This window comes from Eublepharis macularius, chromosome 3 (assembly GCF_028583425.1).
Source record: "Eublepharis macularius isolate TG4126 chromosome 3, MPM_Emac_v1.0, whole genome shotgun sequence".
Classification (NCBI taxonomy): Eukaryota; Metazoa; Chordata; class Lepidosauria; order Squamata; family Eublepharidae; genus Eublepharis; species Eublepharis macularius.
In genome coordinates this window covers 85,146,229-85,290,407 of record NC_072792.1, presented here as the reverse complement: position 1 = coordinate 85,290,407, position 144,179 = coordinate 85,146,229, and the positions used below count along the sequence as shown (strand labels likewise).

The 144,179-nt window shown below is 44.7% G+C and overlaps 1 protein-coding gene across 5 annotated transcripts; it reads left to right on the top strand.

Annotated features, from left to right (window-relative positions):
* The first annotated feature begins 67,783 nt into the window (after window positions 1-67,783).
* On the top strand, window positions 67,784-143,673 carry BCOR (BCL6 corepressor). 5 transcript variants are annotated; one of them, XM_054973562.1, is made up of 15 exons: window positions 67,784-68,217; window positions 100,431-100,551; window positions 102,480-102,558; window positions 103,734-106,538; window positions 107,158-107,211; window positions 107,599-107,782; window positions 120,763-121,041; window positions 121,419-121,670; window positions 124,058-124,386; window positions 124,864-125,001; window positions 132,282-132,448; window positions 139,501-139,646; window positions 141,429-141,506; window positions 141,632-141,782; window positions 142,560-143,673. In XM_054973562.1, the coding sequence occupies exons 2-15, from the start codon at window positions 100,466-100,468 to the stop codon at window positions 142,846-142,848; spliced, it is 5,037 nt and encodes a 1,678-aa protein (XP_054829537.1). In that variant the 5' UTR covers window positions 67,784-68,217; window positions 100,431-100,465; the 3' UTR covers window positions 142,849-143,673. The 5 variants fall into 5 exon arrangements, with proteins under 5 accessions (XP_054829537.1, XP_054829533.1, XP_054829535.1 ...); XM_054973558.1 differs by having other exon boundaries at window positions 121,317-121,670; XM_054973559.1 differs by lacking the exon at window positions 67,784-68,217 and adding an exon at window positions 68,867-68,929 and having other exon boundaries at window positions 121,317-121,670.
* Window positions 143,674-144,179: the final 506 nt, after the last annotated feature.

Here is a 144,179-nt window from a genome sequence, read left to right as displayed (position 1 = left end):
ATTATTTCAACGATCTCTGCGTGTGTCTTTGGCATAAGGTGTCTCTAGCGCCATGTGGTTAGCCTGTTTTTTACCCCGGTTAAGTTTGCTGGAGAGCCTGGAATTCACAGCAGCGCCGCAGTTCCAGTGTGTATGCGGCAGGTTTGTGGGTTATTCTGGGGTGCTCCGCACATATCCGAGGGCTTTTTTGATCTGGGTAAGAACTAAGGCCTACAGATTTGTGGTAGCTAGCTATATACTGAAAGCAGAGGGACTTGCTTGCAAGCAGAAGCTTCGGAAGAAGGATAAGTCCCATGGACCCCAAAGTGGCCCAGTCCACCAATCACGTAATCAGCCTCTATTCACTCCCAAGGGGGGTTGCGAGGCAGTCTTTTTCCAAATGAACGGAGGTGGCAGGAGCCCTGCCTGGAGGATTAGGCCCGGAGCAAGGCTGGGGGACGGGAAGGAAGGGCGTGAATCTGCCCAAAGCAGCCGGAAACCAAAGGGGAAGGGAAAGTTAACCCATAGGCTGCTGGGCACCGGCATCCGGTTCAGTCGCGGCCTTTCTCAGGCTGCCTGGGCCAGACCAGGCTGGGATTTTGGGCTGGGAGCTGCTGCCAAAGGAAGGGCCTGCTGTTCCCTGGCCAGGATCTTTCCTGGCCCCAGAGAGGGGCGGCTGGGCAGGCAGCCCCCGCCCCCAACTTTCTGGGGTTAACTCCACCCTGCAAGTTCAATTCGCGGATTGTTTGGAAATCGGAGAAGCGGGGAGGCTATTGACAGGGAAGCCGGCGCTCGCTTTCCCTCTGGAGAGCTCAACAGCTGCTCTCGGGCGGGCAGCGTCTTGAAATCTATTTAAAGAGAGAGAAAGGGGAGGAGAACAAAGAGGGGAGGGAGGGGAAGGAGGACAAGCCGGAGCCTCGGAGGGAGGGAGCAAAAAGGACGGGGCAGCAGCGCTGCAGAGCGCATCGAGCTCTCACATCTGTACACGCTCCGATCGATCGATAGCAGGGAGGGATAATATTTGTCAGCAGCAGTCCCCCTCCTTCTTTCTCCCGCCCTCTCATTCCAAGCAAAGGAGGGAGAGAGGAAAGGTTTCTGGCCAAGAGGCATTTCCTGCCGATGCCATAAAAACGTCTGGGAAAAAGAGAGATCCGATCCGAAACAGCCCCATCAACAGTCCGTTTAAAGAGGAATATTGCATCTTCCTTCTGACCCACGATTCAGTTAAAACAATAGTCTTTGGAGCTATCCTACGTAGGTCTGCTCAGAAGTAAGTCCCATTTTATTCAGTGGGGCCTACTCCTGAAAAAGTGTTCTTAGCATTGCAAAGTAAAACAGAAGTCCATTGGCACCTTAAAGACCAACCACGTTTATTCCAGCATCGGCTTTCCTGAAGCACTGAGCTCTGTATCACAAAAGCTCATGCTGGGAAAAATGTCCTTATTCTTTAAGGAGCCTCCGGGCTTCTTTTCTATTTTGCTACAATAGACTAGCGTAGCAACCACCCTGGATGTAAGAGCGCCGCCTGAGGTCCCTTCTCTCTCGGGCCCCTCAATGACCCTTAGCGCGATTTGGGTTTCCGCTGACCGCCATTTTACATTGTTTAATTTGGATCTAAGTGGGACTTACTTCTGACGAAGGATGCTTAGGATAGCAACCTAGCCTCCCAACACTAAACAAGCCGCTTGTGCTTAAAATCTGTGGGATCTGTCCAAGAAGTACCTCTACGCTGGACGGCAAATCAGAATAAATACGGTATTTGGAATTAAGAGTTTGTGGATCACTGTTAATGTTGTACAAAATCTGTAGACTTTGCCTTTTCGTCTAATGGCCAAGGCAATCTCTTGCACTTGCTAAAAAGGAGAAAGAAGGATGAAAGGGCAGGGAGGGTTTGGGAGAGGCACTTCTGACTGATGTTGCCAAGCAAGATATGCAGCCCAATCCTATGTAAGATTACAACCTTATTCTTGAAGCCCATGATAGTCTTCCGGGAGGGCAAATCCATTTCTTCTCCCAGCCAGCATGTTTGACATCCATCTCGCGATTTCTCCGAAAACGATTCACCCCGAGGGCCGTTTTGGTGGCCGAGTCCTCGGCACACAAACCCACTCGGTCCTGCACCACTCCCTTATACAGACGTCCTTGGTCCGAAGCCAAAGGGGCCGCCTGGTATCCGCGCCCTGCGGACAGGCCTAGAAGGGAACAGTTCTGATTTTGACGGCAATCGGTAGTGCTGCCTTCCACAACCGGCGGGGCATTCGGCCCACTGTGCTCCGAGGCAGGGGGGGGGCGCGGATCGGGACTCGGCCCCCTTCCCTCCGCCCTTGGCCTCCCAGCGAGGCTTCCCCACACATGGTCCGCATTTAGCACAGAGGTAACGGCGCGTTTCCTTTTCGCTGAGCCGCGATCTGCAGGAGCGAAAGAGGAAGGGAGGAGACAGCCGAACCTCCCAGGCATCGCACGTCCAACCCCCTCGCTTTCCAGCGCTGCTCGGCTCGCTTGTGCGGGCAGCGCAGCAGGCGGGTGCCTCGGCGTCTTCGCAGGGCCTTGACGTGGCCAAGGGCTCAGCCGAGCCAGCGGCCTTTGTGCGCAGGCCCCTCTGGCTGGGAGAGGGAAGGAGAGGCGCAAGGCCCCCCTCCGCGGCTGCTCTTCGGGAGGGGGAGGCCGGCTCCTGGAGTACAATGGGGAGCCGATAGCCCGCGTTTGTTTGCCAAAATACGGGATTTCATGGGCCGGAGGAGATAAAGAGCCCGCCCGCATCGAGAGCAGCGCGGGACTGGAAAGCTTCTTGGTCTGAAAGGGAGAACCCGCACGAAATGTTTGCTAAGGACCGGCCAAGCACACTTGTTTCCATGGGCTTTGCTTTCACCCATCGGTATTTGAGGAGCCCCAGTAGTAGGCCCACGTACTAATCAGTAAGGCCCAGCGAATTCCGTAGACAGCCGTCAAGCCGAGAACTGCAGTTTCAGGACAGAACAGGCCTCCGGCTCAAAAGCCACAAAGCAAAATGGAGCTGCTTCAGGGCCCAAACACGGTTCCTTCTGTTTATTTCAGTGCATGGTTTGGAAACAGATAAAAGAAAGCGAGTTGTCTCATTTACCTGAAAGTAAGAAGCGAAGGGAATCAAGGAGACTTTGATGCCTAGAAGAAACAAAGGCAGCAGGGGGGTGCCGTTTAATTGTCCCGGCACTTTGTGCGCGGTGCTCAGAACGACCTAAAGTATTAAGACTCACCCGCCCCCTCCCTCATTGCGACCCTATGAAGTAAGTCAGGCCAAGGGAGAGCGGCCTGTATTCTGCCTCTCGACTAAGCAAAGTTTGGCGTTAGACTGGAGCCACTCCTGAGACTGGACTGGAGGGCTCCTTAGGCTGGACGCTGGATGCCTCAAGGTTACCCAGCAGACTTTTGGAAATAGTGGATATTGGAACACAGGCGGGTCTTCTCCATCTTACTCTAACACTTTAACCACTGTTCCACACTGCTTTTCGCTGGAGTAGCACTACTGAATGCGTCCTCACTTTAAAAATCCTGTTCACGAAGGAGAAAGACCTCCCTCCTTGGTTCGCGGATATATCATTTAGTTCCCAAGATATGCTACTTAACATATTTTTAAGGAACTGGGTTTCCTTTGGTTGAGGAAGCATTCAGCCAGGAGATTTCTCTCCTGAAATGACACAACCCAGGAGGAGTTTTACCATGTCCCCAGCTCTCTGTGTGAACTCAGCCTTACCGCCAACTACAAAGGACAGGTATTGCTCCATTTTAAGCCCCGCTTCTAGTCAAAGCACTCTATCAAACAGGTCGAGCTGCTTGAAGCTGCAGCCATTAGCGCCTGAAATCTTCAAGCTATCTTCCACGTGACTAGGGTGAAGCACCCAGTGGGCGGACTGCTCTGGACTGGGAGTGTGTCGGGCTTTCCACAGAGTAGTAAATTCCAAAGAACTGAGTCGGACTTTGCCTGTGGGTGAGTGTGCGGTCTGCCCCTTGCGGAACATGGCAAGCAGACCGGTCAAGCCTGTGACTCATGAATTGTTTTTATCACCTGCAAGAATTCGAGAGGCCCTGCTCTCCTCTGCCTTGCCAGATCTTTTAAGTGCGCTGCCAAAAACTGCACGTGGAGCCAGATCCGTAAGCAAAGCATACGAGTAGGAGAGGCTTATCATGAAAAGCATTCCCCTAGCGCATCTCAAGCGTTCAAACCCTTGCGCTTCCTCCCTCCTCCACGCGATCTTGAATAGGGCCCTGGAATGCAGTAGGGCGGTGTATGGCCTTGGGATGCTGCTCGGACTCCTCAGCCTGAGGTCTGCGCTGCATTTACTTCTGGAGTGCGGCCGAGGGCCGCCTGGGTTACTCTTCCGCTAAATCCTTCGTGGTCTCCGGGCGCCTCTCTCCTCCCCACTGCCCTTTTCCTGCGAGCAAGAAGCCTATTATTGTCTAACTGCCGATTAGGGAAGGAGCTCGGCGCGCTCTCGGCGAAGAAGCCCCTTTGCAACAGTCAGCGCCCCCCCCCCGCGCCGCCCTCCGCGCGATTTAAAAGAGAAGGGCGGTTGTATTCTCCCACACAGAGCGCGAGGTTGCTGGCGGCGAACAATGATTACATTCAGAGCAGGGACTGTCCAACTCCCTTCTGCGGCACCCTGGCAAGAGGAGCGCCATTCTTCTTACTGACAGAGGAAAAGTGCAGCCCAAGGAGGGGAAGGTTTGTGGACTGAGCTTCTGTAGAACCGGAGGCTGAGATCCTTAAGCCGCTGCCGATGGGATCTCCTAGAAGTTTCTTGAAATCACTTAAAACCGGCGCTTCTAATTGCCTGAAATGTGAGCCGCTGAGAATACTTCCCACTTGCTCACTCCTTTACTAATAAGCTCTTTAGTTTCGGGTGGTGGGCCATATTATGCATGGGTTAGTGTGTAAAGGGGTGCACTGGTTTTAAGATTGCTTACTGCCTGCAGCTGTGTAGTGAAGAGACAGTGGGGTGTAGTGATTAGAGTGTCGGGCTAGATTCAGGAGGCCCAGGTTGGAGTCCCCACTCTGCCATGAAGGCTTGATGGGTGACCTTGGGCCTGTCACACACACAGCTCAACCTACCTTTAAAAGTTCATTATGAGGATAAAATAGAGGAGAGGAGAATTAGATAAGCCGCCTTGGGTCCCCACTGGAGAGAAAGGTAAGGTTTAAATGAAGTAAGCGAATAATTGCAAGACCGATTCGAAGTCGCCCAACTTAGCTTGTGAGTTCTAACACCGATCAATTTAAATGCTGGGGGGCGGGGCGGGGCGCTGACCTCTTCAGTTGCCTGGGGCTTCCAGCGGAGGTACAAGGAGAGAAGATTCAGTTTGAAGGCAAAATATTTTTTCTCTAGGAAAGCGGTCACACCCAGTCCAGTTAAGATGGGGCGCTTGGATTTGTCCAAGGAGGACTGACTCAGTCAAGAGCCCCTCCGGGACTCAGATCCTGCTGTTCATTCAAGAGCTCCCACTTAACTGGGCCGGGATCTGGAGCCTGGCCAAGGACGGTTTTCCTGGTATACCCCCAGTACATACCTCTGCAGACTCATCATTTTGAGTCTGAGGATACTTTCTTTTTTCTGGGTGAATTGTAGCAATACAGCCGCCATTTCCAATTTGGATAGGCACCAGGAGGAATTAACTGTTCATCAGAAGAAACACATCTCTGGCAGTAGAACATAGCCTGAAACTTGCTTTAGAAACTAAGGGCCAAGCTACAAGTGACGAATGACACTTGAACGGCAAGTGTATTTCTCCCTGTTCACTTGCCCTCCACTCAATCCACTTGCCGTTCAAGTGTCATTCGTCACTTGTAGCTTGGCCCTAAGAAGGCTTCATAAGTCATCAGAAACGTCTCACTGCAGCAGCATTTTCAACTTTTCAAGAAGCGTTTCCTGTCCACTTTTGAACAGACCAGCTGGCTTCGGAGTTTAGCGCTTCTTGAGATAGGTGGAAATCAGATCATCCGTATTTGTTTGCTCTCCACATATCTGAAGAAGTGAGTTGTAACTCAGGAAAGCTCACAGTAAAATAAAGATTGTTAGTCTTTAAGGTGACACTGGACTTTTGTTTTATTTGGCTACAACAGACAAATTACCCTTTTGACATTAGCATCGTGGTTTAGGCCTGTCTCCACGGAGGAAGTACGGAGGAGGTGGATGGTGCTTAGCCACCTCTGGGAGGCCACCTCGAGGCACCTACCGAGGCGAGGGCCTGGGAGCCACTCTGTTACGCCAAACTCTCAGGCTGAGGGAGCTGCTAGGCCTGTGGGCCAAAGGTGCTGGCTTTGGATTCATTCTATTCATGTGGGAGGACTTAAGGTGCGTGTGGCTGGCTTTCAGCAAGACAAATGAACCCAGCACTCCCTAAGAAACCCACTAGAAATGTCTGCAGCCCGGCCTACAAGGCAGTTTCTCCCTTCTCCCATGCTTTAAAAAACAAAACAAAAACAGACCAGGGCAACTTCACAGCTTGATTTTGTGTTACTACCAACAATAAGACTATAGTCCCCGTGAAAACAATCAACCCCTGCCTAACTCATTCAAAGTTTATCTTAAAGTGCAAGGTGCATATGAAAATGAGTAATAATTACAGTTCAATCAGCTTTCACTCTTCTACAAATATACCTTCCAGCACCCACTTGGTAATACAAAATCACAACGGATCAAAAATGTCTTAATGGATCATAAATACACCAATTTATGCAGACGCCATACAATAAATATTCAATAAATAAATAATTAATACACCTTGAATAAATAGTATAACCAGTATAAATAGGAAGTACTTCATGTCCTCAAGAGCCTGTATCTAAGGTGCAACCTCGGTCCATTCATTCCCGGAGTGTAAATAGACGATGATAAGTATACACCTTTCCTGCAAGGTGGGCAAGACAGTCAATGGCTCACTGACTATCCTGTGTGTTCTTTTGCTTCCAGGTTGAAGTTTCGTTTCCAAACCTTGCTACAGTCGTCTGCCCCTCGGGGATGGCAGGGGGTGCAGCTACTCCCAAGAAGTCCCGAGGGGCTGCTAGCTCTGATCCTGTTTCGTATATTCTTTTTTAAGGAAATAATTTTTCTGGTCCAATTAATCGGTCTGCTGCATTCTCTAGTCAACCAATCCTTCAATCTGCAAGTGTTCAATCTCCTGCTTTTCACTGCAGAGATGAACGGAGATTCTAATGTCCATTCAGTTATTATGACTGTGAAATTTTTGTGTATGTTAATTATTGCTAAGGCGGATGACAAAGGTGTTATCCCGAAAGCAGGCCTATTAGAGATTTTTAAGCGTGAAATGAAGGGTGTGTGTGTGTGTCACAACGCACTGTTTCGCGACTCTGAGCATATAAAACAAGGTAGTTTAAGGAGCAACTAATCCACATGAAGTGGCTTTGAGCATGCACCCCTTCTCCGAGTGGAGCAGGCTGAAGGTTCCCAACTAAACAGCAGCCGATGGATTTGTTTGGCGATGCTCTGTTTTGCCCCTAAACTGAATCATCCCCCGTTGACGAAGCAAAGCGCTTAGCCAGAATCCTCCCTAGCTAAGCATTCCTTCTCCTTCTTGGCAGGCTGGATTTGACCTTGGCGCCCTTGGTTGGAGCTGTTCTGCTGAGGCTGCTGCTCAGAGAATATTTCACAGGGTGATACTCCCCCCCCTCTTCTCTCTGGCTTGTGCCCTCAACTGATTTGCTCTTTTTACACTGCCCTTATTTTTAAGGGAAGTAAACAACCACTTACCCCGATATCTCCTGAGCCTGCGCTAGCCTCACCTTTCCCCTTCCTGCCTGAAGCTCCAGAAACATCAGCAACCTCGATCTGCTTCAGCGGAAGTGCACTGTTTGGCGTCGTTTATGCAACTTACTTATAATGCAACTTGCTTTTATGTTACTACGGTGAGGATCAGGGCCTAAGCTGGTTTAAAATTCTAGAAGTTGCGCCGAGTTGGGCCGTCGATCCGGTTGGAAGAAGGAAAGATCCATGGCAGAAAATCATTTGATAGGCCAAGGCTGGGAGAAACAACAATAGCTGCAAGCTAGAGGAAGGAAGGGGGGAAAGCCACGTTATAAATCCAGAGGCCTCTGTAAGAGAGACCTTTATGAAACAATAGACGAGGGGGGAAAGGTTTATGTCCATGACGTTAGCCTTCTCTGCAATAACAACAGATCGATTCCTGCTTTTTCACAAATGCACCCACGGACAACATGTTCAATAGTTTTTATATACACAGGCATACGTGAAACCGGGAATGTAAATAGATGCCTACACTTTGAAATGTTAATGTAAAGGGAGAGCGCCGCGTGTTTGGCAGCCTTTGGCAAGGGGGGTGGGGCGCGCAGATCTCGAGCAGTGAGCTGTTTTGGAATAAAACTTAATTCCCCCCTACCCTTCCTAATTTAAGTCCAGGCTCCAAGCACACGGCTGGGAGGGGGCGGCGGCTCCGAAATGCTGCTGTGGCGAGCGATTATATTGAAAGGATCACGATAAATGGGTGAATTTACTGCAGTTCACTGATCTAAAGAAAATGACTGTGCAGGAAGGGAAACAAACTCCCAAGGCTTCCGTCCAATCCACTCGGGTGGGAGATACTGAGCTGCCGAAGAATTCCCCTCTCGTTTCTGTCTCCCTGCCTGGGACGCGTTGCGCTTGCGCACTGCGCCTCTCCAGGAAGGCCTGCTCGCTAAGCGTGCCCGAAGCTTTCCCTGCAGCCCGAGCAGTCTCTCCGGCATCTCGCTCCAGCAAGGCATAATGCCACATTAATATGAAACGGCTTGCTACACAAAAAGGCGTCTCTAATTAGGAAATTGATGGGAAGGGGGGCAGGGCGCTACGCTTTGTGTTAGCTGCGAGTTGGGAGAGCAGAACAGACGAGCCCCTTCTCCTGATACTCCCCAGCACTACAAACTTTAGTCTTTTGTTAGACTAGCTGGGCATGCAGAAGCGAGACCCACAGCACTGCTAAGAGACACGCTCTGGAGCCCCCATTCAGATCAGCTGGATTACTTTGGGTTAAGCCCAACACCATTTAGCTTCAAAAGACCCAACCTACCTAAGCTCTGGTTCTCCCTGAGGTTTGTGGTTGGCCTTGTGTTTGGACTCTGACACATGAGACTGCAGGCAGGGCTCATATAGTTAAGGTTTTTTTTTTTTAAAAAAATAGCATGTTAGAAAGAAGACTTGGTTCCAGTCCCTGTCCCTGATGTGGTCCTCTTTTCTTCCTGCAGAAACTGAGAGGGGCTGAGTGGGTGGGAAAGCACCGAGTAATGCCTCAGACCTTTCTTTCCCTGAGCCTCTCTCTTCGCTTATAGGAAATGTGGGCACTGGGGTTGCTCTAGAGTTTTATTGCCGTTCTGTGGACTACATCAATCTGTCCACCCTTCCGTTGGGGCCCTGTAACTAACCCACTCCATTGTTGTCTTGCCCTTTATACTGTGAGTCCTTTAGTATTTGCTGATATATGTGGGGTTAATAAACAGAACTTCAAAACAAGTGAGGATATGAAACCCAAAAGGTTCAGATAATATCTTGGGAGAAGGGAAGGAAATGTGTTAGCAGCAAAGTCCTGAAACACCCCAGAACAGTATTTCAGGCAGAGATATGGCCCTTCATGGATGCTTCCACTGCCTTCTGAATGAAATGACAATTCTGTCACAAGCAAGAGACTTATTCAAGAGGGCTTTTCCACAGATAATAGGGCATTTCTGTAAGAAATGGATCAGAGCCATGATTTGGCAAAGGGACTGGGACTGCAGACTATATATTAGGTACTGTCTGTTGATGCCGGTATGCTCCTACTGGATAGTTTTGCTGTTGTTAATATGTCATGTCAAATTACTTGTGTTTTATTTCAGCAATGTTTCATATCTGTATTTGGAATTATGCTTGTTTTTAAATTTCTGCAACCTGTAGCCTATTGTATCATTTATTTGAATGTCCCAGCCATTGATTGACTTGTGTAATCCACCTTGAGTCTCAATAAGAAAAGTGGACTATAAATAGCATAAATAAATAAAAAGCAAGTATCCAAGAAACTCTGTTGTATATATTGGCAGCTACCATCTTGATTTTGGCTAAAGCTAGGGGTGGGGGGAAAGAAAGGAGCCAGGAAAAAAATGATTGGCTTGTTAAAAGTTTGCAAAATTTTGAGTCAGCTGATGGCCTATGAAAAACCTTCAGTACCATATCAAAATGTATCAGATAGTTATATGTTAGTGGTTCACTGTGTAAAACATAGTCTACATACATTTTCAATGAGAAATTAGGTGGCTTCTTATGTTTAAAAAGTTATGTTTTTATTCAAGTACACAAAATCAATTAAAAATGCTGGAAAGGAATGTGATCTTGCATACACAATAGCCTGAAAAATGATTTCTCGCTTGCTGTTTATCTTCATTAGTATTTCAATCTGTAAATTATGTTTTTACTGGTGCTGAACAATTACTCTTATTGAAAAACAGCAGCAGCAGCAACTACCATACAAGAGTAATACTTTGCATCCCAACACATTGGCTCTGAGTCTAGGAAGGAAGATATACAGGCAGTCAAAGGGAATGCATGTGACATCTGCTGGTGCAGATCTGGCCCCACTGAACTTGATAGATGCTCTGTGTTGACAGAGATATGAATTAGCATTTGCATGTGCAGGAGCTAATCATACACAACATGCCCAAAGAACCCACCATAAAACATTTCTACAGAAACTAACAAATGCTTAGAATGTGATTAACTTCGCTCTTGATTTCAGTGAGATTTAAATAAGCTGAACCTCCCTGGACAGAAAGGATGAGATATCATGCTGGCAAAAAACCATTTACTCCTACCATAGACTACTACTGATCTCTGATTATAGAGTACAGCCATAGTCATGCCCCTCCCCCATTTATTCCTTTTAGTTGCATCTCAGTGTTCAATATCAAATACAAATGCCCATGAGTTGCACAAAGATAGGGATGCAGACAGGGTTTGAATAAATGGGTAGCAAGAGATTACAGCTTGTATATCAAAATGGGAGTTTATAGGAAACTGGGAAAGGCCATGTAGAAATGAGCACTGAGGAGAACCAGGAAGAGGGAACATTGACAGGGCACTGATTTTACCCTTCCACTCTTAGTCCTCTCCCATTAATCTAAGTCCTTGTGACCTGGAAAGAACATGCCTTCCTTAATTGGGAAGGGACTCCAGCTGGAATGCTACTTCCTTCATCTTAAATAGTACTCTGCCCTGTAATAATGGTAGGGACAAGTAATGTTTGCTGGATTTCCTGTCCTTACAGAGTATAGATTTAGCATTGATGCAGAAGTGTCAAATGAGCCAAATTGGGGGAGCCAAATTTCTCACCAGACTGATGATTGGGGCCCTCACTTACAATGTTACACATAAATGCCAATTTCTTCTGAATTGGCATTAAACCACCAATTTTGCATCACTTAGTGCTGAAAGACACAACCAGAGGAATCATATGACGCAGCTCTTCCTAGATTTAACTCTTCAAGGCACATCTTTGAATATTCTCATATTTAAAATATGCTTTGCCAACTTCTGATATATCCAGTAACTGATGTCCTTTTATCAGTGAGCAGTCCCGATAATGTCCTTTTCTGAGACCTTGAGAAGCCACTGCTATTTAACTCATGTTTCCAGATGTGAAAAATAGTCAACAGCCTCCCAAGGCCAAAGCCCATCTCTATACCTCTTGACCAGTTCTATTATTCTCCACCTTACCATCTCCCACCATGCTACTCATGTGAGGCTCAGTTTCAGAAGCCATTTTCAGCATTGAACTTAATTCTGAATCAGTCATGAGATGGTGATACAAAGGAAGCAATCTTAATGTGTATTTTCTTTGCAATTTATGTTCTCACAGATTTGGCTTTCATGTTAGAGGATGTCACTTCCAGACAGAGTTGAAAGCTGGTACCTTGCTTTCAGAGGTGGACAGGTCGTTTACATTACAGGGACATTTCCTAGTGGGCCATTGCACCTAAGGGTCCACTGGTGGCCAGGACTTTGCAAAGTCAAGCTGCAGGGCCACTTAGCACAGACTCTTCAGCAGCAATGATAATCAGTGTCAGCTCAGTAATGGTCTCCTCCTACATCACTGTCAGTTTGCAAGAGGCAACCATGGATGAGCAAATGCCCATTGCTGGTGTCCCTTAGTTGAGAAGGCCTGCAACACTGGCCTGTTGGACTGCAGGAGCCATTCAGCTTGGTTTGCACTAGAGGCGTTTTAATTTTTGTATACACCAGTTTGCTTTGTTCACCTATGGTCTAACATCTGGCCATGTGGCTATCTAGCCCTTCTTCCAATGTTCCACTTCCAATATCTTGCATACCCATTCCCTTCACTTCTCACTAGCTATCCTTTGCATTTTCCATCTGCCCACCATATAAGCCACCTTTCCATGTGCTTTTTCATCTGCCAATAAACCTTTCAGTAGCTTTTCCTCCTCATTTTGACTGATTATCCTTGCCATCCAAGTAATCTTTTCTGTTATTCCAATGCAGACATCACAGCTATCTCTTTGCTATAAATCATAGCAAACTGTAGACTCCACAATGCCACACTGGCCTTCATTGTCTCCACAATCCTTAACAATAGGGTATTCAGAGGGGCCTAGGGTAGGGAAGGGGAAAGCAGATGCTGTAAGATGAAATAACAACCAATGGTAAGCCAACTACTGATCCCCCAGATCCAAAGATGGTTTGGCAGTGCTTGAGAAGAGTAGTAGCAATGTTGCAGGACTACACTGCAGCATGTACTAGTAATCTTTGTGCATTAGGCTTGTGTGCACGTACACACACACACACATTTCGAGTCCTATTTTATTGTATAAAATTAACTTCAAATTAATTATGTTTTGAAGAAATTCTGCAGGAGCTACTGATATGTGTGCACACCCCTCCGAACAACTACAGCTTAAGGACGACAGTGCTGAGGACAGAGAAGCAGTAATCAGCTTGGTACAGCTGCCCCATGGTTCTGGACCCCATTTTATATTCCTGGGCTGAAAAAGTTATTTGGAAGAAAGGCCGTCTAAAATCAGTGGTAATAGAAAAGAGCAAGAGACAGGTAGCACCTAAAAAAAATTGTGGCAGGGTGTGAGCTTTCCTGAGCCGCAACTCACTTCTTCAGATATCGTGAATCACAGTTTTCATACGCTGTTACTCAGGAAAGCTCACACCCTGCCACAAATTTTGTTAGTCTTGTAGGGAGCTACTGGACTCTTGCTCTTTTCTACTGTTACAGACTGACTAACAGGGCTAACCATCTTGACAGCTGTGTTTTAGGGAGCTTAACAATGGGATGTAAGAAGAACCTAGGGTACTAAAGGTCTTGGTCACAAATACATCTAAATGAAGTTTACAAGCATTCCAGTCACAATAAAGTTACTTATTTTGCAGGTACATGCTAGGGTTTGGGAAGAGCCGTCCCATCCTATGCCCGTGTACTCAGAAGGAAGGCCCACCTAACAGAGTGCTTATTACCAGGTAAGTATTTTCCCCTCGAAGCAAGAGTGCCTACCACGACAGTTACAAGGATATAGGGATGTGCCTGCATATGAAACTATAAACATTTAAAGTTGTATTTGACTAGAGCCTACTCTTTTTTTTTTAAAGGAATCGTAGATAGTTCATCTGAAAGGAACCATCGTACTGATTTCTACTCTATATCCTATTTCAGTGGTCCTGTGACTTGGCATCTAAAAACTGCTGGCTCTTTCTTCCGAAGCCACATGGACGTGTTCAAAAGCTCGAATTTCTACTAATATTTATTTTGATCTCCCCCTCCACCGAGTCCGCAGCCCCTGGGTGAGGATGGGACGAAGACCTTATGCATCAGTTAGGCGAACCCTTGCTCGTTTCTGTGCAAAGCATGCCCCGTTCCGGGGATTGCGTTCCCTGCCCCTCCATGTTGGCTGTCGGCCCCTCTCCCTGCTGTTCCTTTGCGGTTTTCTTCGTCTCCATCGGTGACTCCGACTTCCCTGTCTACTGTGCCTCTTGTGACGCTCGAGTTGCCCTCTCTGCTCCGACCGATCGTTCTCCCAGAGTGAAAATGACTCGAGAAGAGGGAGGGGGCGGGCGGGCGGAGGGCGCTCCCGCGAGAGAGCGGCCAGGCTTCCTATGCTAGTCAGTTTCACTCGGCGGCCACCAGTACCGGCTGTGCGGCAGGGAAACACAAAGCGGCGAGGGGAGGGGAAGGGAGGAGAAAGAGAAGAGGCAGGCAGGCAGGGAGGGAGGGAGAGGGCGGCAGGGAGGGATGAAACAACAGCCGGAGGGAGAGGGGCGGGGGGACCTGGCAATGCAGAGCAAGGGGGAAGGGCTGGCTGCGAGCCTGGAGGTTTATCACCTCGCCCTTGGCTGCGCTGCACCGAGGCTGAGAAAAGTTGAGGCTTCCTCGCCGCCGCCGCCGCCCCCCCCCCCTCATCAGCCTAAAGACACATCCTTCAGCCGCATGTCGGCAACTCCCCGGCACGAAACGACTGGCTGATCCTCCTCTGCTGAGAATAGCGTTTAGCCGTTCATGCATCATGTGTGTCAAATAAATGCCTGATTGAGGCCCTCAGCGGAGGAATTAGCCTGCCTTGCGCTGCGAATGCTCGAGAGGAAGGAAAGTGCTGAGACATTCTTGTTTCGCCGTTTAGCCACATCCACGCCAGCAGGGCCGGGCTTTTAAAAAAAATGCTCCGGTGCTGCCGTCGATTTCCTTCTGTGGTTCCCACAGACGAACTCCTTCCCCCACCCCCACCCCCCAATCTGGTGCGGGAGGAGGACAGACAGCTGGGTCACGGGAGCGGCAAATGAGGCTACGAGACAAGCTCCGGCGGAGCGCTCAGTTTAATTAAACCAAACCGCATTCCCGAGCGAGGCTCTCGGAGTCGGAACGTTCAGCCTTCCCCGCCCCCAGCCTTCTCCCCAATCCTAAACGCCGGTAGGTGAATCAAGGCCGCGATTGCCACGAACGGGACTGGCTTCCTACTACATCTGCTAGGGGTTGCGAGGCAAGGTTTGGCCAAACGCCTCTGGAGCCTATGATTTTACTCCCGCAAGGCAGGTGAGCCAATACGTCCCTTCACCGGTTTTCGGGGTCATCCAGGTTAACTGGATCCAAATCAGCTTTAATTCTGGATCGGGCTTTGGATCTTGGGCCACATACCGAGACAAAAGGAGAAGGAGATGGAATTAAAGATGGGACCTAATCCGTTTAGAACCTACGTCTCCTAAAGGGTTAGGTGCCTCTATAAAAGCTGGAGACACTTTCCCCTGAGAAACCGAGAACGGCTCAGCCCCCTCTCCTTCCGCTCTCCCGGGCATGTACTACTCGCTACAACACGCCTTTGGCCCCATCGCTGATGCCGCCATAAAGGTCAAACAGAATAGAACCGCTGCTTTGAACAGGCGCCTGAGTGCAGGCCGGCCTTCTTTCCAAAATGCCTCCTCTTGCCTCCCCTCTCTTTAAATAAATGAATGGCCAATTCACAGACTATTGAGATCCATAGTGCAGATTTTAATGGATCCGGATGGCGCCCAGAGCAAGTCATCCAGCTGTGGCAATTAAGCAAGAAGACTACAGGCCAAGACAGAGAGATTTTCTTCTTTTGTCTCTTGTCGGATCCTACCTATATCACGTAGATTTTAATTTAAACCGGCATACTTCGAAGGGGAACATTGAGAACAGCTTTTTAAAAAAGAGGGGGGACTGTTAAGATCAATGCATATTCATTCCATTCTTTATTTACCCCAGTCCTACTCATGAGCGGGAAACACAGTGGATATGCGCCAATGCTCAGGAGTAGTGTGCATTTTAATCTTTTTTCATCATTGAAAGTTATCAGGAGGTAGCAAGTTTCTGGCTTAATTAATAAGAATGTTCCCTTCCGCCTGACGCGTTAGAATCACAGGGTGTTTATCATTAGCTTTTCTCAAACTCTCTTCTGCCGGTACTTTGACGGAAACCGAAGGAGTGTTTTAAAATATTTCCTCTTCTTTCGCGATTGACAGCCAACGTTGAGATGCAGCCCAGGTTTGTTAGAATACACCTTGAACCTAGCTCCGGGAGGTGAAGGACGTCTCAGAGCATGTGCAGAATGCTTTCCAATCCGCACTGTATCAATCTTGTTTCTGAGGAGGGTTGCGAGCGCGGATTTTTCACTTCTCCGACTTAGGAGCAGTTCTCCTCAGCCCCCAGCTGCGCTTCTCTAATAGGCGAGAGCCACCACCGACTGTTCAGGGTGTGCGAAGCGTCCTCTGGGCACACCACTCCAGAAGCTTGGGAAAGCCAGCCACCTCCCTCCTAGAGAATATCAAACAACAAAAGGCACGTTTTCGTGGACCTACTATTAAAAAAAATCCCACAAACCTATAAAATAGAATTATGCTAACTATTTCGAAGTGTTCTTAGAAGATAAGATGCGGGGGGGGAGGGGGAGAAGCAGAAATGGGAGACTAAGGGAGGAGGAGGAGGCAGGAAATTGCTTTGGGCTGCTATCTGTGTGTCAAGTTTCAGCCCGCGCTGACATTTCTGTCTCAGCGCCACAGTCCTGCAAATGGAAAATCAGGTGGTGCCGGAGGGAGGGGGTCCATCGGCAAATGGGCCAGACCCCCCCCCCGGTCTCTTGGGCAGCGCGGCCGCGGCGAGCGTCACTGTGCAACAGAGGGGATGAATCAGGCAGGCATCTGAGCGGAGCGCGGGCACCTTCCGCAATCCATTCAGGCACTGAAGCGCGTGAAAGGCTGCTGATCGCTGCCATTGTTACACGCGGCCGAGGTGGGAACCGGAGCTGCGGCTCTGGCAAGAGATAAATAGCCTCTGACAGCGCCTCCTCGCCAGGGGATCGCCTCCAATTGCACGCGGCGGACGCTCCCAGGTCGGTGTTGCTCTCTTTCCTGAGATCAGTAGTCGCTCGTTCCCTTGGCCCCGTCCCTCCCCCTCAGATTTCTCGGTCTCCCTCCCTCCCTCCCTCCGTCCCAGCGCTTGGAGTCCGAACCGCCCTGCTGCATTCGCTTAACTACAGCGAGGATTCCGGAGCCGCGATTGATCTTGGCCACCTCTGTGTTCAAAGCTTAACTCGGCACTAAGCCCCAGAGAGACCAAGCAAACCCACAACCCCATAAGCCGAAACCTGCTCGCAAGCTAAAACTAAGAGCCCCGTCCGCAAATCAGTTAAGCGAGTCCTTTTTACAAGCCCTTTGAGGGGAAGTGCCTGGCTTTACTAACAACCTTGAGCCAACCTCTGTCCCCAAGCGAATGATTAAATGCCCCTCCTTGTTTCTCCTTAATGGTGTTGGGGATCAGAATAGTTCATTTCCGTCCTCAAAGTGGCTTGCCAATCATCTGTAAACCTTGAGGTGTGGTAGGGAAACACCCAAACTGTTGCAGGAGCCCAGGGGCTATCTGAGTGGTGCCCTTTAGCAACGACCCCCGACAGCCGAAGTTATAACGATTAGGGATGGCAACGACCCTTTGCTCGCTCTCTGTTGGAATTACAGCTGCCTGAGATAGCAGATCTTTATGGATTACAAGCCGCCCCCGACCATCGTTAGGTTGAATTGGAGGGAGCAATGGAGAGGGGTTGCCCTAAGCCCCCCTGTAGGCAAACCGACTTCTTGCCTTGATTGCGCTCCGATCTTCACCCTTAGTTTAGCAGAAGACGTTGGATTTAAGCTAAACTGGCTCTTCTCACTCATATAGGGACCGGCACAGCGGACTTATAGACACTCTCACTTCCAAGCAAGCTTTTCTGGTGCTACTTGGCCTAGGAAACCGGAATATGTAGTCGTATTCTTCCAGAGGTAGGTTTCCTTTATCAAAACATTCCCTCTGCTCTCATTAGAAGCAAGCAGGCCAACTCAGTTCCGGTGTATGCAGTTCTGTCCCAATGCCCTAGAGTTTCTCCGAAATGGGAGCTGTCCCAAGAGCTGTCCTTTTGTAAGCGGTTGGCCCACCAGGAAGTGGAGCCTTGGCCTACACATAACAGCCATTGGGCCTAGAGAGGCAAATAACCACTATCTCAAAGCTGGGAAACCTAGTAATTTATTTGGAAGTTCCACTGGAACTGACTTTGTCAAAAAAGTGCTTTACGATGGACAACCTCCTTGAGTCGGAATGTTTTCCCTTAAATCCAGCAGGCTTCAAGCCTGTGAGCGCTTTCTTTGGAGTCAGCCCTTCTGACTACACCAGTGTTTCCTTCTAAGTAAACATAAATAAGATCGTGCCCCTTGGAAGGAGGCTCAGTGGGTCCCATACTTCAAATAAAATGTCCAGCGCCATTCAGGCTTAGGAGAGGCAGCCGTCTTAGCCAGCTGTCCGGACGAACCGGTTTGGGGTTCGCAATCCGGCCGGCGCCTTTTTGCCTTCGCTCCCTTCCTAGCTACGGCGCGGTCGCTGGCAGCCCTTTGAGTCTGGCCACAGACTAGCCGAGCGGGAGCCTCCCAGAGAAAATCCTTGCCTCGGGCTTTTCCTGTGGAGGGAACTCGGAGGAGCGCAGCGGAGCCAAGGCTTCCAGCAGACCTGAAAAGGAGCGGCGGGAGAGTCTCGGGAAGCCTCCCAGCGCATGGCCGGCTGGGCTCTTTCCGAGGGGGAAGGGCAGCGAGGCAGCTTCTCCGATGCACGGGGGGAAGCTGCTATATTTCTGCGGCCAGAAGTGAGTGAGGGGGCGGAAACCTTTCTGTCCCCAAAGCCATTTCATAACACCTCCAGCCCCCTCCAAAGATTTGAGCAACGAGCGCTAGAATTTCCAGGGGATTGACTCCCAAGCGAAGAGAAAGCCCTGCCGCGCTCTCTGCGGGGAATTAGGAAACGGCTTCCCGTGTATGCAGGCGGTTCAGTGCCGCCCGATGCGTCTGTTCCCACTGAAAGCAGCAGCTCTCCGGTCTCTGCCCTTGTAAGAAAGGGGTCTGAGTAACACCCTCTGTACGCGTTCAGAGGCCCTCTGGTACTGCACACGTGGGAGGGCGAGCTCGGGGCTCTGCAAATCGCTAGGAGAGGGCTGGCCTTGCGAGAACCCGCTGCTTTTCAGGCTAGAGGACGAGGGCGGCTCTCAGCAAGGCCTCCCCTTGCCTGCGGCCTGGCCTCTGCCCATCCACCTCAACCCTGCGGCGTGTATGTGTGTGTGTGTGTGTGGTTTTGTTTGTGCGGCATTCGCGTGAGGTAGGAACTGCTGGACGTTATTTCAAAGCAGGCTAGTAAAAACGTTTATCTTGTTTGCCGTGTAACCAAATGCCGCCTCGTGCTCTCTTAATACGACTGTTTCCCGTGCAGCGTCTCAGTGTCGTATATTCATTCTTGAAACGCAGCCGGGTCCGGTGTCTGTGGTGGGGGTGGGGCTCGGCCGAAGCACGGCCCGGAGAAAGAGACTCGGCAAGGGAGGGGAAGGGAGAATAGCCGCGTCTCGCTCCTTCCGAGTGAGTCATCCTTCACCGCGGAGCTTGCAGGTGCCGCCAAGCTGGGCTTTGCTGCTCAAAGGAAGCGAGAGGCTTGGGCGAGGAGCCTGCCTGCGGGGCCGGGCCGGGGACAGTCGCCACTCGACTCGCGGCTGAATGATGCGCCCCCCTCCCGGCTCCCCGCGGGTGAGAAAGGCAAGTTTGGCAACGCCCCGGCCCCGGCCCCGCTGGCTCCTGGCGGCCTGTGCCCAGGGGGACGCGGGCCAGGGGCTGCCAGCGCTGTTTTCCAGGCACGTTTCCTGAGCTTTTAGGGGATTGTTTCCCCACCCCCAACCTTCCTTCGCTGGTGTGTCTCAGGCTAGTCTCGTAAACTGCTAATGATTTATTACCTAGGCTAAGTGCTTAATTTGTGAATATGAAACAGATTAAAAGGAGATCGGCATATTTTAGCAGGCAGACCACGGCAAGGCCAGCAGCTGTTTCGAATTTGGAGGTATTTCTAGCCTCCCGGAGAACGCTAGCCAAACCCGGCTGTGCTCGTTGGGGAGGAGGGAGAATATGGGGGATATCCTTCCTGGGATATGGAACACCTTATTTTCCATACTTGGTTGGCTGAAACGCGACTCTATACGTGTCTACTCGGAAGTAAATACCACTGATTTCATTGAGAGTTACTCCCCCAAAGGGTGCACCCGACTGCTGCATTACATGGACATCAGTTGTATAGATAGCTAGCCCATCCCCCGTGGGATTGTCTTCTGATTAAGCAGTACAACCTTAACTAGGTTTATTCCCAAGTAAGCGTTACAGATTAGGAGACATACAGCCTAAAGGCCCCGTGTTAAGAACTCTCTGAAATCTAAATCCCTTAAAGCTTCCCTACCAATGCTTGTTCGTCCCCGGTAAAAGATAGCAGAAAGGCAAATACTTCTCATTGCGTGGTTATAAATGATACTCTAATTCCAGGTAGTAATCATGTATATGGAAGCAGTTAATCCGAATTAAATCAGCATCTAGTACAAGGATATATTACTTGAGTCCCAATATTCTGACTTGTGAGGTGCGGCTCGAAACCTAAATAAGGAAGTGCAGGAATGATTGAAAGCCCATGTCACTTGTTTCGGAGTAGTTCCAATGAGGTGAATAAAGCAAAGAGAGTAAGAAACACTAACTATTAGGGCTGATTTTGGTCATAAAGTCTGCATTTGAAGTGATCAGCTAGGAAGAAGAGGTTTTATGGTACAATTAACCGAGCTGGTACCGAAACAGTTAACGAAATCAGTGCGACTCTCCCCCCCCCCCCCGCCTTCCAGGATTAACTCCAAATCCAGCCAGTGCAACTGCGGACTGGTGGTCCCAGCAAAAGGCACGTGATGCTGAGAGCAACGTAAACATCCAGTAGAGAACAAAGACGAATAATCGCAGTCAGTTCTGCGGGCAAAACTTAAGCAGCGAGGAGCGAAGGAAGTTCTTGCCAAAAATAGCCAGGAGATAATCAAAATAAACACCTTTGATGTCTCCGCGGTCGGCTCGCCGCCACTTTGCGCGGAGTTCCCTCCTCTCCCTCCCCAGACCGGGAGCCGCGTGATCCAGCGCCTTTCTTTGGAAGGAGGCCGGGCCGGGCCGGGAAGAGAGCGTGGCTGTGTCGCTTCTCGGCGGCGTCGCCTGAAATCCGCGCCGCCTGGGCCTTGGAGGGGCCTCCGGCTGGCCGGGCTAGTGAAGCAGAGCCCGCGGGCGAACGGCCTCTTCTTCCCCGCCTGGAGACTTTGGTTAGGTGAGAAGCCTGCCTGCAAGGAAGGCCCCGGAGGCCTAGGTGGGGGTCGGCCGAAGGGGAGTGGAATTGGACGACAAAGCGTTCACACGAGCCATGCTCTTCAGCAGGGGAGCGCGAGGCGTGGAGGAGGCTCCCGGTTCTAGCCGTAGCCTTACTTGTCAGGACTCCCGGTTGAATGCAGTAGGACTTAATTCAGGGTAAACCTTCCAAGGGCTGAAGCTGTAAAACGCCTCTGGCTCTAAAAGGGGATTAGACAGATCCGTGGAGGATCCCTCAGTGGCTCTACTGGCCACGCTGACCAAACGAAACCTCACTATCCAGAGGCAGGACCCCTCTGGAAACCAGCGCTAGGAGGCAACAGCAGGGGGAGGCCTTGGAGGCAAAAACCGGGGGAAGGGACCGTGTCTGTGCCCACTTTGTGGGCTCTTCCTGCAGGGGCTGACTCAGATCTAGCAAGGCTGGGGAAGAACTCTGACCTGCGTCCGTTTTCGATAGCACATCTCGGTCCAGTATCATAAATCCAGCTTGATATCAAACATTCTCCTTACTAGATTGACGACTTTAGTAGACCGTGGAGGCAAGGAGGCAGGCAGACACTGGTCCAGGATTCCCTTGCTAGTTTCTCTGCAGGAACAGGATTCGAACTAGGTTCTTCCAGATCCTAGTCTGGCCCTCTGACTGCAATACAACTCTAACCACTAAATTGAAATAAAGCTGTATTGACAGAAATGGATTTACCAGCTGGCTAGTGCAAACCTAAGAACACTTTCCCAGAATAAGCAAGCCCTCTTGAGTACAGATGAGTAGGAGATCTGAGTTCCTGCCTAGGGTCGCGCTGTGAGGCCGCACTTGAAGCGCGCTTCTCTGGAATGTCCCATTGGAATGTCCAATGGGAGCTACTCCAAAAGAGCTGTGGCTGTGTCCCTACTCACAGGAGCAGCAAGGCCAGACTCTTCCAATTGTTTACTTCTGAGTAGAGCAACGGGATTACAGTCTTAAATCCGCAGCTACTTGAGTCCAATTTAAGGAAATGAGAAGGGGGGGGGAATCCGTCGACAATCAATGAAGCCTGGATTATTTATTTATTTAGTCTGCCTCTTTGCTGCGATGGATAAAGGGAGCAGGATTCCGTTTTAATATCCTTCTGGTATTCCTCTGGCCTGTTTCCAAGTGACACGTCCAATTAATCCTACCGCCTCCCTTCCTGATCTCATTTTATCTGATAACTGCTTTGATCGTCCCGTTCTCTTTCCTTCAGAATCTGGAAGCTGAAACGGAGAAAGGTGCAGCTCCTGCTAACTGTATGCAGTCCTCAAAAAGGGCTTCTCTTCAACTACTTCGCTCCTTTAGCTGGTTTACCGAGGCCTCCCCCCATCTTTTCAAATGCTTGGGATCCTGGCCTAATACCCAATGATTTTCTGAAAGTCCAGCTGGGCGGGGGGCTTGTATTGTTAAAAATACCCTCAGTGGGGACCTCCTTGCGAGCCTATGTGGGTAGAGATTGGATTTTCTAGACTGCGTGCAGCCTCATGAAGTCCCCAGGACTTCCTTCCCAGTAAAGATGCAGAAGAGCGGGTCAAAAGCAGCTCATTTCAGTAGGACTTCTGCCTGTGTACACAGGCCTAGGATTGACTTGTGGAGCGAAGCCCTTACGGGCGAGTTTCCTGGAAAGGGAGGACACGTCCCGCTCCCTGTTCAGTGTGTTTCGTCAGCGGGCAAGCTGCAGCTAAGAGCCGTGTTAGTGAATTCATGGCACCTCCCTGCTCACCAGGTCAGCCTTAGAAGCAGGCTGAGGGGATCGCAGCCTGACAGTCGCCCCCGGGCGGGCTTGTTCTGAATTCTCCTCCTAGGAAATGTGCGGGGGTGGGGGTGAAGAGCCTCAACCTTATGTAGGTGGGGAAGGCGGCCCGGGGGTTTCGCTCAGACGTGGCCCAGGTTCTACGCTTCAAGCCGGCCGGGCCCCTGGAAAAGGGCTGTGCTGCTTCGCTCTGCAGCCCCCGACGGATTTTCCAGCCCAAGCGCCAGAGGCGATCATTAGCTGTGAATGGACAGCGCGCTTTCTACATGCTGGCGCCCCATCAGTCAGTCAGCTGCTGCGAGCAAAAGGAGGGTTCTGGCCAGCCCGTGAGACCTTGGCGGAAAGGCGAGAGCTCTGCTCTCTTCCCACAAGGCGAGCCGGGGGAGAGAGCCGGCGAGAAAGAAAAGCATCCGCTGGAGAGAGCCAGTGGGGATTTATGGGGCGGCAGCAGCCGCCCGCCGCCTTCGCAAAGGAGGCAAGACCGGGAGGGGGAGGGGAGAGGACGGCTCCTGAAGCTGCCCGGCCTCTTCGGGCATTGCTGCCGAACAAGAGCCCCGTGTCATCCTCAGCGGAGCAGAACAGACGGCGCTGGCGAAGAGAAAAATGACTGGCGCTGCCCTTGTTGCGCCCAAAGTTATTGCTCTTGTGAGCAGCGGACGCGTCTGGTGCCGGAGCAGTATAAATAGCCGGAGAGGGAGCCGGAGAGGATGCGAAGACCAGGTGTGCAATGTCAGTGAACAGATTGCAAGCAACGGTTGATCCCTTGTCAGATGTTGCTGCCAATTACCAGGAGAGAGACGACAAAGAGCCGGGCCGCCTTTGGGAAAGGGAGCCAAAAGGGGGAGATAGGAGCGGGGCGACTGGGCTGGGGAGATGGAGAGGCACCAGAGGCGAAGAGCAGCCGGAGCGCACTTGATGACAAATGCGTGGAGAACGATGCAGGCGAGAAAGGACAGCGAGACACCGCCTAGGGGCTAGCAAAGCCTTGGGTTTAAAGGAAGCCGAAAACGTTTTATTGGAAATAAGTTCACAAGTCAATGGCGTTTATCTCCTTATAGGCAATTTGTTGCTGAGTGCAAGAAAGACCAAAAAATGAGTTAGGTTGGCCCAAAGGCTGGGGCTCCTGGGTCAGAGTTGAAGTTGGCTGCTGTCAGCCGGTTCACTGAGGCAGGAAATGCTTGGGAAGCATGTTTTGGAAAGCCATTATCTCCCACCCTAAAATGCCTCACGCTGTTGTGGTGAGGTGAATTTGTTGGAGGAAGAGTTAGATACAACTGTAACAAGAAATGAAAGCTATGTATGCTTACTTGGGAGCAACTTCAGTTGTACTGAATGGAGTTTACTTCTGAGTAAACATGCAGTGTTCCTATGCAGAAGTACTAGAGAGTAAATTAAATGCAGTGACTTTAGCATTGTGTTGCTTTAAACATTACAATAACTAGTAGCCAAGCTAGTATTTTACAGCCATAGCACAGTGAATGAGGTGAAATAGTGAGAAACATGTTTTAAGAATTGATCAAGCAATCGAATAGGACAGTGAACGGGCTCTCTTCCCTCGGAATGGTTCAAAGAGGAATCTTAAACAAACTGGACAGTCTGCTTAAGTTCTATCCTTTCCCCCCAGAGGCCCAGAGATGAACAGGGAACTACATACACTCAGGCTGAAGTTGTATGGGTGTACCTTTACCATACCAGAGTCCTGTTTCTTGTACCAGTGCTGTTTACACAACTCAGGCACATGCTCTCAGCCATTTCTTTACACAACAAGGACAAGAAGCCTAATACCACAGATTCTAATATGACAAGCAGGGGACTGGTGAGGCTACTCATTTCCCCTTGCATCACCCCACCATTTTCTCTTTGCCTTTTCTTGCAGCCCTCACAGCCTCCCCTTTGCTTTCTTCTCTTCTTCCCACCCACCAGCCAGTCTACTTTTATCTGTTTCCCATTTTCAACTTTCTGTCTTTCGCTTCCTTGGCAGCCTTTCCCCTGGAAAAGTTGGGGTAAGCTATGCAGTGGCTGGGCCAGGCTCTGGTGCAGGCCAGGCCAAGTGGTGTGGGTGATGAGTCTCTGATGGTGGCCACTGGGCCTGTCCCCAACAAATCTTTCTCCATCAGGACATGATAGTAGAGGGGAGGGGCTCCTTCTAGGGATGCTTTGGCCTCCAAGCGTTCCCTCCACCCCAGCTTTGCTCGCTTTCCTGAAACCAAGGCTTGGAAGGCTCAGCAACACTCTTGTGGGTATTTTCCAACCTCCAAACTCAGTGGGCATTTTTTTCTTAAAGCTTAAGGCACTTGAGAAGTTTTAATCCCTTGATATATATATATATATATATATAGACCCCTCCCCTCTGTCCCTACCTCTGTTTTATGAGTATATTGATCCACAGTGTATGACCTAGTTCAGAATTAAAAACATGATGAACATCCACTAGTCTCTTGGAGGGCTGAATCATACATGTATGTAAGTCATACAACATCACCTCATTCATTTAGAATGCTCTGATGGGTGACAGAAAACTGTGCTGGTTTTCTTGTGTTGGTTGAATGGCTCTACCTGTTTCATAGATGCACATTATCACTTGATAATGCTATCAAGTAATGAATGTACCTGTAACTTTTTCTTCAATTAGAGAATAAGAGAACAAAAGATAATAGAGCATAGCCTGATTTTGGGATCAGTACCTCTCCATGCACTGAAAGAACTACCCCCAAAGCTATCTCAGTGCCTGAAAATTGCGATCATATTGCTTAAATTAACACCAATCTTGCAGTCTCATATTCCACTTGTCCTTCAGAATTTGTTTGTGCAAAAATGAGATAATTTCAGATATATTGCCAGTGTCCATTGCAAGATGTGGCATTTTTAACTGATAGAAGGAATTGAGAAGTCTTTTGTAGGAAATGAAACAAGCAACTCTATGTACCACACAAGTCTTATGTACAATGTGCTTATCATCCAGGTATGGATTAGAAAGCCTTGATCAATCTGACTAAAAATGAAAGCACTCTTCCTTATACTCTACCCTCTTCTACATCAATATTGAGATTGTTCAACAAATATTGTAAGGAAAGTAACATTTTTCCAACATGCAACGCTATAAAATTGCTTTATCATCTACAGGGTATCTTTAACAGAGTGAGTTTCTATTGATGCAAGCTTTTCAGTTCTGCAGAGGTCTTGGTCAGGCTGAATTTGGAACAATACGAAATTCTAAGATGTATACAGAGCAAGGATACTTACTAATAAAATATTTAGGGAAGTATTCTAACTGAGATGCTGATTTGGAAAAACAATTGAAACAAATGCACCTAACTTTTAAACAAACCTATTTCAGATTCATATATTTCACAGTAAATACAATGCACTAGATTAATTAGCAAGAATTTGCAGACCATTATAATGATTCTAGAAGCTGAGGTTTTACTCAAGCATACATAGTTTTTCATGAACAGAAAACAGTCAGATAAATTATCATTTTACCTGATTTATACTTCCTATTCTCTGGAAACAGCAACAGGCCACATTAATCTGCAATATAGTCAGCAACAACATTTATACAAGAAAATATGAAAATTATAACCATCTGTACTACTTTAGTGCTCATTATGCCAAAAAAAGAGTTAAGTTATATGAGTCTGACTACACTTCCTCTGTCACAAGCACAAGCAAAATTTAACCCACATGTTCTCTAATCCATGCATATATAATTACTGACCATATTAAGCCCCCCCTATAATGAACAGAATGGGCTACTATGCACAAGTGATGCTCAAACATGAACAGATCACAGCTAAACTAATCAGTCTATCTAGAACATTTTTATCCTACCCTGCTCTTCCTCCAAGCTTGTCAGGTAGGTGAGGCTGAGTGTGTGATTGGTCCAAAGTCACAAAGCAAATTTTATGGCAGAAGGAGAATTTGAACCCATGTCTTTGGAATCCTAGTCTGACACACTAACTACCATGTCACACTGGTCCTATACAAATTATTATGATTTTTAACGTCAGGGTCACATGACGCACAGCAACACTGTTTTGAAACTAAATGACGTTTCAAAAGCCATCTCTGATACGGTAGGGAGCATGACTGGAAGTTAGGAAAAAACAAGTCTGGAATGGTACTGACTCTGCCCTTAATGGTGAAAATGACCAGAAACTTTGTTTCTTACCCCAGCATGCCATACGAAAGAGCCCATCCCATCCTCAAAAATGGGAGAGGGGAGAAATAAGAAACAAAATGGAGGCAGTCTGGCAACAGTGGAATGGCTTAATTCTCTGAGCTGCTTGTCTGTGTATGTTGCATAGTCACTGCCCAATTTTTTTTTTAAATCAACAGATTTTTAGTCCAAGAAACTGTTTTTAGTTTAATGTATCACTAGCAAAGAAGAGTCCAAACGTATTTGTTTTAGACGCTAGTATGACTTCTCCTTTTCAGTGTGAGGGGAACTCTCACCATGGTTGTCAAAAGAGACCATGTAGCCACAATTGAAAGCTGTGGTACTCAGTAATTTGACTATTTGCAAATGATAGGTAAATTGGAATGTGCTGGAATTACCAGTCACACACTGTTGCCCAAAGCAGAAAGATTTTCTGTGTGGACTACAAAGATATATGATTCACTATTGCAAATTGGTGTGTTACATTGTCCATTAAAGAGATGCATAATCCATTGTGCTATTGCAGCCATGGTTTATTCATATTCAGTTTCTATAGATGCAGCTTAGAAAAAAAAACATATTGGCCCTTTAAGCAATTCAGCTAGACAGAAGAGAAGTAACACCATTTTCCCATCTGTAGGTGAATGAACTATAGGTGGTCAATAAGCTGCTGCTATAATCTTGAACGTCCTTGGGCGCGTTCTTCTTTCAAAAGAGACTTAGCGACTACAATCTAAATAGTGCATAGTCATGTCTGTGGATGCACAAAAGTGAATGGTTGGTTACAAAGTGATTCTGGAAAATGACATCTTTTAGATGGTGTGAAGGCTGTTTCCATACTGTAACCACTGTGGCTAATTTTGTAAAGAGCTAGGTTAGTTTTATGTGTGTAATAGTGACTTAAAAGTGACATTTGCTTGGTTCAAACATCAGTGCTACGTATGAGCTGTCACCGTATATGTGTTAATGTGGAAACCTTGTTTTCAGCTGTTATAGTTCTAGTGTCTGAAGGTGTCCAAAGAACTGAGTTTGAAGGGAAAGGTGTCTGAAAAACTGAGTCAAACTGGGACGATGAGGGATGAAGTTCCACTAGGCAAACTGAAAACTCGTCCAGATGGCCACACCTAAGGGTTGTTAAGGACTCAAATGTAAAAATGTTGCTCTAATAACCGATACATGTAACTTGTTGGTAAAATCAGCTGGACAACTGTAAATACCCATCTGATATTTAACAAGAGGTTCAGAGTGGAATCAGAGAACTACAGGCTCATAAGCCTAACATCTGTTCCAGGTAAATTAGTAGAAACTGTTATTAAAGAGACACTTATTAACCAAATTGGAAAACAATGCCTGCTGAGGGAAAATCAACATGGCTTCTCCAAAGGGAAGTCCTGCCTCACTAAACTTTTGGAGTTCTTTGGGCAAGTTTAATAAGCATGTGAATAAGGGCAATCCAGTGTACTTTATATGTTTGGACTTCCAAAGACTTTCAATAAAGATACCTATCAAAAGGCTCCTGAGTAAGGTTAGTGGGCATGGGATAAGAAGATGAGTTTTAATTTTATGGACTGAAAGTTGTTAAATGACAGTAAACAGAGACTAGGAATAAGTGGGCAGTTCTTGCAAAGGAGGGGATTGAGCAGTGGAGTCCACAAGGATCAGTATTGGGACTGGTGCTGTTTAATTTGTTTATACATTATTTAGAATGGGGGGACTGAGCGGTGTAGTCACAAAGTTTGCAGATGAGAAAAAATTATTCAAAAGATTGAAAATTGCACTGTGGAGAGCTTCAAGAGATCTCTCTAAATTGATAGAGTTGGCAACAATGTAGCATATTAAGTTCAGTGTTGGTAAGTGCAAAGTGATGCACATTGGAACAACATTTCTCATCTTTAAATACAAGCTGATGGTGTCTGAACCAAGATTGAAAGAAGCCTTGAGGTTATAGTAGAAAGTTCAATGAAAATATCAAATGAGTATGCAGCTGCAGCATAAAAGGCAAATTCCGAGCTGGGGATTGTTAGGAAAGGGATTTAAAATTAAATTGCCAATATAATGCCATGATGCAGCCTCATTTTGAAAACTGTGTACAGTTCCGGTCACTCTATCTCAAAAAGGATTTTGCAAAACTGGGAAAAGGTACAAAAGAGGGCAACCAAGATAACTGAGAAATTGGAGCACCTTTCCTGTAAGAAAAGCTTAAGAGTCTAAGGGGGGTAGACTAAATGGATAGAGAGAGCTTTTTCTTACTTTCTGATAATACTAGAAGTCAGCAGCACCCAATGAAGTTGATGGACAATAGTTTTGGAGAGACAAAAGGATATACTTCATTACTCAGTATATAATTAAACTGTGAAATTCATTGCCGGTTGCTATAGTGATCACCACAAGCTTTAAAAGGGGGTTAGACAGATTCATCAGTGGCTACTAACCATACTGGCTAAAGGGAACTTCCATATAGAGAAGAAGCAAATCTCTGAATAACAACGCATCAGCAGCATCAGCAGCAGCATCAGGGGAAGGCCTTGGTCTCAATGCCTTGTTAGTTAGTGTTCCAGTGGAATTGGTTGGTCCTTATGTCAAGTTATATGCTGGACTAGATGGACTCAAGAGTTTTTCTTAAGTTCTTATGTATGGTCAACAATTCCTTCGCATGAAGGAAAAGTCTACCATACATTGCATTGTGACAGCTGAAAGCATGGGTCTGTTATCATAGAGAGTATATGCGTGTGCATGTGCTGTCAAGTCACAAGGGGCTGTCAAGGCAAGTGAGAAGCTGAGGTGGTTTGCCAGTGCCTTCCTCCACAGAGTTTTCCTTGGTGGTCACCCATCTAAGTATTGACCCCACTTAGCTCCTGGGTTCCTAAAAGACTGGGCAATACTATACTGCCTTCCTTCCCATAGAGTACATATATGACTATGTTATCTACAAGTCACTCCATCTACTGGATGGCATTGGCAGGTTTCAGTGTATGGGTCTATAAGAGACAATGACATGTAACCAAACTTGAGCTGGAGGAACTTCCTCCAGCTGAAGGGGTTTTCTCCAATTTTAGTTGCTGTTTCTGAATGGAAGAGCTTGTTAAGTTGGAGGAAGTCTCCTCAGGCAGGAGAAAGGCCTCAAACTTTGCTCAGTGGAGTAGTAGGATACATGCCAGTGTACAACCTACTGCCAGTCTGTTCTCTGAACTGGGCATTGTAGTTAATCAACAACTTTGTATCCCATTCTTGCTGATTATTTTGTCACATCTTATATATGGGAAGGAAGAAGCAGGATGTAATTCCTAAAAAATATAGTGTTTTTTCCCTGCATCTTATCTGTTTTTCCAAGAATAACAAATGTGTAGTGCATGATAAGGAGGGAAGATACGGAGTATTGTAAGATTAAGGGCTATTTTTTGTTAGCCAATCAGTGTACAAAAATCAAAAGACTATTGGTGGTGCAATGTGATCTGATCAAATAAGGTCATTATTGGGAGGGGAGTTGAGCTATGTCTTTTGCAAGTGGAAACAAGATAGGATATGGTCAAGCTGACTGTGCAAGGGTCAGCTTGACCATATCCTATATGATGACTTTCCACTCAGGCAAAAGTGGAAATATTCCATGGGTTGGGAGACATATATGGAACATGAGAAAGGAAGAGATGGCTCTTCCGGTTTGGGATCCATGAAGGTCTAATGCAGCTCTAAGAGCTGAGCTGTCCGTGCTGCTGTTTTGAAGGCTGGAGGGGCGCAAACTGCCCGCAGCCACCTGTTCTCAGGCGGAGAACAGGCGAGAACGCTCGAGAACCTGAGGGCGCATTGATCTCGGGTGGGGGGGGTTCTACACAATGAACTCCCACCCACCCTTGAGGTCCCGCCTGAAGAAAGGTTGCCAAGATCTCTGCAGTGCCTCTGAGTCAAATTTTGGCATAAGACCTACATGCCCTACATGCCCAAGCTTCAGTAAAACAGCAAAGGGGCTGGATTCGATCAGATAACAGAAGCAGCTATTACAACCCAAGAAAAATGCTAAAGGAGGTAAAGATCGCTATCTCTCAGTATGGGACAGATTTTAAAAAGAAATAAGTGGCAAAAGTGGATTTAAGAACTGTAACAGACTAGTCATATAAGGGGGAAGATTCCGGCAAGAAAAAATTTGAAAAAGTAAATTTGTAAGGAGAAGCTAGCGTGGAAATTGGATTATTGTTTACATACCTGTGGCGGGGAAGAGATAGTAGACTGTGAGAAACAAAAATCGCGAGAACTGCTGTGCAACGTAGAGGAACAGGAAGTGCGTCAGAACCATAAAGAGACGGAAGAGAAGGGCCCTTTTCTTAAACCCCGGAAGTAGGGCGATGCCATTTTGAAAGAGGGCAACTGGCGACTTCAATGAAAACGGAAGTAGGCCATCTTTAAAGAAGGTAAGGGCGAGCGCTTCAGTACAAAACCATAGAGAAAAAACGCCCAACATTTTGGACAGTTTAAAACAGCATTTGAGAAAAATAAACTGCAATTGGACTTTTAAAAATAAAAGAAAGTAAAAAAGTAGCGTCACGGATTTAAGGAAAAGGGCAGACTCGTGGGAGCGAAGCAGAGCTAGCCCCACAATGTCGAAGAAAGAGTGGCAAACTACGATGGAAAATTTGGATAAAAAAGTTTCAGAGGGAAATAAAGAGCTTAAGGATATGATGTTAGAGATGGCGAAAGAATTAAAAGACTTTAAAGAGACGCTCAAACTGGAGATGGCAGAACTGACAAAAGGTATGGATAAAATACAAAATGACCTACAAGCTACACAGCAGAGAGTCAACGCAGTAGAGGAAATGATGGAAACTTTAACAGATGTGCAAAAGACTGAAATGAGAGGGATGAGAGACAGAATGGCCGTTGCAGAAAGTAAACAGATGGAAAAACAACTCAGATTTCGTTCGGTCCCAGAAGTAGAGGGAAAATCAGCCCAAGAACAGATTACAGAAATTTTGGCAGAATACCTGGGGAAAGAAGAGGAAGAGATTGCAGCTTTCTTGGACGTGGTGTATAGAATCAATTCCAGATTTGCAGCTCAGAGGAAGTTACCAAAGGATATGATTGTTCAATTTACGACTAGAAGCACAAGAGAATTAATTGTGAGCAAACAATTTCAAGATCCATTAGAAGTCGATGGAAAAGTGGTGAGAATCATGAAAGAGCTGCCCAGATCGTTGCTGTTCGAGCGGAAGAAGTATAGAGAACTGGTTCAGATGTTAAAGGAGCTGAAAATCAGATATAGATGGGAAATACCAGAAGGACTGACATTTGAGTTTGGTGGCGTTAGAAAGAGCATCAGATCTCGCCATGAGATGGAGACTTTTATTAGGGAAAATGAAAAGGACTTACCAAAAACTACAAGAAAGTGATCATGGAATGTAAAGTTATATCTTGGAATGTTAATGGACTAAATTCACCTTGTAAATGCAAAGCTACTTTCCACTGGCTATCAAAACAAAAATGCAATATAGTTTGTCTGCAAGAGACACATATTAGAAAGCAGGACGAAAAATATTTGAAATTTGTTAAATTGGGAAAAGAATTTGTTGCCGCCTCTAAAAAGAAAAAGAGGGGAGTTGTATTGTACATAAAAGAAGATTTGCAGCCCAGACTAGTTTTAAAAGATGCAGAAGCCAGATATTTAGCAGTGGAAATTATTCGGAATTCTAAGAAAATATTGATGATCGGGATTTATGCACCTAACGGTGCAAAAGAAATTTTTTTAAAGGACTTAGAGAAACAATTAGATGAACTGACCTATGATCACATAATCTTGGCGGGTGACTTCAATGGAGTTACAAACCTGGAAGAGGACAAGCAGTCTAAAGCTGCTCACAAAAAAAGAGGACTATTACCAAAGGCATTCTTTTTGCTTAAGGAACAAGAGAGTTTAGAAGATGTGTGGAGGAGACAATACCCTAAGAATAGACAATATACATTTTACTCTGCAAGACATTTCACACTATCAAGAATAGATATGATCTGGGCCTCTAAAGAACTGACACTATGGACTAGAGAGGTGGAGATAATGCCAAAGGTAGGCTCAGATCATAATCCAATTATGTGGAGATTTGGGAAAAATAATAAAAGAAAAGGATGGAGAATAAATGAGGACTTGTTACAAATAGAAGAAAATATTGCGTTGCTGTGAAGGGAGACCAAATTTTTCATACAATATAACCTGAACAAAGAAGTGCCGACCAATAAAGTATGGGACACATATAAAGCGGTGATAAGAGGCATACTAATAGACCTGAATGCAAGAACTAGGAGGTAAAAGGAGGAAAAGAGATCTGAAATTTTGGATAAAATAAAAGCCAAAGAGATACAACTTAAGAAAAGACCGGGGGGGGGGGAAGACATATCAGAATATTGCAGGAACAATTGACAGCAATGGACAATAAAGAATTAGAGTGGAATTTAAAGAGGATGAATCAGAGGTCGTTTGAAGGTGTAAATAAACCTGGGAAATATTTGGCATGGCAACTAAAAAAAAGGAAGGAGAAGAAAATCAGAAGTAAAATTCTAGAAGATGATAAGGTGCTTATGGACCAAGCGGCTATTAGTAGAGCCTTTTTTAAGTTTTATGAAAAATTGTACCAAAAAAAAGAAGCGAGTAAAGATTTAATAGCGGAATACCTAGAGAAGATGAAAATTCCGACAATTCCTGAAAAATGGAAAGAGAAACTAAATAAGGAAGTGACGGAAGAAGAAATAAAGGAACTATACAATCAACGAAGATAGGAAAGGCGCCAGGACCAGATGGACTAACGGCAAAGTTTTATAAAGTGATGGCTAATGAACTGGCGCCATTCCTGAAAGAGGCAATGAATGGAGCGATGCAAGATCAAAGGATTCCTGACTCATGGAACGAAGCCAATATATCGCTGATACCGAAGGAGGGTCAGGACTTGACCAATGTTAAAAATTACAGACCAATTTCGTTGTTGAATAATGACTATAAAATATTTGCAAAGGTGTTGGCAGAGAGGTTGGATGGATGTCGGAATTCATTGCTGAAGAACAGGCGGGATTTTTACCTAACAGACAAATTAAAGATAATTTGAGGACAGTAATAAACGCTATTGAATACTATGACAAGCACTGTGACAGAGAGGTTGGTTTTTTCTTCGTAGACGCGGAAAAAGCATTTGAAAATTTGAACTGGGATTTTATGTTTGCTACCATGGAAAAGCTGCAAATGGGAGAAAAGTTCATACAAGCGGTCAAGGAAATTTATAGAGACCAGAGTGCAGCAATCATAGTGAATGAGGACTTGACAAAAAAATTGAAAATAAGCAAAGGAACCAGACAGGGATGCCCGTTGTCTCCATTGTTGTTCATTTTGATTTTGGAAATATTGATGATTCAAATGCGTGAAGATGACACAATCCGAGGTATGAAAATAAAAGAGTTCTCTTACAAGGTCAGAGCTTTTGCGGATGATATAATGTTAATAGTAGAAGATCCAATTGAAAATATGCCAAAGGTAATAGAGAAGATAAAAGAGTTTGGAGATTTGGCTGGATTTTACGTGAACAAAAAGAAGTCAAAGATTTTATGTAAGAATATGACTAAACAGAAGCAGCAAGAGCTAATGGAGATAACAGACTGTGAGGTGACTAATAAAGTAAAATATCTTGGCATTGAACTGACTGTGAAAAGCATAGATTTGTTTAAAAACAATTACGAGAAACTGTGGATACAAATAGAGAGAGATTTAATAAAATGGAACAAACTGAATTTATCATGGCTGGGAAGAATTGCAGCAGTAAAAATGAACGTCTTACCATGTATGATGTTCTTGTTGCAAACCATACCAATTATCCGAGACTCCAAACAATTTGATAAATAGCAAAGGAAAATTTCAGATTTTGTGTGGGCAGGCAAGAAACCACGAGTGAAAACGAAGGTTTTACAAGATGCGAAGGAAAGAGGTGGCTTGCAACTGCCCAACATAAGACTGTACCATGAGGCAGTATGTCTTCTATGGTTAAAAGACTGGATAACTTTAAAAAACCGTAAGTTGCTGGCCCTGGAGGGACATAAAAAATATTTGGATGGCACGCATACATGTGGTATGACAAAGTAAAAGCGGACTCTTTGTTTTTGCATCACTATATTCGGAGAAGCCTCTTCACGGTCTGGAAGAAATACAAATTGTATATGGAAGATGGAATTCCTTCATGGGTGGTTCCATATGAAGTAATATATCCGAGAACTGTCGATAATGAACAGCAATGTTTAACTTACAAGGAGATTACACAAATGCAATATTCAAAGCTGAGAATAAAGACAGAAGAAGAATTGTCTCCTTGTTATGGATGGTTCCAGTACAGACAGATCAGAGACCTTTATAATGCGGACTGCCAGAGAGGAGGAATAAGATTGGAAAATTCGGAGTTAGAGGAAGTGATACTACAAGAAGGCAAGAAAGAAATATCCAAGATTTACAAATTACTTTTAAAATGGTTTACGGCGGACGAAACAGTAAAAGTCCAGATGGTGAAGTGGGCAATAAATTTTCATAAAGAAATAACAATGGAAGCATGGGAGTACCTATGGAAAAATACAGTGAAGATTTCAACTTGTACGAACATTAAAGAGAATGTGTACAAAATGATTTACACATGGTATTTAACACCAAAGAAAATTGCGCTAGGAAATACTAACATGTCAGACAAGTGCTGGAAATGTAAAAAGCATGAAGGATCATTATATCATATGTGGTGGACATGTGAAGTAGCTAAACAGTACTGGGGAGAAATAATTGAAGTAATAAATGAGATTTTACAAATACAAATAAATAAGAACCCAGAACTGTTGCTACTGAACTTGGGAATGGAGGCAGTTCCAATGCAGCACAGAACATTGTTATTTTACATGACAGCAGCGGCAAGACTTTTGTATGCGCAGAAATGGAAGACACAAGAAATATCAACTGTAGAAGACTGGATTTACAAATTGCGGTACATGGCAGAAATGGACAAAATGACAAGGAAACTCAAAGATCTTGACCTAGGACAATATATTGTTGATTGGGGGAAACTGAAACAATTTTTGGAAAAAAAGTGGGATGTAAAAGGAGAACTGTGGCAGTTTGAAAATTTTTAAAGAATAATATTGCAATGAGAAGAGAGAAGGGATCTTACCATTTAGGGGGAATGTAATTATAATCTAAGCTAATATAATATTTAAGGGGATTTTACATTGAGTATATGGGATAACGAGAAGGGGTAAACAGATATCTCAATGAGGTATACTATATATGATATATAACATAAAATAACGGGTTAGTGGATCAGATTCTACATTATAACATAATATGTGGTTGTGCTATGTGGTGTTGTGTGCTGTGCTACATTGGTGGCATAGCATACAACATATATATAATATATTATTGTGATATATACTATATTGATAGTGTATTTGATGGAGTATATGCTTAAAAGAAAAGAAATAGAATAAGTTTAAAGTAAGAGATAGGGCAATCCCTGTTATATATTATATTATATTGGTATGTTATATTGATATGAGATATACTATATTGATAGTAGGTTTGATAGAGGTTATGTAAAAATAAGAATGTGCTTAGAATAAGAGATATTATGATTTAAAGTTGGTAGGAAAATATAAATGAAATAGATTTAAGTAATAAGAAGGGTTAAGGGTTGGAAAGCTGTTGGAAGTCAATAGGGAGGGGGGAGGGAAAGGGTGGGGGACAGAGCAAGGGGAAAAAATGAGATTATTTGTGTTAAATTTGGAAAATTTTCTTTTGTTTTTCCACTCACTAATAAAATTTTATTTTAAAAAGAGAAAGGAAGAGATGATAGAGATGTATATACAGGCAATCAGGGCTTTTTTTCAGGGGGAACGCGGGGGAATGGAGTCCCAGAACCTCTTGAAAATGGTCACATGGCTGGTGGCCCCGCCCCCTGATCTCCAGATAGAGGGGAGTTTAGAGTGCCCTCCGCGCCACTCAGTGGCGCGGAGGGCAATCTCAACTCCACTCTGTCTGGAGATCAGCGGGTGGGGCCACCAGCCATGTGACCATTTTCAAGTGGGCAACCCACTGAGTTCCACCACCTCTTTTCCCAGAAAAAAAGCCCTGCAGGCAATTAACCCCCTCCCCCAGATCAGTCTCTTAACCTGGTGGCCCAAAAACCCATCCCTTTACCTAAATCACTAGTAATGGAACTCTTGTGAAGATACTGTTTCAGAGGCTGGATATGTTAACACTTATTCAACAGCTATTTCTCATGTGTACCACTAATGAAATAAGACCAGTGATAAGAATTAGTGCCATCAATAATAAAGTCTAAGTGGGAAAAGATGACTTTCTGCTTCAGAATGGAACAGCACTGCTTTTTCAGAATGAAAAAGCAGTATTTAGATAGAATTCTCTGTATTGTCATTGGTTTTGGTCAACCTCATCTTAGTTGCAGTTGATGATGCATATAATGTTGAAACAATGTTCACTTTTATGGGAAAAATTAATCCCTGGGGAAGAAAACAGTGTGAACACACTCATGGATTTGTTTCTTGCAAAGGAGAAACAAAATCATAATGAACCAACGAGCTTGTGAAGTATCCCTACCTGGAACTAATGTTCAGATTATTTAAACTGCATGATCAGGGCTAAGGCTATTGCAAAAGCCCCGATCCAGTTCCATTTCCTCTTCCTGTACTCACGCATAGGTATTTCCCCCAACAAGCTACAGTGCACACTGCAGAGTGTACTGAAAAGAAATGTTTAGCAGTTTCCAAAACCAAAGGTTATGAAAATGATAACTGTGAAATAGTTTAGTGGGTGACCATTGCTCAGAGTATTGTTCAGGCAAGGCAAGTTGCTGCAACATGAGTAAATTTTAAGTTAATTATTTATTTTTCTCAGCTGAAGAATTGCTGATCTGTCATGCTAATGGATTGCACTGCTACTAGCACCCATCTTCCTCGTTTAAATATCATGGCTATTGGGAAAATGCTGCGATTAACTTTTGTGTACAGTGAACTTCTTTTAAAACAAGCCTTGATTTATTTGGTATATCCTGAAGGAGCAAATGTTTTGGACTCAGGTTGTCTCTTTTGCCCAGTGTTAGTGATTTTATTATAGTTATTATGTTATAATAATATATTCCTTGAATTGACTGGTTTTCATACTGTTATAAGAACTTGCCCTGACCTGAATGGTAGAGGTAGCCCAGTCTTATTAGATCTTGGAAGCTAAGCAGGGTTGGCTCTGGTCTGAATTTGGACAGGAGACCATCCAGAAAGTCCAAGGTTACTATGCCGAGGCAAGTAATGGTAAACCACCTCTGAACATTTCTTATCTTGAAAGCCCAGAAAGGGGGGGGGGTTGCTGTGACTGGATGATGCACATGCGCGCATGCACACACTAGGAACTTAAAAACAGCACTTCTGGATCAGAGCAGTGGTTTATCTAGTCCAGCATTCTGCCTCTCACAGTGGCTGACTGGTTACTACAGAGGTCAAAAGAGCATAAAGTCTGAAGCCTTCCCCAGTGCTGCCTCCTTAGTATTCAGAGGTTTACTGCCTCCAAATGTTGAGGTTCCCATGGGCTAGTAGACACTGTCTAAGTCTCTTTTAAAGCCATCTGGGTCTGTGGCCATCACTACATCCTCTGGCAGCAAATTACACATTTTAATCACAACTTGAGTTAAGAAGTATTTTCTTTTGCCCATCCTGAATCTACTGTGAATCAGCTTAAAGGGATGCCTCTGAGTTCTACTATTTGGGGAGTGGGAGAAAAAGTTCTTTCTGTTCACTCTACCTTGTGAGCAATTTTAAAAACCTCTATTATGCCCCCTCCCATGTCATCTCTTTTCTAAACTAAAAAGTCCCACACTCAAGGGAACTCAAGGAACTGATATTGCACCGGAGCTGAATGCTATCTGCCCTCCCCTGTTAAAATCCAAATCTTCTTCCACTGTCAAAAGGAAAGCATCTTTTACAAAATGAATTCTTCACTACTGCAGAATCTATCACACATTATTACAAACCTGCTAGGCTAGATAAACCTGCTTAGCCACAGCTAGTGATAGAAGTTGCAGCCCCATCAAACCAGACAATCCATGCAAAGTGTTGGGATTGTTCCATGATTTTTGCCTTACTATATATACACATTTACGATGAATCATTTTGAATGTGTAACATACATTGTGATTCTAAGCAAAGTTACATTATTCTAAGTCTGTAGATCAACTTAGAAGGGTGTAACTTTCCTTAGGATAGCACTATTAGAAGCATATAATAATACATAGGCCTATGAGAACCAGTGGTGCATTTCTAATATTCTCATATTTCTGCAATGATTTTCCTAGCGGGGAGAACCACTGAAAAGATCTCAGTAGAATTCCTAGTTGACTTTCTTAGGATTGCTGTCTAAATGGGAAACACAGGTGCCTTAAGAAACTATCATAGGTCCCCCACTTTCTAAAAACATCCAGTCCCATGAAAAGTTCTGGAGACCGCAGATGCCTTAGCACTGTATTGTAAGAATTCCATAGGGATAGCCCTGTTAGTCTACTGCCAGATCCCCTTGGCATCTTAACATGTTTTTATATTTATACTATCCTTTATATTTCTATCCCTTTTAGCATAGTCTGAAGCTTCTTGCAACCCAAGTAGCTTTCCTCCAACTCAAATGGTTCTTCTCCAGTAGCATATCTACTTAAGTTGGAGGAAAGGTCCATAGGCTGAAGGAAGGTGCCAAACTTTGCTGAGTGGCATGGTAGGATGCAGACCACTGTACTGAGTTATGTTAGTTGGTCTTAATAAAAGGAAGCAGCAGAAATAGACCAGCTTAACCTGAACTTGAAAGAGCTTGGGAGCTAAGCAGGGTTGGCCATGGTCAGTGCTTGGATGAGAGACCATGAAGGAAGACTGGGGCTGCTATGCAAACCACCTCTGCTTGTCTCTTGCTTGGAATGCCTTGTGAATGGCATTGCCATGAGTTGGTTACAAATTGATGCCATGTTCTTCTTCTAGTAAAAGATATGTTCTGGCTTTGGGTTTTGGAATTTGCTAGGGAACAATGTGACTACCTACTTTTTTGGTATAATGATAGTGGATCCAATTTTATTTCCTTAGCAGCTGAATTGTTATTGTATGCCTGTGTCTTGCTGCAACTGGCACAGAAGCTTCATACTGTAGTGAAACTTCATAATCTTTCCTTTCACAAAACAAGATTAATTGTTCGACATCCACTGAAATGAAAAGATGTAGAAGCAGGCTTCTGCATGCATAGCCAGTGCAGATGTATATGTGAATGTGTATTTGCATATGTAGGCAAAGATCTACACGCTGATATGCTATGAGAAAAAGGGGTGGTACTGGAACACAATAGCAGATGTATGAATTTTACTGTTACTGTTCTCTGTTGTTCGTTTCTGTTTTTGCATCAGTTAAAAAAGGTGTTTAGGCTCTGAAGAAATGATGAAATGTGTTACACATAGCTCACCTGGCCCTTACCAAAGTGGCCAGCAGTATTTTTAAAAATGTGGATTAAGGATATACTTCTGAGGCTTCTAGTTATCTGTTGTAACTAGCTGTGCATGACTAAAGCTGGATCAGGGCTAGGATAATCATATTTCCACCAAAGTCATAATCAGAGACCAGAGAAGGCCCTATTCAGGGCTTTTCTATCATTTATGGTAATTGTTTATAAGCAACAGTTACTTATTTTGTATTTATTCAATTTGTATATTTTACTATCTAATTGATTCTGGAATACACATAACTTTTGACTTGTGGAGTTCTTCAGAAAAGAAAGGAATGATGGGTAGGTGGGGGGAGTTCTTGCTTTTCCAATAATGCCCTGCAGAAATATAAGCAAGTAGGAAAAGTGGTTGTAGGCTAGCTTCTTACACCTTGAATGAGAGGACATGCTTAGTATGGAGAGGCATGATGCTGCTAGAATACAGGAAAGAGGACTAGGAATATTCATTTTCCAGAGGCCCAACATTTCTATCAAGGGGCCTGGGTCCAGAGACCCTGCAGATACCAAAGGAGCACTGCTAGCAATGAGACTGTGGCCATTGTCTGTACATTTTCAAGCATGCAAATGCAGTCAGGGGAGCTAGCATTTTTTAAAAATAGAAGATACCCATTTCACATTGTATACAGCTACTAGATATGTTAAAAAATTTCCCATGTATTATGTAGAAATTCATTTGCAGAAAATTTTGTGCTTTCACTAAAAACAGAAGAAACAATTGGAATCAGGAGAGATTTCCTAGGCTCCAAGACATTAGAAACTCAGTCTCAGGTCTGATTTGAGGACCTGTGGTAGTTTCCAATGGTTATCTATCAATCAAAGTGAATTGATTAGGTCAATAGATAACTACACTTGAGCATGATCAATAGACACAAAGTGTCATGCAGTTGGAAAGTAACTAACCATAATATTTTGACACCTGTAACATTCACAACTTTCACAATAGGTTTAATAGCATCCTTAATAACATGAACATGTTTGGAGAAGGAATCTGCAGCAGATTTTAGATAAGTGGATTTATGTGCTTATTTGCTTTTTCATTATGTGCAAAGAAAACCTAAACATTATTTGCCCGTCAAAACAAAGTAGTATTTTCTTCTTTACATTTCTTTTTAATAATAAGACTCTCAACTCTCATCACTCTGGGTTTTGCTACCTGTCTCATCAGATGTATATGTTATAAACTTTCATATATTAATGTTTTAAATCTGGGGGAAAATAACTCTCTCAACCAAGGTTCTCATTAGGCATGGAAGCTCAACAGCTTACAAGGGCATACAACGAAGGCCACGCTCCCGTCCTCTAGCACAGTACCTTATTAGCAGGAAAAATATGGTGTGGGACAACCCAATGATAATACTACTCCAAAGACAGGCTACAGCTGAAGCAATGTGACCAGTGATTACTTTGGTCTGTCATTTGGATTCTGCAAGTTGTTTTGCATCAAGAGGCAGCCAGTAGGCAACCTTGGGGATTCATGCTGGTGCAGACATTCCCCCCCAAAGTACTTTCCCTGGTTCAGAAAACTGGCACCAGATCAATCCAATACTGAGTTTTCCCAAGGCCAATTTTGGATTGTGTAAATTCAGAAGACAAGGTGCCAGATGGCAATTGACTGGTGGCTAATAGCTTGATTCACAAAGGAGTGAACATTTGGATGCAGGCCATTTTAATCTTCCATCTTAAGTGGGTTGTGAATCCTATCCCCAGTTCACCTCAGATTTTTAAGAGGCAATTTAGTTGCCCATCTACTATTAGATCGCCGCTGAATTCACAGATCATGAAACAAGTCTCTGGAATCACACTGTTGGGACATTCTGTAGCCAGTTTCAAGAAAACAGTTAACTCCTCTTTCCACTGCTCTGTGCTGATTCTTGAGACAACATGAAAATGTCAGTTCTCTAGATATGCAGTAGTCTTTCAGGGTAAATGAAATCTGAACTTTAAAAGTGAAAAAAAATCATATATCTTCTTTGCTCTCTAGATTCCTTTGTTCCAAAATGACTACATGCATCATAGAGAATCAAAAACACACAAGCCAACTTATAAGGTGTGAAGTGTCACATTCTGTGCCGGTCATCTTAAAGATGAGAATGTATCTTACAAGAGTTCGAGGAGTTTGCATCTCTGGGGAGTGAATGAAGGTTAAGGTATTTCTACTCAGATATTCATAACATTTCTTAAACTGCCCACCACACAACTTGTGACTAATGCACCCTACATCTCTTTTGAGTAAGTGAGAGGACCATGTTTTCAATGCACTACAGCCGTTTCTAACCACTTTAGTAGGAAAAAACAGCTTGCTAGGATAGAATCTTATACATTATTCCCACCATCTCTGTGTAATACATCTTGAGTCCCAGTGAGAAAGGCGGACTACATATGAGACTAAGGAAACATACGAAAGTAGGAAATATGCAAAAAACCTGAGGGCCAGGGTGCATTGTCCTTTGGTGACATAAACAATAAGTACATTTCCACACACAAGTCTTAAATAAACTTTGTTTGAAATCAGCTCTTAATGTGACTATAAAGGCTTGCATTTCCCTTTCAACTCCCCCACACAATGAATTAACAGCACTCATAGATGGCACACAGATCACCAGATGGGATCAAATGCACTTTTTGGTGTCATGTATAAACAAGCCCAAAAGGGAAGCAGGTTGGAATATTACAAGAAAAACAGCAAAGCCTTACAGTATTTTTAAAATCAGTAGATTATCAGTACAGACTTAAACAGAGTTACTCCCATCTAAGGTAGAAGTCACCCTGACCTGGTTAGCCCAGGCTACTGTGATCTCATCAGATCTTGGAAGCTAAATAGGTCTGGCCCTGGCTAGTAAGGATGTGTGATTTGGTATACCCAAGCTGAAAATACCCCCCCCCCAAAAAACCTTATCAGTATTTTTAAGGTACATTCAGGAATTTAAAATAAATCCAGGATTCCCAGATATGCTGATAAAACCATTTCTGAATACATTTGGAATTATTTGGGAATATTCCAGCTCTCCCCCCCCCCCATTGCAGATTTCTTTGGCAACAGGAGGAAGGGGGGAGTGAGGCACCTCTCACTGGCAAGTGGGATCTAGCATTAGGGGGAGCTCTAGCTGTCTGGCAAGTTATCGTGATTCTTTCAGTACTGGCTTGTCTGGCTGGGTGCTGGGGTCCTCTGGTTTGATGTTGGTTTTGTTTGTCTTGTTTGGTCCTGGGTACTGCCTGGCTTCTGAGACTGACACTGGTTGTATTGGACTTGCAACAATATCAATGGGTTTAAAAGAGTGTAACTCTGCTTAGGATTGCTCCCCCCCCTTATTTCTGGAAATGGTGCCATCAGGGAAAGGAGTTTGGTCCTGTCTCCCTGACAATAAATGCTGTATTGTCCTTCTTGTCTTCCTTCATTAGTAACAGTAAGCATCCATTTTCATTGCATTCTCTAGATTAAATATTTCCTTGTGGAAAAACGTGTATCTCAATAAACAACATGTATCCATTAAATACACTAATAATGTAATAAATGAAATAAAACTTTTATGGCCACAAAAGTTGGCATACAAATCTAAAATGAACAGAAGAATAAAAAGTGTATCATGACATCATAAACACTAACAAATTTGTTTGTGGAGTAAGCCTTTGTGATCAAGGACCCACTCTTTTAGTTGCCTGTGTAGCCATGTATCAGATTAAGTGGATTCATTAGCACTCATGCCACAATAAATGTGTTTGTCTTTAAGGAGAAACATGATTATTTCTTCTGCTACAGCAGACTAACATGCCCCCCCACCCTAGAATTTGAAGTCAGAGAGAATCACAGAGCTGCAAGAGTAAGCGTGGAAATTTAAGAACTACTGACCCTTTGGAAGGAAATGTTATTTTGTTAAATTAAAATTTGATTCTCATATCACATTTTTAAGCAAAAGAATAGCTGTGTTGAGTCACTGTAACAAAGACAAATTGCCTGTAGCATCTTAAAAACCCACAAATGTATTCACGGAATAAACTTCCATATTCCTATTTTTTATCAGACTATTCCCCGGTCTATATTTCTTCTTTTTTTCCACCCTGAAGACCCATATACTCTTGGCCTCTTTCCTTTCCTCTTCTCCCTTTCCTGGAGCCACTACTTCCATTTGTGCCATTGCCTGCAACAGTCACAGTTCCATCCATCTACTTTACTGGATCCAGAGCAAGAGGAATAAGTACACTATGAATACGAGTCAACTTCTGGATATGCTTCACAGCCATTTCTAGTTTGGCTTGTGGGGGCATTTGGCAGTGTGCCTTCTGGTTGTCTACCAACTGAAACACTTCTTTCCTGGACCTCGTAAAATGATCCCAGCAGGCCTGAGATTGGCTGCAGCAGGCAGCACAACAACTAGCAGTGGCTACAGCAGGGGCATCGAATAACTGGCTCAGCACTCTTTGCAAGTCCAGAGAATGAACAAATGATAAGGTAGTGGGCTGTTTATCTATGCTGGAAATGGACAAGGTTCCTGATTATTTTAATTTTATTTTATGTACATTCTACTTCCTTCCATATTAAACTCAGTTTCAGAAAAACAAGAACAACTCATTCTGCAATGTGTTTAAATTAATGTAACCTATGCTGAGCAAACTATTTAATATGATGTGTAGAACGTAAGCTAGTCACACAGCCACTCGACATAAAAACTAATGCAGGCAGCCCAATCCACTACTTGAGCTTCATTCAACTTGCACTCAGAACTCTAACCTCAGTTGCTAGATAGCTCATTCACTTGTATTAAGCCTGGCCTTGACTCTCAGTGGTGGCTTGTCCTAAATGGAACATTTTGGGCTCCTTTATAAACATTTGAATAGGAAAGTCACTGCTGTATAAAATGGGGTGATTTATTTTGTAAGGAAGCAACACTTGACCTATTAAGAACATTGACTTGAAAATAAGTTCTAAAGATTTCAACAGGAATATTTCTTCCTAATAAATGAATTTTAAAAATTGTACTTGAAATATTTCTGCTGATGTGTCTTCACAGATACCAGAAAACTGATGTTTCTACAGATGAATATGATACTAACATAAAGATGTTGTTGTTATTGGAGTAGTTAATATGTATCATGTATTAGGGCACCAGATTATAGCATCAGTCTTGAAACCTGGTGTGCTATAGAAATATGAAATAAAGGCAGCTGTAAACTTATTCAAGTGTCGAGATTTACCAGTAAAAAGGAGTATATTAAGTGCAAATGTTAATAGGTGAGGTATCATATAATATATATTCCTCAAACAACATATTCATGACTTAGGTCCTACCTAGAATTTCAGTTTCTCCCTCCTGTAGTCGATTTCTGACCACTTAAGATATTCTTGGGCAGGACTCATTTCGAGGGGGAACACACAGGAACACAGTTCCGGCAGTTCCCCAAAGAGGTCACATGTCAGGTGGCCCCGCCCACCTGGCTCTTGGCTATTTTGGGCCCATTTTGGCCTGGATTGGGGCTGAAACGGCCTGGATCAGGCCTCTGACAGGTGGTGGATCACTCTCCCACTCAGTAGTGGCCTGATCCTGACCATTTTGTGCCCCCTTTCAGCCCCTTTTTGCCATTTTGGGCCCAATTTCTGCCCTGAATGGCCAGGATGGGTCCAAAACAGCCCAAATAGGTGATGTCAGGGGGGGGGTGGCATATGCAAATCAGCTATATTAATGACACACTTTCGGTGATGGCAAAAGGCGTGGCATATGCTAATAAGTTATGCTAATGAGTTCCTCCAGCTCTTTTTCTACGAAATGACCCCTGTTCTTGGGAATCCATTGTTCCTGGAAAACAGTTAGGGAGATATTTTGGATTTCCACAGGACGGAAGAGGGGAAAACAACACCCCCCCCTTTTGCTGGCAGGAATTCTAGGCAGAGTCAAAATCTGTGTCTTTTTAAGGCTATAACCACTGGCGCATGGGGTGCAGGAACCTGCAGAGGACTGCTGTCCCTTTTCCTTTTAACTGTTAATTCCTACCTGAAAAATGTTTCTAGTAATCTCACGTGCAAGAAATAAAAAAACAATGTAGGCACTATTCTGTCTAGCTACTCCGAATTAAACTTACTTTCAGTATTCTGATCAATACATGCAATGGCACCAAGGTGATTTTCAAACTCCTGGCTGTCTTTGCTGAAGTTTATTACAATGTTGTTTATTAACATGTATTTTTCAAAAATTCTGCTCAGGATTTTGCTATTTTGTTTGACTTACAATGGCCCTTTTTGGCCCTCTCCCCAACTGTAATATGTCTGGATATGAAGATTTATATTAATAACTAGAGACCCAAGACCACTGTTGCAGCTGTTGCACAATACCCCGACTTCTTCCTCTGTCTTTCTCCTTTCCCTTACCTCCATCCTGGGGATTATTCTGTCTTCCACTCCCCTTTCCCTAGTTTCCTTCTATTATCTATTCAATGGCTTTACCACATCATTAGTGCCTTCTTTCCTAGGACTCCCTATTTCTTTTTTTCTTTCTTTTTTCTCCAGCCCCTCTGCTCCCAATCTTTATGTTCTGACGTCCTTCAGGATCATCTCTTCCCATTCCCCTCCTCTTTCTTCTAGAATCCTGGGTGTTGTGCCATCACAGCCGCTCATCTAATGACAACATAAAGGCCAAGAGGGCTCTGCTTCCCCACCTCTAAGTTATATCATAGCAGGCAAGCAAAAGAGTGCTGGAGATTACACCACTTTATATTAAAAAGATATTAAACACTACTATTTCTGGTCAGTTGCATATAGTTTTGCAATGTTACTATGAAACTTCTTTTAGCAGATATGGTGATTCCACTTATCCTTACTTACGCATGGTAAGCATTATGGTTAAAAACAGTAAGCACATGTGCCTAAGTGCACACATAAAACTTTTCTTGTTCAACATGTTTAATAAAAATTATTCATGATTCAAGAGTACAATTAATTAACAAAATTTCAGAATAAGATGTATCTGTAACACAGACAGCTAAAAAACAATGGAGTTACAGAGATTACCTGAGTTTAAGATTAAAGAGGGCCCATGCCTCTCCCAACAACATCTCCCTAACCATGGAGTTGATTCTGCACCTTTGGCATATTTGCAGAGAAATCCTGAGCAGAGCTGAACCCCTCTAAACCTACTGACTCTCTTTGGGATTGCACTGTTGGTTGCTATAAGATGAAAGGGACATCATTTGTGAAAGTCCCTTTCTAACTTTCAGCATCAGAGAAATGCATGGCATGAGAAAATTGAGTCCCACTGGTTTACAAAAGAGGAGTACCTCATTTTACATGTCTAAAAGTCCTTTTAAAAATGCTCTGTAGTGAGAAAAGATAATGTTCAGAAACTTCAGCTCAAAGGGGAGAGCACCACCAGTATTTGTATAATTGTTGGATTTCAGATCTTAGTACGCCAAGCTTCAGAAGCTGAGCATAACGTTAGGCCTTCAGCTCATCTTAACATCTGGGGTAAAGGTGCATATTTACAGACTTACTCCCAGGCTTCCTTGGAGGCCAGAGGAGGGGATTTGGAGATGCAGTAACTACGAAAATAACCCAGGCCTCTTATGACAAAAAGAATTAAAAATAGACTTGCTTAGCTAGCTGTTTCCAACTCTAGAGCAGTAGTCAGGGTCTGACGGTAAGAATTCTTGTCATTAGGCAGGGAACAGCCTTGCCTGTAATTGCAAGAAGGGTACCTTTAGGGCTATTGCCTTTCATTTAAAAAAAAACCCCTCTTTTGTTATTAATAAACTGGAGGGTTAAAATATAAAGGGGCTCTTTAAAAGGTAAAAGAAAAGACTAAAGGACAAATACATAGATCTTTCTGGTGCCAAAAGATGCAATATGGGAAAATTAGCAAGCAGCTGATTTGGGGGGTGGGGGCAGGTCTTTCCATTTCAACAGGAATAATCCAAACAAGTAAGGCTTGAGGATCAAGGAAGTAATGGGCACTGTCTGATTTCAGGTCAACAAATAAAAATGGCAAGTCATTGCCCCCAGTACTTCCTGACCCTACCAAGCAAATCACAACAGACAATTAAAGCACTGCAAATTCTGCTGACAGCTGAGGTGGCAGTTCACCTACTCTGCAAAAGCCACCAATTTTGGGAGTGCAATACTTCATAGTAAATTGTTTGAGGGAAAAAATGTGCATCATCTGTCTAAGCAGAGAGCTAACAAACAAATGCCTGGGAATTCAGAAGGTTTTATTCCCTAGTAATTGTATTTAGGATCATGACCTTTAAAAATGTGAAAAATAAAGACCTTGTATGCCCAGTAGGGAGGTGGAAAGTGCTGTCAAGTCTCAGATGACTTAGGGTGACCCCCCCCAGGGTTTTCAAAGCAAGAAATGTTGAGAGGTGGTTTGCCATTGCCTGTCCCCACTGCCTGTGACCTTGCTTAGCTTCTAAGATTTGATCATGCTAGCCTGGACCATCCAGGTCAGGAGATGCCCAGTATATGTTAGGCAAAACTGTGACTATACTGGAATAATAAGTTGCCAGTGAATTTAATACAGCTAAGGCTTAACCCATCTTTAACCTTTTCAATAGTAGAAAAGTCATCACTATCACATATTTCCTGGCATCTTGAGTTAAAAAGTGACTTTTCTTTGGAAAAGCCCATTAGTCTAACATTTTTCAACCATATGTTGTAAATCTCAGAATAAATGGATTTGCTGAGAAGAGACAAATTGATGGTTGTTGTGGGTTTTCCGGGCTGTATTGCCATGGTCTTGGACCACGGCAATACAGCCCGGAAAACCCACAACAACCATCGTTCTCTGGCCGTGAAAGCCTTCGACAATACGAGACAAATTAATAACAGAGCTCATATAATAGTAACTGCACACATATACTGCTTTTCTAGACAGATTAGGGCCCCACTCAGAGCAATGTTATTATTATCCCTACAATATAGCTGTGGGGTTGGGGCTGAGATGAGTGGGTTACCCAAGGCTACTTGCTGGGTTCATGGCAGTATTGGGAGTCAAACTAGCAGTGTGTTGATTCACAGCCCAACCACTTAACCACTATGTGACAACAGCTCTCTGTTGGATTCTGGGAGAGCACTGTTCTATGCTCTAAATAAGTTACACAGATCAATCAATTTATGCAATATTTACATATGCCCTATAGGCATGTTGTATGATAATCTTGCTATTTGACATTTTAGATATATTATTTTGCCAAAAGCAGTATAGTTTAGAAAAAGACAGCAGGAAATGAAGTTAGGCTGCCTGAAACTCCACTTCTTTCTTTTCAAATAATTGTTGCTCAGAGTGATGAGAGAAATGACCTATAATAGCAATTTGTCATTCCAGTAATCAAGGCATAGTTGTATTTATTTATTTATGTTATTTATAGTCCGTCTTTATCACTGAGACTCAAGGCAGATTACACAGTATAAGTCAATACAAACATTGGCTTGGACATTGAATAAACAATAAAATAGGGGAAGGTCAGTAGAAAGAAGCAGAAATTCAATGCCTTCTAGCATGTATTAGGTTTAACCCTTCCATGAGGACTAGAAATAGCATTTTGAAAAATAAAAGCAAGGTTCTCTGAACTTCAAATAGCTGATTCGAAGCAATAAACATACAGGGAGAAGAGAAAAAGCACTGTGTCCATCAAATTCGGCTGAGATTTAGGGCTTTGTTACGACTTTACTGTTTGTGTTTTTAAACGGGGTCCTAAATCTATACAATTAGGCCCTGCAACTCTAAAGCCTCTGTCCTACATATAGGAACGGAAAATATCTCCCATTTATTTCTGTCTGACTTTCGGAGAAGCAGTGTTCAGAATCAGGGCCTTAACCTTCATCTTTTGTGAAGGGCTTAGAAAGGGGCTAATTAGGGAGTCTGCTGGACCCTTAGAAGAAGAAGGGGGGAAAGGTACAACGCGGCAGTTTTCATTCTCCGTTTTCTCTTCCAAAGACTCCTGTGCTATGTAGGGCACGTTGCTAGCCAGAGTGGAGATCCCGGAAAGCCTTTCTTGAAAGCGCAGGTTTTCAGGCCTGGCTGCTGCTCCCGGCCTTCTGTCAGAAACCCGTTCGCCTCCTCGGCCCCTAATCCCATAAAGGAGAGGGAGAGATTCTTTCCTCCCTTCGCTCCCTTGGCATGCTCGTAGGGCAGCCTGATCACGTGCCTTCACTGTGTTTGTCTGGCCTTGGAGACTCCAGGCTGCGCGTGGAGCCGGAGCTCGCTCGCCTATTTACATTCCGCCTGCCCTGGGCCTAAGCGAGAGGCCAAGCGGAGCTCGCTGGCTTCTGTGGCATTTGCTCCCTTGTTCCTCTCCCCTCCCTCCCCCTTCCTTGCGAGACGTGGGAAGGAGCTAGTGGGGAAGATAAAAGGGAGCTGCGTGCGGAACAAATGTGCTGGAGGGCGGCTTTCGGTGGCGGAGCAGAACCTTGTAAATGAGAGATTTCCGTTCACAAGACTCTGCTCGCGCGGTTCCTGCCTTGCCCTTGAACCGCCAGGCGAAATCTCTGCATCGCAACCAGAAAGTCAATCAAATCGAGCCCGCCCGCCCGCCTAGCTCGGAGAAAGTGCGGGCGAGCAACGCTTGGCTCGGTTGCTAAGTGCTGAGAAGTGGAAGGTTTCTGCTTCCAGCCCCAGCCAAGCCGGTGGTCTGTTTGCCAGGCAGTGTTTACTCGGCGCGCCTGCACAAATTCGCTCCCTGTTTACTAGGCAGAGCCGGCCCGGAGGCTTTCGTTTTCGCAAGGCTATCAGAAGAAACGGAGGCTGCAGTGGACCGGGGGTCCTCCGGGTTGACAACGTCCTCGCCCCTTTGTCCCAAATCAATTAATTCCGAATCTTTTCTGTTCTCCAGTTTCTGGCCTGGAGTCATTCACGCCTCATGAACAGATACTGGACGATAAAGGGGTCGGAAGAGCCACCCATCTCAGAATATTTTACTATCCTGGTTGTGACTGCAGAAGGGTGGTAACAGGAAGTTGGGGGGTAACTGCCTAAACCAATATTCCTGATTTGTGCCTGTGGTGACACGTTCTACCCTTTCGTATTTGGAGCGAGTGGGTAGGGAGGACTTGTTGTAATTACTGCAAAATAAAAGGAAGGCTGTCCCACTACAGTCATCGACTTTGCTGTGTTTTGAAGAACTACGAACACTTTCAAACTTGTTTGAACACATGGAGGTCTGGAACACTGGGGGAAAGTGTAGACTACAAACAAGGGTGACTTTAGGGTAAGGGGGAGGGGGATAAATCACTGTCATCTTTCTCCAACTCATACAGGCCAGTTCTGAATCCTGACACTGGAAACACATTTCGGTGTCTTCAAGTATTGCCTCCAACTCAGCGCTGAAGGGATCTCAGTGATTTTATCAATTAACGTTGGGAAGAGGCTTCCAAACAGTAGGCTCTGGGCCTACCTGATAATGTCTTGCCTTGTTACAACCCATTTAAAGTACATTGATAGGTCCTCGCTGGTGTTCCTGCTGATCCTAAATGGCTTTATTTATAAGTGAATTTTATCCATTTTGGTATGCACCATTAGGCACTCATTCCTAAATTCCACTGAAATGTATGGAAATTCCTTCAAAATAAGGTACCATCCAGGTTTTCTGAAGATTTTCATTGCAGTACTTCCATCTACTATAGGCTCGGATAGGATTAATCCATGCCCGACATTTGCTGGGAATTTCATAATGCCATCCACATCTCACCTAACCATAACCCATTCAACTTTAATAGAACATGGAACACGAGTCTAGGCATGTTCACCAACTTCAGTGGGACTTACTTCCTAATAAGAGTGTGCAAGACTGTAGCCTTAATTTCCAAATGAGCATGCTTCGGAAATGTGTTTTGATTATAAGGTGCCAGAAAGTATAATTAATATATGGTGGCAGCCCTTTTAACCCAGCGGGTTAGGAAGTCAAAGCAACCACAATCGAAGAAAGAAACAGCCTCAGATAAACCAAACCCTTATACTCCACCATTTAGGTGCTGTGGCCCTCCGGGGAACCCTCTGCCCCCTTTTTAAATCATCAAAATATGCTCTAGCACAACTCCCCCATCAGCTCCACTGTAATCCGATTAACCCCACCGCATTTAAAGAGGAGAGTTCCTGGTGCTTAGTTGCCTTTAGAAATGCAGACAAAGGTCTAAAAGGCAAGGCCTCGGGGCCAACCTCAGGAGGCTGATATGCGTTAACATTCAATCCGGAGCTAGATAAATTGATAACAAGTACAAAAAGAGACGCTTCCAGGTACTCTCCCTCTATCAAAACCACCAGTTTACACCTCATACTCGTGACCACAAAAAGGGGGGGGGATTATGCAAAGGGGAATCTGTAGGTCAAAAAGGCCTCCCTGGAAGCCAGACACAACTGCACCTCCATTCCAGAGTAAACGCACCGCAGCCGTGTTGAACAATTTCGAACCATGTCAGCTTGTGATCTCTCTGCCTTTTCCCTTACAAAACAACACGTTTGACGATTGCAGCCTGTGAGGCTTTTTGAGTTAATTTCTCTGTAGAAATCAGCCTAAAATTTCATTTGGACATTTCAGTTGGTGATTTTATTTGACTAACATGGTTCCCATTCTGTGTTTCTAGAGGGTACTTCGAAGGGTAAATTGGCAGCAGAAATCAATGGTTCTGCACATGAACCAGGACCGAGCTTCTGAAAGCCCCTCCCCCAATAATTTCTTAGACACCAATAGAAGACATGTTAACATTTAGCAATGGTGCATGAATGACGTCCATCAGACGCCCCCAGTGCACTGGATCAGAATCTTCCTGACGCCTCAGTCACAACCAAACAGCACTCTTCACTCGGGTTAGCATAAAGGTCAGGCCGGAGGAGACCCCGGTTAACCGACAAGGTGATCATTTGCCTTTAGAGAGAGTATTCTCTGTCATCTCTATACAAAATCCTGCCACACATTTACCCTGCTTGGATTGAAAGATGTTACTTGGAAGTAAACGCACAGCTCCAGAGAGAATAACACCATGTATCAAATTTGATCAATTCTGATATGGATCTGGGTGAAAGCCTCCTCCTAAAATCCCTGCACTAACTTTGCATTTTCCATCCCTAAAGGGAAATATCTGCTCCTCTTTAAAGTAGATTGCTACAAAGCCTGGCAGGCAAGGCAAAGCTCTGGCAATGTTGTAATTTTTACATACACCCGCTGCACTCTAGCAGATTTACAATCTCATGTTAACTTGCCAAGGTTGGGGCGGGGGGAGCTAGACCTCATTCGCGGCTTCTCTGCTTTTCTTTTTGCCCAGGTATAGGGAACACAGAAGCCCTGGATTCTCTGCCTGTGCAATGCCGCGAAGTGCAATTAACAGTCACTAAAACAGGCGATCACGTATTGAATTTAATTTGCAGACTCAACAACAACAACAAATTCTCAGGGCAAATGTACATCGGAGCGAGTGATTTCGGGCGACACAGGCGGGAAGGTAATTTGGAATTGATTCAAAGGACTTCTGGTTCTCCTTTTTGTGACCAGTCAGTTTAACTTCTCCGACGGCTGCGACATCAGCAACGTGCCATTGGCTCGGCAACTCTTTCGTTTCCTTGCAGTCTAACCCGCCCCCCCCCCATGTAAAGGTGCTGGGTGGGGAGGACGTGACAAACAACATCAAACAACCAGAAAGCAAGGAGAGGGGGAAGAACCACAGGGGTGACGGGGGTGGGGAGAGATTAGTAAGAGCTCACTGCCAGTGAACTCACACAAGCCCCGATTCACCACCCTGCTGACAGACGACCTGGATTCTAGCCGGCACCCGCTCAGTGGTACAAAAAGGGCTTCGATCTCAGCCAGAACTTTGGCTGAAACATTATGCTAGAAAATCTGCGAGGTTAAAAGAATGTGACTTGGAGCGGGCTTCGCTATGCCCGCCCGAAGGGTCACTGCATTTAGGGGAGCCCATTCCAAATAAACGGCCCATTGGCACTGCGTTAATGCGGAGCACTCCGATTGGGCTGCGTTGGGGATTGATCTCTGTTTGAAGCTCGGCCAAGCCCTCTGGCCCAGGCTCTTTCCTGTCCCCCCCATTGGCCTTCCCGCCCTGGTGGCTCTGGCGGTGGAGGGAGGAAATTGAGCAGGGGTGGGTGGGGGAGAAGCCGCCGCGCAACTTTTTCTGTCGCCCTTCAGGCTCGGCCGCCCCTCCCCCTCCCCCTGCGAGCCGCTTTACTTGGAAAAGAAAAGTTAACAAGCCAGCGAGACAAAAAGGCATCGGGGCGGGGGAGGCAGAGACCCACCGAGCTAATCAGGTTGTCCGGCTGCACCAGGGGAGCCTTTAAACGGCCCGGCGAAGCTGCTGGGGAGGAAGTGGAAGCCGAGAGGAGGCGAGGCAGCGCCATCTTTTCATGTGACACACTCAGCCCGAGCTTGCCTCGCCCGGCTGCTGCTCGCTCCGCCGCCAGTGGCAAGCGCGCCGTTAGGCACGCCGACTGAGCGCCAAGCTGCCCTAGCCGTCCTCGAGGCAGGCAGGAAAGAGGGCTGCTGCTTCGCCAGGCTCCCCGCGAGCGTCCTGTTTTCGGCCTAGACCCGGCGCTGCTGCCCCCCTCCCGGTCTAAAGTTGACTCGGGGTCGCCGCACAGTCCGGAGAGGAGGGCAGCAGCAGGCCCGGGGATTCCTCCCGTCCTTCCCAGATCTTACCCACAGGCAGTGGAGGCCGCGGGCCAGGCCTGTAATGACTAGGCGCCCAGGGCTAGCCAAGTGGCAGCTTCCCGCTCTTCGCGCCCTTTCCAAAGGCTCTCCTGGCGGCCCGGAAAGCACCGCTGAGACGCTGGCCCGGCTGCGCCACTTGGAATGGTTTCTTCCTCCCCCCACCCCTTCGCCGGGCCTACAGCAGGCGGCCACGGCGGCTTTGTTTCCAGCGCCTCTTCTCGCCCTCAGGGCAGGGTTCGCCGCACCACGAGCTCCGGGGCCTGAGCCAAGGAGGGCTCTCTTAGCGCCGGTTCCTCCGGGGGAGCAGCTGGTCTGGTCTCCCGCGCTAATGGCTCGCTGCCCCCGGCCCCCGCAGCTTTCCCTGGGCCGCGCTGAGGCGGAAGTGTACGCGAGGAGGGACTCTTTCCATTGTGCTTGACAGAATCACCTGCCCGCCTGCCTGCGCAGGGCGGCTGAACGGCTCTCCTCGCAGCAACGAGTGCGCTGGGCGCCTGCCCTCCTTGGCAGGGAAGCTGCTCTGGGCCCGGCGCGCTCGAGAGGCGAAGAGTTAGGCACCGAGCCCATTGGCAGCCGTAGCGCCCGGGGAAACCTAACCCAGCTCTCGCTGGCTGAATCGGGCGGCTCTGGCTCACACGAGCCAGCGCGCTGCCGCCTCTCCGACCGGGCGGGGCGGGGCGCAGTGGGGGAGGGGAGGGAGCTGGAGCTGCGCCTGGTGAGGGGGGATTTGATGGGTGGTTGACTGCGCTTGGGGAGGGGAGGGGAAGGGAGGGAAGCTGGCTGCGCCTGGTAATGAGGGATTTAGGGGAGAGGGGGGCGAGCTGGTTGCGCCTGCGAAGGGGAGGGCCGTCTGCCATTAGGGATGGGAAAGCTGAGGCGGGGGTGGCTGTGCCTGAGGATTTTTTTCTGGCTGGGGAGGGGGACTCTTCATCCCGGAGAGGCAGGAGGCGTGCCTTCTGTTTCTAATAAAGGAAGCGACTTTTCTTGAAGGAAGAAGGAAGGTGCTGCGTCTGTGTGTGGAGAGGGGGTGTAAAATGAGGGAGGTGTTGGATGCTCTTGCTAGGGAGCCGTGTGTGTATGAGAGAGCGAGAGAGAAGGGTCTTAGAAATGAAAAGGTTGGCTACACCTATGGAGAGAGAGGGGGGAGGGGAAGAGGATTTGAATGCGGTTTTAAAGGGGAGGTTTAAAGCGGTTGCCCCAGGGAAGGTGGGATTTGCTGCTGATTGTTGGCTGCCCCTGGTGGGAAAGGGATTAATAGTTTGCAGATTCGCGTTGGCTGCTCCTTGGAAGAGGGGATTTCAAGGAAGATCTTGGCTGCCCCAGCAATAATGCCTGCGCGGTGCGTTTTAACTACCTGCCCCAGAGAAGGAATTGTCTCTCGCTCGCTCGCTCGCTCCCCCCCCCCCCCCGGGTACAAGGGCAGCCACCGATTTAGAGAATGTTTGGCACAGGCTGGCCAGAGGGGACTGGGGGTGCGCTATGTGGGGGGATGCGTCGGCTGCGCCTCGCCAGTTGGGATTTGAGAGGGCGGTAGGAGATGCATGTCCTGTTTCTAATAAAGGAGCCGGCTTCTATTGAAGGATAAACGCAAGCAACCAAAGTCTTGTGGGCTGCAGCCGCCGAAGTTTCGTTCGCTGATTTGCTGACTTGTCTAGATGAAAACGGTTCGCGATCTTTCGAAGCTGGGCAGGAGCCCGACGCCGGCGGTACCAGCACAGTCCCCTCCACATATACACAAGCCAGACCCCAGCTTGTTGTCCACAACATCTGAATGGGGTTGGCTGGAGATGGGAAAGCGGGCCTGCGGCCTCCCTCCGAACGGTTCCAGCTTTGGGGAATTGCCAAATTCCCTTTGACTTAAGGGGAACTCTGGGGGTGACTAATCGCGCCACAGGCTGGGGTTTACAAGGACTTCCTTTTCTCGTCACCAGCAGTTGCTGACTCCGCTTTCTCCCAGAAAGGGACTGGGACGGGAGTCTTCTGAGAAGGCGGAGAAGGATCTCGAGTGTAGGTCACGGGAAATTCCCCTGTAATCACCCAAGAAAGCACAAGGCCAGGGTGTAGAAGGGGGAGGGGAGAGTTTGATATTTCTTCCGAGGAAGAACTCTAAAGACTAGTTTAGCAATCTTACACACGCTTACTCGGAAGTAAGCCTTTTCAAAGTCTACCGGTCTGACTAACTAGTAAACAGTACAGCTTGCTCCTTCAAGTATCTTGCTGTATATAGTACATTCGAAAGTAAGTTCCAGTGATGTCGTAGGAATCTGCTTTCAGAGCAGTCTATTTAAGCCTCTTAGACGGAAGTTCTCGAATTGCCTCCTCCGTGCAAACTCCATTCATTGTAACGGGTCTTAAATCCAAGTAAGCATGTTTACTACCAGAGGGTAACACCCCAGCCATCCAATCCCATTTTAATCAACAGAACTGATATCCAAAGGATATTTTTTTAGGACCTGGATGACCATGTCGCTGACATATCACAATCTTCAGTGCCTTGGAAGTTTGTAAGGTCTGCGCTATAGCAGCTGCTGCAGCGGCCTCTGTGTTGAACTTGACAGATCGTTTTTCGGCACCAAAGACATGTTGCAGAAACCTGGTTGTTTCTATGAATTGCAGGAAAGCTGCGGCATTCTGCTATAAGAGACCCTTTAAGCCCCGACATCTATAATACCTTTCAGTGCATGGCGAGTTATGCCGCTCTTCACACCATTATTACAATCTGAGAAAGTTTTCTGTGGTTGTATAATCCGCCTCCAGTCTCAGCGAGCAAGGTGGACTATAAATGGCCCTGAGTTGCTGGCTACACCAAGTAATGGCTGTTACTGCTCTGAAGGACCATTCACGCTGGTGTCACAGCTGAAACGGCTTCTGTGGGACAGGAAAGCGCTGCTGCGTGCCAGGGGTGTCCCAGACAGGGTAGTCATCCATTGAAGCTGCTGTTATTCAGAGATCAGCTTGCGTGCCAGAATTCAGCTCGCAGCACCGTATCTTCTCCGTCAGTCTAGCAGCCTCAAAAGCCAACTGCCTTTTTGTAAAAGAAGGGAGAACCCCAGAAAGAACTGCTCTTAAAGATTAGCGGTTTAGAGCCCTTGGTCTGGTCCACCTGGGGATCAGAGGAGCATGGACTCTTGGAGCCAAAGGGTTCTGTGGAACATCTTTCGGTTCGCTGCGCTGTTAGTTGAACAGGAAGGTAATCTGTGCGTTTTGTTGTTACTCTTACAGTGCTCTGCCCTATCTCAGCTCTCTGTCCTTCTGTGAATGTCAATGGAGGCCGCAGTCTCACTCAAGTGTGATGCTCTGTTCTGATCTTTAACGGTGCTGTTCGTAAGTGGTGGTGTTTAGGAAGGAAGGCATTCCTGACTCGTCTCAAAAACCCCAGTTCAGGTCAGAAGGAGACCTGAGGAAGGTCCCTAGGTTTGCGATGTGGCGTTTCCTTTCTAAAATAGTGTGGGGGGGGGAGGGGTATGTTTTTTTGTTGACGTTCCTGTGTGATCCTGAGGAAATTACTGGAGTAATTTCCACGAAGTGACCTCCCCCACCCCAAATTTCTTCACAGCTGCTCTAGAAACTTGGATACCTCCTTGTGCTCCCGAGGCCTGGAGCCTACATTAACAAATTATTGTAAGTTTATTACCTGGGCAATTAGGCCTGCAATAGACTGGGCAAAAAGGAAATTGGTACCATTTGGCTTGGCTAGGATTAATCAGGGTAGGAGAAGTTTTAGGTTGACCTTTCTTCATACAAGGTTTTTTCAAGTCCCCAAAATGAGAGCCTAACCCACTCTCGGTTTACTGTCTCGAGCCCGATTATACTGGGAGAAAAATCCATTGCTGCTCGTCCTTACCAGTCGAATTTCAATGGAGTTCCGCCGAAACTTTTTTCTATATCGGGATCTCTGTGTGTAGACTAGGAAGGTGCAAAGCTAGTTTTCCTAGAGCGAATGCTCTTTTGCTTTTGTTCAAGATCTAAACACAGTTTTACCAATGTGAATCTGGTTTTCTTTGTTAGCTCTTCAGAGATTTATGAAGTTGTCATGTTAATGTTTCATTTCCATTACTTGTAAGTTTTTGAGGAGAATGTACACTATATTTAAAAACATCTCTCCATCCCTTCTGCATTGTATCCCTCAATAAAGGCATTTACAAGTGATACAGTTCCAGGCTTTTCCAAAGGTGTTGGCAGCTTTTGTGAATTGCAGTGGTGTAGCTGAAAAAGCAAAAAGGTCGGTCTTTGAAACGTTAAACCTGATGGTCAGAGGTTTTCTTTTCTTCATTTCGATCCCCCCAACTCTCACTTTCCAGCCGTCTTCTAACAGCCCGCGTTGTCATTTCCTTCGGGCTGCGGCAGGCCAGAAAGACTTGCTGTTGCCCTGTGCGCTTCTCAGCCTGAACGGAAAATACAGTTGTTAATACAGTTTGGCCACAAGTTCTCCTCAGTCCGGGGATCTCTGGAACTGCTGTTCCAGCCCGATCATTTCGGCTGTCTGTACTGTTCAAAGGGAAGCCTGCAGAGGCCTCAAAACTGCCACTGCACTTGCTCTGAAGGACTAACTGCAGATTGGGGCAGGCCAAGGGAAATGTTTCCTCACTCCCCTTCCTAGCAGAAGGTGGGGAGAAATTATTCATGGCCTGCATCCAGTAATTAAAGCAAAAGCCGTGTCGGCGGAAAGAAACACTTGGGGACCAAATGGCCTCCCCCTTACAGGTTGCTGAAGCTCAACTCCGTGGGTATCTGAGTGCAAAACCTGTAATTCTGGCAAGGGGAACAATGGCTGAGAGCAGGGACTAGTTCCCACTAAAGTGGTAGACCTGTGCCTGTCTTGCACCACTTCAGAGTTCAGGTAGGCACTCACATGATTGTATGGCCCTCCATACCGAAATAAAAGAAAATCCTGCGCCTAGTAACTGATGCATAGGGACAAATATTCTAGCCTAGCCTTCTCCATGACATGCTACTTTTCTAGTTGTAGGGTCTGGTCAACTACCTGTAACTATGGGTCTGGTGGAGGGTGTCCTCCATAACTGCAGCCTGCTTTCATATTGGAGGTGGTTGCCAGATTAACCTCTTTTCTGTTTTTAAAGGAATTTGTAACGGGCGCCTGTCCTCAAGCTGCTTGGAAGTAACATTCTCTGACTAGGAAGCCCTGTCCTAATCCAGGGAATGGCAAGGACTGGTTGTAATTACTCATCTGTGATGAAGAAAAGAGGCTCTGCTAGAATTACCTGGCAGGCTATTACTTGCTTGTTGCTTATAACACCGAAAACAGGTTTCAAGATCTTACGCTGTTGGATTCTGGTTCAGGCCAAACCCTGTTTACTGCTGTACAGGGAAGCTCTCCTTGAACTCAATGGCTTGAGAGACCCCTGACCTTTAGAGAAAAGATGGGAGTGCGGAGCTTGGATCCTGAATTTGCGTGGCTCGGTGCTTCAAATGTAAGGACCCGGTTTCACAAGAATCGCCCTGCGAGACACTAGCAAAGCTAAACGGGTAGGAAAAAAGCTGATGGATCGCGCGCTGCCTTGTTGGCCGGGAAAGCAAATCTCGGATGCAATCGTGAGCAGTCCTTGTAGAAAGTCAGTCTCATTGGACTAGGTGTGATTTATTTCCCAGTTTAAACGCAGTAAGGATCACTCTGATTTCAATGGTACTCTTATGAAGCCGAGATACTGCTCGATTTCAGTTAGACTGCCTGAGTCAGCAACATGAAGGTTTAATAGCTCTTCTACGAGGCCCCGTGATCGGCTTGGTTTTTAAAAGAGGTGTTGAATTTTGTAATTGCGGCTGTTGGTTGCTGCTGTCTGCAGTCAGGGAGTCTTGAGCTCAGGGGTGGAAGCAAAGCCGAGGTGTGAGAATGTGGCACTGTTGGATTTTCTCTTTTTATCCTTTCTAAGTTAGTTCTTACCCGCCCTTGTCAGCTCAGCTCTCCTCCCCTGCAGGGCCCTGCGTCGCAGCTGCATCTTCATGCCAGCATAAGTGGACAGGCTTGTAGACAGTAGCCCTTTCAAAGCTTGTCCTGGCTTTCGGTGATTGGTTGTCAGAGCAGCCCAGGCTAATATGCCCCCCCCCGGCTTCTCTTCCCCTGCTGCACCCCAGAAAGGACATGAAAGAGTCCAACGAGAGTCCCTTTTTCTCCTGGAAAGAGCTGCTCTTGTCCCCTTGAATACACTCCCCTTGAATACACTCCCCAGATTTCCAAGCCCTGCTTCCAAAACAATCAAAATGGCCAAGTTAGTAAACAGCTGTAGTTCATTCTACAATCAACTTCTTTTTTTTAAAAAAGAAAGAAATTGAATAAAACTTTGTTCCTTGAGGAAAGCTGGCTAGTCCTTCCGCATAAAAGTGTTACCTGGTTGGATGTGAAGAACAGGAAATATAAGATTAACAGACATAGTTGTGGGACTAACTAGGTAAATAGAACCATAAGGCTGGAGTCTAGTTACACTTTAGAGACCAACTAGATTTTCAAGGAATGAACTTTCCAGAGTCAAAGCTCTCATCAAGTAGGTCTGGTCTCCAGCCTTGCTCTTCTACTGCAGACCAGTATGGCTACCCACCTTAATGTAAAAAACGTCTCTCTCAGGCAAATTTACCAAGAAAAAGTTCTATAAAGGTTATAAAACAAGAACGTTGCATTCTTCAAAAGCATCCCATCAGACACATCAGTATCCAGTTTTGCATGCAAGGATCATAAATACTATTATCCGATCATTCATCGAATTAAATGGAACTTTCCCCTGAATAATATAGTTCCAGGGGCTTTGTTAATTAGTATTGTTAACACTCACAGCATAATTCTATACAGCCAGTGTTCACAGGATTGTTGGTCTGATTACCCATTCCAGTCCATGTTAAGTAGTATTCCCTGATGTTTCAACACAGTTTAAGATGATGTTCACAAGAACCAACACTCAAGCGTTAATACATTTTAAATTCCACAAAGAGCAGGAGGTGATAAAACCTGTGTCTGGATTGGAGGACTTCAAGAGGCAAGGTCCAGTGACTCAATGCTCCTCCCACAAAAATATTCCCTTCATCTAGAACACCCAGCATGTTCTCTGACATGCTATTCTTCTATGCTGAGAATCTTTTGTAGGGGCTGAGTGCCTTACATCATGTGAGCTCTTTTCTGCTGTCAAAAATTGGGACAATTTAACATCTAGGCCTAGGAAATGTGGGAAGTGGGCCTACTTCATATCTGTTTGTTCATTAGCACCTTTTCCACACTTTGAGAGTTGCTTCCATCTTCTAGAGGGAAAAAAGACCACTTCCTTTCTAGGAAACAGCAGAAAGGGACTCTGGAATAACCTAACACAACTTAACTGAACAGGGACAGGAAGAAAGCAGGAAATATATTTGTGAATCTGTACATGCAGATGAATAGCTGGTAGTCCCTCAGCATCCTCTATAGAATAACAAGGCCCTTCGCTTTCCTGCTAAAAAGATAGCCTACCTCTGAGACAGGGATTCCAGTCTCAGCAATTGACAGTACAGAACTAGGCAATGGTGGTTTATATGAATGAATCTATGTTTGGGACCATCATAAAAAACAGTAAATTCTACAAATTACATGTTTATACTATAGGAACAAATGACTGTTTTATATATTATAAAAGGCAAGCAGTAGGGAAGAAACAATTTCGATTTTTTTTCTTTTACCCCCCCTAAAAGTAGCAAGACATGCCTGTGGGCTTTCCTTCAGTTATGGCCATATTGTGTCACATGTTTGACAAAGTCTGAAACTTGTTCTGTCCTGTCTGATAACTGCACCAGGGTAGGCATATGTGCCAGAGCAGAAATCTGATGTTTGCAGCTAATGCCTGGCAACTAGTAATAGTTTAAAGAGGTCCACCCAATCCTAACCTATTTATGCAGAAGTAAGTCCCATTGATTTCAGTTGGACTTACATCCCAGTTAGTTTGTTTAGGCTTACAGCCCAAATGCCGCTTTCCAGAATGGAATGCGATCCTTGTTAAAACTTGGCAACTGCAGCTGGGTGAACTGTTTTCAGGCGCTGGTGTTGCAGTGCCATAAAGGAGGTTTCTGGAAGCCGGGATTCTGATCTCGGTGTAGCAAAAGCCCTGTCATTCCACCACCCAACAGAAAGCTTTATACATTGGTCCAAAAGAAGTACTGAATTCTAGCACCGATTTCCCTGGGCTACTGCACCAGGTATATTAAAACAAATTCTTCATTTCACTGTCTTTTGTTTTCCCTGTGGCGAACTCAGGCGTGGAAGAGCGTCCAGACCCTCTGTAGAAGGCCAAGCCAAGGTGGCCTTGTTTTGTTATTCAGATTTCTACACTCCCATTAAACCAAGCTCCCAGGAAGCAACGGCAACGACTTGATTTAAGGCACACTCAAGCCATTCAGAGCTCAGGATAGCGTTGGGTTATTTATAGGCTTTCTCCTTGGCGCTGTGTGCCGTCGTATCCGAGCAGAGCGCTAATGAATTTAATCCTGGCGACACTCTTAGGAAGGAGAAAAGGACTGAGTCACCGACGGAGGTTGATCAGGCCCAGGGCCTCCATCGTGGCCAGGCTTTCTTGATTGATTACGTGCCTTACTACGAGCCCAGCCTGCTGCTTTGGGAGGCAGGAGGCTCTGCTGCCTGGAAAAGGGGCCGGCGGCTAACCACGTGCAGTTCAAAAATTAAGGACCGCTGCCGTGTGAATCCATCGTCTTGCCAGCTAGGAGGAAGGAGGAGGCAAAAGGCAGGCCGCAGCTCCCCCCCCCCCCCGCCTGCTGGCCGGTCATTAAGAGCGGCGGTGTCTTCAGGAGGTTGTTAAACGCTCAGCGTCTCCGCAGCGGTTTGTTGGCGTGAATCTCCCCCTTCGTCCCTTTTGATAAACACCGTCCGGAGCGCCTGCCTACGGCTCGCTGCCTCAGCTCGCTCTCAAGCCCTCTCTTCTCCGAGTGCAGCGCACAACGGCCTGACCTCCGGGTCAGCTCCCCGAGGAGACAGGGGCGGGGGAGGAGAGGCGAGGCCTGGTAACTGCGAGCTGGATCCGCCAGTTCCTCCGCCGGAGTCTCCCTCGGTGATTCTGCTTAGGAAAACACAGCCCGAGGGTCACAGAGCCACAGGAGGCCGCGGTTGTGCGTTCCGTGGGAACCCTGATGAGGAGAAAAAAGTACCAGACAAGCACATGGAGCAAAAAATCTTGAGTTTTTTATGCTGTTGTCTCCGCTAGGAACTTGCACTTTCCAATGAAATACTTGGGAGTCTGAATTTTAAAACGTGTCAGTCATACACACGCAACTCGATTCATAAACAAGCTGAGCAATGGCTTGTATGAAACCAAACAGCTTTGCACTTGAGTCCTATGGCCCAAGAACGCCGGCTGTCAGGCTCAAAATCTTGACTGAGTTTTGATTTTCGAAGGGTCTGCAGTTTCCCATTAGTTCGTGTTTCCAATGACTGTCTTTTTAGACTGGGGTCTCACTCACCTATAGGCACTAAGGTGACCAACTTCAGAATTTTTGCAGCAGAATTAATCTATTCAGCCACCAAGTCTAAGTTTTCTGACTCCAAGAAGGAAGCCAAAGCAAAACCAGGACGTTTTAACTAGAGGGGGCGGGTACTAGGGGGGGGGGGTGAAAGAAATATCTACCAGAGGCCTTTTTTCCAGCTGCGTGTCTGTACCTCACGTGTGCTCAGTCTAATAACTTTTAATGTCTAGCCCTAAAATGTCTTTATAAAAAAAATAGCTTTACAACGTAATAGGCCAGGTGTCCTTGTGCTCGTTACCGGAGATTGAAACAACGTGTGTGATAGTTTTCAGATGCATACCTCATAAACTGGGAATAACATACAGCCGCCTTCCCAATATCGGATTTTGAACCTCTGAGGTAAATCTCTCTAAAACATTTGTAATGCACACGCCTCGTTTGATCCCCCCTGCTCCCCCCTCCCACTATTTGCTGCTCAGGACATAGATGATTTTTTTGTCACTGATATCAGCTGGTTTTTAGAAGCTGAAAAGCTTGTGTACCCAGAGTTTTGGGTTACAAATGGCAGATATCTTTCACTTCTGCTTTGAAGAAGAGTAGTTCTACTCCCACCCTCCAATAGGTACAGACGAAAGTAATATTCAACAACATAGGTCTGTGGCCACAAATATGTTTTAAAACAATTTGAAAGACAATCCATTTATAACAACTAGAATTCTCTTTTCCAGTTTCCGAGCGAAAAATCTTAAGAGTTCTTACTTCGCATCTTTAAATGCAAGGCATTCACGTATGTAAAGTAGGAAACTAAGGGGTTCTCATGTGTCGAGTAAGCAAGTAAACAAATAAAATGTTGCTAAGCATTTAAATATTTTCCCTTTTCTCCCACAGATTCCTGGACTTCACGATGAAAAACAGATTGACAATAGGTTTGCTGAAATCCCGCCACTTTGAGATAGGTAGTTACGGGGCATCAGTATCTCAGTGCAATGGGCTAGGCCTGAAGAGCTTGCGAGTGGTTCGGGACTGGAATGAGTATCAGAAGCAGGGCTAAGGAGTGAATTTCCGCTGTAGGCGGGGATAATGATATTCCCTTAATTTTCACCAGGCCGGTGTTATGTTCCCCTCCCCCACGTACTTCTTTTATAGCCCAAATGTACAAGCGTTTCATTAGGTCCCGCTGACTTGATCAAGGCTTCCTGGGAAGCATGGTTAGGACATGGTTAAATAAGCCGTGATAGTTACTCACTTGAGTAAGTAGCAGGGATTGGAGACTTAGCCAGGGATCTTGTTCAATGGCGAATCTTATGATTACAACGGCGCTAAAGAGTGCTACTCTAGTGATAAAGGATTCCTGAAGGAGTGTGGAAACACACGCTTCCTAAAGTATAGTGTTAATCCCGTATCCTGTCTTTGCGGTCAACGCCAGCGCTTGCTGAGGAAGCAATAAGAATTATGCTCTGCGAAAGGAAGAACTGAATGAACAGTCAAGATGGGCGTTGTGAACGCGCCATTTACTAGCTGGCTTGCCGAGTCAAAAGTGGCGCGACCAAAGTAGAAGCGCCTAGATAAGGGCAATCCCCGAGATGCCGAAGTCCGCAGAGATGGCCCGTCAGCCCGATTTTATTGCAGCTCGTTTCACAAGCGACACAAAACCAAACCAAAACACCCGCGTGTCGGTAAACACAGTCTTTAGAAATCAAGGGCAAGGAAATTCTTGCTACTCCGGAAAGTCGCTCTTGAGAAAAGAATGTTTCTACAACAGCCTCTAAAGGCTTGGGGCGAGGAGAAAAAATGCAAGGACGCTCGAAATGAAGGCTGTGACTGGAGAGCTGTAGCTGCTGAGGTGATTGGGGGTGGGGTACGGTCTGAGGAAAAGGACGATTTGAGTGTTCCTAGAAGGCAAACAGCTGGTTTGGAAGGAGGCAAAATTCAGGTTGAGGTGAAAGCTGGACACCCCACACCTGCACTCAGGAAGGGCGGGGGGGCTGGGAAGCCTTTCCCTCCGGGAAAGTGGGAGAGCGCAAAGGAAGGCTGAGAGAAGAAGCTCTACTTCGGGCAATCGGTGCTTCACAATGCAACGCGTTTGTGTGTGGGAGAGAGAGGAGGGGGAGGGGAACAAAGAAGCAGATGGGGGTTGAGGGAGATTCAAATAAAGGAAGATGAAGGTGGGGGAGGGGGATGAACACTTGTGAATTCCCTCACCTGAGGGGGGGAGTATAAGGGCCTGGGCTTCCTTCCCCACCATCACTTCATAAAAGGACTGCGTTCTCAGGGGGGAGACGGGACCCCCCCCCCAATCCCCTTTGAGGTCTGAGTTGGTGAACAGGGCTACGCGTACCACGGAAGGTGCTCTCAAGAGAATAAAAAAGCGGCGGCGGCGGCGGCGGCGGCGGCGGGGGGGGAAGAAGACGAATCTTGAGGTGAGGAATGAGGAACTGGCGCTGGGCTTTGGGGTGGGGTGGGGCGGGGGGAGCACGAGCCACTCCGCGGTGGGCAAGAAGAGAAGGGAGACGGGGAGAGGGGGCGACCGAGGCGGTCTCGCGCCAGTGTCTGGCTGCGCCTGCTGCCGGGGCTTTGACAGCTTGGCGAAGCGGAGGGAGAGGAGCTTTATGGTAATTGCGGTTCTCCACTGGCCTTCTGGGTAGCGAGCGAGCAGGGAGTCTGGCAGGGGGCGGGAGGCTTTCCTTTTCTACCTCGCCTGGTCAAAGGGAGAGCGGAGTCTACCCAGGACGCCCTCGGGCAGGGCGAGGCGAGGCGAGGCGAGGGGGGTGCTTGGACGAGCTGGGTCAGCTTGAGAACAAGCAAGCCCGGGAGGGGAGGGCAGAATCAATTAAGGAGAGTCAGCGTCTGGGAAGGGGGAAAGACCAGCAAAGCAGGCAGCCGAGCGAGGGAGCGAAGCCAAAGCGAAGGCTGGCTCGGAGAGTGCGCAGCGGCCAAGGCTTTGCCGCTGCCTCTCTGCCTGCGCTGGCTGAGGCTCCCTGAGTGCCGAGCCCGCCGGGGGGAGGGGAAGCGAGGAGGGCGGGGAGGAGGGGGGGCGGGAGCGGCGTGCAGCAGACGGAGCCTGGGCTCCCAGCGGCAAGGTGAGGAAGCGCGGCTTTCCCGGAGGATTAAATCCCCAGAGCCAGCTCAGCCACACACACGCACGGAAGCGCCGCCAGGGCACGGGACTCTCCTCCGAAAGGAGCATGTAGGGGCCGCCGCCGGGAGTCCAAGCAGCCACCGCGGCAACATGGCGCTGCCAAAGCGGAGCCGGCGGCCGGCCGGAGGGAGCCTGGCGGGGTGTTGAATCCCGCAGAGGGGAGCGGCAGCAGGCGGTCGGCCGCTCTCCGCCTCCCTTTCTGCCCCACCGGCCCTTCCTGGTTCCGACGCCGGGGTATTCCTGAGCGGAGGCGGCCGCCGCCCTTGGGCTCCGAGATCAGCAAACTTTTCTCGCCCACCACTGGCGGCCTGAAAAGGGACTTTCTACGGCAGCGCCAGACTGAGCGGAGCGTCTGCAGCGGCTTCGCTGGAGCGGAAAGTCAGGTCAGTCTTCTCCCCTTGGAACTTCTCTCCGAGCGGAAACGTCGCGTTGGGCGCTGGCGAGAGGCGCGCTTGTGAGTGTTCGGCGGAAGGTCCGTAGACTTTTTTTGTGGGGACGGGCGAGGCGACATTTTCTCCGCTGAAGCTCTGGGGTGGAGGGAGCAGTGGCGTCGGCAAGGGGTTTGCGCTCAGCGCTGCCAACTGGATCGCCTCGTCCCAGCCGGCGGCCTCTCCTTGTTCGGGAGCCTTGCCAGAATGTCTTTCAACCTGAAGCGAACCGGGTGGAATAGAGGCGAGGGAGAGGTTGGCGAACACAGCGGCCGTCGCCTGGGGGGGCGGGGGTGCTGCTGAGGCTGGCTGGAAGTTTGGAGGCGCTTGGGTCGTGAAACTGGATTGGGGGGGGCGGAGAGAGGAGGCCGGGGGTACTGCCGGTCGCGCTCTGTCTGCTCTAGCAGGAAGGGGGGGGAGCGTTCCGGGCGTCTCTCTCTCGCTCTCTTTTATCTTTCCGATTTGGAAAGGGCTATAAAAGCCCCACCTCTGGCAGCAGCCACTTCTCGGCTCCCAAGGGGAAAGGGGAGAGTGGGCGGAGGGGAGAAGCTCACGGCTGGTCGAAGCAGGAGGGAGTGTTGCTGGAGAGCTGCTTGGCTCGCCCCTTGGGCCCACCGGGTAGCGGGGTTGCAATGCAAACCGGGCAGAGACCGACAACGGGATCGAGGTAAAAGGCTCGGTTGTGCGTGCGGGTCTGTTTCGAAAGGCATCCTTTGAAAGGGACTGCGGAGGCGGTGGGAGGTTTTCTCCCCGGTTGTTTTGAGGCAGCTGGAGGACTCGAGTGGGGGGTTGGAAGAGAGGAAATGGAAAGGGGGAGGGAGAGGCGACGTTCGGGGGCTGGTGGTTCCAGTTCAAAGACTTTGCCTTGCCGTGTGGGGTCTGGCGAGGCAGCCAGGAATTTCACGCGTCCTTTGCACCTTCCTTCTGGCTCCGTGGAGGTTAGGAACTTGCTTCTTAAGACCGGATGGCGGAGGGACCCGCGAGGAAGCTGGTTGGAAAGCCCTCGCCAACTCCGGGGTTGCTGTAGCGCAGCATCTGTGGCACGTAGCTCGTTTGCTCCTGGCGAAGCTAGTCTGGGGGCGAGCTTTTATTTGCCAGGCTTCACTTTCCCTTGCAGGCGACCTCTTGGGTTGACAAAAGCGTGGGGGTGGAGGGTGGGGAGCGGGGAGGCGAGACGAAACCCCCACAATCCTAGTAAAACTGTGACAAAATATGTGCTTGTGTTTTAATGGCCATCGCCTCGGAGCTTATTTCCGCATTAATTTCTCCGAACGAATCCTTCCTCGGCTTTCCGTCTGCTTCGAGGCAGCCCGCAGCTTCGCATTTGTTTTATATGCAAAGGACACCCGGCAGAAGGGCGGTCTGCGCTCGGTCTGGACGCCCATACTGGATCTATCAGGCTTTTCTAAACTTTTCCATGATCATGACTCCCTATGAAACAGGCCTAGGCTGAAGGGCTCCCTAGACCCGGCCCCACCAAGACAATCTGCCAACAAAGATAAGGAACCCGACTTCTCCCCTCCCCCATTAGGTGGGGTGAAGGGCAGCGCCCTTGCGGCGTCTCCCTGGGCCTTCGCAGGCGGAGGCTGCACGCCCGCACCAGTAGTCTCCAGGGGTTTGCATTCAGCTTTGGCAAGGAGGCCACTTTTTGCTCCTGGCTCAACCTTTGCATTCTGTTAACTCTGGAGTCCCGCGTCTGGCTGCTCCTTCGACTTGTCGGTCCCGCATCCTCGCGTAGCTGCAGCTCGGAAAGATTCACTACGAGGCACGGGGGTTACTGAATCGCTTACCCTGTAGTAACTCAAATGAGGCAAGTAGACCAGGAGGGCTGCACTCAATTAGCTGCCCTCCCCCCCAACCCTTGTGGGATATGCTTGAGTTTAGGTGGAGGCCAGAAAGGTTTTGCCGGTTTGTGATATGGCAACCCCCCAATTGCCTTTTGGAGGATTATAAAGCAGATCAGATAGCCCCACCACCACCCAAGCCTGGGCTTTCCGTTTAGTTCGATCAGAGCTCTTTGAATTGTTGTGGCAAACAGGTGACTGGTAGTTAATTAGAAAGTATCCTCGGGATCAATGAGTCGCACAACCGATTAGTCCTTTGGTAGAACTGGCCCTTTCAACTACTTTGCTGTCAGGTAGGGCCAGTTGATGCCAGAGAGCTTTTGGCAGGGGGTGGAATGAATCTATGGGGCGCACGCCTCTTAGGCCGTGATTAAGTTCTCCAGCCTCTGGAAGGCTTAGGGGCTCCTCTCTCCCCTCTCCTGGCCAACCTTCCCCCGAGGGAGCGCAGGCCTTCTTCCAGTGCAGCTGTGAAACGTGAAACGTGTGGTGCGTCTTTGGCGTGCGCCAAAAGGACAGACAAACCCCCATTTGTCGGGCATGAAGGTGGGCTGTTTCGGGGAGCTCTGTATACCCGCTAGCGGCTGGTGCGAGGGACAGTGTTTTCTTTATCTTCCTGGTGATTTCGAAGGTGAGGTGCTGCGGCCAAGAGAAAGGGGAAGGGAGCTTTTTTTCTTGTATTGTTCGCCGACCTATGATAGATCGGTCTAGACAGCCGTTCAGGCTCCCTGCGAGCGAAAGAACCGGAGCCTGAAAAGCAGAGTGGGGGAGACGCAGAGGAAAAGGTCACCGAGAGATTCGGTGCTCCTGAATGTGTGTTGTTAACCCTTCACGGGGCAGAAACCTTGATAGTGCTTAAAAGAATCGGCCAGCACGCCGGACGACTTCGAGGCGGGCGATCAGTCGGCCGCAGCACTCTGGACCTGGAAGAGAGCAGCGGAGGGCACTTTCCCACAATCAGGAACCTCTTTTCCGTGGCAAGTGCCAGATTCTTCCGTTCCCAGAAGTTTCTTCCTCTTTGGGAACTCCGCTGAGCGCGCTTAACCCCGTGTCCTGTTGGTGCAGTGCCAGTCAAGCACAGAGAAGCAGAAGGCGAGCAGGGGGTGGGGGCGGGGGTCTAGCTGGAGAACCACAGAGCGCTATCCTCCCCGAGGGAGGGAGGGAGGGAAGGAGGGACAGCAACAAGGACAAAGCCGAGCGGAGAATTCGGATCCATTCCCACCAAAGACCTCTGGGCAAGCCTCCCCCAGGGCCGAATCAAACTTTGGCTTTCTTAAAGGAGGGAGGAATGGAACTGACTTTAAGTGATTCCGCACACGTTGGATAATGCACTTCCAATCCTCTTTATAGATCATTTGGAATGGATTTTTTTGTGTGCGGAACAAAAAATCCTCCTCAAACGATTGATAAAGTGCATTGAAAGTGCATTATCCAACGTGTGCGGAATCAGCCTTTGTTTCATACGGTCGGGGTCGGCGAGCCTCACCTAGATGTGTTTCATGTACTCCAGGAAAGACGAGCAAACTTACCTAGGGGTGCCTTGAGGCACATTAGACTTGAAAGAAGCATCGGAGACCAAGCGGTGGTTCCGGCTGTGCGACTGCGCGGGCATTTAGGGTTTCCTTTCGGTGCAGGAGAGGCGCAATCGGTGCCTCTGCTGGCCCAGGTTAGGGGTTTCTGACCACCCCTTCCCGTAGGAAAGCTGATTTGCGTCAAATTTGTACGCAGCGCAGATCAGCTCTTTCCTCTTTGTCTGGAGCTCGGGCTCCGGGCGCTCCAGCCATCGCTGGAAAGGTTCCCTGTGAGGAGTCCACGCAGTGCTAGGCAGGCAGCTCGGCAGTTCTTTGCACGTCACATCTAAATACATCGGTAATTAGATGGAAGCACCGCCGGAAATGATAGATTGGCTGCATAGCTAATAGGGACGAGGACAAATAAAGCCTACAGCGTCTCCTCTCCCCTCCCTCCCCCTCCTTCCCTCCCTCCCTCGGATAAGTGGGCCCCTGGAAATCAAGCCCAAGATCTGGAGCGAGAACTGAAATTACATGTCGTCCGTTTTAGGGCTGTAATCAACCACGCAGATGAGAGTCTTGGTCGCTCCCCTGCTGCAAGCAGTTCTTGAACGTGTTTGCTGCATGATTGTGGGAGGAGGGAACTCGGAGTCTTTTAAAAACCCTCTAGGTGTCTGCTGGCTAAATATATACACCTAAGAGAGAGGAAGAGAAGGGGGGAGGGGAGAATCCGATCATCTAATCAAGCCTCAGTACCTGCGGTTGCATGTTGCAAACTTGTACTTAAACCAGTTAAGCGCCCTTGCCGATTTTAAATGGCCTCGCCTCAGGAATGCGATTTAAGTGGCTCGTGGATCGCAGACCTTTTAAGTTCTTGTATTATAAACTCTAGCGCAGATCTCCCCCGGGCCTAGCACCTGGTGCTAAAAGGATAGCTTAAGTCCCACTGAGTTCTGTAGCGAAGGTTTTTATGGAAGTTTTCTTCCAACGAACTGAGGAATTAGGCCCATTTGGCTGTTGCAGGTGGCCCAGTGCCGGAATTTAAATGCACAATGTGGGGGCATCTGTCTTCCTTCATGTAATCTTTGCCATTCTAACCGATCTCGTGTTTTTTTTGTGCGCTGTATTGTGCTTGGCATACGGTTGTCTGTACGAAGGCAAAGGCAGTACGCTGATGAGGCTCATTGGCTTTATTGTAGGTATTATTGGACAAGGACTGCAGTTGGGATTCCTACTTCAATATCTTTTGTAATTCTAATAAACAGCCCGTATTACAGTTGTTGTCACAGGATCTCGACTTCCCTTTATGAACCGGAAGCTAGAGGTGATGAAAGGCTTCTCAAGGGATTTGGGGGAAATGTTTACCTAGGAAATTGTACGGCAGCTAACCACCTTGTTTTCTGCTTAGTGACTTAAATGACCCCAGCTGCAAATACAAGGGAAAGAAGGAAGGCTGGGCTAATTCAGGTATAGGATGGTATGGGAGCTGAATTGCTGAGTGATGACGTAGTAAATTCAGGTTCAAATCCCACAGCAGTCCTGATTTTTCCAGGTTGTCCAAGGCAAGTCAGTGGGTCCTCCGCTCGGCAGCCCCACGAAGTCAGGATAAAATGAGACAATGCTCAACCCTGACCTTGTGAAAGAAGGATGAGATGGAGAAGTTGAAAATAAATGATTTGGCAAGGTAAACTCTTTCAAAATGAAAGATGATGTATCTTGGTGGCGAAGCGTCTGAAGAACTGGTATTCTCATATCTGCCGCCACCTCAACCATTTTCTCTGGGGCTTGGCCCCCTCACAATATGGGGATAATGATCATTGTCTGCCTTACAGTTGAGGTAAGGATTAGAACACAGGGAATTATGAGACGCTAAACATTAGAAGGCCTTATACCAATGCTCCTTGTTTGAATGCTTCAGATACTTATTATTCTGTCCTGAATGCACAGACTAGCTTGAGCTCACCAGAAACCTTCATGGTTAGTACTTGGATGTGAGACCGCCAAGGCAGACCTGGATTGCTATGCAAAAGAAGGTAATGGCAAAACACTTCTGCTGGTCTCTTGCCTTGAAAATTCGTAAGTGGGTGGTGATTTGAGGGCACTTTATTATACACAAACAGAACTGAGTCAGGGACACCTTTACCTAGAATAAGTTCATTGGGCCTTGCCCATATGGAAGGGCACATACTACTCCAGCGTTAATGAGATCTAGCATTTATACAGCACTTTTGAGTGTTCAAAGAGTCAATGTTCCTAGCAGTATCATTCTCTGGGTAGTGTAGAAGGTGTCTGGGCAGGAAGAGTTGTTTGTTTGCCCATGGCCATTTCAGGAGTTCCTACTTGAGCTTAGATTTGAAAGGGGATTTTCCCCTGTCTAGTGTTTTTGCCCAACAGAAGCAACTAGGTGGGTTGGAAGTTTGTCCTACATAAACGATTTTTTGTAGCTGGGGCTCCAAATTAGTTTCAGTTTAAGAACCTTTTCAGCTGAGCAGTAGTTTAAGCCGAAGAGGGCATCCTTTTTTTAAAAAAAAAAAAACAAGCCATAGTTATTTGGCAAATGGGCCTGGCTTTGCTTTGAGGGTGCTAACTGGTCGGGCCCTTCGTGTTCTGCGCCTGCTGCCTAGTAGCTGGTGGCTTCCTTTGTACGGAGGATCACACTCCCGGTCACGTTTAGCCTTCCATTTCCAGGCAGGCCTCCCAAAGAGCAATGCTCAAGATCATCAGCAGAGCCTCTGGGCTTTGGCAGGCTGCGCTAGATTGTTAAAAATAAGCGCCGGCGGAAGAAGGAAAGGAGGAGTGGGCTCTTCTCTCCCTCTCCCCCAGCAATCTAGCCACTTAAATAGATCAAGCAGATTCTTTCCAGAGAGCCAGACTAACCTCGTTTTACTACGGGAGGGGGCGCGCGGATGAGCCCTGCCTCTGAGCGTGAAGCGGAGGCCTCCTTTGCAGATAGGGGAAGTTCCCATACCCGCCAGCCGGCCTGGCTGCGTTTAATCCTTGTGTCCTTTCCCCCAGCAAGGCTGATAAGAGAGAATTACGCTGGATCGACCTCTCTTCCTCGGCTCTGTTCAGCTGTCGGGCCCTGAACCTTTAGCAAGCTGCTCGGGCGATCTTTCCAGGCAGAAGTTAATGAATGTTTCACAAGGGTTGCTCTGGCATGTGCGGTGCCTCTCTTAATGGATGAGCTGACTTACCAGCAGAAAGCAAGGAGGCCACCAACTCGCAGGAGCTGCTCCCCCCCACCCCAGAAAATTACTTTATTTGGTGGAAAGAGCTTCGTTTTTCTTATTTGCGGGATACTTCAGCATGAGCCCCCTTCCTTCGTCTTCTTTTTAAATCTACTAACAAAACTCACCAAGGAGAAAGTTATGCATCTAGTTCTTGCTTTCATGTATTGGTAAGCCAGGCTAAAATAATGACAGTGGTAGTAACTCTTTTTTGGAAGGGGGAGGGTATACTCACACATATAACACGCACACTTTGTCCCTTAGACCAAGATTCGGGTTCAATAGCACCTTAGAGACCAACTTGATTTCCAGGGTGTGGGCTTTGGAGAGTCAGAGCTTCCCTAGTCTGAAATCTAGTTGGTCTCTAAGGTGCTACTGGACCTGAATCTTGTTGTTCTGCTATAGACCAAGACGGCTACCCACCTGAAACTATCTTGTCCGTAATATCTGATGCTGTGCAGTGTGGAGAGAGATATAAGAAGGCCGCTTAGAAGACGATTCTTTGACAGCATGAAATATAATTTTATGATTCGCAAGACAGTTTCCAGTATAATCTCATTATGCACCACAGGCTCCCGGTGTTTTTGTAGAAGGCGGACAATGATCAATTTACATTGACCTGGGGCTGGGCTAGCTTTTAGATGGTAATTGCCATATTGATTTGTATGCAAAAAAAGGAGACCTGCTAAAATTAAACACCGGAAGCTAAATTAAACTAAATTTAATGTCTAGGTGCAAATGGAAAAGACCTGCTAAACTTTTGGTTTTGTTAGACTTTTATTTGTAGAACTGTGAAACTTGGAGGGAAAGAGAGATGGATTTTATCGCTTTGAGCATTCGACTACAAGCTCCAAAAAGCGGGAGTTGAAATTTTCAAGGATTCCACTGTGAACGTCCAGTTCTTGAAAGAGTTTGCTGTTCTGTAGGGAACTGCAGTCACATCTTCTCCTTTTTTATGGTCAAAGAAAGTGTTGAACTGAAAGCTTTCTCTTTTCCTGAAGACAAGGACAAGGTTTTGATTTGATATGGCAATTAAAGCAGAAAATACAGAACTCAACTGCAACAGCCGCTTCCCTGGAAACTGGCTGAACCGAGAGTTGAGTGTAGTCAGCGGACCGTTAGGAAAGGGGGTGGGTTGCCGTTCCGCTCTGCGGCACATCTCCTTAGAGGAAGGCATTCGGTGCACTTTGTACTGCCTTAATTTAGTAGCAGTAGGGGAGTTGGGGAAAGAGAGATCCACTTCCTGGTTCTTAGCAAATTTCTAGAACTCTCCTGCAAAAGGTGCCCCTGGCCATAATCTGGGACCATTCTTTCCCGCAATGCTTTCTGTGCAGTGCATTCCAACCCAATGCATGTCTATTCAGTGGCGTTTCCTTCAAAATAAGTGTGGGTAGGACTGCAGCCTTCTTGGCTTTTTGTCCCCCATGTGGATTTAAGGATTACAGTCCTGCACAGTCGTGTGATGGAAACTCTATGGAAGACATTGGGACTGGATTCAGAACAAACGTTGGGGTGAAGGTATTTTCCTGGCTACAAAGGCCACACATCTCATCATAAGCACACTGTATGAAAACAGAGTTTATTTCCAAGTAGTCTGTGTGAACTGCAGTATTAAACCTCAGTAAGTTGATTTTTACTCCTTTCAGCTTAAAATGTCCTGCTACAGCAGTACAGTAAGGCTTACTAAGAAGCAAGGTCCTCTATTCAAGTAGACCTACTCCCAAATAAGTGTGCCTAGTAGTTCAGTCTTTTAGTATGATCACATGCTCATTTAGAAATAAGTAGTTAGAATTTAGCAAAAGAGTACTCAAAGCATTTTAATTTCAGAAGGAATGGATTTTTCTTTTCAGTGTTCTACCCAAGATCACAGTGCCAGTGTTCAGAAGTAAAATCTGAATGTCTGCCAGCCTAAATATAATTGCCATTGCAATCAGCAGTTCACTCAAGACTGACGGCTCTTAGGACTGGAACCTCTTGAAAGTTACAGAAAGTAGATTCGTAGCTTTCAGTCTGGCTTTACTTTGTGCCTATTTTGGAAGGGAGTTGGAAACAAGCAGATGTTTATTTTTATACTTCCAGGTTGTGCTTTCCATCAAAGAGTGAATTGCATCCTAAGATTATCTTTTTTAGGCTTTGAAGAAGATATCACTGGTTAAATAAAATGGGGAAAGAACTGAATGCTTTGGAAATAAACTTTTTTGTAGATAGAATCATATTCACAATCCTAAGAACATTCCTTAAAATAAGTCCCATTAAAACCCCAGGGGCTTCCTACTAGGGACATTTATTTGGGATGGAGTTAGATGATAGCCGAGATACAGGCGTTTTAGTACCCTGAAGGTGCCACTGGAGATCTTTAATCAGTAACAGGATGATAGTGTACAACTCATCATGCATAGATATAGAGCCACATTTTTTAAAGTGTCACTGGCAAGTTTAGACAGAAAAGTCCTGGAGTTTGTTTGATATGATTATAATTTGGGCTACCAAACACGGTGTGCATGATTTCTAATGATATATTACAAAAGGCTTGCTGGATCATACAATGAATCCAATATCACCAACACGGGCCTGCCTGATACCTTAGGAGGTATACAGGCATAGCAGGATGGCAACAGCCTCCTGAATCGGAAGTCCCCAGGATCTACTGTTCAGAAGTAAACTGCCTTTAAACACTGAGGTTCTAGCTGTCATCATGACTAACAACTGGGGCTGAACCACTGATACTGACTGCCAGTAGGTTCAGAACTATTTCACATCACTCACCCCACAGAAAAGCTTAGAAGGCTTTTTAAAGGGGGGGGGGTTAAAGAAATGTATGCAGGGATACATACATTTCTCTAATGTAATTTGCATACTTTCCTTAAGTCTAAAAGGCACCTCAACTTTTCTAAGGTTGTGAATATTGTGAAATAATTAGTATTGTGTTTTAACCTTGGAGAAAGGGAGAAAAGAGAGAGCTTAGGTGCGTCAAAGAACAATTACTATTTGGGGAGCATTGGAAAAAACTTACCTAGAAAAATATTTCATATTAGGGCCTATTGTTGAGGCATTATGATACTAGTAGTTTTATTATTAACTATTTCCTGCTATTAATCTGTCTGCAACAACCCTAAATTCCACTGTCACAGCCAATTCAGACTCCCATCTGCATCATCTGCTTTATATTTCACCATCCTGAATAAGGTAGGTATCAAATGCGAAGTTGGCTACAAAAGCGTTTAACTGCTGATTCCTGAACATTTATAAAATCAAATAGAAGTGGATCCCAGTGCAGTTCCTTGGGGCACCCCATTGTGTATCTCTCTAGTCCCTGCTTCCTGCTTTTTCCTCCACCACTTTCTTGTCCATAAAACGATCCATCCTCTTAATCTCATTCCAAGTGTGTTTAGGAGTTTTTGGTGAGAGGAAAACTTTTTGGATGACCAGATATGTCTACAAGACCACTCCTGTTAATTTGCTTGACAGACTAACAGCACATTCCTAAACCCAGTTATACTCTTCTAAATCCACTGGGTTTAGAAGAGTATAACTCCTTAGGATTGCATTGTTAATTTTCAAACGTTGTTGATGCAGGAATGTCCCTTGAAAGAAGCCATACTAATTTGTTATTAGCAAGGTTTATACTTCCATGGACTTTCAACCAGTTAAGGGAGATAGATGTTAGGCTTACAAATCTAGAATGTCCCAGATCATTTTTTTATTCCTTTTGTTTTGGTTTAAAGTCCAGCATAAGTACCACTGTAGTGGTTAGCATGTTGGACTAGGACCTAAGAGACCTGGATTCAAATTCCCGTTAGTCATGCATCTTAATGTGTGACCTTGGGCCACTCTCTTTCAGCCAAACCTACCCCAGAGGTTTGTTGTGAAGATAAACTTGGAGGATTTGGAACCATGTACACTGACGTAAGCTCAGTGCAATATTTAGCAATATATAGCATTTTCACATTTGAGTTCTTTAAATAACTGTTGGAAGAAAGCTTGCAGTGAGCTGATATTGTTCAACAGAAATAATGGTTCAGATTTGGGTATCTCCCCAACATCTAAGACTAGTATGAGTCCACTTAGTCTGCATTCCTATGTCATTTACTTTGAAGTAAGATCAATTGAATTCAGCAGGATTTACTTTTGACCAAAAAAGCATAACAGTAGTGCTTCAGTGCAATTTCTCTGTCCTGCTTCCATACCTTTGCAATCTAGAGCTGTAATCATATGTGTACTTACTTATTGGGGGCAAAGTCTCTTTGAACTTGGTGGGACTTAATTCTGACCTTTTTTCTTTTTTAAAGATCTATTGCCTCTTGAACTGACTTGGTGCTGTAGATGCTTTAAACTAATTTCTTGTTTGTTTGTATGCCTTTTGTAACTCCCCCCCCTCAAATTTCTTCCTTGATACCCTTATCTATATATTTATTTTGACAGGCCTTGTTTTTGTTTTCCACATTTTGGTAGCACTCCTATCATCTTCCCAAATGAAGTTTCCCTCCAGCCTTTATGACGTTGTTTAACCATGCTGGCATTTAACCTTTTCTTTCCATTTCTAACCTATGGTGAGCACGGACAAGACTTGGCATGTAGATTGTAGTTGTATTATATTTGTGTGCACTAGAGTAACAAGGCTCACCACACCCATGTATGCACGCACCATATACTGTTAACTAAATTTGGTTCTGGACTGTTTCCTACCACAGGGAGAGCAGAGTCCTGTGTATATTTACTTCTGAGTAAACATGATAGGTTCTGGTGCCCACTCTCCTAGGGTCACACAGTTCTGATTAAACATTCATGTGACTAGCTGCCAACTTGCAGTTGTACTTTGCTTGGGCCATCTTGTCAGATCCATGTGGCCACTGGCTTTCATCTATATGGAAATCAACTCTGAAATAAGCTGCTGCGGTTACAATCTGTATGCTACTTTTGCAGGAGAAATTCCATAGCCCACTAGAGAACCTGTTCCATAGCAGAATACTTGAGTGCCTCTAGCATTCCCAAACGTGAAATCAGAGAGAAACAGAAGCCAATGGAAAACAAATAAACCAATTCTGTGTTTGCTAAATAAAGACAAAACTGGAGCGGGAAGGAGGGAAGGGCGCTGCTACCATATATGGTCCAGCGCTGCATACTACCTTTAAAACTTACCACTGTTAGCAGCGAGAGTTATTGGGGGGGGGGCTAGAGGGGCATTTCCAGCATACTACAGGAGACAGTTCTTTTTGTCACCCTCATGACAGGAAGCCATATGTCACTTAGACCAGGATCCTGGGCGCACTTACTTGGAAGTAAGTCTCATTGAAGTCGGCTTTCAGAATTGTACCAACATTGGTCTGAGGCAATATAAACAGCCAGAAAAAAATGTGCAGTACATGAGACTTTTAGCGTGGCTTGAGTTTTGCTAGGTGCCAGACGAACTTTTTCCCCTGGCGCATTGAAATCAATGGCACTTCCCTGGAAAAGATGCTCCAGACCGAGGTGCTACTTGGCCCTTAGACACACACAAGCCCCCTCCCCGCGAGGAAACAACCATTTCCCGTTAACAAACCTAGAGCGCAGGAAGCCTTGGTTCCTATTTAATTTTCCTCCGGTTGCTTCTGGCCCGGCGGGTCATTTGTGTCGGTCTAACACAAGAGTCTGCAGTCCGGGCCAGTCCCCTCACCCCAGCGCTCCTTCTTGATTTTCTATGGAGGGGGACACAGAAGGGAGGGTTGGGGGGGCGTCTTTGCTATATATTGCGCTGCTTCCAACTCGAGAGGAAACGGAAGGTAACACAGCACTGATCTTGAATCAGCTTGAAGCGCTTGGTTTTACATCTATCCAGTCACACTGTTTTCCGCAAGACTAAACTGGATTGAAATCAAGTAGTTTCTGCTAATCCGTTGAGGTCAAAATGAAACTCAGTGTAAATATTGCGCGGGGATTCAAACCCCAGCCTATGCAGAGATGGAGGCGCCTAGGGCTGCTGCAACTGTATGCAGACCCCTGCGGACAGCACTAACACCGCGGGAGTTACTTTCGAGTAAGCGTGTACGGTATCGAGCTGTAAAGCTATCGAACTTTGCATTTGGTCCTCGGGCTGGGATGCTGCAATGTTAAACAATTACGTGGCGTATTAGTCCTCCGGAGTGAATTCCGTGGGATGTAAGGCATCCTTTGTGTCGGAGGAGGCTGCGGACATTAAAGTCAGATCCCAGGCCTCTGGGTCGGAAGTAGATTCCGTGGTGTCCAATGGGGCTTGTTTCCGACGGAATGTAAAAGGTAGTGGTGCGTGGTTTTTTAAAAATGAAATCAGGGGAGAAATACGGGAGAAGTGTGAGCGATTTAACAACTGCTGTGCCCCTGTGAGTAGGATGTAGGCGTTTGGATGAAACCAGAGGCGAGAGAAGCAGCTTGCTTCAAAGGTGTTGTTGTTATGTTAGTTCTGACTTGAAGGAAGGGGTCCTTGACCTGATCCTGCTACATCACTTTTTCAGTCGGGTATGCTGGATCTCGCCCCTGTACAAATTGCTGGTATGAAAGGAAAGAAACCCACAGCCCGTGTAGATGGAGGCAGGCATAAACTTGTGAGATCAGGTTTCCTGCTGAGCTCCCGAAGGAGAAGTCAGCATTTGATTGAAGCTACACTTGGTTCTTGGTTCCCAGGGGGACAACAGCCCTGAAATACGAGAGCGCTCTCGCTCTTTCCCTCCTTCCCTCCCCCTCCCTCTCGTCTTCCTCTAAAAGCCTTTGTGCTGAAAGAGCCTCAGTAGGCACGAATCGCTGCTCTCTCGCAAGAATGTGTTGCAGCCTTTGCTGACATTATTTTGTTAGGAATCCCCTCCCCACCCCCAAGACAGGCAAGCAGATTGCCGGCTCCTTAAAGGCAATGACTATAAGCGACCACAGTAGGCTGCGAATGCACGAATGCTTGGAATCACTTACCGCAGAATTTGGCTCGGAAGTTGGATGCAGACGCAGCATGTCAATCGGAGACGCCGGAGCTGCGTGCTGGGAACCTTTTAACCTTTAGCAGGACCGAGAAGAGAGATCCTTGCTTCGGCTACTGCCGTTCCAAACACGCAGATCCCCCCCGCCCCCAACACGATTCTATTCGTGTGAGTTTACTGGGACGTAAGTTCCACTGAACTTACCGACTTGCCCGTTTGGGCGGAGGGAGCCATTGCTAACAAGACAATGTGTGCCTAGGATTGCTGCCTCTTCGAAACAAGGCCTACTGATTTTTGTTGCCGATGAAGGACACCTACTGCCCACACCTGCACGCTCCTAGGCATTTTTACTTGGAAGACCCACCTGATTCGTCGGGTAAGGTCGCAGCATAGAGCAGATCCCATGCATTCTATGGTGCCTTTTTGCCTCCAGAAAGATGTTGAGTCTTAGCTTCTTTCACATTATAAATTTAAAAGACATTAGCATCAAAGGAGGGAAATGGAAAAGACAGCAAAATATTGACCCAACTTGGTGGGTAGGTTACAGATGTAAAACCACAAGATTTCTCGCCCTATCCCACCACTACATTTCTACATTGCAGTGAGTCTACTTGATTTCAGTGGCGCTTGGTGCCATGTAAATGTGTTTAGGGTCAGGAGTTAATTTTCGCGGCTGTTGGAGCCTCCCAAAGCTCCACTATCTGAGACCACAGCTGAGGCTTCAGCTTCACAGTTCCAGCCACCTGGTCTTCCCTAATCGAGATGAATTGCAGCAAACCTCAAAGCAGTTACTCCAGAGCAAAACCGCCGGGCGAACTGCAGTTCTCCTCTGAAGAGGCAGCGTTCGGTACGGGAGACTGTCTTCCACAAAGAGGGCTGGCTGTACACATCTCGACACGGCTGGTCGAAGTATAAACCGGAGATCCAAACCTCCGCAGCCCCAAAATCAGAACGCCTACAGAGAGAGGCTGCTCCTTTAGTGCCTGAAGGGTTTGGTAAACAAGATGGTTTAAAAAACAAAACAAAACAGCCAGAACGGACTTTTTAGGGGAGGCAAATAGGCTGGACTGAAAGCTTAAGGTCACTTGGACTTATTTACCAAGAGTGCGAAGGGGTTGCCTTATACATTAAAAGGAGCCTCCCTCGCCCTTTGCACGGTGGCCTGGATCAAACCTATGACGGAGCAGCAGGTTCCGGGCTTTGCTCTCCCCTGAGTTGAGGATCTAGGAGATCCCATCTAATTTTAGCTACACAGACATGCCTTCTTACATACTTAATGCAAAGCAGATGGAGAGGCTCTGCTATATGGACTAACCACCACAATTTAGTTCATACTCACGCTCACTACCCTACCCAGAGTAAAATTTAGCAAGCCTGCTTTAGCTATCAAAACTGAAGGAAGAACTTATTTAAAAGGGGGCTCTTGACCAGACCCAGCAGCTTCGGTGGCTTTGAGTCGAATCGAGCCCAGATCAGATCGAAGGATCCCGACTTGTAAAATGGTCTGAACGCTCCTGCCAGGATTTAGGATGTGCGCGTGTGTGTAGGAAAGAGGCTGCCCCCCCCGTCTCTTCGTGTCACTCACTGCAAAGGTGATGGGCGCATCGCTGCTACAGGCCTTTAGCACTTCTAATAAGCTCCCCAGACGTTAAAAGAAGTCTCGGCTTGGTTTAATTACTCAGACTAGCGGGGTGCGTTTGGGGGACCAGTAAAAGCGACCAGGGTGGAAATAACTGCTAAAAGCCATACATAAAAGTTATCCCCCCACCTCCCTGCAAATGCAGCCAGCTGAGGAATTTTTCCTGCGGAACGAGAGGCATTAAAGCTTCTAAGCGCCACAATGAGCGAGACCCAGGCAGTGGCACGGGCGGGGGGCTCTGTCCGGGAGAGGCTCAGCTACTGCAGCTGGACTGCAGGGCAGTAGAACAGAACCCCCCGGTCTGATCTGGCTTTATCGAGGGGCGACGTGGGGGAGGAAAGGAGGAAAAGATCTACTTGTGTCAGAGAGAACATGGGGGGGGGTATAACTTTTTAAAAAAAGATCTTTTATTGCAAAGGAGAGTTCGCAAGATTGAAGGATCGGCTGATACAAACAGTTCCCTGGCCCGGGGGGGAGGCGGGGAGAGGGGGCTCCTTGTTTCGAATAAACCAGCTGCAGGAGTGATGCTAAAGCAATGGAGGCAGACACAATGCTGCTGTTGTTGGTTTGATCTCTAACTGTGGATTGTTAGTCTGGATTTAACTATGTGGTGTGGGGAGGAGGGAGAAAGAAGGGGGGCGAAGGCTGTTTACAGCTAGTGCAAATAATGTGACAGCTGTTGGAGCGCGAGCAGCCAGCGCCTCTTCGGCTTTTACACAAAGCTCTCACTATAGCTAGAGGGAGGGAGGGAGGAGGCGGCAGAACTAAATGGGGGGGGGGCTTGAGGGGCAGTGGCCATGCTTGAAGCCTGAGCAAAAAAAGCTGCAGGCACTCCCCGACAAAGGCAGCCCCCCCCCTCACAAAGGCACCCCTACCCCCCATGTAGGGCAATCTCAACACCTTTTCAAAGGCTACTTGGAGGACTTCCTGGGATGTGTTTTAGAGGGCCACCTATTTCCCTCCCATTTTGGTTTGCATAGCTGTTAGCAGTGCAGAATCAGCTATCAGATTCGCAGCCTTCTAAATCCATTGAAGTCAATGGGGGTTTGGGGATGCATAGCTCTGTTTAGAATTACTGTTAAATTAGAAGATAGGAAAAAGTCTATCTTCCATCAGTATACAAAATTGAGCTCATTCACACATTTTAGAAGGGTGCTGGTTGATTTGAGACTAGTTTTCCAGGGCTAGTCACAGGGAAAGTATTTGCCGCAACCTCACCCCCTGCTTATTAATCTTGAAATGGAAAAGATCTACGGCCATGCCGGTCTGGCTTTTAAGAACTGGGGATGTTGCAGATCTGTTCTAAGCAGGTTAACACAGATTCACACTTATACTGTATGTACATCTCAGCATGTCTCATCGCTGGGTGGCACTCACCTGAACGTGTGATTGACTTATTGAAAAAGTATTGTGAGGGATATGAAATCTCTGGCAGTCTTCAGCTTTAAAGGCTGTTTCACATGCAAGTCATTGCTGCAGTCCTGGACATGCACGTGTAAATTCATTATCCCCAGTACCCAAACAGATGGTGCACCAGCCTCCTCCTCAAGGACTGGGCAGGAAGTGCAAAAGGTCCCGAAGTAGTTCACAAAAGTGAGAAGGGAAGCTGCTTTTTAGAAAGCTTGTAGAAGGCTGCAGCCAGTCCTTTGCAAACAGGATGAAGCTAGAAGGAATAAAATCACGCAGGTGTTTTCAGAATTGTAGCCTGGTAGAATCTGTGCAATGTAATTAAAATCTACAAATCACCTATTCTGGGGTGTTCTTATGGAAGTCCATCAAGCTATTCCCAACTAATTTAGGTTTGTGGATTCTGGCCTCTGTCATGTTACGGCCCTGCTCCATTTTTTTTTGCATGTTCATCTAGTCTCATTCTAGGAAATCATTCTTAATACACTATACAACTTAATTTCCATGCCTATTCTACAAAGTAGTTTGTTCTGGCTGAATGTTTAAAGGTGGCTAAAAGATTTTTTTCTTAATATGAATATGCATTTACTTTAAATGTTGGGGTGCTTTACAGAAAATAACACAACAAAGGGCAAAAAAATGAGAGACAGAGTGACTTCATGGTTAGGGTGTCAGACTAGGAGGTGCAGGTCTGAATCTCTGCTCTGCCATGGAAGCTCACTGGGTGACCTTTGGCCAGCCACATACTTTCAGCCTAACCTACCTCACAGGGTTGTTGTGGGGATATAATGGAGGAGAATGATGTGAGCTGCTTCGGGTCCCCACTGGGGGGAAAGGCAGGGTATAAATGAAGTACATAAAATAAAATCTACCTCAAACAATCTTGGAAGGAAATGAAAATGAAAAACAGGTGGCTATAACAAAAAGGAGTAACTATAGAAAAGTAGTGGATTGCTTAAAAACACCTGAAGACTGAAAACATTCTGGTCTGTTATAAAAATTACAAATGAAGAGTGGAGGAGGACTAGTGCCACATACAAGAACACCTGATCATCCCACCCTGCCATGCAGGATTGCAAGCCTGGTTAAGAGTGCCAGGCCTGGGAGTTCCAGGGCCCAAGCCTTACTCTGCCGTGGAAGCTTGCTGGGTGACCTTGGGCCAGTCATTCTTTCTCAGCGTGATCTATCTCACAGAGGTGTTTTGATGATAAAATGGAGGAGGGAGAATGTTGTAAGCCACTTGGGGGCCCTCATTGTGGAGAAACCTAGGATATAAATATCTAAATAAACAAAAGGTGATTTCCAGAATCCCTGACTTTGGTGGCAATGCTGGAACTAAGTAAACCCAATGCTTAAATGGGATTATTCTAGTGAGTAAATGGTTTGAAGGTAGATTGGATACCAGCACCAAACCTTAATCCAGAGTACGAATTTCCATACATTCCCAGGATTTCTTGCTTGGAAGCTGATCTACTTTACCTAAAAAAACTGCCCTCTTATCCCAGCCACCCTCTGCACATGTTCTGTAGTCAACTAGCAAATGCTGAAGGGGGTGGTCTCACCCAGATTCTGGTGCAAATGGCTTCTGTGGCCAATGCCAGTTGCTAATTCAGGAGAATCCTGTCAGAAGTTAAGCATGGAAGCTGTTGCTGCTTCTTCTGGTTTTTTCCCTTCTTGCGTGGTGACCAACGCATTCCAGTAGGAGATACCAAGATAGGATTGTCCATGTTAGTGCAGGGCTGAACACTGATGCCAACAAGAAGTTCCTGCCTTCCACTAAGTCTTGGTCATTGCACACAAGAGAAACCAGTATAATCAGCACCATTTTAGGCAAACAAGGGATTCACATTTGACCCTACTAAATGGGTTTATTAAGGGGAGGGTTAAATTGTGGGAGGCAAGCATGGTAAACGTTCACATTCTTTCAGGATTTAAGAGAGCTTCACCCTAGCACAAGAGCCTTTTGTGGGCAAGCTCCAATATGCAATCACACCCCTAGTTAAATGGCAATGGCTTTGCTGGAAACCAGAAAAGGGAACCCTCCACAAGGCATGGCTCAGAAGAGCTGCTTGGGGTCTAGGGCAGTATTCCTAAGCATGCTTCCCTGGAAATAAGTTTCACTGGACTAATATGAATGGTAATCATTCTGAAATAATCAGAGGGGGCAGTAAAAGCTACTTTGCACTGCAAGAAAAGTATGCCTTTTGCACACATTTTGGTAAAATCACCTCCCACTTAAATCATTGGGTTTTAAGTTGGTGAGCTTTTATTGGAAGACTGTTGGGTTGTCCTGTATGTGAGTGAGAGACAAGTATGAAAAAGAACTCTCATAAAAAGACCTATGTACACTATGCTTGTGTATTCTGATTCACACTTAGAAGGCAGTAGCTGATCCCCCCCTCAAAATAGGCTAAGAATATTGCTTTGAGGGGCCTAGAAAGTCCATGTTAAGGCATAGTTTTGGACTTCTTACCTGGAGGAATCGAGGAGCTATTGCTGTCAGAGCAAGGATGACATAGCAAAGGAAAATGGATTCATCCCAGTCACAGGTGTTCTAGGCTTCCATTCTGATTTGACTCCAGCTTTGAAACACACACCTAACACAAACACATACTGGCCACTCTCTATATTTCCCCACCTCTTTCAATGCTTTATGCCTTTTCTGTCCTTTTCAATGCTTTTTCAGTGAGTTGCTTCTCTTAGTTTAAAAAAGTTTTTTTTGTCTAGAAAAACATGAACTAAGATCAACAGTGTAACAAGTAGTGGAAATGAGCTAGGGAACCAGAACAGAATCATAACTCTAAAAGTGGCCCTTGGTACCATCAGAACCCACCAGGGAAATCAGTCCCTTATACTATGCTTTTCAACAGCAGTCATTCACACACAATAGGTTTTTCCAGTGCACCCACACACTCTTTGCTTTGCCATAGCCTCATTGGCAGCTGAGCAGGGAACAACTTTTGTTCCTTCCAGTGAGTGGTCTGGCAATCTAGACCCACAGTCTCCTGAACTCCCCTTGCAAGGTCTTGAAAATATTTTGAAAAACTTTTGTTAAGTAAATCTATTCTATGTTTCATTCTAATACTTCATTCTTGCATGTTTAACAGCTGGACCATTATAGCCTGTTTGAAGCTGATGCAAATTTCTTGCCATGGAGAGAGATTCAAGGTACTACATTTAGTGACCCAGAATTCATGCTTCTGATATGATGTTTGAAGAGAAAGTTACACATCTCTCTCTGCATTCAGATGCATGAACGGTCCCCACATCTGGTTTCCTTGAATCTCACCATGTGCAACTTCCTGCTTCAGATGTTCCTCCGGAAGTACAAAAAGTATGACTCCTGTATCTGCTTTCCCTGTTCTTCTATAATGTTTGAAGCATTTCTTAAAAGTGCTTTTTATTCCCTCATGCTAGTTGTATGTACATGGGACTGATTTGTAAGGAAATAGACAAAGTAAGTTTTCCAGTCTCTATTTGACATGTAGGTAGAAATGCTGTTAACATGTGATAGAAAGCAAAGGGAGATATACATTCTAGCCATTTTAGATTTACATTTGGACAACAGATGTGGGAAGTGCAAGAAAGTACTTTTTATTTCACAAGAGCAAATGACTGATGAAGTTTTAAATGCACACAAAGCCAAGATTTTAAACCAAGAGCTGCAAGAAAATGGATTTACATTTGCAACCTGTCTGCTCTTTGAGTCACCTGTGACCTTAGGCCCCCTTGCATGTACTGAGACAAGAGTCTTGGTGGAGTGGGGAGAGGCCAGGCTCTCTTAACCGGAGTCTTACACAAGAGCTTTATTTTTCTGCTCTCTGAGTCCTGAACACCTTTGGTATTCAGGTGTATTTGGTAATAAGTCTCTTTGACTTCAGTTGTAGAAAGCACTTCAAAACCGCACATCTTAGAGATAATATTGAACCATGACAGCAGTAACAGTGTATGTTTAGGCTTGTGGAGGCAGTCCACTTAAACTCACCTGCATTTAAACTAGCTTGAGGATGGAATCTCTTTTGGTCAATGCTGATTTGTTTCACAGCTTACTGGCACATGTACATCTAGTTTTATTTCTGCTCACTCTCATGCGGCGTATCTGTCACTCTCCAGTTTCCCTGCACAATGCGCTCTTGGTGGAAGATACCCCCAGCAGTCATTCATTAAGCGCCAAGGCTATAAATCGGGCTTTAACGTGAGGCCTGCCATTTTCTGTAGGAATGTTGCTTGCGAAACTACTTTTGCCTTGGAGCAAAGGCGGAAAGATAAACACGACTGCCTCGCCAAAACACTGGCAAATCTTTTCCTGCTTCCACAAATCTCTTAAAGTCACCCGGCATTATTTATTTCCCCAGGATTAGGTTGCTGCCTCTGAGGAGGGACTGTTGTTGCTTTTTATTTTGGTCTTAAGGGGGAAAAGAGCTAATGCAAATTAGAGGAAAATAATTTTCTTTCAGCGATATGCAATGTATTAGTCACTTGTTATCGTGCTTCGAGGCAGACCTCATTTGCGCGTCTGCCAACTCGCTCACATCTGCTCAGAGCTGTTCCGGGCATTTTAACCTTGGCGGTGTCGTGTCGTAGTCCCACGGATCAAGAGCCAGTAATTAAGGCTCTAAGCAGCAGAAAAAATTCATAGCCGCCCATCTGCAGCGCAGTTGCTTCGCGGCGCTCCCTCTCCCCCTGCCTGCCTCCCCCCTCCTCGTTTCGGGGCCGCCTTCAAGATGGCAAAGCAAGCGCTGCTCTGGGCCTTGGGACTGCCGCGGGAGGCTAATGCTGCGCGCGCCTTCGGCAACCCGAGGAAGCCCGGCCTGCCGGAAAACTTCGTGCAAGAGGCCAGCGCTGTGCTCTTGGCCCTCGCCTGGATGCAGATCCTCTGCCCCAAGCATACAGGAGGAGAAAGTAGTCGCCGAGGCCCTGAGGTGGCTGCGGGGAGGATTCCCAAAGATGTTGTGCTAGGCGCAGCTCGGGACAGGGGAGCGAGGAGACTTCCTAGTCGGGTGACCTACATCCTTGGCGGATGGAAGCTGCCTTTGGCTTTAGGAATCCCTGCTCAGCCATGAAGCTCAGTGGGTGGTGCCCCAGCCCTTGTTTATGCAGAAGCTGTCTCATAAAGTTAATGCCCAGGATGTAAGGAGTGGGAAGCACTGCGGACATGAAAATGATGCTGGGCAAACCTTGAAAAAAGAGAAGGCTTTCTTGAACCGACCCGGGATATAGGTTGCGGGCCATAACTTGTGCTGCCAGTAAAAAGGGTGAAACTTTCCCAGAGCAAGGCTGTACTCCTTGGCAGTTCCGCTGAACTCAGAGGGAATTGTTTCTGAGTAAGGACAGGGGATTGTGCTGTATGAGGCTTGCCGGTGACTGCCACATAAGCGAATTGCGCATCTCCCTCATCATATGAGTTAAGTATGCTGCGAGATTGTTTCTAAACATAAAGTTTATCCATTTTCAGAAAACATGGGTACGATGTCCAACGGAGACAGGAGTTTTATAGTCGAACAATGATCACGGGGTGCTTCGCAGAGGGATGACCAACAGCTGCAATCCAGCGAGAAGAGCTCCTACGCAACGTCCGCAGAAACAAATGGGAGAGGCGCCAGAGTACTGCTGCTTTTGTGCAGCTCCCATTCATTCCAGTGGGACTTGCTCAGGAGCCCTTCCCACTTGATCAAGCCTCAAACAGCTTGCTGTGGCGTAATTTCATAGAAACCGGTCCGACTGCTCCGGAGTAACCTGTTTCCGGGCATATGGGGGGCTTTAACCTCGCCAGCGCTCTCTCAGAAGCGACGATCGTGCTGTTTGCCTGCTACAGCAGCCCCCATTCAAGAGTGCTTAACTCCCGCACCAATCTGGTGTGTGTGTGTGGGGGGGGGGGGGCGACGGCGACGGCGCAGGCAAAAGCAGGCAGACGGTCCTGCCGAGGCGGGGGAGAATTTAAGGCTAGTTAAGCTCGGCAGAGCGTTCGACAGCGAACCAAGCTGAATCTCTGGTCGGCGCGCCGGCCATTTGCTGAATAATGAGAAGCTGCTTCTTTCCCCTCTCGAGGGACTCGCCTTCACACAGGCTCCCGTTGGAGGCGGCGGCAGTGTCTGTGTGTCTCTGCCGGGGAAAAGGGAGTGGGAGGCGCTGCGCTCCCAATCAATCAGACCCTCGATGCTGTTGCTCCGTAAATGAGGAAACCACAGGCACTGTCAGCCACAATTAAGCAAAATCAACTCGCCCGTAATCAATATCTGTTCGTTTCCCCGGCGAATCCAGTGCTGCCCTCCGGTCTTGCGGAATGGCTGCAATGCTGAGTGCGCAAGGAGGAGCAGCGCTGGCGAACTGGGGCAGGCCGGCCAGCGAGGAAGAAAGGGCGTGGAGCTCATTAATCACGAGGGGTGTGTGGGCAGAAAAGCGGTGTGTGTCTAGGTACGTGTGTGTGTGTGTGTGTGTGTGTGTTAGACACTGGAGCCTGAAGAGCACAAGGCTGAGCCAAGCGAGCTGGCCGTTTTATTCAGATCGCCTACTGCAGGCTCTAGGTCTCTGTTGCATTCAGAACTCTGCCATAAAGGTGGCGATTTTCCCACTGCCGCTTTGCTTCTGCTGAAAGGCTGCAGAAACCGTGACCCGCAATCATTTGCAATGAAGTCCTTGAGCATCATTAGGAGATCCAAAGAAGCTTTGTGTGTGTGTGTGTGTGTGTGTGTGTGTGTATGGGGGGGGGTAGCTCTCCCCTTCAAGACCCAGGCCATGGTCCATGTTACTTTAAAACCTGGAAAGAGGGATAGAAACGTTGAAATTTGAAAAGGGGAAATGAAAACCGACCCTACTAGTCAGTGGATCGGTCTAGAGATGAAGGCTCCGCTTGCCGAGCTCGGGAGGCCTAGGAGGGGTTAATGGTCGGGTGGACACGGGCGCCGGCAGAGGTCGGCGGGGCCTCGCCAGCGTTTTCCTCAAGCTCTAGCTTGACTGGCACAGAGCAGGGAAGACGTGTACTTCATCCCCTGGAAGGCACACTTGCGCCAAGCAGGCTGGCTCACAGGCGCGCTTCTCTCTCCTCTGCCTCGCCGCCGCTTCTCTTCCGCCATTCGGCTCGGTCGCTGCCTCCCTGGTGTCTGAAAGCAGCGGCAGCTGCATCGAAGGCGGAAGCAGCGCGGCCGAGCCTCCCGCTCTGAATGCCTAAAATGGCGCGGCTGGTCCGAGAGCTCCGGGTTGACACGAGAGGGGCTGCAGGAATTCATTGGGATCTGGCTACCAGCGGGAGGGAGAGCTACAGAAGGCCGTGTGGCTGGGAAGGGGCACTCGAGCCAGCCAGCGCCTCCCTAGCAGAAAGGAGCCTGGCACACCCCGCCGGTGACCGTCGCGAATCCTGAGGGGACCTTGTCCGAAATGGTACAGCGGGAGACTCGCGGAAGCTGTACTGTGTGGAACTAAGACCTTAATGGTGTCAAGGCGGGAGTGGGTTTAGATTCGGGGGGGGGGGGGGGGAGGAGGCAGAGAAAGATACGAGACCGCGCTAGAAGCACAGACAATTCCCCTACTCCGCGCTGCAATCTTGTTATTCATGGCAGAGTGAGCTAAAGCGTGGGCTCCCGTCAATTTTTTCTTCCCATACCTAGCATGGGAAATCTGCTTTTAGAGGCTGTGCAACCAGTCCCCCTTACTTTGCTCCATTACCAGCTCTCCCTGGTTACATAGCCTGAACCACATGGACCCCATCACTTTCCATGGGCGTCGAATGGGTAGCCCCTTAATGACTTTGTCCTCTCGCCCCCTACTTGTTTTGTCTCCGGGCTGTGATAGGTGTGGAAAGGCTTCGAAGATGGCGAATGGCGCCCCTCCCCCACAATAAAGCAGTGGTTAAGATGTGTGTGTGTGGGGGAGAGGGGGTAAGGGGGCTAGCAAGGTTATAGGAAGGCTCGCCAGCCATTTTGCCTTTATTGATACTCTTCAGTCATTCTCACCCCCTAACTTTTTCGTAAGTTTTGCTTGCAAAGGGCAGTGACCGGGCGGCTACGAAGTTCAGCCCTACCTGCGAGAGACGAGAGGAAGAGGCGAGCTGCGGGGGGTAAGGCGCAGAAGGGCTTGGAGTGCCGCCTCTGGCCCCTCCCTCGCCACCCTGCTCGCCTTTTCTTCCGGCCGCTTTAAGCACATTCTCTCTCCACAGCAGGCGGCGGGGACTCCCCATTGGCAGGGCGGGGCCTTTCCCATTCCTTCGGCGGTCGGCAAGCTGGCTGGAACGGCGGGTCCCTCTTGTCTTTGCCTCTGCCTCCCTCTTGGTGTCCGCCCGCGCAACCGTCTCGTAAGGCTGCCCCTGCCACTATTTCCAAGGGCTGAGCCTCCTCTCCAAGGCAGCGTTGTCAGGGGAAAAGCCGTTGGCAGGCAGCCATCTCCGCAGCCCGCCTCCCCCCTCTCGCGCTGCCCTATATGTCTTTTGCTCGGCAGGCCCCCCTCGCTTGGCAACAGCCGCTGCCCAGTAGATACAGGGCAGCCGCTCCGGCCACGCTGAAATGCCCACACCACTTGTTGTTTACTGGCGGAAAGTCCGGCTCATCTGGTGGCACGTGACCGCGTGGGAGACGCGAGAGCGCGGGAGAGAGACAGAAAGGAGTTCGGCGCACTGCAGAAAGAGGAAGTCGAAAAACCTTAAAATAGATTCCCAACCGGGGCCTTTTTTGCCCGTGCGCCGCTTGCCAAACTTCAGCAGCGTTTTGCAGGCCTTCAATCGGTATTTAAGATCGGTTTAGAATCTTCGCAGACGAGCTACGCGAGATGGTTAAATGAAATGTCACACGTCTGGGCTAAAGGTCAACTTTTTTTTCGAAACTACGCATATCGCCTGCAGTTTCTTACTTCGCCCCGGTAACATACAAAATATCGGCTCATTGTAGCGCCGTTCCCAGCCCCACCCCAGCGTGTTAAAATTGTGTAGGCGCGTGCATTAACCCTTTAATATTTGGTCACTGCCACCAAAACAAAACGGTAGCGCGAACTGTGGAATAACACTATTTGTAATTCATAAATTAAAGAGTCACCATTTTAACGAGTTAATTTACAGAGGGACACTGTCTGCCCTGTAAAAGTACAGGCTGCGCGTAACTGAGACTAGTCGTGAGTAGTTTCAGCTAAGGCCTAATTTAAACGTGAGAGCACTCCCCCAGGGAACTTTTCCCTCTCGCGTCTGATGTGATCTGCGCTGCCACCCGTGCCGCTTAGCTGCTTTGAACGGGTAACAGCGCAGTTTACTCGAGACGCCCCGCGAGCGCCAAGTCCCGGACTCAGTTGGATTCATCACACTCCGACGGATTGCTTCCGTTCTAGAAGCGATCCTTCGGTTGGCTTAAGGAACTGAAATCCGGTAGAAATCGGGGAGGGGGGGACATGCATCTAGATATTTATTGCCGGGGCCCCTCCTTTGCCTAAGCAGCTCCTGCTCGGTCGGCCCCACTTGTTCTGCTCCAAGCATTACCCGCCGACGTTAACCATACATGTAGCTCACTAAAGCGAGCCGCCTGCAGTTCAGCTGACGACGAGTCTGTGGTTTATGCAGTGGAAACTGGCTGGCTGCCAAAAGGAGCCAGGGGTGGAAAGAGTAAAGGCGCCAAAAGGGAACTTGTACGTTCGCTGCATTCTCTCCTCTTCCTGGCTCGCCGGAGCTGCCTGAGCCCGGCTGGGGCTTCCTCTCCTGATCCTACTTTCACCTCTGTCGTTACACTGGTTAGCAATAAAGACCTCGCCACTGTGATCCTCAGCCAAAGGGGGGGGGGAGACGAAAGCCCGAAACTCTGTATGGTTTCCAATGACCCCGCTCCTCCTTCCCCAGGAGGCAAAGGCAAAACACTTCTTCTTCCCTTGGCCGCGGGCATCAGGGTTTTCTAGTTTGCAAAGGCAGGAGCGTGTTAGCAAAACTGCCTGCGAACCCGCCGCTGTTGGCGTCAGTGACTGCCAAAAGTCTGTTGACGTTGCGAGGGAGACGCAAACATTTCCCTTTTGGAAGGAATCGAGAAAGACCGGGGGTGGGTAGGAGGATCAAAGGGCCGTGCCGGGAGCTTGTCTGCAGCACAGCGGCGCGGAACTTCTGTTGCGAGAGCTCCGAGAACGGAGTGTTCAGCCAGACGAGCCGAGCACTGAAGCTGCTTTTGCAGTCGGCCGTGTAACATGAGCACGGTTGAGAGGTGGGGGAAGGGTCGGCACCGAGCAGCTCAGCGCCCGCACGGGCTTGTTGGCGCACACGTCGCCCTTTCTCCCCAGCAGCGAACCCCCGGCGTTTATCTCACCCTCTTTACAGCCTCAGACACCTCCGGGAAGGAAATCCCCCGGCCTGTTTGGCGCTCGAGGCCTGCCTCTCGCTGCCTTGGGTCACGCTCCGGTGCAGCGAGAGAGCACGCCGAGCTCCAGCGGAGCCGCTGCGTGTTCCCCCCTCCCCCGCGTGGGGCTTTCCAGCTCGATCTGGTACGAACGGAAGCGGCTGCAGTTCGTTCGCCTCTTAACTTACCCACGCTGCTCCGTGCTAGCAGAGGCTTCCCAGGTGGTGGGGGTGGAAAGTCTTGCATGGTCGTGGGATGCTAGTAAGAGTAGATGCATGCAGAGCTCTTTATTTTTTGGCGGCTTCTTCTCGTCCTGTTGCAAACTGTCTATATAATACTTAGCAGGATGTCCAAAGATAACGGCTATTCTTGGAACTAGCAGAAGGAAACTAGGACCAATGGCGGTGGGGAGAGACGCCTCGGCCCCCTTCCCCAAGCTGTCGGCTGGGGGGAGGCGGAAACACCTTCAAAAGGCTGAAGTGACTTAAATTTCTGCCAAAGGCTGCGGTCTTTAATATACTAAGTTAGGAAGCGACATAAATAGGCATTACTTCCAAGTCACTAATGGTGTAGTCCTAAGCAAGTTACTACAGTCTAAACTGATTGATTTCAATGGGCTTAGAGGAGCGTAACTCTGTTTAGGATTACACTGTAAACAGGCGGATATCGTAAAAAAATTGAGCAGCGCTTTCAAATCCAAATCCAAGCAGATGAGTGGGACTCGATCCCAAATATTCGTATTTGAGAGCAGGCTCTGTTATTTTTTGTATAGGCATCTATGCCTGGGACTACTGAATGCCCAGTCCTAAAAAGTGTATTCCCGTATCCATTTAGGAGGGGGACAATTGAACAAAACGGGACAATCCTGCATAGGATTGCGCGCGTCTTTATTTCAGTGAGATTTTAAAGTCAGTATGGTTAGGCCTGGGTTATAGTCAGATTACTTGGAAGGCCTAATGATTGCAGCCGCAAGTGCTTCTTCTTAACTGCACTGGAGCCATTCCTTACCGGGACGAAGAGTTGCTTGTCTCTTATGTTTCAGACAGTCTAGAGCAGGGATGTGTTACAAGCAACATTTATTCCCACTGTTTTGGAATCCTCATTCTTCAATGGTCTGAGGAAGAAACACTGAGTGAATGGAGTCTGAAGAGTTAAAGTCTGTTGCTTGTTGCAATGAAATTATGGCTGGCAGTGGCGCCGCTGTTTGTTCAACAGACCTCCACTTTTAAACAGTTCACAAAAAGTTCATCAGGGCGGCGGCGATTATAAATAACGTATGTATGGATCCCACTCCAAAGTACGGCCCTGAAAACGAGCAGAAACTAACAAAGATCCCACCCCACCCACCTTTCCGAAAAGCTGTTTCTGGCCAGCTTGCTCTGCTGTAGTTTGCAAGCATTTTGCATAGTCACCGAGAACCGGCTTGGCTGCACGCGTCCAAATCGCTTTCTTCTCGCAGGTCTCCCCCAAAGTCTTTTGTTTCCAATATTCTGTGTTCCCCTTCCTCCTGCTTTCATCGTGTGTCACCGGACTGCAGCCGAGATTCGCAAAAGCGTATTTTGCAACCTCGTCGTTTGCAACCTCTTCAGTTGCAAAAGCTCAACAACAGACCTGGCGCTCGATGCCTCGAGCAGGGGCCCCTGTGCAAACACCTTTGCCCGAGGCAAGTTTCGCGGTGCTGAATAGCAAGATGCTTGTCTTGCAGCAGACCGTAATGCAGTTTTGTCTCCCCCATGGTTTGTTGTTTGTTTTGCGGGGGGGGGGGGGGAAGAGGTATCGGAAGGTTTTGGGTGGCTATCATATCTATGCCAATTGTTGTACAATCTGCCTTTGACCTTTCGCTCTTTCCAACCTGTAGATCTTTAAATTCAAAGCGTAGGTTGGCTTGTATCGCACTCTTAGAAGCGAGTCCCTTCAGTTAAACCCTCAAGTACCATTTAGGATTTTTCACTCTTAAGCATTTCAGTTTTTTTCTCAAAGACACACCAGCTGATGCCAAGAATTCACTTCCAGCGAAGAAACCAGAATTGTCACGTCCGTCTAATCAAGATCCCGGACATGTTTTCCGCTTTAAAGAGGGAAAGGGAGGAGGGGAAGCGGTGCCCTCCCCCTCCAGACAGCCCTATCTATTTGGACTTTGTGGCCATTCCATTCCTTACAGATGAGGCAGCGTACTGGGCGGCTACTAACCGTATGTAAAACTCTAAATCACTCTCTCCAGGCTGCGGCTGCTCCGTTTGAAAACATTACGAGCCGTGCATCTGGAAAACAGTAAATCTGTTCAGCAAAACCCGTCTTTCCAGTAGAATAACTCCTTTTGAATGATAGTGCAATATTTCCTCCTAGTCTCTAAAGATATTGGGGTGGGCGAGCGACAGCACTAAAGTAGGGAGAAGGGTGCAGTTGCCTTTCCTCGCAGCAATTTGGGCAGACTCCATTATTACTAAACATCGGCTACTGTGGAGGGAGGTGGAGGAATATGCCATTGCTTTAATATATTTGTTCCATGCGTGGGGTTGTACACAAAAGGCTTCTTTAAGAAACTGGGAGGGAAAGGGGGCGACGACACAGAGATTCCTTGACGTTTATTTCTGAAGACTCTGACCGTGCGTGAAGCACTGTGTAAAACAATCTGGAATTTCCCTCTCCCCTTAAATATATTAAAAGGGTTAATTATTTGCATATTTTGGAGCCCGAAACGAGGCAAAATGCGAAGCTTTTATTGGAAAGGCATGTATACATTTTAAGGCCTTGTATGGCAAAGCCATCCAGACGAAAATTGCAATGCCTGCACTATATACTCTCGAGTAGTCCTACTGAAGCTAAGAATTAAAACGAGAGGAAGGAGATTGGACAGTTGGCACACCAAACCTCGTGTGTATTCGGAACTTAAAAGCCAGTTTATTCCAGTGGGACTCGATTCTAAGTAAGGCCGCTATTGTCATGGTTACTAGGAAGTAAGTCTCATTGAATTCAGGGAGATTTACTTCCTCAATAAACTTGCTTAGGTTCTACGTTTATCTGTGCGCTCCACAATCCGAAATAGCATTTTTCTCATAAGCAGGTCCAGTTAGTTAAATGTGACTCACTAGTTAGTAAGTTTGTTTAGGATTAAAGCCGTAATGTGTCTAGAAATATAAGATCTACCATTAGAGAGGGAGGGATTGTTTGTGTGTGTGCGTGCGCGCGCGTCCGTGTGTGTCTGGGGTGGGGGTGAGAGGAAAAGCTGAAGGAGTATCCTGTGCATTAAAGGCTCCCCCTACTTATTAACCCAGCATTTAACAGCGGGATGCAGGCTGAAGCTCAGTCGAAAGAAACGACTGAACCTCCAAAGAGCAATTAAAATCCGGCACTGGAATAAATCATGCGCCGCGATAATCGTGTTAATAAAACGCAGCTTGTCCTGACACTTCACTCATGCAGCAAACTAGAATTTAATGCGGGCGGAGATGGCGCGTTCGGGAGGGAATAAAGGCAGGCGAGGCATCCCCCCCCCCCTTTTCTGTTGCTGGACGCGAAAATCCGGTTGCCTTTCACCTGCCTGCCCCGCTACACACAGCGCCGATCCTTTCGGACTGCTAATGCTTCTCCAGTGAGCCCGCTAATGATTTCTTTCCCTGGAGTGAGCAGGCATCATTGAATTACTCCAAGCACTCAAAGCAGCAGCAGCAGCAGCACAGCAACAACAGCGCCAATGGTAAAAGCCACCGGGGTTTGGTTACTTAATCAAATCAAGGGGTGGGGAGCTCACCAACCTCTTTTCTATATTTAACCCTTATCTGTGCTGGGATGACAACTTTTACTCTCTGTAAAGTGTTGTTGTTATTATTGTAAAAACATTGCTACCTCGTTTATCAGCAGGATCCAAAATCTTTTGATGGTGTGGGGCTCTTCGACTTTCAGCTTCTTTCATCTGATATTTCAGGGTTCTGAAAAATGCAGCATAGATAATATTTTAAATCTTCAGCCTTTAAAGAAACTTCCATGGCAGTAGCTGTTGAGTTTTGGATCTCTTCCTGCTAGGTTATCTCTTCTGCACACAATAACTAGTAGTTAAGTACTTTTTAAGGACCAGGAGTGTCAGTGGGGCCCTGACCTGGATGGTCCAGGTAGCCCAGTCTTGTCAGATCTCAGTGGCCACTCGTCACTATTTGGATAAGAGACTGCTAAGGAAGGCCAGCTCTCTTGCTTTGAAAACCTTATAGGGTCGTCATAAGTCAGCTGAGACTTGACAGCACAAAATAAAAGTATCAGTAAAAGAGCTATGTGCGCTTATCTCTTCTGTAGATATCAGTAGGCCTTAAAAGTGCCTAACATTAACTGTGTCATATCCAAGTTCCCGGAAACTTAATTTGCGCAATCCAGCTGTTTGGTCCTATTGCTTTCATTGCGGCATAAGAAACGGACTTTTCCAGATTATACCCAGTGTATTCAGGATGGTGTGTTACTCTGTTTCTCAGGGAAAGAAAGATCACTAATGTCAGAAACTGAAAATGGTTTCTTTTTGCTTTTGAAATTTTTAAAGAAGAATATATTGAAAAGGCACTATACAGCCAAAGTTAAGCACTTTTATATTCCATAGATGTCAAAGGAAGTCAGTCACATATGTTCTAGGTTTATAATGAGGCCTTTGAAATCAAAGGGGATGTACTTTAGGCTGGATTTGGTTTGCTTTTGTTTTCTTAATGTATTTTATTCTTTTGTGTCCCATGATTTTATTGTACTGATTCTAAACGTGTTATTTTGCTGTATGCTACCTTGAACAATTGGACAGGTAGTAGATAAATATATCAATTATTATTAGTTGGAATTCCTTCTATTTGAGTATTTAGCCCTAGTAAAAAACTCCTAGTATTACTAAGTCCTAGCACAAAAGTGTTGATGGCATTGTAGACTGGTGGCACTATTCATCTTATCATAGTGCAGAAATGTATTTATTTGCAGAGTAAGGCACTGGATGGATTCCTGTGGTGCCCTGTGACAACAGTATCTTTTGCTTGAGTAAATCAGGTGAATTTTGTTAATAGGTATAGAATTGTTTCTATTTCTAATGAAACAGTGAAAAAAACTAAACACAAGATTTGTCAATACTGTGAAATGAGTCTTAATTTTCAAGATGTGCACCTCATTTGACCTATAAATGCCCTCAGTTTTCTCCCTTTATTGCATGGCCTCTCATTCAGTGTTTTAACTAGACAGCACTCACCCTGTACCAATCCTGTATTCATTATTAATTTTTCAGAAGCAGGATAGCCACCTCATTGTCATTTTTGCATTTCTTCCTAGGCCTGTCTTTGGAACCCATTCTTTCTTTCTTGTTTTTTTCCATAGACTATAAAGAAGGGTCTCCAATCTAAGGCGACGTCATGCTTTCTGCAACTCCCCTGTATGGCAACATTCACAGCTGGATGAGCAATGAAAGGGTCCGCATGTGTGGGATTAATGAAGACAGGTAAATAGTCAATCTTCTGGAGAGTTAAATCATGTTGTCTTTCTGTAGTATGGGGGTTTCAAAGTTCATTATCTTTCCTCTTTCCGTAGTAGAGAACTACTTTCTGGATGGAAAAGTTTTTGTTTTATTAAAATGAGGAAATGTGATGTAGAGGGAGGAAGGACTTAAATGTGATGGTTGCAGACTAGGTACTGATTTAATGTTTTGACGAGCAGAATGGATCTTGTTTAAAAAAAAAAAGGCCAAAGCTGTCATCCTCTTACAAACGTAGGTATTCCAGACCCTAGTTTCCTTACTTGAAAATAATTCTCTTTGGTTTTAATGACATTTTATTTCTTAAAAAAGGTCATGGCTGTAGTTTATTATTTTATACATAAAAATAAAACCTAGATTTATGTTCCTTTTGAATGAGTGACTGTCTTTATAATGGTCTCCACATTAAAATGTTGTTTGCTCTGTAACTAAATGTCTTGTATAACTTTTCACAAGCATACTTTTAAGAGTTTGCCTAGTACAGAGAAAGTTGGTCACAACTAAGATTTACTGATGACCATGCAGTGAGTTATTTGTGACTAAATTAGTCTCATTCATTTTAGTAATAAAATCCTAACTTTGGATCTAGGCGTTTGATAAAAGCAAATGTATCAATGTATACATAGTTGTGCATTTGCTTACATTCTGGATTTTCCACAGCGCTGCTATGGCTTTCCCTAAACCTGCTTTGGTATAACCTTTCTGAGAAGATTGTACCTAAAGTATGGCTGGGAATGTGAAGCTATCCATATCCTCACTGTCCAGTATAATTTTTCCTTATGCCCATCACCCCCCTGCCCCCATTGCTGGTGGGCTTTTTGATATTTTTAACATTACCAGTTGTTAGTATAATTACTACTGATACCCCCTGACCCCCCCCCCCCAAAAAGTACTCTAGTGGTAGGAAAGGGGAAATGGTTGATGTGAGTTGAACATGTACTTAGTGTGGCCTAGGAGGTGTGGAAAGTGATTGAAAGCACAACAATATTTGCTTTGATATGCATTCACAGTGGCAATGAGAATGGGCATTTCCCCCTGTGTAGAATCAATTTGTGAGAAAATTCAGCCAGGGATGTAGGCATTCCCCCAGCTGTGTTGTAAGCTTCTCAGTTGCGGTTTTTGAAAACAGTGCTCAGAAAGGGTGGGGGGAGTGTTGATACCCCTTCAGGAGTACCATGAAATTTCATATAGTGTTATCAAAGAAAAAAGACAAGAAATACACACAGGCCATATGCTTTCTCTGTCTCTTTTTGACCAGTTGCTTCCTGCTGCTTTGCCCATTGGTTTGGGTTGCAACAAGAACAGGCTACAATGGGGGCAGGGGGTAGGGAAGGAGAGCTTCACTTTAAGTACCATAGGATTAGAACTGGCCCTTCTGGGTAATGATGAAACTTTCCTTCTGCTGCATGTCAGCAATTACATCCCTGGGATTTGAAAGTTGGCACTAAGGTGCATTCTTTATCAGGGTTTTCTGTGATAACAAGTCCCTGAGCTGCAGCATTGCTAAGGCACAGATGTGAGGCTCCCTCTTCAGTGCCAAACAGCTGACATTTATATGATATTAGAAATGTGTATTAATTTTTTTCCTCCCTGAATTTTTCTATAAATGGTACTTAAAAATGGTGTATTAATAGTCCTGGTTGTTCCTAAGAATCAAGAATACTTTAATATTAGATCATCTTGCTTTAGGAGAAAGTTTTGTAAATAACGGATAGTATTTATGTTTCACGTTAGATCTGCTCTCCAGTAACATACTGCTCTTTAGAGGTTATTGGCTCTTGTGTAGTGATACAGTGATAGAAACAATATAGCTGATATATTTTTAGGCAAATTAAACTGTAAAATCCCTAATAACAGGATTTTAAAACAAAATGTTAACTATCTCTTACAAACAGGAAAATCCCAGTTAATGATGGAGAGGCCTCGAAAAGCAGGCTGGAATTAAGGGAAGAAAATCACCTGAACCACAGTGTGGTAAGAAACGGATAGTTCAGTTTAACAATAACATGCTTTCACTCAGTTTTTGTGTTATGTCTTCTGTTTCCATGCTTCAGGAGCCTTTACGTACAATTGAGACTAATAAAAGTTTTAGTTATTGACGCCTGTCTTCAAGTAGGAGGTTTACATTACATTCTTTCATGGCATGGTTAAACTTTTCCTATTTGTTTTTGTTTGTAGGGTGTCTCTGAAATACTTGTACTTTGTTATATATACAACATCAGCAGTCTTTGTTCTAAGTAATGTTGTATGGCATATTTTGGTTATATGCCCTCAACAAATAAATTCTGAAGTTCTCAGCAGTGTCTGACAGGTTGTAGCTTTGAGGTGATAGCCCAGGGATTCTTAATACCAGGCTCTGATATTTCTTCGTTGGAAGAAAGGTGGGATACAGATGTAATGACATGGAGATGGAATTTCTAGCCCTGGGTCCTCTGAGGAGTTGCAAAGGAGGCAGAAAAATGTTCAGGTTGATCAGCCTTGGTGCCAGAACTTAGTTTTGGCTTTTGTTTCTCGCTGGGCTGTTTGGTGGTGGTGGTGGTGGTGGTGATCTGTGCTGGCCATCATCTGAACCTGCAGGCAAAAGAACTGTGGGTTCCAGCATGTCTGCAAGTTAAGGGAGGGGAGAGGGATGGTAATCTGGCAGGCAGATGCACTGGGAAAACAAGGTCCTGCTTTGGAGCTTGTTGAACTGAGCAGAGTCCCTCTAAGACTGTACTCTTCCTGGTGCTTGAAAAGACTTGGGGAGCCGGGCCCTTGGTTGCTAGCCCAGTGATGTGGCTCGCTTTCCCCCAGAGCTGTGGTGCCAGTTTTCTCTTGGCTTGTACTTATTTGCTAAGTTGGGAAGGATCTAGATACCTATCAAGTTAATGGTATTGATTTTTTAATTTTACCTGATCGTACTTAATTTTTTAAAAACTAAGCTTGGCCGATGATAGGTTCCTTAGACCCAAATGTGATGCAACCTGTAATTTTTACATGTTTCCTATACTTTATCCCTCTACTTTTTCCTGTTTAATCAGCCCACATTTGTTTTTAACAATAAAAAGGTGTTTGCTTCCTATTGTTTCCAGTCAGTTTAAAAATGCATCTCTATGCTTGAATGGTATTTTGATGAAATGCCAAAGTAACATCTTTCTTATTTTACAAAGGTGGATACTACAGCAGTGCATCGTATTGACAGCCTTGCAGCTCTGAGCATGGACCGGTCTGGAATTATGAGAGAAGGACTGAGAGTCCCCAGCAGTATTGTTTATTCCAGTTTGTGTGGACTCGGCTCAGACAAGCCCCGGGATGCTACAAGTGCTATTGCTGGTCTTGGATTTGCTCCTGAAAGAAATCCAGAGATACAGTTCAAGTCTAATCCCACTGAGGCAATAGAAAATGCAGCTGGGAAGCCCCCAAATGGCTTCAGTGCTTTATACAAAACACCACCTGGAATACAAAAGAGTTCTGTTGTAGCTGGGGAATCCTTAGGCTTGGACAGAAGCTCAAGTGACAAACAAAGTCCTCTCAGTGTCAATGGTGCTAGTTACTTAAGGCTACCCTGGGTAAATCCTTACATGGAGGGTGCTATTTATCCTTTTCTTGAATCACCAAATAAGTATCCATTGAACATGTATAAAGCCTTGCTACCTCAGCCATCCAGTTACAGCTTGCCACAGCATCTGACTTACTCACCTGTATGTACAAACGGTGAACGTTTTTTATACTTGCCACCTTCTCATTATGTCGCTCCCCACATTCCATCATCATTAGCTTCACCAATGAGGATCTCAGCTGCATCTGCATCTCAGGCAATTCCCCCTTTAGGGCACTGTCCAGAAAAAAGCTTGTCTTGGAAGATAGGAGTTAGCCCTGGTAATCCTGTTGACTCCCATGCCTATCCACATATCCAGAACAGCAAACCACCCAGAGTCCCATCAGCGAAGTCAACTGCTAGTAATATGCCAACAGACCCTGCTGTTTTGCTGCCTCATTCACCAAGGCTATCACCTAGAGTCCACCTCCCAACACAGGTTGGTGATGCCTACTCAGAGTTCCACAAACATTTCCCCAGAATTTCAACACCTCCTTCTTCAGTGACTCTCCCAAAGCCATACATGAATGTAAGCAATGAATTTCCTCCTTCAAGAGCCCACAATGGAAAAGCTCCTAAAACTCACGACACAGGTGAAATTTCTCAGCAGGCTACCATACATGCAAGGAAAACAGGCCATGACAGAAAAGAGGGCAGATCTCCTCCGTTATTAGAAAAGCAACAGACTGTTACCAAAGATATCACAGACAAACCACTGGATTTGTCATCTAAAGTTGTTGATGGAGAGACAACCAAATCTGATCATGTTAAGAAAATGGCACCAACTGTGTTAGTTCATAGCAGGGCTGGTAGTGGGTTGGTTTTACCTGGAGGCGATCTTCCAAAAGAAACTATTTCTCCAGGGAATGGTTGTCCTATCTATCGACCAGACATAATTAGTACTGCACCTTCCTCCTGGGTTGTTCCCGGTCCAGGTCCCAATGAAGACAACACTGGGAAAAACATACAGTTGAAAAACAAGGCATTAGACTGGGTGACACCGCAACAGCGAAGTTCTTCTTGCCCTAGAATGGGAGGTACAGAAGCTGTTGTCAATAATATTTCAGGATCTGTGTCAAGTGGAGGCCGGCCAGCATCTGCTTCTCCAGCTCCAAATGCTAATGTAGATTGCCCCAAGAATAACAGTTCTGTAGAATCCACTGCATCTGTTATACAGCATGTAGGACATCCTTCAGCATCATCCTCTTCAAAACATGCTAATAAGACAGTCAAATGCAACAATCAAGAACCTATCTTCAAAGCAAATGAGAATACTCTTGCACCAAGCTCCATATTTTTTCCTCCAAATGACACATTCCGATCTCCACCATTACCCTATCCAAGAAGCTATCTTCCCTATCCGGTTCCAGAAGGCTTAGCTATAGGCCCATTGTCTTTACATGGAAAAGGACCTGTATATCCTCATCCAGTTTTGTTACCCAGTAGCAGTCTTTTCCCTGGACACCTGGCTCCCAAACCTACCATTCCATACAGCCTGCCAACAAGCAGAGGTGAGTTTATGACCTATCAAGATGCACTAGGTATGGGAATGGTACCTCCAATGTTGTTGCCACATACAACTTTGGAGTTAAAGGATGAAAAATCAGAACGGAGATCTAGATCTCATGAGCGGCTCCGTTATGAGGATCCTGCTTTAAGGAATAGAGTGCCAGAAATGCTGGATACCAGCACAAAGCCACATTTTGAAGTACCTACAGACAGAAATGTGAAATCTCACCAAAGTTTAAGTCATAGTAAAAATACTGCCAAGAGTGACAAGCACATGTCTGCTGAACTCAGAGATGAACAAGATGCAAAAAATGAAACTAACTCAATAAAACCCAGTTTTCCTGTTGAAAACAGTAATCAGGCTACTGACCCTGCAAAGCACAAGGTGGACCCAGCTTTTCAGCGCAGAGATTTTATTGTAACTAGAGAAGAATGTGGAAGAAATAGTTTCCATGAAGTGTACAACTTTAAACCCACTCAAAGCCCCCTCCCATCATTGTTCACTTTAAGGAAAGAGGACCTTTCAGTGAGCCAAAACAGAGAGAGGCTAACAGTTCCTCCAAACTCTTTATATTTGGAGACTGCTCATGGGAATGAAGGCTTGGCTATGTCTTTTTGCAAGATGCCAGATGATACTAAGCAGCTTTGTATGGGAAATGCACAGTCAAGTATTGAAGTCAATCAGACATATGCCAAAGATGGAACTGAGAGCACAGGATCTAATGATGGCAAACTCTTGAAACCTAAATCTAAACTGGCAAAGAGAATTGCAAACTCTGCTGGTTATGTAGGTGATCGATTCAAGTGTGTTACAACTGAACTGTATGCAGACTCTAGTCAACTCAGCCGAGAACAGCGGGCTCTGCAGGTGAGTCTATGAGATTTAACTACAAAGCGGATTTTTTCTTTATAAGGTTGCAGTTGAGAATGAAGTTTGATATATTACACAGGCATGTACATACTACAATTTTGAGAGTATCTTGACACAAGTAGCAAAGGTAAACTTGCATATATTTGGTTTCAGCTATGAAGCTAGGTATATTTGAACAGTACTAGATATTAATTATATGTAATAGTCAGTATTCTAAAATATTTAATCTCATGAACATAGTATACATTGTAATAATGAAGGGAAGCTGAACAATGCATGATATGTTTTTTTTAAAAAGTAGCGGCTAGAGCTGGCCTGAATTTGGCTGGTATAATTTGTAACTTAAAGTAGTGGCAGAGGTTCTGATTAATATGCCAGATTTGATAAAGAGGAATAGCAGCCATATATTAGTGGGTTAAATGCAACCTTTATCAAGCACAAATGTAGCATAAAGGAATAGAAGCTATAGTGAATTGTTGAATGATGGCAAGTATTGTAGGATACTTTTGCGTTAAGCCAAATTGTTTTGCGTTGTTAAGAAAAAAATTAGTTGATGCTTATAAAAATGGATGAAATTATCTAAATGATCCATTGAGTGCCCATTTTAATTACATAGATGGAAGGATTACAAGAGGACAGTATTTTATGTCTACCTGCTGCTTACTGTGAGGTCAGTTCTTCAAATTTTTATTACTAGAATCTTGCATAAACCTTTGAGTTAAAATTTCATTTCCAAGTACACAAAGGGAAATTGTGGGCCATGGTCGTCTTTTATTCATTGTACAGTCTTTGTCTTTCTTTGTTATACCTCCCAAAAGACAATGCTTTTATTTTTTTAAAAACAATATGCCATATTCATTTATATATCAAAGAACTGTATATTTGTGTATAAAAATTATATGCCTTGAATATTGAACATATGAGGTTTTTAAACTTTTAATATAATTGTATGTGTGTCAAGTCTTAGTTTTGAGAAGATATTTTCTTTTGGAAAAGGTAAGGTAAATGAAGTTGCTCTTATTGTGAGATTTTTTTTTCATATCAATTCTCTTTCTAGCGTGCAATGATGCGCTTCTCAGAGTTGGAGATGAAAGAGAGAGAAGGCCACATAGCAACCAAAGACTCGGAGGTCTGCAGATTCAACCAAGCAGACTGGGAAAACTTGAAAGGAAATAATGAAAAGAAGCCCAAGTCTGTCACTTTGGAAGATTCCATTCCTGGCCAAAATGACAGTGATAGATGTAAGCAAATTTTTAGAGGGTTTTTTGAAGTGTTTGTGTGTTTTCTGTAGAAGTTTGGAGCAAAACGTGGTAATGCCACAACATAATATAAAACAAACAAATATACAAGGCTGCTAAAAAGAGAAGAGCAATGCACATTTTTTGAATGAAGTCTTTTTTGTGGGGAGGCATAGCATGCTGCTTCTTTTGCATATATTGTGGGGATTTGAACCTGGATCTTCTAGATCCTAGTCTTGATACCCTAACCACTACACCACTCTGACTCTCTTTTGTGTCTTATGTTAACTTTTTTTTGGCAGAGAGCCATTGTTTTATAGAGATCTATCTTTCTCTAAAACAGTGTATAGGAGAAGACCCCTCTCTTTGAGTTCTGAATGTGTTGCTTTGTACTAGCTTGCAGTAGAATGCCAGCACTACAAATACTGTATGAATGGCAAATTTACATTCCTAAGGTTGGGGCTTTCTGTAGCACCACAGGGAATAAATTATGCCATAATGCTTAATTATTTAAAAGATTTAACTTTATATTTGTATTTAACTGAATCTTCCAATTCAGAGCTAGTTCCTCTTTATTTCCAATGAATTCAGTGGGTCTGCTGTGGAATTATGTAATTCAAATTGGCATTTAAATAATATCAAAACTGTTTAAATAGTACAATATATTGTTCTCTTTACATTTTTTTTCTAGAATAATATATGTCTTTTATAGTCTTTTTAACTTCTTAGTTTGGTCATTACCTTCATAGCTAGGGCTGATAAATGAAACCAAAAGAAAATTTATCTTGAAAATTTAATTATATGTGGTTAACTCCCCCACCCCTTCACTTTTTGATGTGTTGATCACAAATGCCTGCCTGGTTTTACTACCAAGTTAAAGTTTTGACAGTGCTGTTAATGTAACAGATTTGGGCATAGAACAAGGTGTATGGGCCTTTTTCATAAGCAGTGGAAATCCGTTTCTCTTGAAATAGCAGCTTTGTGTTTTCAGAGGTGCTAAGCAGGGTTCAGGCAGTAGAGGAGCCAGTCTTGTGATTTCGTCTGAACCTAGAGGCCGGATGTTGTCTCGTGTTTGCTGCTGTTGGTTTTACACCTTTCTTCAGTTTCTGTTGTTGCTCGCGCTTCAGAATGTACAAGCAGAATGTGCTAGGCTTCCACGAGCCCTGAAAAGTCAAAGAAGTGCTGGTGTCTATTCCCTTAGCTGATGCAGCTGTTGGAGAGCAGGGCACACAAGTCCTTCTAGAGTTGCAGGGTGAAGAGAAGAGTTGCCTTTTGTCAAAGGGACCTCTGAAGGCAAAGATGGAGAGGGAGGAGTGGCAAAGGATTTGAACAACAACAAAAAACCAGTTGAAACAACTGTTTTTAAGAATTAAACAAGGTTTAAATAACTTACTCCACTGCAGATTTTCTGCTTATGTTTGAAAGCCTTCCATCTCCCCTAGGTATACAACATTTAGAAAGACTTGCTGCATGAATCAGGACAATCAGTTAATGGGTTTTCTCTGCTTCTACTCCATATAATTGGTTGCTACTAGCACGAGTTCGTAAACTCCCCTACAATGACAGTCTTGATTCAAGTGGTGCATGTTACCAAATACAGAGTGGCAAAGTTTAGCAAACAATATATATCTCGTCTTTTCGTGATGTAAGTGTCAAGTTACGTTGAAGCTGATATGTAATTTTTTTTCTTGTGCATTGACTGACTGCATCCTGTTTACAAGAGCCTACTGGAAAGTTAAAATGGCTCTGGGCAAGCCAAGCTGAGCATCCCTTGTGCTGGTACAAGCAGTACTGGGGAGGTACGACTCAGACTTGGCCAGTGATGCCAAGAATGGGCACTACTCCCTCTTGTAAACTGACTTTGTACAAGAGGAAGCAGTGAGTGAATGGATTGGACGCCACTGTCATCACTGCTGGGGAAGTGACCCAGAGGCACTTTAAGTTTCCACAAGGAAATGTCCCAAGAAGTTAAATAGCCAGTCTGTCCCTATTTGTTTATAATATACTGGGTTTGTGCAAGTCACAGGGCTTACCTTAGCAGGAAAGTGAAATTTATCAGTTCCTTCCCAGTTAAGAAATAGTCACGTTGGCTTCAACAGGAATGTAATGGGACTACTCTGGTCTAAGCTGTGAAAGAAAGTTGTTGTTCAAACAGCTTTTCAGCTAATAAAGGTTTTAAGACCACTCTGATAACTAGTATCCTTTCATGTGCTGGTTTCTATGATGTCCATATCGGCAAGGATTAGAGAGTTTTCAAGGCTTCCTTGCAGAAGTTTACCATCTCTTTTCACCTTTGGCTCTTTGAAACAGTATCTTATAAATGAAGCCAGACAGGAAAACCATAGCCTTTTCTGGTTGCTTGGGGGCTCTGGCACAGAGTGTGCCTATTAGCTGATATGGATAAAGGAATAAATTTCAGATTCGTCTTTTTGCCCACTGTTCATATGTTTGATTTTGAGAGGCTTATACCTGGGTAGAACTGCGGTAATTCAGTTGTTTGTGATTTTTGTGTGAGGCTGGATCTACAGATGGCGCAGAATGAGTTGGTAGAATGGACTGTGGCACTTCAGGTGGCAGGTGGGGAGACACTAGCTTTCAGAGTAGCTCTAAATATCTCTCCCTGCAAGTAGAATACTGTATTAGTGGAGTAGATTGAGAGTTAGCTAGGAGATTACTCCTGGTTTACTAGTTTGATTCTGGCAGGAATTTTTTTAGATCACAGGTTATTTGAAAGTTATACCCCATTCTGCAATCTGAAGTGGTACAGTCTACTCCATATGTATTCTGCTATGTATATAGACTAGGTCTGTTCCTAATCCCATGAGAGAAGAAGGAGGAGCAGATGACCCTCCCAGCTTTGCCACCTCTGGACTCAGATTGCAGGGCAGCAGCCAGCTGTGACTCCATTGACCTACCCACATCCTTATTTGGGAGCTCAGGGCACTCCTGGATCCATGTGCACCCAGGTCTGGCTGTGCATGCCCAGGCTGCAAAAAAGTGTGTGTACCCAGCCCAGCCTAGGTAGCTGTCATTGTGAGATGTTCTGAATTGCAGGGGGAAACCAAATTGACCCTTATATAATGTTTAATTCTGTGTCCTGCTGGAAACTTACTGCCTCATGCTGAAGTTATTACATTATTATAGTAACATCAAGTTAAAAACTACTGGTACCAATAATTAGCTTTTCTCCAAGTCTCCTTCCAGTGTCAACAAGACAAAGCAAAGAGAGTGCTGCTACTGTTCACCCTCATTGCAGAACTAGGGGACAAGCAGTTCAGACAGGAGTTGATTTGCATGTGGGGCGTAGTTTCCCTTATGTTCCCCAAGGAAGGCTGCTTGTAGAATTATCAAGCCTATGGAAAAATAAGGTTTCTCACTGATTCTCAGTTACTGTTGAGCACGTGGATGGGTAAGCAGGTGCTCTTCTTGTACTATGCAAGTCCACTTAATACATGCAGCTACTTGGTTGACCATATGGGCGTCATTCTTAACTATCTACAATGGTTCAGAGGAATTTTAGCACCATTGCAATGGTTGGCTATTTGGCTGGCATAGTTAAGATCCACTTGAATCTCTTGGTGATCCACTCTCACAAGCTGCTGGGCTCAGCACCCATACATTAAAGGCAACTTGCATAATCCACTGCACATTTGAAGCAAGCCTGATGGGTGTAGGTTGCATGTCTGTAACTGCACTCTTTCCTTATTCTTTTAAGAAAGGCGGAGTTACTATGAATGTATAGCAATGGGGAAATGTTGGTTTTAACGCAGTTGTGTGCAGATGGGACTGTTGCACTTTGACAGAGTCTCTTTCAAGCGAGCAAAATGCTGTGCAGATGCAGCATTCTGAGTGCTGAAGTGCTTGCCCAGAACATGGCTAATATTATTGAAAGGGAAGTTATAATGCCTACTGGCAGTTCAGCCACATTTCCCTAACTTTGTGATTCCTATATTTTCATACTGAATGGGGGCAATAACTGTTCTAGATGCAGCCAAAGGAATGACAATGTTTTTCTAACTTGGTTTCATTCTTAACAATTAGTTATTTTGTCAGCAAATAAGTGCTTCGGATGGGATATTTTAACTGCTGTTGTTCAGTACAGAAGCTCAAAACACATTACAGCAATGTTTAGTATCAGTGCAGTCCTAAACAGAGTTATTCCCCTCTAAGCCCATTGAAGCTGGTAGGCTTAGAAGGTATGACTCTGCAGACAATTCAGTGCAAATGCTCAGGAGGCTCTCAGGGCAAAAAGAAACTTTCTTAAAACACTGATAAGAATAAAAAAAAAACTTCTAGAGATTTCTGTAGCATTTGAAAATATAAATCATTGCTAGGGAAATCACTTTGAAGAACTACAGCAATCTTTTACATCCTTTTAGCAGTAGGGCAAAAAGTACTAGGAAGTTTGGCTACCCTTGGAAACCAAGAATAGGAATTAAGTGTCTATTCTTTTCCAGGGAATTTGAAAATCAGTAAAAACTTTGCGAGCCATACTAAAGCTGCTTTGTTGTTAAGGTGACTTACCAACATTACGAACAAGAATTTCTGAGCTACAAACATGATAAATTATGGGATATATTTGTAAAACTGTTCAGTTGTGAGATGATTTAAACAGCAGGTCTGTAGACTCATTTAAATGGAATTTGGTGCTTAAGATTGGTAAAAGGAAAAAAAAAAGATGCTGCTACACATGATATTTGCCACCTTGAGATCCAAGCCTGCTGGCTACAAGAAGTGCCAGTAGTGTGTACTTGAGTGCACCCCTAGAAGAAAAGCTGTGGGAATATCAATGAGTTAGTTCTTAGAAAAATCTGAAATGTATTTGAGAGTGAAATTTAGGAGATATCAGAAAGTGTAAGGAAGGTTCTCAGATGCCACAGTAGGATAGTCTTGTTCGTTTAGCATTAACAGCGCAATCCCAAGAAGAGTCACGCCAGTCTAAGCCAGGGCCGGATCAGGGGGGGGCAGGGGGGTAGTCTGCCCCCAGTACCGCCAAAGAGGGGGCGCCGGGCGCAGCTGCCAGCCGCTGGGAGCGCGCGGGCAGCAGCATGGGCAGTTGAGCAGCCGCCCATGCCATTCGCCTGCCCCGCAGGACAGGGAGCGCGCTGCAAGCTGGCCGCCCTCTCAGCCGGGCAGGCAAATGACACGGAGGGCTGGGAGGCCACCTGCGCCATTCGCCTGGCCCACAGGAGGGCAGCCAGCTTGCCACGCGCTCCCTGTCCTGCTGGGCAAGCGAGTGGCATGGGCTGCCGCCCACACCATTTGCCTGGCCCGCAGGACAGGGAGCACGTGGCAAGCCAGCCACCCCCTCAGCAGGGCAGGCGAGTGGCGCGGGCAGCCTCCCAGCTGCCCATGCTGCCGCCGCTCTGCTAAAAGTATGCCCGCCCTGCGTGATGATATCATGGAAGTGACGACATCACGTAGTGCCTGAAGTGTGCGTGCGTGCGAGGGCAGCCAGACTTGGGTTGTCCCAGGTGCTGGCAACCCTAGATCCGGCCCTGGTCTAAGCCCATTGAAATCAATGGGCTTAGACTGGAGTAACTTTCCTTAGGATTGCGCTGTTAGAATCCCACCCCTTAAGATAGATTTGATCTTTGTGGCTAAGAGAGCTAATGTTGCGAAGGAAAACCAGTGTAGTGTTGAATTTGTGTTTAGTTGGAAATGTGTCTTACACACATGTTCCAGAGTCTGGAGTTGTTATTATAATTCTGCTGTGTCTCTGTCACTCTTGTGGGAGGTTGAAGTGTGTAATTAATGTCCTTGAATCTTTGCTTCAGGTGTAGTTAATTGTTCAATGTCTCTTAATGTAGAGGTGCTGCAGAGCTGCACACTCTGAGGAAGTTCTTTTTGGGACAGAGTGGGAGGAAAAAATGGTCCTGGAAAGGGCTCTACCCCCAGGCTCCCTCCAATGAAGGGTGGCGGGAAGGAGCAAGTTTTCTGCAGCTTCTGCCAGTCTTGTGTCCACCCACACTATGTGGAGAAGGGGCTGCCAGCTGATGACTGCAGCAGCTCCCAGGTGCCTCACACGGGGCAGGGGTGTGGTGGTGCTGTCTGTGCACAGCCACCTTGTATGGGCTGGGGGCTGCCAGCTTGCCACCCACTTCGCATGGGGTGCATCATCCCACCCTGGTGTCCACATTCTGTCCTGGGCTGAGTTACTGCTCTAGACTTGTCAACCAGGAAGTGTGCTCATGGTAGTCATCGTGAAGAAACAAGGGGGATGGTATCCTGGGAGAGGCAGTAATTTTTACTTCTGCAAACATTAAAAGTTGGGTGAAACTTGCCTTGAATTCGAATTCACTGGAGGGGGAAGGGTGCCTCAGCAATCATGGCAACACTGGGTTAGATTGCTGAAAAATATACGCTATCCTATTTGTTGGATGTGTGACACCTGGGATGAGGTAGTAGCTCAGAAAATAAATTATTTTAATAATTTGTAAGGTTATGAATCGTACTGTGAATGAATCTGCAGCACCTCTTCAAATCTTTTTTCCCTTCCTGTCTCTCTAACAGGTATTTTTATTAGCCTCATTTTGTAACTGTACCGCTCAGCAGTATTGTTCACATTGCACAATGTAAACACAAAACTTATTTCACTTTAGGCTATTTTTCATTACTTTTTAAAAAGGTTTGCCAGTGATGCGAAGACCCTCATGATTTTCTATGTAGGCTAGAATAAACAAGGGTGGAAACATCCTGTTGGACCTGTCCAAACCAATCATGGTTAAGTTGTGACTTAGTCCCTCCTGATTTTAATGAATGGGAAGTATACAGCTATACAACCATATGTCTATACAGCCTTTATGCAAGCCCCACTGGGAAGTGAGCTGTAATATTTATAGGATTGTAGACTAACAGTGTCATCTTGAGCACAGTTACAACTTTCTAAGTCCATTGAAGTAAGCTATTGATTACAGTTAGGCTTAGTCATAATAACCTAGGCTGGTTTATACCTATTGCATTATGCTACTGGAATATAAGCCTTAGATAGTTCTAGCATTCAGATAGCTAGCTAGTATTTCTTAAAGATCTCAGTAAACAAAAATTGTACTGGACGAAGATTCAAAAATGCTTCTGCTGTTGGCAACATCTGCAGAAGATAAACAGTTTCAATATAAAGACGGGTTTCTTGCTTACATATAATTAAGCAGAGTTAATACTTTGTGTTTCAAAATATGATCAGTGCAATGTGGGCATGTCTTCAGAAGACAACAAAGTACTTGGAGAAGACTCTGTTTTCATTCTTACTATGGAATGCAAGGTCTTGTTTAATATCTCTGTTAGGATGGTTGGACTGAAGCTAAAAGATGCAGACAAGAATTTGTGGCATCAGTCTTCCAAGTGCTAATACAATAAAGGGCAGAAATTGCCCTATTCATAGAGGCAGTAATTAAATGAAAAGTGTGCACAAAACTCAAATGTAGGAGGTTGCTTGTTGCAGGATTATGTGTGAAAACTACTTTGATTTCTAGAGAGAAAAGCACAGGGAGAGAAAAGTGCAGGGAATCCCCAAACTGGTCAAGAAATGTTTTTGTTTTATTCTATAGGCTTTTAAATCTATTCTTTGAAAGTCTTATCTTGATCAAAACCGCTTTTTCAAATAAATTCTCAGTAGGTAGGATAATGATATTTTGTGGCAAAATTCTAAGGAACAGTTTTCAACCAAGCAGTTCTGATAGAAAAAGGGAAATTCTTTTCCATATTCCATGTCATAAGATATTGGAATTATGAATTAATGCACAGTATGTACCTAACTTTTATGTGACTATTAGGTGCATGTGTGTTATGCATACATTTCTTCAGGATATCTGACAGATATTTGTTCTTGTCCTGATTCAAACCCAGATGAAGTGCTTGTCAGGCCCCGCACCTGTGTGCCCTCCTCACTGTTTCCTGCCTCTTTTTTTACTGCTATTTTTGAACTGCCAGTGCTGTAAAAAGTAGTGCACATGGATGAATAGTGTGTTTAAAAGGCAGCATATTAAAAGCAACTGTGTCAGAATGGGAATTAGTAGCTTGAAATGATGGTCCATCTTTTGAAACTGTTTTGGCAATCAGTTTGAAAATTTGGCCTGTTTGGGTCTTAAAAATAGCTGCATGCATGCTGAAGAGCAAAGAGGAGGCAGGAGACATTTATTTAGCAGATTGGTTAAGGTCCAGGTCATAAATAGGTTAACAGCATTGAGTTTAATCCACCTGAGGTCCTCTTGAGCTCTTGTTCAAGGTCCAGTGAGACAATTGAAAGTTATATGGGAGTTGTGCTCAGTGAATTGTGTTCTTTGTGTTTTATTTAAATGGCTAATCTATTGGTGTGAGTCCTGCAGGTCAAAACTTCTCACATAGCCTGGGATTAAAACTCTTTATTAATACATTATGCAAATTTACTGATTATCATTAGAACACAAACTTCTTTCTGGGCCTGTATCATCCTCTAAATATTTGCAAAAAGATTATTCATGACTCCTGAGTGAACCATAACATTAAAGTTCCAGCAAAAAGCTTTCTTCTAGAATCCAGTGTATAACATAGAATAAGTGAAGGGTATAAATTATCAAAGTGTAACTGCTGACTTTTTGTACCATTTTACATCTTTGTTTTATTTATTTGTTTTACAAAATTTATACCTCGCCTTTCTGCCTTCATAAGAGCCACCATGGAGGCTAACAAACTAAAACATACATAATAAAATCACATCTTAAAAACCATTAAAGTCAATAAGAAACACATCATTAAAACAATTAAAACCAGAGCATATAAGAGCATATAAAAACAACAATTAAAATATTATGCAGGAAGGAGGGATTACTGAAGGAATGCCAAAGAAACACAACAGTCTTTGCCTACTACTGGTAGAAGATGGCAATAGATGGGGACAGACAAGTCTCCCTGGGGAGAGTTCCCCAGTTTTGGTGACATAATGGAGAAAACAGTTTTCCTGATCTCAGAAGTCAAGGGCACTGAGGTCTTGGAACATAACTGTAATGGCCAGGTAAGTTCATAAGGGAGAAGGTAGTCCCTTAGATGTGTTGGCTTCAAACCATATAGGACTTTAAAAATCAACACCAGCACCTTGAATTCTGTCCAGAAATGGATTAGGAGCCAATGCAGATGAGCGAAGTCTCGGATGATATGGTCTTATGACCCATTCCAGCTTTCTGCACCAGTCGAAGTTTCTGAACATTTTTCAAGGACAGCTCCATGTAGAGCACATTGCAGTAGTAGTAGTAGTAGTAGTAGTAGTAGTAGTAGTAGTAGTATTTTTTATTACAGCACTTAGCCAATACATTTACCATAAAATTTAAGTGCACATTTGAGCACATTGCAGTAATCTAATTTAGATGTTAAATAAATAAAATAACCAGGGCATGGACAATGGTGGCCAGATCTTTTCTCCCCAGGAAAGACTGGCAGCTGGCTAATCAGTTGAAGCTGGTAAAAGGCACCCCTAGTCACAGCTGCCACCTCCTTATCCAGCAATAGGCTGGGGCAAAAGAACCCCCAAACTATGGACCTGTTCCTTCAAGGGGAAAGCAACCCCATCTAGAATGGGTAACATCTTACATTCTCTGTCAGATCTTCTGCTCACTAGTAACACTTCCATCTTGTCAGGATTAAGCTTCAGTTTATTAATCTGCATTCACTCCAAAACTGCCTCTAGGCACTGGCTCAGAGTTTCTACAGTCTCCAGCTGAAAGCAGGAGATAGAGATGAGTGTCATCCAGATAATGGGGACACCTTTGTCCAAGTCTCTGGATGACTTCACCCACTGATGTAGAGTCTCCCTACACAAGAAATCTTACATGGGGACGCTCAAGTGAAAGATCTTTCACTTGTTTTCCCATTGTGGATACACATGCACTGCTAGAGAGGTAGAGTACACTTGAATATAAGATCACACAGAAAGTAAATCACTTGAGCATCCCTGTGTAAGATGTCTTGTGTTGAGAGACACTTGTAGATGTTAAAGAGCATAGGGGCAAAGATGGGAACTTGCAGGACCCCACAGGTCAAAGGCTGTGTCTTCACTCACTGAGGGCTGAGCAGCAGCACTCCAGCATCATCTTCTGAAACCTACCCTCCAGGTAGGAATGGGACTACCACAAAATGGTTCCCTCCTAGTCCAATTGTGGAAGGCGGTTCAGAAGGATACCATGATTGATGGTACCGAAAGCTGCTGAGAGTTTCAGAAGAATGACCAGAGTTGCAATCTCTCTTTCCATCTTGCATCACAGGTCATCCATCAGGGCAAGCAAATCTGTTTCAATCCTATTTCAGGTCAATAGTTATTGAAATCTCCTGAGTCCAGGGTAGGCTTCTTTAGAAGTGGACACACTACAGCCTATTTCAAGGCTGGGGCAACCACCCTGTCTCTCAAGGAGGCATTAACTACTTCTGTCAGTTACAGATTTAAATACCCAGGAAGGGCAAGGCTCATACAAGGAAGTGGCAGGCCTCAAACATTCAAGGATCCTGCTCACATCCTCAGACTGAATACACTGAGAATTATCCCAGAGTTGGCATACTGACACCATCTGATACGGTTACTGCTCCTGTAGAGTCCAAGTTGGAACAGATGTGTGAGATTTTATCTGCAAGGTGCTGAACAAAGCGGTCACAGCGGGCTACTGAGTTCCTTCTGGGGATCATGGGATCCTCATGAACAGGAGAGGGGTCTACAGTGGGAGGAGGGATTAGCAGAAATCATTTCAGTTTCCAAAGACTAAAGTGATCATCTGTCATTGGAAACTAATGGTAGGATACAAGCTAGTGTCGAGTGGCTCATGACAAAAACATGTTTTGTATTGTAGTCTCAGGATGTTTCCACTGTCCTCCTCTTTCTATATATTTTCTAGTAATTTGGACAAGAAGAAGGTTTAACACCTGCTTGGATTGCAGTCTGGCATGAGTTCAGAAATAGCGGCTTGAGACTTGTGGTGCTCCAGTTTGACCCTGGCCTAAAGTTATATTGACCCTTTTCTATAATGCTGTTCTATGTGGATCATTGCAATGTAACTTAAGAGGCTTATGATTGGGAGGAAAAATTATATGAGTCTGCTGTTAGGTGAATGTAACTTACACATAAATCAAACTAATAAAACAAACATTTTTGACAATAAAGTTTCATCTTTAAACAAGCCGTTCTGTAAATTGGTTTGTTTTAACTCCTCCTAATAGTTGCCTTTTCAACATCCTAAGTTTCAAAGCTCTTCTAAGTCTGGTTTTCTAACTAGTAGGTATTAGGCAAACATTTAAGAAGGGAATTGCTAAAGGAGAAGATAAGGCATGTGACAAAATGGAAGAGGAGGAAGTTAAGCAGGAGATAAGATTGATGGGATAAATTAGAAGAGGAATGTGTGGGGGAGAATTGAACAAAGAAAAGAAGACAAGAGGCAGATAGAGAAAGAACAGCTGCATTCTAAAAACAATACAGGAAAAGAGAACATAGGAAGGGAATAGAAGCTTAGCAGAATCACAGAGAATTCCTTTTGTAAAGAGGTGTGTGAAATGGCAGGCCTAAGGTGAGGCCTGCTGCTTAAACATTGCATGGCATTATGGTGGCCTTTTCCAGAAATATATGTCGGTTGATGACCACGGCGTGCTAAAGTGCTTTCCTAGTTCAAAGGTTTGGTTAAATTGTATATATTCTTGGCTAAGGGTAAGCATTGCCTCAAGGATACAAAATGTCAGGCAGATTTTTCAAGGCCATTCTGTGTGTATCTAGGTACTTGAAATAAGAAAGCTGTAGAATTTTGAAGGAAGACCAGAAGCAGAGTATGATAACTGTGCTTCTAGTCTGCCTACATATGCGTACAACATTTTATCATCTCTCTCTCTGTGAAATGAATACATAGTTATTGGTGTTTTGGCATTAAGGTTTCTAGTTGGCATTCAGTGGCACAGCAAGGATCAGCTTCTGTAGTTTAGACTAGTTGGGTTTGCAATGGCATGATGAGCATCCAGAATTAAATCAATAGAATACAAAAACTAGTGGAAATAATAATAAATGCAGAAAAGACAATGGTTTGAATGATATTTCTGCTTGCTATTGTGAGATGCAGTGCTTATAAACTGGGATTTCTCCATTCACACACCACAGCAAGCCAGGTAGAAACTGTGGTTTAAAATCCTAGTCTTGCACCTTCCAGCAAACCAGCTTTCTGTTTATTTATTTATTCACATCAGAGCCAGTTTGGTGTAGTGATTAAGAGCAGCAGGACTCTAATCTGGAGAACTGGGTTTGATTTCCCCTCTCCTCCACTTGAAGCCAGCTGGGTGATCTTGGGTCAGGCATTGCTCTTCCAGTGCTCTCTCAGCCCCACCCACCTCACAGGGTGATTGTTGTTGTGGGGATAATAACACACTTTGTAAACTGCTCTGAGTGGGTGTTAAGTTGTCCTGAAGGGCAGTATATAAATTGAATGTTGTTATTATCGTTGCTGTTATTAACATTATCATTATCATTATCATCATTTATCATCATCACCATTCACTCCAATGGGGACCCAAAGTATCGTATTTCATTCTTCTCCATTTTATTCTCATTTTATTCTTACAACAGCCTTGTGAAGTAGGTTAGACTGAGAGTATATGACTGGCCCAAGGTTATCCAGCAAACTTCCATGGCAGAGTGGGAATTTGAACATGGTTCTCCTAAATCCTAGTCTGACACCCTACATCACACTGGCTTTGATCAACTCAAATGGAGATCTATTATCAAATCAAATGATCTTTATTATGACATCTGAATACATTTTAGTTAAATGCCATAAAGTGAAATGTCAGGCATCTGTTTCATTTTTCTATTGGTTCATAGAAAATCTGATTTAGTATTTATCCCATAAAACTGTATTTTAGGCTTAAATTTGCATGCACATCTGAAATATAAATTGCCTTTATAAATTAGTGCTAAATTGGCTCTGAAGTTATTTATTTGTGTACAGACTGTTTCCTTAGTTTAATAACATGATGCCTTTTTTCCAAAGGTGATTTTCATAACGCAGAGAGCACCCAAAATCACACTTTTCAAACTCCTGAGGAAAAAGGTCCTTCAGCCAATTTATGCTTGGATAGACTTTCTGTATATGAAAAGACTGCTGACCAATCAATAGAAGATGTCAACCAAGTCCTGTGCCCACATCTGGACAGAAAGCGTAAACATTCTGGTGAGAAAATGCAGAATGATGGAAGTCTTAAAGAAAACTTTATAGAGGACCTGGACGATGAATTTGCATCAAAAGCAAAAAAGAAGAGGCACTCCAAAGGTAACCAGGCCCCAGTTTTGGTATCATTACAGGCATGTTTTGAAAAATGAGCACTCTTTGAATTAACATATGTCCATTTTATGACCATGACTGTTACCTGAAAGGTAAAAGATCAGTCATTGGACAATGCAAATGGCTGTAGTGCATGCAAACCCCTTCCTTTTAAAAATGCATAGTGTGGTGGTAAAGCTGAAAAAATCTGCCCCACAAGTGAACTATAGCTTTTGTTTCAAGTTGAGGGCCTTTTGATTAATTTTTAGTTATTTTTCCATTAGATGACTGGCCTGAGAGGGAAATGACAAACAATTCCTCTAACCACTTAGAAGAGCCCAATTGTAATGAGGTGACCAACCTGAAGGTGTGCATTGAATTAACAGGGCTCCATCCTAAAAAGCAGCGTCACCTGCAGCATCTTAGGGAACTATGGGAGCAGCAGGTGTCACCAGAGAGATCCCCACCCGGCAAGTTGGGCCGGCAAAGCAGGAAAGATTTAGCTGAGGCTGTTCAGCCAGAGGCCACTGCAAAGGTCAAAGACTGCACAGAAGAAAGGCACACCAAGAAAAGGTCAGAGGTCAAAAGCAATAGAAGTTGGTCTGAAGAGTCCCTCAAAACAAGTGACAATGAACAAGGTATGCAGAGATTACTAGGGAAATTTAGCATTACTTAGTGACGCATGCTGCCACCAGTGCTAAGAAGTTGTCAGTAGTTTTTTGTAGAAGTTTTATATTATATTATATATATATATATATATAATATAAAATTTTATTATGTATAAAGGACTTAAGAGCCACTATTAAAACTTCACTCATGCTTGTTTTGCAAAATCTGTTGTGTGTATGTGTTTGGTGTGGTGTTAATTATGATTTTAGAACCCATCCTAGATGTGGTCTTTTTTTTTTTTTTTAAGTGAAAGCATTTTTGTACGAAGATGTATTTTGGCGTTCTTACAGTTGGAGAATGGTGTTGACTTCACAGCAATTTCTAGCACATGTATGTGAAATGTAAGCCGGAGTATAGTTTTTTTTAATAGAAAAGTCTGAAGAATTCTGATTGCTCTTGGGAATAGGCTGCTTTATTAGATTTTGAATTTCTGAGCTAATTTTTCCCATTCTAAGAGCTGGGAAATAACAAAGATGGTTACTCACGTTCCATTCTTTTTATGCCGGGTGAAGGTTGCGCATGATTTCTTTCAGTTATTTTTGCCTCTGGTCAAATAGTAGCAAGGTTCTTCTCCTCAGCCTTTGAGAGATCTTTCTTCTTGTTCCTCTTACCGTTTCATCTCCATTTGAGAACAGATCTTTGGGCAGAAGCATCACAGAATTATAGAGATGATGAAGGTTTTCAGGAGTTACTGGCCCAAAAGCAATTAGCTGATTCTGCAGGCAGAAAAGCAGTTTGGTCTGCAGTGAATAATGAATTGCCTGAACTGACAAGCCAGGCCAGAATAAGCAATTTTATTGGATCAGATCGGGACTCCATTGGCTCTGTTCACAGCTGGAAACTTTTAGTACTACTCTTGACCATGTGCAGTGGTGGTGCTGAAGTTAAGCACATAAAACAGCTAGAATTCAGGGAGAAGGATTCAAGCCTAAGTCTTCTCCCTGAGAGTTTTCCATGTATAGGGATAGGGTTTGCTTTATGGAGGAACATTCAGTTGTATAAGCTCCCTCCTGGCAGCTTTAGGGGTACAGGAGAACTAGGCGCCTCATCTAGAGGGTTGACCAGTTTTCAGGAGTGTAGCTTGTTTGTAAAACACCATTAATTCAGCTGTCATAATTATAAGGGAATAAGGGAGATCTTCCTTAGATAGCAAGATTGAGTTGTCTTAGGTGTCGTCTGTTTAGCATCTTCCCATTTCTTGTGTTTGTCCCATTCATCTCTCCCTTGATCTTGTAGAAGCAAAACTTCAAAAACTTTTGATTTCACGTGCGCATTCAAGTACTAATTCAAGCTCTTTCTAATTTTAAAAATTCTTTTAGTAATTGTTTTAGTTTACTGGATCGTTGATTTTATTTGACGCTTTTAACTTCTGAATCTAAATTTTGATTCCTTTTACTGCAAATACTTGAAAACTAGCCCATTGACATCCTTGCTTTCTTCTTGTCACATCTTCTCATATTGAGAAACTATGTTCTCTTCAGGTATATCCAGGACTAAGCAGTGTTGTAGGCATGGAATGAACCTAGAAGTTGTGTAAAAATATTCTTTTGTTTGTGAAACTTAAAAGTCAAACAGGACTAATATATTCTTATTGGTCTGTCCTTGGTATTTTTGCTGTGCAACTAAACTTTTCTTGAAAGTCAGGTGCTATCTGCTCATTTTACTGGAAGGACAGCTATTTATTGATAGAACTTATTATACAACCCCTCTCTGAGAAATTACTTTCTGGATCCATGAAACAATTTTCAGAATGACTGAAGAAATGGCCTAATGCTTTCTTCATTTTTTGCGTACAAAGGGAGAGTTTTTTCAAAGGAGAAATGGGAATTGGACACTTAAGTACCATTTCTGCTTTGGAAATCATTGTGGTTCCTTTGAGTTTTCCCCTTAATCCTGCTTTGCAAGAAGGCAACAGCAGCCTTCCCACGGCAGAAAGGTTCAGCAGTTTCATACCTGAAAGAGCGGGATATTCCCATTCTTGGTGGTGTGAAGTTACAGGTAAGGAAGCCACTTCTCTCATTTGCATCCATAAAAAGCAGAAAATTGAGAGGGAGAGCTGATTTCTAGATGGTGCGGTTAGTGCCTATATTGTGTAGCTTTGTACTGTCCTTAGACCTAGACTCATCATGGGACTCCCTTTACAGGATTTATCAGCCTATTACAATTACTTTTATATTTTGTAGGTTAGCATTTGCAGTTCAAATGCATAATTGCTTAAAATATTAATGCAATGCACATGCAAAAGTTAGAGTGTTTTAAACAACTGAATAGCTTGTGTTAAACATTAGCTGCATGTCTGTGTCCTTGATCCCTTTCAACACACCATGCAACATGCTATGCCTTTCCTCCCATTTAGGTATTTCTTTATTCCCAGCATCTCCGCCTATGAAGAACCTTTCATCCTCCAGTATAAACGGCAAAAGGCAGACCCAGCCAAGCTGTATTCCAGCTTCAAGGTTGGCTGCCAAGCAGCAGAAAATTAAAGAAAACTGGAAGACAGATGTGTTGTGCACGGGCGAAGAAGATGATTTCCAGGCTGCATCCCTGCTGCAGAAACACAGCCAGTGTGAGAAGCCACCAGGGAAACGCCAGTGTAAAACAAAACATTTGGCACTGCAAGAGAGAATAAGGAGGTCATCTCTCGCTGGGGATGACATGACAGATGTTGAAAGCTCTGAGGAAAAGGTATCTTTACCTTGACTTTATTGCCCACTGATATTACTGTGGGTTTGGTAAAATCAGCCAGCTTAAATTCTTAACATATTGATGTAGGTAGTGATAATTTCAGACTACTCCCCCATTTACTTTTTAAAAGTGTGCTGCTGTTTTGCAGTGCCCAATCCATTGACTCCATGAAAAAGTCCCGGGCTTACTGTTGAGTGTAATCATAGAGGAATTTGGTCTTAAACCATTGGACGGTGTAAATCCGGAATGTGACACTGCTATACCATTTTTTTAATGAGAAGGGAAAAAAAGATTTTCAGTGAATGGGTGGGGTATGGAATCCAGTAATGATTTTGACAGGTCATAGTTAATGAGGAGAATCTGGAAGCAACCAAGCGGCTCCTTCAGACTGTGACTTTTCACCAGTCAAATCACATGAGCAAGCACTGTAGGATTGCCTGCAGCAGCAGCCTCCCTCATTATTGCCTGTCTCTTCAGCCCTCACAGCTGCAGACTGCAAGTGCCCCTCAGGAGACTACCCCAAGTCGTCCCATGCCGCCTGAAGCCCGAAGGCTTATTGTCAATAAGAATGCTGGAGAAACTCTTCTGCAAAGGGCAGCTCGACTGGGATATGAGGCAAGCATTATTTCTGAAGTACTTTACCCTGAATTAGAATGTGGGAGAAGCTAGGTGTCTTTCTTTATGCTCCTTCTCAGCATGTTGAAATATCTTGAGGCTGTCCATTCTGTTTATTCATTCAAGCACACAATGAGTACATGTTGTGAGTGGAGTTAGAAGAGAGCCCTATAAACTCCTGCAAGTGAATAACCTGAACCTGAATAGGTGCTTGTGATTGCCGATCAGAATTCAGATCAGGATGAGCTTTGCAGCATTGGCATCCTGAATAAGAATTGAGGTAGGGGAGGGATATGTACACAGATATGACCCAAATGAACATTTATGCTAAGCTTGAGGAGGGCTAATAACAACAGGCGTAGCTCTGACAATGTGAGTGTGTGGAATAGGGACTATAGACTATACCGCTGTATACCGTGCGTTGCTATAAGAAAGCGTCTACTGAGTGCATCGTTTAATATGTTAAATTGCTTGTTTGTTTTAGCTCTGTGTTCGATTTCTGATGTTTCCATATTTCTGCAATCCATACCCTATTGTATTGTTTATTGAATGTCTCAGCTTTGATTGGATGATTTACACTGTGTAATCTGCCTTGAGTCTCAGTGAGAAAGGTGGATTATAACATATAAATATAACATATAAATTGTAGGGTGGCTTCTTATATTGTATTTTAAAGATATGAATGTGTGTTTATCAGCCATTCCCACATATAGAAAACAGTTTAGAGCCTGTAAATCTGTAGGAGCAGCAGACTTTAGTGGGTTCTAGATTGTACCTGCAAGATGAAAATGATTATACAAACAATTAGCTCAGAGATGATAAACAATCCTTCATCTGATAGGCCTTATACTGGAGATGATAATGTGGTTTTATTACAGTTTTAGTTATTGGAAACCTCTTGTGAGCATGGAATCATAAAATGTGAGGACGTTTTCTCTTTCTTTGTCTATCTAAATTCATTGAGTTGCTCCTTTCTATCTGGAATACAAATATGAGGTCATACAGAGATTAATTAAAAACAAGATGACCAGAACTGTTTAAAAAGATGACTTATTTGTTTTAAGATTTTTTTTCAAGAAGCAGACCCTTGATCATAAAAATACCCACATTAGGGAAGACAACTGAACTCAAAATAATTTAGAGTGTTGAAGCCTGTAGTGAGGGGCTGGGTATGTCAGCATACTGAGACCCAAGTGGTTGTGTTTTTTGGTTCATCTTGCTTGTTGTTTGGTAGAGCAATGTCACACCTTCTAGGTGTAAAAGCCCAGTGAAGAATGTGCCTCAGGCTGTAGATTTAATTGGCTTTGGACAGAATCTTACTTGCGTTTCCTTACCTATATAATTGGATATTTTTGAAAATTTGCTACACCAGAAGTATAGTGTAAAAGTTGAAAATTGAGAAAAATCCACACATTTGTTACATGAAAATACATACTGCTTTAGAGTGTAGTAGTAGTTGGTTTAGCTATGATCCATTTAGGATTCCATGTAGAATCTTTTAGTTGTGTTGGGAATGTCAAACAATTCTTTACAAGGCAGCTTACCAGTTTCACCCCCCCCCCCGAGCTCTACCCTTGCTGGGTTCTCAAGGGACAGGGATAGTTTTTTCACATTATTGCTCATCTTAGTTGCCTGTGAGGTTGACCCTGAAGGGACAAACTTGATACCTCATCTAGCTTACTTTGTAGTGATGTAGGTGGCAGCGAGAATCACATGCTGCCAGGTGTGAGCATGTAGGACACTTCTGCAGGGTGAAAAGTGGGAAAGGAGGACTTCTTCTTTTCTTTGTACACACTAGGAAGGAGCCTGAAAACATTGAATTGATGGAATTCATGGAATGGATCTTCCCCTCCCTGTCCTTTCCCCTTGCAGCTTCCTATGGCTCCCTGAAAATGTGCTCCAGAGGCTCAGCAGATCTTTGGGAAGGGAGTGGGAGGCAAGGCAAGAGGCTTTGCCTTGAGGGGAAATCAGCAGAAATGACCTGCCTTCTCTCTTGCTCAAGAGTGCTAATAAAAGAGTGTGCAATTTCTTCTGATTACCCCTTCTTGCTACAGTCCCCTCCCCCCACTGCATCACACTCTGTTGTTGAGGGACCTGGCACCTCTGGGGGTGGGGACCAGTGGGAGAAAATTCTCTGGACACAGTCTGTGGAATCCAATGCATTTAGTTCAGTAATATTTAAACTGGCCAATTAAACTATAATGAAAATAACGGGGAAATGCTAAAGATTTTTCCAGAGTGTCCTCAGAATTCAGCATAGCAGCTGTACTTAAAAGCATGAGCTGAAAAGGAAAGGAACAGACAGATGTAACAGTGGCACTCTAATGACCGTCAAGGATTCCAGGGAATAAGCAGTCAAAGCTCCCTTTGTCAGATAGCTGATGAAGGGAGGTTTGACTCTTGAACTCATACCCTGGGAGTCTTGTTGGTCTTCAAGGTGCTACTGGACTCGAATCTTGCTCTTCTATTGCAGACCAACACAGCTACCCACTTGATATATAACAGTGATTTATCACTTAATTTGAACATTTACAAGCAATGCATCACTATTCAAAGGAGTTTTACAATTCATAAGAACACAATAAAAACAAATCAGCAGGTAATATAAAAACAATTTTAAACAAGTAAAATCATTCAAATGACAAAATGACAAACAAACCTCATTCTCCATATGTTGGTAGAGATGATTTTAAGCCTCTAAAAAAAGGTGCCGTTTTCCTCCTCATCTTGGGCAAGTGTCTCCACAGGACAGGCGGTTGCCACCAGGAAGCCCCTCGTCCTTATATTCATTGTTCTTACCTGTTGGTATGGTGCTAGGTTTGCACATCCTGCGTTCTGACTTACAGATATGCACAAACATCAAAACCTTTCTCTTTGCCTTACACCATGTGTGCTAAGGGTGGTGCATGGTATCTAAACATGGTGCTGCCCAGTTGCATGGAGAAAGGAAGTAAGTATATCTTTACAGCCCAAGAGGCATTTGGGGATAGGTGCTCAGTTTGCTGTGGCTACTGCTTAACACCTTGCATTCCCTCTCTGTAACGTGAGTACTTTTTGGCCAGCTGAAGGTAACTTCTGTATTGTGGTCAAGTTGATGAGAGGGAAGTCATAGGGTAAAGTTCTGCACTTCCTCACATGTGTGTCTCATTTGGTGTTAAACTCAGACCTGCCCACTCCTCCCTTTCTAAGTAGTTCTGTGTTTAAGCAGTGCTGAGGTCCCTTCTAGCGTGACCCTGATACCAGCTGTAACAGTGTACCAAAGCAGCTGAGTTTTCATTTGGAAGCATTTCAAGTGGCCTCCCACATAGCAGCCATAGCTTAAGAAGATTTTATAGTCCACTGTTAAGCCAACCATATTTTTAAAAGTGTAAGGTTTGCTGACTTCAGCTTTAAGTTTCTTAATCTGTGAGTATAATTTGGAAAAGAATATTTCAGCACGTCTTTCGCGATTAATTTTGTTTACAATGTATGTATATGTTTTAAAAATACCTCTATTTGTGTTTTCTTGTTATTCCCCTCTGTACAATGCACGAGAGTGCTAGGAAAGGCAATATAATTGTGAGTGAGGGGGGGTGTTGGTGGATAGGGCTATAGACAGGAAATCTAAGGTTTCCTTCATGCTTTCCCTAGAGGAATGGGGTTTGCCTTGTAGAATGCATTACTGGAGGCTCAGCCTAGCCAGGTCTGTGGGCCCCCATGATACTTGAGCTGCAAGGGCTCTCTGTCCATAGACTTTGCATTTCCAAATGCCCTTCTTATCTTTCTGAAGGCTGCTTTAGAAGGACTCCCTCTGGAACATTCATCTCTCTCCCCACCTCCCTTCCCCCAATTTTAAAGGGAAATACTTCCAGGATGAAGTATGCCCCTCCCTTCTGTTTTCTTTAAGTGACAGCCTCTGATGTTAAAGGCGTCTCCATAGCAACAAACTGTTTCTTCTCCCCACCCTTCCCCTCTTTCTTCAGGAAGTGGTTCTGTATTGTTTGGAAAACAAGGTCTGTGATGTAAATCACTGTGACAGGGCTGGCTGTTGCATTGTAAAGAGACTTTAGGCACTTGGTTCTTTTAGTGATTTTCTTCACTGGCTTGGATAGAGGATGATGCACACAGAATGCTCTGCAGTGCATTCATGGCATATGGATTTATGGAATAAACTCATGGCGTATGAGTTTATAGAGACAGCTTGCCGTACGTACTAAAACAGTGAACGAGACCTTCCTGTCCCAACAAATTTAAATGTATTATTGTGCCTGTTAGAGAGAGAGTAAATTTCTTTCTGTCTCTCACTGACGATGAGATTTTAAAGTGGATTTTTTTAAAAAAGCTGGACCTTTACAAGTGTTGAATATAATTTTTTGCGACTTTTGTTGATAAAAATTGAAATGAACGTATGGCAATAGTGTACGCTAAGTAGCTGTGTGTGTGAAAATGAGAAATGTGCTGGATTTTGCCAGTATGCTTCATAGTGATTATGATTTTGCTTTATAGGTTAACCCAAGAAGAACAATGTTAGTTTTTGATGGCAGAACAAATATAGCATAGACCAAAAGTGTTCCTTTCCTGGATTTCCGTGTCCAGATTCAAGCCTCTCGTGCTGTCAGCCACATGTTTTGAAATTCAACAGAGAGGGCTGAAATTTCTGTGAATTGAATAAATCATGTTTAAAGAGTTAATGAGGCATCTAATTAATTAACCATAAAATCCTACATTGTTACATTTTGTGGTTAATGACATTGGATAAAATCTACTGGGAACTTCTCCAGTTCTGTGGCAAGAAGCAGTATGTAGAATGGGTGCAGACCATCAGGAACTTCTGTGCAGATTAAATGAATGCAAACTGAGCACTAGTATGTGGGAAACCCCTACTAATTTCTCATTTACATACATTCCATCATTTATATGTAAGCAAATGTTTCCCACTGATTAGTACCAGGAGACAAAGATTGTAGTTTTTAAAGAAGTCTGAACAGCAAAACACAGAGAGGGCCCCATAACTTAATGGAAAAAGTCATGCTTTATGTGTGTAAGGGCCAAGGTTCAGTCCCTCACATTGCTAGTTAAAGGGGCTTGGAAATAACCAAAGTTGCCAGTAGACCAGTTGTCTGTTTCAGTGTAAGGCAATGTCATGTGCAAAGAATCCCTAAGTAAGTCAATTTACAATTAGCCAATGGCAACTCTGACTGCTGTGATAAATTTCTTCTGCAATTTATTTAGTGCTGGAGCTTTAAACTAAAGTTAGGAGGTTTCTGCAACAATTGTTCTTTTGAGGACTTTGTGCCTTGTGCTAATCCTGATAGGTTCCTGTGCTAATCCTGATAGGTTCCAGCCTACTGTTTAGACTAGCAGTGATCAGCATGGGTGTCGGGCACATTGTTGCTTGAAAAATCCTCCATTTGGGAGAGCTTTTAAATCTTCCCTGTTTTGTAAAGAAAGACACTGTTCATCATGTGATTGATGCATTTGATCCTAATGTCACATAATCGGGCTTCTTTCTTTAGCTTGGACAGGCAACTCATTAGTTTGCTGCTATCCACTTTAACTTGGTTAGTGAAGGCCTGCTAAACGAACAGCTACATGCTGTATCTTAGATACCAACACTCAGAGTCTCTCTACACAAGACATCTTACACGGGAACACTCTAGTGAGAGATCTTACACTTGTCCTCCTATTGTGGATACACTTGCACAGCTAGGGAGACAGAGTACACTTGAATATAAGAATATAAGTAAGTGACTTGAGCATCCCCGTGTAAGATGTCTTGTGTAGAGAGACTCTCAGGTCAGACACAGAAAGAGTGCAGATTATTGTGGGCTTTTCAAGAAAGTATAAGGCTGTTGCACTGGGGAAATGTACAATACATCTGACAAAGTGGACTGTGTTCCTCAAAAGCTTGTTCCATAATAGCTTTGTTAGTCTTTAAGGTACAGTAGGACTCGTTATTGTTCCTTTCCGCTTCCTTTTTCTTTTTACTTGAGAAAAGTAATGGCTATACAGCTGTGCTATGAAGGATGACTGCTACTTAGAAATATCATCCAGCCCTGCATTTTTTCAACTACAGTGCAAACCAAGTAAGACTTCTTAGGTTGTGGAATGATCCTAGACTCAAACTTCTTCCAGTTAATTGACAATAATGGAAAGAGCATATTTTTCCAGCAAATTGTGCTGAATGTCAACATAACCTCTTGCCATAGCTGAATCAGAAAAAAACATTTGCATGCAAATTCCTAATCAAAATGTATCTTGCTTCATAAAGTGTTTTATGGCCATTGAGACATCTCATCAATGAGAGAAGTCTGGACAAAGGTTGTAGTCCATACAGTATCTTTACACATGCCACTCTAGCTTGCTCATAGTCCATTCCTATCCAATATCAACTTAGTGTGAGTTACTTTGTCACTAGCTGCCATTGAAGTGGAGAGGTGAGAGCAAGGGAACTTCTACCACATTATAGGGGTGGGAACTCGCTTCCAGAAAGCAACTGAGGCATGAATAAGTTGAAAGTTTGGAGTAACTCAAAGTTTCTTATTAGGAGAAATTAAGATTTTTGAGTTTTTTTAAATTAAAAGATATTTACATCCTCCTTTAAAAAAAAAATCTTCATAGCTGCATTCATAGACAACTATTAAATCAGTAGAATAAAACTAAAGCCAGCAACAAGAAAGCTGTTTTCTGCAAAACATGTAAGAGTCTACCAAAAATGCAGAGGAATGAAAAGCTCTTTCCTTTTTAATAGTTAATATGCAAGACACCAGAAAGCAGTTCAGTTAAATAGAAAAGGAAGTTGAAGTGTTTTCTTAAGGTTCAGAAAGAAGAGAAGGGCTTATGATTATGCTTTTAGCAGCTAATTAGATTATATTTTTGCTAGACACCAGTGAGACACAAAGCAAATCCAGAAAATTAGGGGTTACAATGATAACGCTGAAATGTATGTGTTCAAATTGTTTCCTTCTGTAGATGAATGTAGACATTCCACCACAATCTAGGCATATTTATTTGTATGTAAGTTCTGCTGAATTCCAGCAGACTTTTTTTCTAAGTCAATCTGGTGGGAGCCAGTGCTGTTTGAATATTCCAGCCTTGCTTCTAGGCTAATGGTTGGTTTTGTTTTTCAAAGTTTTGACTTTTTCAACTGGGATGAGAACTGTGTGGCTTCTTCCTTCCTTTCTTTTGTAAGTTGTTAATAGCTTAATCAGAGGAGTATCCTCAGCATGTTAAAATAAAGGTATGCATGTCTCCACAGCAACAAATAACTTGGTCTGTTTTCTCCTGCTTCTCTTTTCCAGGAAGTGGTTCTGTATTGTTTGGAAAACAAAGTCTGTGATGTAAATCATAGGGACAATGCTGGTTATTGTGCCCTGCATGAGGCCTGTGCCAGAGGCTGGCTGAGCATTGTGCGACATCTCCTCGAATATGGAGCCGATGTTAACTGCAGCGCTCAGGATGGAACAAGGTGAGCATCACTCCGATTACTAAGATTAAATCACTTCTGCTTTTATACCACATTGGGTTCATGTCTAGAGTGAGGTTTTTAACTGTATTTATTGAAATGTCTCAGAAGTTGAGGAATACCATAATACTCTTAAATGTTGGCCCTGTAAACATATTATTAGTTGGGATGTACTATGTAAAACCTGATTCCTCTATTGAGGCATCCCTTGTTAGCACAGTAAGGCTGCGGTCCTTTCAGTGTAGACCCACAACATTGTTCTCGCCTCCATTTTATCCTCACCGCAATGAGGTAGGTTAGGCTGAAAGAATGACTGACCCAAGATCACTCCATAACAGAGTGGGGATTTGAACCTAGGTTTCCTAAATCCTAGTCAAAATGTATCTTGCTTCATAAAGTGTTTTATGGCCATTGAGACATCTCTAACCACTACACCACACCAGCTCTCTATGCTACCAATAAATATTTTTTCTAATAGCATTACTAGTTACTAAACTATTATACAAACCCCATTTTTACTAAGACATGTTAGTTGCAGTCTTTTTTTAAAAATTACTGTACCAAAGAGAAGAATGTGGCTGGAGTTCTTCCATTTGGAACTTGGCAGCTCAAGGACATAAAATTAGCATGACTATAACCTACTAGTTATTAGTGTTTGAATATCAACTTACTCTGGTCAAAAGAGAAGAAACAAAGAGGTCTTGTCCAGAATGGCTTGTTAGAAACTCCTGAGTAACCTGTCATTATCATCCCATCAGTTCAATGAAAGCATTTTAAGTGTTTAGTTCTTTCTCTTATCAATTCAGAAAAGAAAAAGGGCAGCAATCAGAATCCAAACAACATACATAATAAGAAATGTTTGCAGCATGTGGTGCTTACACTGATGTGAGAACAGATGCATTTCCTCCCTTGAAAATGTATGAGAACTTGCAGGGGAAATGCTGTAAACATAAACACTTGTTTTCAGTGATATGTGAAGCTGCCTTAAATAATTTCTTTTACTTCAGACTCTTAATTGTCATGTGGGCAAGGATGATTTATCCAAGCCTGCATCCTCTCCTAATAATGTGGTCAACAATGTCTTTGGCACTGTATGCAAAATAGCGCTAGTGGTACTATTACTGGATAAGCTATATAAGCAAAGATGATCCTCCTTTAACATTATCTTATACGGACTGGGCTGAGCAGGGTGAGAGAGCACTTCTCTCCATAGGCTTTGCTACGAGTTCTCTCTTTTCACTAAATAAGATCTAAGAAGGAACAGAGTAGGGTCTTCCAGGTTGTGACTTTGACACTGTGATATCTTGCCTGTGTAGGGCCAAATGAATGCACCCTTGTAAGTTTTTTGAAAGGCTGTAAAGTATATTTACATATATTTGATACCTTTTGAGAGTTAAAAATGATGCAATTGTTTCCCTCTTGGCTATGGTATTCCATTCAGCTGAGCAGTGAGTTAGTTCTCTTATTGATGGGGAAAATGTATATATGTATATATCACTGAAATCTTTTTCAGTGTAGCCATTGAAATTAGGGCCATTTTCACACATGTTAGTGTCCAGAGTTCAGAGCTGTTGGGAAATAAGCTTTCTTTTTCCTGTTTTCCCACAGCATTGTGGCATACTCATACACCTTCGAGGGTTTCCCTTGCTTTTCTCCATTCCTTCTTAGACATGTTTTGCTGGGAAGTTTTGGGGAAAATTGCTGTAAAACTTGGATGGCTGGGAAAGTAGGTGGATGTGGGTGGGAAAGTTTAAATTTTTCTGCCCTCATGATAGCCATTGTGATAGCCACCTTTCCCTGCAGCAGCCATGACCTCCCCCTGCCACTGGGGGACTTTTTGTTGCATTATAGGGCTATAATTTTAAAAGGACAGTCTGCGTATCAGGTTGTCTAAATTCCCAGATTTTTTTTTAAAAAGTAAGTCTCTAGCACCTTTTGCTGCTATATAAGGGGAAAGGCATATCTCTGCAATTAAAAGGAGCTAGAGATTCACAGAAATAAAAACTGGAATTCAGTGAATCTTATACACAGATTGTTATAGCTTTGTATTGGTATAATGATATTTGATTGCCAAATTGAAAAAAAAAGGTAAAAAAGCCCTGCTGACCCATGGAGGGGGGAAATGGCTGCTGCTGGGGAACTTGCCGGCAAGGAACCTGCAGGGAGACCTGCCATGTGGAAACCTCATTGCTGCTGCACTTTATCGACAGCCACAGCAGCAACAGGTAAACTGCATAAGCCTGTTCCTGTGTGGAATTGTCCTTGCTCCTGAATATAGAAGAAAATCTGTTAATGTACAGTTGATATATTTTTGAAGACTGTTCTTCCAAATGGCAAGGGCATTCCAACTATTATATTAGTGTCCTTGGTATTAAAAATTACTTAAATGAAAGATGATGCACAAAAGAAAATCAGAATCTACCTGGTGGACAAGCTGCTCTGAATTTTAGAAAAGTAGAATTTTAAATTTAGAATTTTAAAGTAGAATTTTAAATCTCAGAGACTATGTATCACTGTCCTACGGAATGTCTAGCCAGCGGCCATCAATGCTTCTGGTTGCACATTTATTGTCTGAGTAAACTACAGAGTGATTCTTACTATCTGGTATGATATATCAAAGAATATGGGAGAAAATTTTCTTCCTTTTATATAAAACTCTGTAGAGGTGCATTTCTTTTGATAAAATTCTCAAGTTACCATACAATAATAAATGCACATGCTGAAAGGAGGTGTGATGTCACTCAGATCCATACTAATGTGGCTTCAGTCAGCAACTGTTCTCGATTTCAAGAGTGGTAAGCCGTGAGATGAGCCATTCCTTTGGCCCTTGATTAGTGGTACTTATGTCAAGGAACATTGCTGATGGAGTGCAGAGAAGATGATCCTGATAGTGTGGATGGCAATTGTATATGTCATGACATAATATGATAAGTTTTATGGATGCTTTTATTTTGTTGGGAGGACATACCATAATCGTGGATACCATACAAATTCCTTGAATGAAAAACGAAACAACCCAAAGTAATTGGATTCTTTTGTTGGAAAGTTCATGTATACTTCCTGTTCACTTCAGTTAATTTATTATATACAGCAAGGTAACTTTATAATGTAGCTTGTTCACTTTACTTTTTACATGTTTTAAAGAGAAAACATATTGGAGGAATAATGGAAGGGTTTTTTTTTCTATGCAGCATTCGTATGTTGCCTCCTTCCCAGCCCTATCCAACTGAAAAGTTTTTTAAGTCTTGATTTATAGTCAATGCAGCAAGGGTCAACTGCAAATTTCAGAGCCATTTTTCTGAGTGCAAAATACACAGGTTTATTTCAATTTGTTGTAGAGGGCAGCGGATGCTACTGTCGAATCCTGGGTGGGTGTTTTTTGTTTTTGTTTTTTTGCCCTCTTTGCTACAATGCGAACAAAGTCTTTCTCTTCCTTTCCTGTTGCATCTTACTGGGGACATGTCTGTAATTTCTATCTGTCATCATACAAACAAAATCATCCCTTTATATTCTTTCTATCTAGAGATTTATGTGCTCCTTTGATCTGATCCAAAGGTATTCATATTGTGATTTTTTAAAAAAAACACTTGTTTAATATATTTATCCTCATTTATCCTCTCGTCCTATAGTCTGTTTCTTAGATTTTGAACTTCATATCCCTTTATGTTTCATCATATTTTCCCTCTCCACCAGCCATCTTGCTGGTGATCTCCTGTGGGATCAGGAGATCCAGACATCTTTTTTGGCCTTGTGTGTGTGTGTGTGTGTGTGTGTGTGTGTAAAAGAGATTTGAGTTATGTGACTTGAAGAGCAGCTGCATCCTGTGCTGGCTGCCTACAACAGCTGAGAGAGGAAGCAGTTATTGCAGGCCTTGGGGCTGGTGGGAGGATGAACGAAGCTGCCGAAGAGAGGCAGCTGCTCTTGAAAGTGATCTGATTTTTGTAGGCCGAGGAGAAAGAGTAGCCACAGCCCTAATGATAACCCTGACCAAGCCCCCTCTCCCCCCACAAAGGAATCAGCATAAGCACAACAGGTCTTTCACTGTCTCTCATCTACTTAGCCAGAGCAGGTGTGCATGCCTTGTGGTCTGGGTATACACAGCTCCTCTACCGAAAACTATGTTCATGAAAACTTGGGAGAAAGTGCATGTTAAGCTTGAATTGTACAGCTTTGCTGGATATGTTTTAGTATAAATTGCAGCTGCCAAAGCCTTTGTTCCTGAATGAATAGTGAGTTTGGCATTTGTATCCATGTTGTGCTGGTCGCCAATCTAAATTGCCTAAATAATTTGCAGTATACATTTAAGCAGTAGAATGCCCATATATCTTTCTGAAGATGTTTGTGGAAATAGAAACATCTCTTCATTGCACTGGGGTAAATGTAGCTTCAAGTGACTAAGGTTGGTAGAGTAACTCACTTGCATGATTGCTTTTGACTACAGTATAATAAATGCTTAGAAGACAGTGAAAGTACAGTATATAGAAGGCCCGCTCGATTTGATTGAGACCCACCAAACCAAACATCCCCCTCCCCGCAAGATCCTGCCCAGCTGACAGTCTTTTTTTTTTTGTTGTTGCTACTGGCAAATGGCAAAAATAAGGTGTTGACTGTCGCTCTTGATGGCTGCCCTATGTGTTTTGTGGAGTGTGATCACATCGTTCATTCAAAAGTTGTACATCTCTGGTACTCAAAAAAGCATCTTCTGAATTCTGACTGAGCAAAGAGCAACCACCTGCTGCTGATGTTGACCATGCAACTCCTCAAGAGCAGCCTCAGCTGCACCCTTTCTGTCTTACAGATTCCCTGTCTTGGGGCAAAGATTTTGTCTGCTCAGTGGGAGAGCATACCTGAGCACATTTCACATGTTATGGGAAATTTTGGCAAATGAATATCCAGGACTGAAGTCCTCCTGTCTTTCCACTTCATGAGTCATTCTAAATTGTAATTTAGACTAAGTGAATTGTCACTGTTGCTGCAATTACCTTCTGAGTGGCACTCCTGGCTGCTGAAGTGATCTGTCCAGTCTTAAACATATTTCTTTTTCATTAAATATTTATACTCTACCTTTCCCTTTTGGCTCAAGGTGAGTTACAACTCTAAATTTTAAAATGAAATCCCATGCCTGCAGCTTAGATTCTGTTAAAACCTTTCACAATTAAAATGGTCTTATAATCCTTCCTAAAATCTAAGGACAGCATCCTCCTCGCCTGCGTATGGAACACGTTCCACAAAGTGAGAATCCTTATTGAAAGGATCTGGTGGATGGCAAACACCATTGTTAAGCGAAGGAACATGTTAACTAAAGGACCTAATTGGCATACAGGGTCATATGGGAAGAGATGATGCTTCAGATTTGTGGATCACAGCCTCAGGCCATTAAAGACTTTAAAGGTCATAACCAGCTCCTTCACTTGAACTCATAAACAATCTAGCAGTCAGTGTACCTGTTTGAAATAGACAAGATGTTTTCCTTTCAACTAGCCCCAGCAGTAACTGGACTGTTGCATTCTGAACCATTTGCAGCTTCTGAGCTGTCTTCCAGGACACTCCCATGTTGTTTTTGTTTCTGTAGTCCAACACTGAGGTTACAAAAGTATGGATTAGCACAGTCATGGCTGAATCTAAGGAGAAGGAGAGCTGGCGAGCTAGATGCAGCACTTCCAAACCTTTCACTTGCTTTACAGGTGCCCATTCCACTGCATTTCAAAGAAGTAAATCTAATTTCTCCAAAGTAGGCTTGCCAGCCTCGGGGTGATGGCTGGAAATCTCCCAGAATTACGATTGAGCTTCAGGTGACAGAGATCAGTTCCCCTGGAGAAAATGTCAGCTTTGGAGGGTTGACTCTATGGCATTATATCCCACAGAGGACCCTTCCCTCCCCAAATCCCACTGTTTCCAGGCTCCTCCTCCCCAAATCTCCAGGAATTTCCCAACCCAAACCTGGCAACCCCACTCCAAAGTATCTGCCTTCCTGACCAATATCACCTCTGTCTGGTCTGGATTCAGCTTGTTCTGCCTTAGTCATTTGACCTTGCCTCCTGTGTAAGAGGGCAGGTTCAATAACAGCTCATATAGGTAGGTAAAAGGCCAGAAAAATCCCTTAACAATGTCCTAGTACCTGCTTGTCTGTTATTTTAGGACTTGCAGATGCAGGTGGGATTGAAGACCTGTTTTTGTTAGCGTTGCTTAATCTGTTAGCATTTGGGGTAGCATCATTTAAGGTTATAGTTATGAGAAAGCACTTGTAATTTTAAAATTGTTTTCAGCTAGTAATTGTTACGTACACTTGTGAGCTTCTCTTCCCCTTGAGTCAGAGCGGAGGCCTGTAATTTTTTTTGCACATTCTTGAATGTTATTTTAGCAAAATCTATAACTTTATAGCAGATTATAAAATATTAAGGCAGCAATTTGTTTTTCCTTTTTGTGGAATAATATTTTGCAAGTCAAATGTGTGTATATGAATACTGTGATGTGAATACACAAGCTATTGCTTTCACTTACTTTCTTAAGTGACTTCAAGGTACCAAATGTGGAAGTTTTTACAGAATTTGATTTGAACACCTCAGTCAGAGGACAATGAAAGTTGTGTGCCCTCTCAGGCCTAGACAATGACATTAAAATAGCTCCATTCTGGAACATTATTATAGGATGTCGGAAACAATGTCTACAGCTGAAGCAAACCAAAAGAGCAAAATTTCTGTTGCCATCTGTAATACAGCATCTAAAACGGGGCAGTGCTGCCATTCAGGATGGTGTTTGCATAAGCAGATGGAAGGAGAGGAAGAGATTTGGCTAAAGTGATCACAGTGGTGATTAATGGTTAACTCTGCCTTTAAGGGAGCATTTTGTTTTAATATATGCACATGCATCATAAAAGCAAGTTGTAACTTCTGAAGTTAACTTCATATTTTAAAATGTGGAGAAAAGCAATTAATATAATTTGTCCTTCATAGTGGTTACGATAAAAGTAATTTTTATGCCACTATAAATAACAACAAAATGCATTTTAGCACATACAATGCATGAGTCTGAAAGAATGTTTTTTTTCCCCCTAGGCCTATCCATGATGCCGTGGAAAATGATCACCTAGAAATTGTCCGATTGTTGCTTTCTTATGGCGCTGACCCAACACTTGCTACATACTCAGGTAGAACAATTGTGAAAATGACACACAGTGAACTAATGGAAACCTTTCTAACAGGTGGGTGATTCTTGTTTAAAGGTGCCTTTCTGTACCAGTGTTTGATTACTTGCTTCAGATGACCATAGTAAAATTGGGGTGGTTAAGGAAATTAGTAACAGAAATAAGGACTTTACTCTCAGACTTCAAAGCACAGTTGTGAAAATATTACCATTATGTGATGTTTACCCTTAGGTTTTCAGCTGCAATCCTAAACACACATTAGAGAGTAAGTCCTGGTGAATGCTTTTTCTTTTTTTCTTTATTTGTGCAAAAACAAACAAACAAACAAACAAAAAAACCAGAAGAAAAAAAAAGAAGAACAATACTCAGAAACAAAAATGTGGGCAAATCTATACATAAGCTTCTATAAAAGGTCTCCAAATATCTAAAAAATAAGTTCATACACAATTGACTTCTATATGCGATACATTCAAATGTGGGATTTAATTGTGAAGTAATTTGCTAGGGATTGTACTGCTGTGCTGTTAGATATAGCTTAGCCTCTTCGTTAACCTTGCATAGTTGGTGAGAAGGAAATTATAACGTGTCATCCAGATGTTTTGCCAAAGTGAAATATAAGAGAATTATGGCCAGAAGGCAGAGACTTATTACAGCTTAACATGGTATAGTTATAGGTGGATAGCCATGTTGGTCTGCAGTAGATTTTCAGGGTGTAAGCTTGCAAGAGTCAGAGCTCCCCTTCTCAAGATCTTGTTGGTCTCTAAGATGCCACTGGACTCAAATCCTCCTATTCATATGGTACAGTTATTCCTTGCTTCTTCTCTTTAGCTTTCCTTCTGGTTCCAGCAGATTATTGCTGGGCATTCTTATGCAGTACCAGCTGAAACTGAGAGAATCATAGAGTATTAGATTTGAAGGTAATCAAGGAGGTCATTATCCAATTCCTGGCTCAGAGCAGGTCACCCTTCTAGACACTGATCATACCCATACGCACTTAGCTTCAGCGAGGTTGTGAGACAGTGCACTAGTACAGTGTGTGGTATGATGTGTGTGCACGTGTGCAGTATTCAAGCATCTCTCTGGTGTGAGGGCTGCTTGCAGATCAGGCTGCCCATCATTAATCTGTATACTTTCTATTATTGCTTACATCTTTGCTTGAAAATTAAAATTAAACATCTAAAATGCTATAGTTTAGTAAGAGTCCAAGGTGCAAACTTGGGATCATTTTTAATGGTTTCATTGACCATGTTCTAAATAGGTTCTTCTCCCACAAACTCAATCTTTCTGGAAATTCTGAAGGTATAGAGTTACACTGGCAACATTGTGCTTGGTATTGGCACTAGGGACTAAAGCACACACAGAATCTATCTGGAAATTAAGGATTAAGTCAGTGTGACCTGTTTATAACAGTAGCTGCATGGCAAATTTCTTTCCATTCATGTGCTTGCCCAGAGAAACAAGGAATATTTCTGAACTATTATGTGTGTACAAAATTTTCAAGTTATTTTTTCATTTAACGTAACTTCTTTAGAGTAATCTGAGTTTTTCTTAGTATATATTTTTCAGTCAGTTTTAGAAATTAGCCGGATGCAGATGGTAATGATAGGAATGGGAGCCAACAGAAACTGGTGGAAGAAGGGGAGGGAACTAGAGAGAGAATAGGCTTAAAACTGCTGTCATATTGGGGGATCATTAGTGGTCTAGAAAGTGATCGCTAGCAGTGTTCTTTAAATCCAAAACTTCTTGGATCATAAATATTGTTTCTTTATGACAGACTATCTTCAAAACTTGTCAGCTTTTTGTTTTGACTCTATCTTCCTTGTTTATGTTTTTTTCTAGAGTATTTAACTGACCTGCAAGGTCGTGATGTCGATGACCCTGGCTTGTACTGGGAGTTCTTTGGCAGTTCTGTGTGTGGTAAGCAAACATTCTCCTTTTTATTGTGTGTTAGAGTTTCCAGTGTATGAGGGAGAGAGAGGAACAAATGCTTAGCAGTGTACGCTATATATTTTTAACAGTGGTTTTTATTCTTGTTTAAATAGAGCCAAAAACCGAGTCAGGGTTTGACGTCCTGTCTAATCCACCTGGCCCAAGTGATGAGGATGAAGATGGCTTCAGTGATATCTTTGAGTTTGAGTTCTCAGATGTGCCTCTTTTGCCATGTTACAACGTCCAGGTGTCTCTTTCTCAGGGGTAAGAACCATTGTAATTTGTATGGGGGGGTAATGATCACACTGTCGTGAGTGGGGCTGGCAGATTACGTGGCACTACTAAAATTGACCAGGTTTCAATTGGTAATTAAGTATGTAAAACCTCTTGAATCTATACTAATTAATTTTGATTGTTCTCTTACTTTAACAATAACAATAAAATTGTTTCACCAGGCTGTAGGTGTAATAAATACTTGGGCTAGTCATTAACTTTTGTGACTTTTCTGTAACCAGTCAAAATTGACATATATGAAGGTTAATCATTCTTGTCCCAGTGAATTTACTGTGATTCCTTTGTCATTGATTTTAGTAGAAATGGGCTTTCTTTCCATTTTTCATTTATATTGGGTATAAAAATCAACTTTTCTCTCCAGCTCCTTTAAAATGCAAAAGAAAGCTGTGGGTACAATCCACTGGAATAAATTACAAGTGTACCACTGAGTTAATGACTTTGAGTGTATGTGTGTATAAAAATGTTCCCATTCCCATCACTGGGTTATTTATTGTTATAGTCATGAACTTTTAGGGTCTAGATAAGGTGTATACTGCATTGACTGCTGCACATAGAAAACTGAAAGTATACTTTATTGTATATATAGGCAAGACCCTTTGTAATCTTTGTCTAAAGTATGATTTTTGATACAAATATGACTAATGGCATTTGACCAGTTACGTAGAGTTGTTACTGTCATATTTATGATGATTGAAACAAGTGTGTTTTGCTAGTCATCTGAACATCTTTCCCTTCTTTATTTCATAGACCAAGAAACTGGTTAGTGCTCTCTGATGTAGCAAAGAGGCTGAAAATGTCACCTCGGATATTTCGCTGCAATTTTCCGAGTGTGGAAGTTGTCAGCATCATGGAAGCAGAATTTGTCAGACAGGTATCTTTGAGTCAGCTGTTCTCTTGCCAAAAAGATTTAGAAGCTTTCAACCCAGAAGGCAAGGAGCTGTTGGACTTGGTTGAATTTACAAGTGAGCTACAAACGTTGCTTGGAGCTTCTCTTGAATGGTTGCATCCAGATGAGGATTCTGATATTCATTGGTGAACCACCAGGCCACTTAATGTACAGTTCTCTGTAATGCTATTCCTCTATGTATATGTGTTAATGCAGTTGTTTCTGTAAAGAAAAACACTGTTAAATAAGATATCTTTCCTTTATATGCATATATTATATATATATATAAAAATTCCAGATCGGTGGACTTTTGGAAGAATTTTTTTTAGAGACTTCACAGTTTTTACAAATTGTTATATAGTGTTCCTTTAAATGCACATAAACTTTGGTATAAATTTGTTTTTACTTGGAACTTTTTTGTGTGTGGAAACAACGAAATGGCTTTGCTTCATACAAAGCACTGATTGTACAGGACATACCTGTTGGAGGTGATGTGATCAGAGTCATGTGGTTGGCTTGGGAGATTGTATTTGGTAAGGCACTTCAAGATTTGTTTTGTTTTGTTTACAAAATTGCCTGCTTTGGTCAGGTAAACACTATTGAATATAATTCAGTAGCTTGTAATATAAATTAAAACCATATCCATGCGCATTGACTAATTGTGTGACCTTTTGTACCTTAATTTAAAATATGTGAAATTTAGTTTTCACAAGGCAAACTGGATTGTTTATATATATATATATATGTTTAAACAGTTGATGACCTTTATTTAAAAGAAGACTTTGAACTATTTTTTCTGTACCCTGTAAAATATTGGAAAACTAACGTATGTTGAAGTTGCTTAAAACTGTACAGAAGCTTACATTTTTCTGAATTGTGTGTTTATGTTTGAGATCAGTGTTTTAACTTTGTAAGTAAATTCTTCTGCCTTTGTATTTATATTTTACAAAAAAAATTCTTAAAGGCAATAAAACTGTTGAGAAAACAATGTAGAAATAACTCGTTTTGTTCATGACCCAGGAGTGTTTTGTAACTTCTGTCCGTTCGTATGTGCAAAGCATTCGTGTAATAGTTGCTCTTTCCTGCAACCATTCCCCCTCCCCTGCATGTAAAACTATGCACAGCTACAGCGATGTATTACTGTGAATATTATTGCTCAAATGGAATGACCTTAAACCAACATGAAGGTTATTTTTTATGGATCAGAGACATTGGCGCTGGACAGATCACATCTTGCAGATGTTTTGATTTTTCTAGACTAGTCTGCCAAAGCCATGTACTACTTATAATAGGCATTTTTATTCTTCTAAATCTATCAGTTTGGTGTAGTGCTTAAGAGCGATGGGACTCTAATCTGGAGAACCGGGTTTGATTCCCCCGTTTGAAGTCAGCAGGGTGACCTTGTGTCAGTCACAGTTTCTTGGAGCTCTCTCAGCTCCAGCCACCCAGGGTGATTGTTGTGGGGATAATAATAACATACT

What these genes read in the sequence shown, in the direction of transcription:
- BCOR (XM_054973558.1), top strand. Translation starts at nt 100,466, where the DNA reads ATGCTTTCTGCAACTCCCCTGTATGGCAACATTCACAGCTGGATGAGC. An exon ending in TGTGGGATTAATGAAGACAG is followed by an intron (nt 100,552 to 102,479) that starts GTAAATAGTCAA and finishes TCTTACAAACAG; the next exon opens with GAAAATCCCAGTTAATGATG. An exon ending in GAGAACAGCGGGCTCTGCAG is followed by an intron (nt 106,539 to 107,157) that starts GTGAGTCTATGA and finishes TTAATTACATAG; the next exon opens with ATGGAAGGATTACAAGAGGA.